The sequence below is a fragment of the Nelumbo lutea genome, chromosome 3 (genome assembly GCF_056320005.1).
Source record: "Nelumbo lutea isolate HS-2025 chromosome 3, American lotus-T2T, whole genome shotgun sequence".
Taxonomy (NCBI): domain Eukaryota; kingdom Viridiplantae; phylum Streptophyta; class Magnoliopsida; order Proteales; family Nelumbonaceae; genus Nelumbo; species Nelumbo lutea.
This window is the reverse complement of record NC_142686.1, coordinates 59,613,106-59,750,399: the sequence shown is the minus strand read 5'-3', so window position 1 is coordinate 59,750,399 and position 137,294 is coordinate 59,613,106. Positions and strand designations below refer to the sequence as shown.

General features: G+C 37.8%; 1 protein-coding gene, 2 long non-coding RNA genes and 1 pseudogene across 5 annotated transcripts; 1 reads left to right on the top strand and 3 right to left on the bottom strand.

Moving 5' to 3' along the window:
* Positions 1–1,309: 1,309 nt before the first annotated feature.
* LOC148865204 (uncharacterized) lies at positions 1,310–9,202 on the bottom strand (annotated as a pseudogene).
* LOC148865205 (uncharacterized) lies at positions 2,362–6,727 on the bottom strand. The gene is made up of 4 exons (XR_016110436.1): positions 6,419–6,727; positions 6,241–6,295; positions 2,719–2,835; positions 2,362–2,623 (listed from the first exon to the last, which is right to left on the bottom strand). It is a non-coding gene; the product is annotated as an uncharacterized LOC148865205 (long non-coding RNA).
* An 8,103-nt stretch (positions 9,203–17,305) lies between the features above and the next one.
* On the bottom strand, positions 17,306–20,774 carry LOC148865203 (uncharacterized). Its single transcript, XR_016110709.1, has 3 exons — positions 20,431–20,774; positions 20,044–20,347; positions 17,306–17,716 (listed from the first exon to the last, which is right to left on the bottom strand). It is a non-coding gene; the product is annotated as an uncharacterized LOC148865203 (long non-coding RNA).
* A 9,967-nt stretch (positions 20,775–30,741) lies between these two features.
* LOC148865202 (uncharacterized) lies at positions 30,742–91,528 on the top strand. 3 transcript variants are annotated; one of them, XR_016110757.1, is made up of 10 exons: positions 30,776–31,008; positions 31,437–32,704; positions 35,374–36,076; positions 36,185–36,271; positions 50,218–50,418; positions 76,235–76,332; positions 76,486–76,839; positions 89,413–89,512; positions 90,976–91,074; positions 91,161–91,528. XR_016110757.1 is itself a non-coding variant. In XM_088981061.1 (9 exons), the coding sequence occupies exons 1-9, from the start codon at positions 30,919–30,921 to the stop codon at positions 91,221–91,223; spliced, it is 2,709 nt and encodes a 902-aa protein (XP_088837187.1). In that variant the 5' UTR covers positions 30,742–30,918; the 3' UTR covers positions 91,224–91,528. The 3 variants fall into 3 exon arrangements, 2 of the variants coding, with proteins under 2 accessions (XP_088837187.1, XP_088837188.1); XM_088981061.1 differs by lacking the exon at positions 76,486–76,839 and having other exon boundaries at positions 30,742–31,008; XM_088981062.1 differs by lacking the exon at positions 76,486–76,839 and having other exon boundaries at positions 30,766–31,008; positions 50,251–50,418.
* Positions 91,529–137,294: the final 45,766 nt, after the last annotated feature.

Sequence of the window (137,294 nt, the reverse complement as noted above, 5' to 3'; positions counted from 1 at the left end):
TTCTCCTTGAACTTTCAAATGTTAATTAAGCACAGTTATGCTCTTGACACCACGTAAGATAACGTGATGACAACAATATTTGGATCAGTTTCAGAAACATCAAAATCCAAACGGATTTGAGAATCTCAGATCGGGTTAAAATTTAACGTTAGAGACGTAAAGGCATTTTCCATAGGGAAAATTGCATATTATATGGGCCTACTCTCACTTTTAGTGTTAGCCATCTTTTAACCCCCTATAAAACTACCGCTAGATGTTAAAATTTTTGTACTAATTAGTACAAAATCATTAATTGCCATTAAGTGGCATGTGAAAGGACATAAATTACCTTAGAGTGTCATCTAATTTTCTTTATCAACCATCCAAATGCCCAAATCTCATAGATATTGATATTTCTTTATCAACATCATCGATGCATGTTCCATTCTTGTATCAGTCACCATAGTTTTGAAGGTGCTAAGGCGAGGCTAGGCGTTAGGGGGGTGCCTTGTCGCCTAATTGCCTAGGCGTTATATAAAACATAAATCGTAGGGTAGTTTCCTAGGTACCATAGTTATGTTTCCTTAATAATTATTCATAATTTTCATAAGAAAGGTATAGAGTTCATGTTAAAGTATAGAAAATGTGTTGATTAGACAAAATTTTAAGTCCTTCCTTACTTATTGGTTCAGGTTTTAAAGTCTTTGAGGGTTCAATACAGCATTTAGCAATGTTTGTATTGATTAAATCCCAACAAATAAGAAAATAATAAAAACAAATTAGTATATAAACATATAAAATAAATATTTTAGTTTAATAGTGCTTATTTTATAATTATAATGTCAAAAAATAAAGAATAAAAAAGTATTTTACAATACATAATACAAAACTGCTTGGCGGCGAGGCGACCCTCAAAAGACGCCTTGTTGCCTAGGCATCGCCTTGACAACTATGCCAGTCACTAACGTCATTGTCATTCAAGATGATGTTGGGCATTATGATGATTACTAATGAAAATAATAACATATATAGATATACATACAACACTCAGTGGCAAATATATACCATAGAATCATATAAGCTCCACATCAATAACACAATATGAAAAATGGCAAAAAACTTGAAAAGCTTTTGCATTTTGTTACATTAAAATTAAAAAAAAAAGAAGAAAAGAAGCACTATATAACATCAAAACGAGTAATATAAAGAAGTATAAAATGTCTATCAGTTTCACTAAATTTATTTATTAACATGTTGGATGTCTTTCATATCCATGTTTATCGGCCAACTAGTTACCAATATCAATGCTTAACCTTTTCATTGTTTCATCTCAATCACGAACACTTAAGTTTAGTGTTTGTGTGCTTGATGATACAACTGTATTATTGTCTCTAATAGCCTCTTTATTTGCATATATTCTAAACAATGGATATTCTTGATCAAGTAATGTCGCATGCCTAATGAAATTATGAAATGTATAGTATGCAATGATTGTGCGCCTTTGGGTGTCAATACTATAAGGCTTCATGTGATTCAAAATTTGAAAACGTTCCTTTAACACTCCAAAGCATTGTTCTATTACATTACGAAGTGATGAATGATGAAAGTTAAACAGTTCATGAGCATCCTTAGGTCATCGTCTCATTGCCCTATATTCATTACAAAAAAATTACCCTTTTAACAACAATCAAGAAATTGTTTCTAAACGCATAAAAACTGTTACTAAACGTTTTAGTTTTGATTGGAGCAATTGTTGCCTAAAGCGTTGTGGTTAAAAGTTTTAAGCAACAATCAACTGTTTCTAATAAAGACTTCTAGCAATAGTTGATATAAAATTAATTTTCTACAACAATGGACAATAACCGATGTCCAACTTATGTTATTAATAACAATTAATCTTGATTGTAGCAAAAAGTGATTTTTAACAACAATTTGCCACCTATTTCTTATAGATGGCATAGAAAATAATCACACTAATTGTTGCTAAAATATAGGCAACAATCAATCAATTGTTGCAATTATTGAATTAGCAATAATCATTACAAACCATTTTTGAATTACCAACATGCAAATAACTATTACCAATTGCCAACAATTATAACTCATTATTGTTTAACTACAATTATAAACGATTGTCAACACCCGTTTGGTTGTTATTAATATCTTTAATTGTTGCAAATGATATTCAAGTTGTTAATTGATAATTTGATTGTATTTAAAAGTAACTTGATTTTTGCCAATAAATTATATATAATTGTAGTTAAATATTGGACAATTTTTACTAGCCTGCTTGATTGTTGTAAATGTTTACTCAAATGTAATCACTTCGAATCTAACTGTTGATAACAACTCAATTGACCTATATTCCATCCAAATAGCATATTTTACATATAAGTGATAATTCATTCATTCACTCAGCAAATCAAAATCATAGAGTCATCCATCACATAAATATATATTTGTTGGTTTCTAAATGATAATAAGTTCATAACACTAAATTTGTCATATAAGAAGTTCAAGTAAAAGAAACAACACTTAAATAACGAAATGCTAAAGTATTAAAAAAATATTAAAATTCTTCTAATCAAATCTATTCTCTGAATGTTTGATTATGAGACGCCTTGGCACCATCGTTATTATTCTCCTGCAAAAAACAAATTGTAGATAATTTTATTAAACATGACCTCAAAAAATCTAACTAATGTAAACTTTAAATAAATCTATTAATGAAAAAATTACCTCAGACTGAAATTGATCCACGTAAAACACAATCTTTCCAAACTTTCTTCAGATTTTAAAAGTTCAGATATTGAAGACCCCAAGGAAAAAATTATAGGGAAAGACCTGCCCATTTTCCTAAGAAATTTGAACTCAAATAAGACATAAGCAAGTACAAAAATTTTAGTTCCTACCATTTAAGGCTATATTTATCATCTTATATAGTCTTATATTTCTCAAAGACTCCATTTTACATGTCTAGAAAAGAAAAGATGTCATCAATGTAATATTTACAAAAAATTAAACATCCCACTAAGCTTTTAAATTGGGAATTGTTGGACTTGAGGGCATACTATTTCACCAAGTTATTGGAGACAAGTAACACTCATATAGAACAATGCTCATGAATCGTTGAGTTATAAGGCAAATAACATATACAAAATAGGCATTACACATTAAAGTTTTGAAAGTCCAAGAAATTCCAAAAAGTACATATGGCTTTGGTTTGCCCCGTGAAGGGGCTGCAACTAGAGCAAACCCTACTCCATTAATAGAGAACACATGGAGATATTGACCAATGCCTAAGCTGCCATAAGAAGATAAAACTCTGAAACTATTCATTTCTCTTGGCTTGACCACTAAGCACATGCAAACTCTCATGTATGTATAGCCAAAGCTGGAGCTAGAGCTTATTGAAGGCATATATCAAGGAATTGGTTTCAAATGGAACCATTTGAGTACTAGATAATACTAGTTGGTAAAGTTAGAAAAGAAACAAAAGCAAATTATTGAAACCACCTGTTTGAGCAGGCTGGTAAAGGCTCTATTGTGGTACATGAGACTTGGGATTAGAACTGATCTTTGTCTTCTAACAACAGGTTCAAATTCCTAGTGTCGAATCCATCTGACCTGGTTATTGATCATGTCCAAAACATTGGACTTGGACCACTATCCATGGGCCTGATATGTCACAATCTAGTTTAGATGAACTCCTTCACACTCCCTTAATTGCTTAACTATTTATTAGTTTACTATGAAATTGAGTACTGCCCAAGCAAAAGAAAGAAATAAATTAAAGAGGAGAAAGGAAATGAGAGAGTTTTGTTGAGTTGTGTTTAATTTGAATCATAAGCTAACCAACTTGAAAGTTTAAACTAGACATGGCATAGATTAAAGGGATATGGCCTGCCTTTTACCAAGGGATATATGTTTCTCTACACTTCCAAAAAAAGACCAAATATTGACCTAATAGCATCTTGTTGGATAGCCATTGCACTTACACTGCTTGTTCATTTATAACCAATTTTAGTGGTTGTTGACAACACAAACTGTGAAAAAAAATGGTCTTTTTGGAAAGAAAAAAATAAAATTGCACTATTTATGGTATCTCTCTTAGTTTTCTCTCTGAGTAGTTTTATGGTTATCTTAGTTATGATAGATACATTATAATGTATGGCAGTACTCTTAAACTAATATACTCACTAATAAAAAAAGGAACAAATGATTATTCTAAGAATTGAAGAAGTAAATCCAAAAAACAAAAAGAAAGGAGAGAGAGGGAAAAGTGAAGAAGGTTATGTTAATGGACTGCCAAGGCTAAGCACGGAGCAATTAATGAAGGTATATTTATTAGCATATGTTCAAAAAATTAAGAGACTATTAAGTTTGCTTGAAAGAGAGGACATAAACAAAAGTAACCTTTGAGGAAGCTATTCCTCTTCTTTAAGACTAATTTCACTATATTCTATTGTGTTAATGGTGGTTTTAAGTCAAAAAGTGATGCAGTCAAGACATGTCATGATAAAGTTTCAATATGGGGCTTAATGCAGCTCAATGCAACTTGGTTGTTGTTGAATGATGTAGCCATGCTATCAGCAAAAACAGGGGAAGTACTTGTTGGCATTGGTTTATAATGGGATAGTGCAAGAACTACACTCCAAATCATTGATGTTAAGGGAGAGTGCAAGAGCAGATGATTAGTAGATTATACCTCCCAAGTACAAAATACATACTCTCTAAAGTTGTTCACCATACAAACAATTTACATTAGAGGGACAACTTTAAAAAAAAAAAATGCTTTGCCTTTGGAAGGGAAAACTATATGCTCATGCTAATTACAAATATATTATGGAGATCTATGATTGGCCCATATGGACAAGAACTTGGGAAGGGAACAATAATTCAATGAGATGCTAATACTCCATAGGCTGATGAGAGTAAAAATGATAGAAGAATCCAACCAAGGAGGAGTTAACATCTTACTTTAGTTATATCAATAGAAGCTTCTGGTTGGACCATCTTATGTTGGTGAAAATCTTGGTGGAAACCTAAGCTTGTTGTTAAGATTGGACATATTGCACCAAGCAATGATAATTATCCTAAGTAATGTGTAATAGAAATAAATCTTAAAAGGTGTTGTATTAAAATAAGTTTTGGCGAGAAATATGTGATCCTTTAAGTGACCATGAAATTATAGTTTTGCATGCTGTTATTTGGTGCACTAGGAAAAGAGACACAAATAAAGTGATAAGCAATCAACCACCAACAAAAATATAAAACAGCCCCAAAGTTACACCCCTCCCAAATAAAATCCTTGGATACACAAAAAAGAAACAAAACACCAAAACTCTTACAATATAATTACCCTCTCACCCTCCTTAAAACCAAGCCTTCCCATCAAAATAACAAGTTATGTCTCAGAAACAAAACCCAATATCTCCAAACCCCGAACCTACTTTGTTTGTTTTTTTCTTTTTTTTTATAATTGGACAGAACCTACTTTGATTGACACGCAACTGAAACTATAGAAAGAACCGTGACACATTCTGTATCAGGCCTTTGAAGGAGAAGCTCTTACCATTTGTAATTAGTCTTTTTTTTTTGTTTCTTCACTCTCTTAACAGGACCAATACCAAAAAGATCCCCCTTCGTCCGAGCAAAAACTTTAGAAGTGCTTGTGAAATTACTTGGTAATTGTGGCTCGGGCATGGTGTGGGCACAAACAAATTTAATGGTAGTCCACAATGGGCGTTGTAGGAGCTTGTGAACCTAAGAACCACTAACTCAAATAGATCATCACTTAGAAATTTATAACCCCAAAACCCTTAGTACAAGTTCTCAATTAGGTGAGATTACCTCAAAGGCAAAGGATCGGAAGAATGCACAAGCAAGATATTGCCCGAGCCATATGGTTAAGCTTGCAAGTGGGGATATATCCAGAAAGGATTTACAATAATCATTGGGAGAAATTGTCAAACAGTAGTAGGATAGTGACCTATGAAATTATCCAAAAATGCAAAAAAAAAAAAAAAAGGAACTGATGAATGTGTTTCAAGTTGCTCTATCTTTAATATGGGATGCCAGGAATAAGATGCATAAACATTATAGAAACCCAAAATCAGAACAAATGTTGTTGCAAGTTGACTTGTAACTGGGGAGAAGTATCAACAAAGAAAACATTGAAGTTAAGCAAAAACCACTTTACAAAACTAAAAAAAAAAAAAAAATCAGGAAGGTATGGATGATAAAGTAAACGTAACTTACTTGCTTTAGCTATCCGGTAGTGGTGTTCCATTGTCCATCTAAGACTCTTAGTGGTCTTGGTCAAAAAAATGAAACCAAATCTCAAACAAAAATTGAAACTCAAAATTTACCGTTAGGAACTTAGAGAGAGAGAGAGAGAGAGAGAGAGAGAGAGAGAGAGAGAGAGAGAGGAACTTACGCCTCTAGGTAGTCTAAATAGTCCTTTCGTGTATTTGGCATCTCTTCTCTTCCAGATTGGGTTGCAATGGTGGCAGATTGAGCACGTTATAGAAGCAAGGGATAGGAATGAACTAGGCTCAAACGAAGGAAAGAGAGGAGAGAGAGAGAGAGAGAGAGAGAGAGAGAGAGAGAGAGCGAGCTTGGAAGGCTCAAAAGAATGGGGGAGGAAGAGAGGGAGAGTGATAGTCTTAGAGAGTTATAGAAAGCTTGAAAAGGCTAAAAGCCAAAAACGAGAAGAGAGAGGGAGATGGTGAGTTTGAGCAATAGGAATTAGGGGGCTTCAAAAAAAGAGGGAAGGGAATTTAGAAACCGTGCAAGTTGCCCGCTCACAATATTTTATTTTTCGATTTTTAATTTTATCTGTGTAAATCCATCAGTATAAGATAATAAGGGAGCTTCACCAATGCTAGTGTTGTAAACGGATCGGGTTTAGCAAAACGGATCCGATTATTCAACAATAACATTCAAATCCAATTAGATTGAAAATCCCATATTCAAAAATCATATTTTTGACAATTTCAAATATAATTATATAAATTTTATATATTAAAAATAACAAATACTATAATATAATCAGATTCGGATTTTAATCAAATTGAATGGGTTTTAGTACAAACCCTTTGCATAAGTGAAGGTGTCCATTATTATATGTTATTTTTCTTGTAGGGAAAATGACTAGTACATGTAATTAGCAACATTTATTTTACACTTGTTGCCTAAAATTGTGAATGGGATATCCATTCTGCTTGAGTCATGGGCCATCGGTTCAAACGACTAGGTTGAACCAGTTTGATAGGTTATCATCCTATCCTATTATATTTTTTATTTTCTTTTTAATTTTATATTAAAAATTAATATTTTGGGCCAAAAATGCTTTTTTGAAAAAAAAAAAAAAAAAACAGCGAGGAAAGACAACTTTAGTGAAGCATAGGTAGCAAAACGTTACTCAACATATAAAAAAATGAAAAGAAAAGATCATCCCAATCAAACCATATCGCACAAAGTTACTAGAAGTTAAAAAAAATGATAAAAACTGGCCAATTTTATGAAACTGATAGTAGTTCATCGGTTACCCAATTATGGTAATTTTTCTAAAACCCATTTTTTAGAGCCAAGCTGAATTGGTTGTTGGACCAATTCATGAATTTTCAAGTCCAACCAACTAGTTGGTTCTGGTTCTTTAAACACTTCCATTGGTATTTCAGCATTGAAATATCTATATATTTAGGATTAAATAAAGGTGTATATATTATATCAATATTTTAAACCATTGTTGACCTAGATGGTTTAACCATCCAACCCCAAAACTAATCACAATTCTTGTTCCATTTATACTATAAGCATAATGTTATAGGAAAAAAATTGAAATGGTCAATAAACCATTGACCCAACAATTCAAACCATTGAAATGTTCAATCCAAATAGAGGTTCACATGCTAACTAATAATATAAAACATAATTTAACTTAATGTATTAAAAAATAATAAAAATAGGGAAAACAATGCTTTTAGAAAAGCATGAAACTGAAAGGGATTTGACCAATTAAAACCTTCTATGAATATTTGATACATAACCAATTATTTGGTTAGAAGTTTCTTTGGTATTATAGTCGAGCTCTAAAAATAGAAATTATATTTGTCATAAATGGTAAAACTAAAACCTTGAAAACATTGGGGTTTCTTCATTTTTTGCATTTTTCTATATATATTTTTTAAATCACTACCATTCAATTTAAATATTTAGTAGTTTTTACATAATTTTCTTCCTATTTTAAAATTTTCCTAATTTCATCAACGTGGTTCAACTAATAGCTTGTGACTGAAAGGCCATGGTTCCATTTCCAAGTCACTTTTTTGAACATTGCTCTATATGGAACTAATCAAGTCAAATTTGACATAACACTTCATATTGAATTAGGTTTGAGTTAAGCCAAATTTGTACCAAACTTGATAATAATATCCTTACTCCTAATTTAAGCCAATCCAATAAAAAGTATAAAACAAGTCTAGAGGCATCTTTTTTTCTGTGGCGGTCAAATAATTGAGTTAATACCATCCATTAAATTGTATTTTTGTGATGTAAATTCTATATCTCTTTAACTACACTTTTTCTATAGTTGTTGCTAAATTCAATACAATTAGCAACAATTGTGACACAGTTAGATAATACTTGTTGCCAATATATTGGTTTAGCAACAGTGTTAATCAATTGTTGTTAAAAAGTTACTTTTGACAATAACTATTTATAACTGTAAGGTAATGACTATTGCCAACATGGTTCAAGGTATCGATATGAGGCATGTCGTATCGTATCTTTTGAAAAAGATACAGTTCAGACCCCCAATTTTTTTAATGATAAAAATCATGCTAAACGCTTTCCAAAAAACAAAATGTGAAAAAAAAAAATAAAGTTTCGGTTGTTTCTAAGTATCGATACGATACAACCGAAACTCGTATCGTATCAATACTTTGAACCTTGATTGCTAAATGTCAACTTTCTTGTAGTGATTCTTGCAAATGATAATGATCACCTTTAAATGGGGTAAGAAGTCCTAGAATGGTGGTGAATCCTGAATCTGCTACTTATATAAAACACAATAAATGCAGATATATAAAATTACACAGTATTTTGAACATTAAATTATTTTCATACCACTTGGAGGCATAGGAAACTTTAGTTCAAACCTTGTTAATGCTTTCGTCAAAATTCTAGAGTCGTTTGTCGTCCCCTCCCATCCAGCATATATACAAATGTGAGCAATTGCATGACACGTTTTGTATTGTTATGATCTTTTGACCATGATATGGGATTTATTGGTCAACTGGAACATAAGCAATGATGTGTTCCATCAGTAGTACTAATACAATCCTATTTTACATAAAAATATTAGGATCTTTTATTAACAAATATTAAAAATTGATACCTTAAAATATAGAAAATATCTTGAATCCCATGCTATTTTTGGCACAATACCTTCATATTGGATTGGAACAATAATCTCACGACCTAATTTAAGAATAGCCTTCAACATCCTTTTAAAGTGGTGATGAATGGTTTCTTTAGAGTCTTAGAAGAATTTTACCTACCATCCTATTTGATAAAGTTTGTGCCAAGATTATAACAAATATGCCTAATTATTCTTCTATAGAGAAATTCCTCATATCTTCAGCCCATCCATTCTATCTTAAAATTGAAAAGAGATTGTGAAACACATGTGCTTAATCAGAAAAACATCAATAGGTGGTCTTTCATGCCCATTAAGATATCTCGCATGAATTTGAATCTCCTATCTCTATTAGACCTTTTAACTTATCTATTATAGATCGATCAGATGTCATTCTCATATAACAGAGCATCATAAATTGCACTTTTCTTATATCCCAATCATCACTTGCTCCATCACTATTATAATTAATTATTCATTCTCACATCCTACCATTATATATTGTTCAACAAGATAATATATAGTTTTTAACAATACTAAATAAAATTAAAATATGATATTCACTAGACAATATCCATAAATTGAAATATAATGTTTGACAACAAGCTAAGCAAAACTAAAATCTAGTATTCAACATAATAGTAAACAAAATATAGTGAAACATATTAAGCCATCCCATCATTATGGCTTCCTTGCAGGTTCAATCATATGACTCATTAACTTCACAGGAACTTAGTAGATGACTTCTCTCCAATGTGAATGCATGCACAAATTCATTGCCTTCCCATATAACTTTGGATTTAAATTCGATACACCATTTAAAACCTCAATACAATTACTAAGTGGATATGGCTTAGGTAGTGGAATTGATGGCATATTCTTTTTATGATCATTATTTGACTCCATAGTTAATGCCTTACAAGTTTCACCAAAAGCCTTCAAATTGTTGACTTGTTCTTTCGGACTTTTGAGGTAATAATTTTCTCTAGAGATATTGGTCTATTCCCTCTATTGTAATTATTTGTTGCATCTAATGTAAGCATGGGTTTGGGGAACCCAACCTAGTATGTCTAGTTTGGTATTCACTAGAATCCAATAAAGAGTTAATACTCTCTACATTAGGAGTGTCTTTATCTTATTACCTAAAAGATCTTTCATGATCACCGGTTGCAGTGGCGTTACCCAAAATTGTGCAAAGCTTATCCCATAATGGGCATCCAATTGTTCGTAAAATTTTCAAATTAGGATGATTCTGTATGGATTAATGCAATTACATAAATTATATATTTAACCCACTAATACTTTATAAAAATTGAAACACAATACACATCATCTATTAAGATAATCTTCTTAGATGGATTCATACTAAAACATGTTTGCTTGCATGCATTCTTAAATTCCTTATAAACGCTTCGTAATTTTTGAAATTTGTTCTTCAATTGCATATCTTTATTAGCTGCACCTTGTTTTCCTATTGAAATCCCTCTAGATTTCTTTCCAACTAATAGAAGTAAAGGTAGTGGTTTTCCTATTACCCTTTTCGCACTTATCTACCATTAATTCAACAAATATCCTTTCCTCCTTTCTTGACCATTTTGCACTATCTTCTTTAGTTGTGCTATGTGACATATCTACAATAAAACAAATAAAAAGTTTGCATTGCTATGTGACATATCTATTATACAAAAATGCATCCATACTACTTACAAGAAAATTTAAAGATAAATAATTCATCCCAATATACAAGCAAAAATAACTATGAACATAGTCTTATTGAATTAAGATGCATTTGATAACACTATGTGCCATTAAAAAGAAACAATTTTAGACAAAAAACGGATTCAGACACCAAGCTTCTTATACTACTAATAGAATGCACACATTCATGGTCAATTCCCTCTAGGTTCTTCCATGTGCAGATACATTAACAAATTTATTGTACAGTTGCAAGAATTAATTCCTTCTAGGATCATGCATTCCTTTTTAATCATGCAACTAACTTAGTTGCTCATAATGTTCTTATCTCTTTCCTACACTTCTCAAACTTCTACTGAGATACTAACAAGTCCCAAAGCCTTTCCTACCACAAATTTTTTTCCCTACACTTCTCTTCTTCCTACCACTAGTTAAAAGAAAGGCTAACAGACCAGCTCTTTCATCTTTTAGTTTAATAGATTATGTGGAATCTCTTTGATCTTTCAGTTTGTTAAAAGAAAGTCTAATAGACCAGCTCTTTCATCTTTTAGTTTAATAGATTATGTGGAATCTCTTTGATCTTTCAGTTTGTTAAAAGAAAGTCTAATAGACCAGCTCATCTTCTGGCTAGTTTGGGTCTGACAAGTTAAGAATCTCTGCATTGTTGGACTCCGAGTGCATCTGGGAAGCTCTAACTTTGGATCTAGATGCTTGTCATCTCCACCCCCCTTAGGATTCTCTTTTCTTTTCTCGTTTTTGCTTTCAGTCTCATGTTTTGCATGATTTTTTTTGAAACAGTTTTATTTTGCATGGTCTAAGTTTCATAACCATAAACCAGAATTGTTATAAGAGCAAAATTGTTACAAAGTTACCAAAACTAGAATTATATGTATATATGATCATGTTATTGATCAAAAAAGACAAAGGGATACATGAACACAATTGCATAACAAGCAATTATAGAAATTCAATAACAAAAGAGTAAGGTGCCAACCAATTGGTTGGTATATAAGATCTCCTGCTGACTGTAGTTGAGACTTGAGATCGAATCCCACCTGCACCTAGGTTGGGAGAGCTATGGGTGATTTTTCTTTGGCATAGTACAACACTTTTCCTGCAACAATCTAATAATTCTTCTCAAAGGTGCAATGATGGGAGCCGATAGCATGGCTGGAAGCCGCATGTAAGTAGCATTGTTAGACCTTGGAACAACTCAATCCGTTCTATCTCGGCTGCCTACACTGATCTTTCCTCTCTATAATCTATTGGACTTTAATCTCACTAGAAGATTAAAATCCAATTGGTGTTTGATTGATAAATTACATGAAAATACACTTACACATGCACCTTAAAAGTGGCTTTCTTTTCTTTAAAACCTAATTCCACATTGGGAAATTATTGAACTTGATTTGATCTTTTAAATATGAGCTTGTTCACACTCCTTAAAGTTATTGAGAAGAGAATATAGAGATTTGCTACCACACAACGGGCATGTACGTGTGTGCGTGCATGTGTGTGGCACAATGAGGCAATTTATAAGTGCACTTTGCTCGCACCCTCATGATTCACAAGAAGTAGCATTAGTTTTTTTTATATAAGGAGGTGATTTGCAATTAATCAAACAGCAAATTGTGATTTTTGTAAAATCACAAATTGTAGATGGCTGTCTTTGTGAAATCGTAAGTCGCAAGTTATGAAATTTGCAAAGTTGCAAATCGTATACTATGGATTTTTTGCAAAATCTCAAAATCACAAGATATGTGAAATCGCATATGGTGTGATCCGCACATAAGGGTGCATTTGAGGCTAAACAATGACCATTGACATTTTAAGTAAATCCAATAATCATGATTTGATCGAGTGTGATCAAGGGACATTATTCAAACATTAAAAGTCCTAACCATTAACTAACTATGAATAGTCACAAAGTTTGAAAATAGTGACTGCACAAAGAGCTTCTTCAAATCAACACTACAAAAAAAAAAAAAAAAAACTAGCCTTTGGCAATAAGAAAAATTTATTCTCAATATAGGAAAAATTGTTGCCAAATGTTTTACTTACAAGTGAACAAGTCGTTGCTAGCGGAGCCAATGTTAGAAGTTTTTAACAATAATCAAGTATTGCAAAATATGTTTTTTCACAACAATTGTCCTAATTATTGGCACTAATAGTGGTTTGCAACAATTACTTGCAATTGTTGCCAAAGTTTTTGTTTTAGCAATAATTGATAAAAGTCGTTATCCATATAGATTTTTAGCAACAACTAATTACCTGTTTTGTAACAATACCGTCCCCAACAATCATATTTATTGTTACTAATTGTAAATTTGCAACATTTGGAGAATTGTATCTAATAATCATTTTAGGCTACAACCCTTGTAGACTGTTATTGAATGACAATAATTAAGCAACTGTTGTCCCAAAGTTCCAAATACAACAATCATATTAATTGTTGCCAATTTATAATTAATTGGAAACAATTGAATAATTGTTTCTCATCAATATTTATGGCAACAGGCTTTGCAAATTATTGTTAAATTAGCTACAATCAATCAATTGTTACTTTAAAGTTCCATACACAACAATCAAGTGAATCGCTGCCAACTCTACAATGGCCACAATTGACCATTGTTTCTTATAAATATTCTAAGCAACAAAACTTGTAGACTGTTGTTAAATGGGTAACGATTAAATTGGTTACATTTCTTAGAACCTATATAAAATGTTACAAATATTATAATACCTATTGTTAAAGACCAATTAACTATAACCAAAAATAAATTAGGAGTCATTTGATAAATGTATATAGTATAACATACTCACTTTAAGCAACTAAATGAAATGCATATGTAAGACACATTAAATTATAAAAGATAAAAATTACATCCTGGCTATAATTATATTCAATCGTGTTAAAAAGATATTACAATTTTCAAATTATTATCATATAAAATTAACACATAGAAATTTAATCCAAGGTCTCCATCCACATATATGGAGTTGTGCCTTGAGCTAAATAACTATGGTAGCTAGTTGGTTGAAGATGTTTTATAGTACATGAGAGGTTGATTCCACATCTTGAAGAGCTCCAACTTTGCTCTACATCTAACTGTCTTGTAATGGAACATTTGGAGAAAATCTCAATCCTTCAAGAAATAGAAATAAGTCAAAAACAAAATAAAATGAACCAACATCAGGTATACTACAGGCTAGCTATTATATAGCGGAAACATGGCCAAAGCCTAGTTGAATTGGCTAGGAATGCTTCAAGAAGCAATTTAGGCCAAAACCTAGTTGAATTGGTTAGTTATTATAAATGGTAGTTAATTGAATGTTATTGAGTGCATTTTTTTCCTGTTTGCATGCTCTAATAGAATTTAGATTGTGAGACTTACTCATATATGCCCTTGCAGTTGTTGGGTAATCAACCACAGCCCCACATTACAAGAAATTGAGGTTTGGATGACAAAATTTTTTAAATTTGTTGTTAGATGTAGCAATATTGTCCCGATAGTTTATACTTATTTGTCAGTATGTCTATTCATGAGCCGAGCTCGAGCTTGGTTTTTTCCAAAATTTGAATGGGGCCCAACCCAAAGCCTGAGTTCGACACAATATAAGCCAGGCCCAAAGCTTGGATTGTGAATAGGTGTAGTTGTCAATAATTTGATAGATTTTTGTTTTACGGCAACCAATTTTATCTATCTAAGAGGTTTAAATGAACCATCTTTATATTATGCATTTAAGGTGATGAAATTAAAGACTGAGTTGATGGTTCATAGAACCATCATTATAATTAAATATTAGACCGACGGATTTTTCACTTTAAGCCAGTGGCTCAATGAACCACCGATTATAACCTATTCGCATTTTTTTATCAAGAATCAAAAAGGGGGAGGGAAAAAATGTGTGACCATGCGAGGGAGGAAATTTGAGTGGAAATCTCTGATCTTGGTTTTGGTATTTAAAGAATCCAAATACGAGGGAAAGAGGGAAAATGCGAGAGAAATGCTATAGGGTATGATCTCAAGTAGAAATCTCTGAGTTTCCCCACCCATTCGTGATTTTTGATAAAAGAAAAGAGGGGAAATACGAGAGGGACGCAGATGGAGTCTCGAGCAGAAATCTCTAAGCTTCCACGTTCCAACAAGTTCAATCCGTTTTGTATTTATCAACAAGAAAATAATCTTCTTTTTCTCGTTTCTCCAAAGAAGGGTTTAAAAGAAATCATCGGGAAAGAAGAACAAAGCTCTTTATTCTAGTAATATTCTTCTTATTTTAGTCATTCTTTTCTTTTCTTAATCTTTATTGTTAATTTTTTTTTTTATAGTAGAATATATAACATGAATGACAACACTCTGACACATTCTAACATATACATTGTAGATTTTCAACAATCTAGTGTGTTCTCTGATCAGTGATCAATTACAGAGCTTTCAGATAGAATCAAGGTCTATTAGGTTTTTTTTTTTCTAACAAAGGACATTTTTCCACTTGAATAGTGGTTGAAGAGGTTAGTTCAAGTAACGTATTTCTTCTCTGATGGTTACTTTTGAATGCTTGTTAATGGAATTTCTAGTAATAAATAGCCTTTCTTATTAATATTATTAATTATTTTAGTAGCAACCATAAAGAATTTAACAAATTACATACTTTACAATTAACTTTTTTTACCCTAGAAAACTAAGTTTTGCCAAGATTAGATATATTTGTGAAGTACATGGTTTGTTTCACTTATAAAATCAGTGATGAAACATCATTTAGTGGGTCTCAAAACCAAGACTGCCCTCAAATAGGGAATGGAAAACCAATTCCAAAGGTATTTTGTGAAATTAACAAGTAAAAAACATGGTGATTAACAAATTTATAACTTCCTATGCTAAGAAGATGCTTTGTATTCTAGTTAATAGAAGAATGAAATTTTAAAAGATGGAATCCACGTAAAAAAGCAAACTTGCAATGAATACAAACTTGGCATTTACTCAGCAATAAGAGCTGGCTACACCTACAACTTTTTTCTAAAACCAAACAAAATCCCTCTCCAAACACCCTGTACCTTGAAAATGCTAAACAACCAATTGGAATGGTTTAGATAGAAACAGGAATTGGAATTGGAAGCAATTGGAATAGGATTTATTCCAAGGGAGGAAGAGGGAATGGCCATTCCCTTAAATAGGGAAAGGCCATTCCAATCCCAATTCCAAACCCCTATTCCTGGAAAGAAAATGAGGCCTAAAGTCTTTGGTATGATTGTCTTTTCAGTCTTTTTCTCAGATTAATTTTATTCTTGTTTTTATTTAAGGGTCATTATCTAATGTTTGTCCTGGCTTTTCACTGTTTTGAGAGTAGTGGATTGGATATGATCCTAACCTATGTCGTTTGTTTGTAAAAAGTGGCCACTCTCAGATTTAAACCTTCATTCTTATTCTCATTAGACTAATATGTTACCATTGCCCCAAGCAATCACCCCTATTGTAGATAAAATGAAAGGTAATTACAAATGATGGTCCCAACTATCTACCATCTTAGGAGGGATAGATTGGATATGAACCTAAACTTTGGCATTTTTTTCATACAATGTGTTTGCTCATGTTGCTTTCATGTTATTGGCATTCTCCCTTCATTGCCATAAACGATATGATCTTGGTAAAAGTTTTTGTAGAGTTCTTATATTGGGTAGTGGCTCAAAATAACTTAACTATCAATTGGTTCATCTCATTTGGCTAGTTAAGGCTTAGCATTCTCTTTAGTTTCTGAACTTATTCATGTTCTTATATATCTTCACATCCAACTTTTAGTGCTTGCTAGTCATAATTTTACTTGATTTAGACATAAAATTTTGTAAAATACAATAAAAGAGATATATGAACATGAGCAAACTTTTGTTTTCTCCCACTCAAGGTGCAACCTCACTCTTAAGGCTGCGTTTGGAAGGAGTACGAATACAAATTTGTAGAGTGCAAAACAAAAATGTTTGGTTCATGTGAGTGCAAGGTGGTTCAAGATTTACACACCCACTTTGCATTCAGCTCATTTGTTTTCAAAGATGCAAATAAGAATAGGATTTTTGTGGATGTTTGGCATTTTCATCAATGCAAATACAACTGTCTTGCTACCCAATGGTGTTTCAACTACTCATGCCATTAAACAAATTTAAAAAATAACAGATTCATTAATAAATTATAAAAAATAAAAACTGGACAGAGATGAGCTGGCTGAACTGAACGACTTATTGAAGAAATCCTTGTTACATGTAGCTATTAGTTTTCTCCCAGCCACAAAACCAAAAACTGAACACCAATAGTTAACACATACATTAGAGGCCATGAAAATCACATATGCTCCAAGGAAATCACTTCCTAGTTCAGATACAACACGGCAATTCTCCTCTTGGCAGTTTTCCTCTTGGAAGTTGACCTCTCAAGAGCATTAATTTCCCATAGTTTCCTCTTGACCTCTTCTGTCAAATGTACTATCATATATGCTGCCAGGCGCCAGCCATAGAGTTGGGTATGAAAGAAAGTTGTTGAGGGGGTTTCTCACTTTCTTGTTACTCAGAGCTGAATCAGAGCTTGACCCCACAGATGCATGATGAATCAATGCCATTTGAAAGAACATCTTAGCATGAGAAATCTTGGTTTAATTAATAAAGATAAAGATAATTCATCAAACTGGATTTCTAAAAAGGGCTAAGCCAGTTGAAAGAACATCTAAGTTTCTACTAACATACACTTAACACTAAATTAAGCCCTATAAAGTCAAAGAAGCACAATTGATTACTCCAAATACAGAACATAAAATGTAAGAAAAAAATGAATAACCGTATCTGAAATTGCCTCTTTAAATGACTAAAATTCTTCAATAATAAGTGATCCTAGCTTTTGGCAAAAACATGCAGACCACAAGAAAACACGTCTAGAAAAAACCCAAAGAAATGCCAATGAACATGCTGATGACAAAACATTAATGATAATACAGATTGAATTATGGGAATACATTATAAAGACATTAAGAGGCAGAGGGTAATATCAATATTTAGATCAACATGTTTAACAATTGCATGTTTTTAAACTTTTGAAGTGTAAAAAAGGGGAAATTGCCCAAGTCTGCTTTTAAACTTTTGTTGCAAGAATAAATGGTCTGCATCCTCCTCTGATTCTTCACGTAACACACATTTGTTTGTCAATTTGATATTTCTCTCCATGAGCTAGTCTTGCATTAGGATCTTGACAAGGGCCACTACTAAGTGAATGCTTCCCTTGGAGGAAGTAGATTGCCTCCGATCTTTGTGAAGCCTGCAGTACATCTCACCAACCCTTTGCTACTATTTTGGAAAAAGGGGATAGCAGGTCCCCTTGTCTTAATCCGCTAAAGCTTGGAGAGTAGTCCTTTTGTGATTCATTTAATCAAAATGGAGAATGAAGTTATAGATAGCCTGTTGTGCGTAAGGTGAGATAGAATAAACAATAAAACTTACAAATTACGATACCACATGCCTCTACCTCTCTCTAAGAGAGTTTTTTTTTTTTGATAAATTTCTATCATTTATCAAAAAAAAGCCTCTCTCTAAGAGAGATGCTTTATATTAACACTAGATTGTCCAAATTGTAAGCTAGAGCACAATGGGTTGATATTACAGTTGAAGTCATTGAATATTATTTTCTTGTTAAGGTATCTCATTCCTCCTACTCATTATAGTCTAATTACTCCAATACTTCTCAAGCCAGCACTAGCTAGCTTTCCAGGAAAGAAATGATGTAATCTTGGTAGCAACATGAATAATTAATCTGTAGAGCTTCTCTCAAACAAGGTAACATGAATACGGTGGTATACTAGCACTCCTACACTAACAAGGATCCAATTTTCTTGGACTGTACACACAATGCTTTCAGCTATTACTTACGTCAACACAAATTTTCAACTGATTGGGTAGTACTCATGGAGACAAATGGATCTTAGCCAAGACAAAACCAACATGGTACTTATGGAGGGCAACAACTCTTACCCTAAGACAACCAATCATCAGGTCTACCTCTCTACACATTCCCCAATCACAATGGTATACTACCAACTCAACAAAAACAAAAATCACAAAAACTTATGTATGAGAAAAAGATATTACACCATTGAAGACTTTTAAAATATCAAATAACTGAATGAGGACACCAATAAAAAAATAAATGAATAACTGAATGATGAAACAAATACAACTAAAAACAAACTGCCTCTAGACAAGACAAAAGACTCCCCCTTACTAAAATATGTACTCCCTTAGGTATTTCATCAAACATGTACATGGCATAATGAATATTGCTGCTTACTGCAACATGCATTGCCAAGGATCCACCAATAAGGAAATGCTGCAATTGAGGGTTCCATAACCATACTAACATCAAACAGCCATTACGCATCTTACTTGCTGTAATCAACGATACATCTCAACAAACACTTGCTGCTTACCAGCCCAAGAAAATAACCCCTGTTCTTGTAGGTATAGATCTGAAGTTCCACCAACTTGGTCTATCCAGAATCTGCTAGAAAGCTGAATATGAATTCTAGCAAGAAGAACTATAACCCATTCTTTCCTCTTGGAGGCAACAGAAACAGCAAACTACAACTCGCTTAACGAACACAGTCTATCTGATTACAAAAAAAAAAAAAAAGGCTGAGCAGAACTGCATGAGAAAAAATATGGCTAGAATGAAATAACTAATAGCACATAGAAGATTTGTTCACCGGAGCAAACAAGAGGATAAACTAAGATTTAGAGTAGTGATATTGGACCAACAGGACTTTTCTAACACAAACCAATGAGAGAACATAGGGGAAAGAAGACATACCATAAGTTAAGACAAAAACCCAAAACACCAAACAAGGCAATATTAAAGTCTTCAAATATAAAATTTTCTTCCTCAAATACCACGTTTAGACCCTGAATGCCATACCTTGCTGAAGGCGATTCATGAGAGAATCGTGCACAGTCCCGTTTGACCGAGATGTGAATGCCCGTGATCTGCTCGGTATAGTGATAGATTTCATGGCCGACGTCTAACCGGCATGAATACGCCGACATGAAACGAGTTCCCCGCGGAGCAATACTCCTAACAATTTGAATATTCCAACAAGGTACAGGATTTTATCCATCTTTTTTTTTTTTGGCTCAAAAACCTCTGTGGTATCAATAATAAGAATTCTCGTTCCACAATTCAATCCTCCACTCTTCCAAGAATTCTCGACGAGGGAAGTGACCTAAAATCGAAAAGAAAATCAAAATGAGAGTTCAGATCTCTCATATGGCAGATGGATGGATTTGGAGTTCAGAGCTCTCTTACCTTTATCGCAGAACCTTTCTCTTCTCTATCGAACTCTCGAAGAGAAAACAGTCGAAACCCATCTTATTTACTTTGAACAAAACCGTGGCAAAATTTTCTTCATTTTTTATAAAGCAATATTTTCACCTATTTTTTATGCAAATCTTGGTCTATACGCATTTTGCATCGAAAACAGGTGAATTTTTGAACTTTCAAACGAATGCAAATTTGCAACGGTTCAGATTTGCACTCCAACCAAACGCAGCCTAAGGAAAAATAGAATTACATGAAAATACATATAACTCACTAGAAGAGAGATTAAACAATTACAAAAGAGAATATACTGTAGAAAGGTTGGTTGATCTAGCTCTTTGGTTTGTTTATTACTATTTCATTCAATATTGGTTGGTTTTGTGTCTTTCTCTCTGTGAGCATTATTTGAGTTAATTTATGAGTTATTTGTGAGTGATGATTAAGTGGGATCCATTTAATGGTGGGTCTGGAAATATTAATCTGTTGTGTCTATGAGGTAGTTGGTGTTTAGCCAAAAAATTGCACTTAAAACCATTTGCCATATGGTTATACCAGAAAATTGCACTTGGAACCACTTGTTAGGCCAGCAATAAAACTGTTCAAGTAGTTGATCTTGTCAGACAAACATTGGCTAATGACTGGAAATTAGGCCTTTTAGGTATAACCAACTATTATTGTGTCAAACATAATAAGCCCAATAAATAATAGAGTTGTCTCTAAGCATGTTACTTGTGTTTTTTCTTTTGAAGAAAAGAGATTTTTAATTATACAACCTATAAGATATGGGTTGGGACAATGTCTATCTGCTTCCTTATAGGCGGGGTGGGTGTACCACATATCAGGCCACCCAACCAAGTGACAAGTTGAGCATTAGTGGCACCCTTCCATAGTAGTATGCGATTATGACATGCTAAATCACCATTGAAATTAAAGAATAAATTATAAAAAAAAAAATGTGCTTTTGAAGTAGGATAGTGAATAGTCAGGGGACAAGATGTCCATAGAATGAGAATCTCTGAAATAATTATACTAAGATGGATAAGTGGTGAGAGTCAAAAGGTAAGTGAACTTAAAGCAAATCCCAGATTTTTTTATAAAGTAAGGGGATTACTAAGCTTTTTAATCATGACACCATTTAGTGATGAAGAATGTATGGCTGAATTTAGTGAAGGGGCCATTGCTTGGTGCAATTGTAAAATCTAACGCTGATAAGTGTGTGAGGGTTCAAGTCTGAGGGCATCTACTTTGTGTAAAAAAAAAAAAAGGTCCATATAGAGACCACCCTTCCCAATATTTTGGATAGTTAGAGCCACTTTGGGTAATGGTCCTTCAATGGAAGATTTGATGAAGGACAACTTAGAAATAGTTGAAGTTTTTTACAAGATGTGAAAAAGTCCAGTAACATGGTTAAAAGTAGTGGGAAATTTTTGAAGACTTGTACTTTGAGAAAAGATATGATGCATGGAACAAAATGGAAGGAAAATATATTCTTTGTTGAGTCCAAATGATTTGGATGGAGTGCAATGAATATAAAAGGGGATATGGTCCTGATGTTGTTACCATTGTTACTCCTACTGATGGTACTAATATGCAAATTGATATTTTTTGTGTCAATATGAAAGAGTATAATGCTTCTTGGTTCTTGTGAAACTTTAAGGAATCTGTGAAGATTAGCAATTGAAGGTGTAGTCATGTCATGAACTTTGTTACACACAAGTTAATGGACTGTGGTCCATCTAAACTTATGCAAGTTAATTCTGTTGCTAATAGCATGGTTAGATCGGACGTAGAAAGACCTTTTTGAACACTAAGAACTATATACTTTATGAGATACACGTAGCCATACCAAGAATAATCAACAGTAAAAGATGTAAAATAAGAATATTGGTTGTGTCCTAACATTTAGGGGACCACATACATTTATATGTTTAAGGTTCAATGTGCCTCTACTTCTTTTAGGCTTACTTGTAAATGGCCATTTTGTCATTTTTCCTTGAAGGCAAGGTTTACAAGTTGGTAGATGTTCTACTATAAGAGAATCTAGAGTACCATTCTTCACCAACTTTGTAATTTGTTCTATGTTTATATGGCCAAGTCAGTAATGCCACAGGCATGTGGAATTAATAGTTTCTCGTGTTCTTTTCATGGGAATGTATTCCAAGCTTGTTTCAGTCACACTTGTTTTTAGAGAATGATAGAGTACATAAAAACCATTCTTAAGTTCTCTATAAGTAAAGAAATTGTTATTCAATATAACTATAATCTTATTACTAAATAAAATAGAATAATCATCCTTACGTAACTTAGAAATTGAAATCAAATTTCTCCTAAGTTATAAAACATAAAGACAATCTTTTAGGGTAATTATCTCTTCTGTAAAAACTAAATCTACTGATCCTATAGTAATAGTTTCAATGGTTGCAAATGTACCCATGTAGAGCATGCTCTCATTATCACTCAGTCTTCTGCTTTCCTTGAACCCCTGCAAAGTGTTACATGCATAAGTAAAAGCCTCATAGTCAATACACCAAGAGGCAAAAATGACCAACATGTTAGTCTTTATGACTTGAGTTTCGAAAAAACCTTTTTTTTCTTCTTGAGGAATTCTAAATATTAAGGACAATTCCTCTTCCAATGCCCAGTCTTCTTGCAAAACTGACACATGATCTGTCTCTCTTCTACTTCTTTGAATTACCACCCTTATTTTGAAGCCTCTTCCTGTCCTTATGTTTTTTCTTGCTAGATTTATCTTCTTCAATAAGCATGGCTATTGATTTGTCCTTTTTAATCAATTCATTGACCCTTTGTAACATATTGCTAAACTTTCACAATTTAGCTTTTAGTTTGTTCATGTTATAGTTGAGAACAAGCTGATTAAAGGATGTGAGTAGAGAGTTCAATATGGCATAAGCTTTTTGTATCATCATCTAATTTAGAGCCAAGAGCCTCTAGTTCATTTACGAACCCTATCATCTTCATGGCATGGTCATGAACCGACTGATTCTCAAACATCTTAGTTGATCATCAACAACTTGAAGACCTTTTGTCATGCAAAATGATACTACTCATACATGGCCTTCAAGTTACCCATGATTTCTTTATAAAATATTATTTTATCAAATTATCTCTAAATAGAGTTGTTTAGTGAGGTGATGATATAACAATGGGTAGGAGAGTTATTTTCTTCCCATTCCTGATATTTTTCTTTCTTGCCTTAGAAGCTTTTTCACTAGGACATTCCAATGCCTTGTCGTTGGCAATTATGTGTAATTTTTTAGACGTAAGAACTAGGTTAAGGCTATGGATTCAGTCCACGTAATTGGGTCATCCCTTGAATTTGTTATCATCTAGCAGTTTAGTGAATGGTTTGTGTGTCATTTCTAACAAACGGAATGAATAATTAGTCCATGACTCGATTATTGTTTCATGTTATGTATCATAAAATGAACTTTTATCTATATTCCATTTCTATTTGTTTAATTCTAAGATTTCCCTCTATCTCAAGGATGTAGACATTATTGATGCCTCTAGAAATGTGGGAAATCAATAGCGGCATGAGGCCAACTGTTTTAATTGTATAATCCCATCACTTTCTATGGAGGATCATAAATCCACTCATGTCTCATGAGTTTCCCCTTTGGCCTCCACTAGAAAAGGTTCATAGTCATTTTATGTTAAATCTTTCTAACCCATAAGTGTTGGCCCGTCATATCAGAAACCCCAAGGTATCGTGAAAGAGTCTTCCATTTTAGGATAGGCCCCTACCATTAGTCTATGACGCTTCTATCATCCAATGAAGCAATTCAACTGACCGCCTTAGTGATACAGATGGCCCAATTTTATGGTATATCTCTACCCACCAATTCAGTCCACTTTCATGCTAATGGTTGGAGGCCTTTAAAGATGTCATCTTATGATATTCCCTATCTTCGACCACTTATATTATTGATGAGGGAACAACTATATCGGTTACTATGTTGATTTTAGGTCTTACCACAATGGCTCCCATTGACTTTCACAAAGTCATATTTAAGTGGGCCCTAAATGGGCTAAGGTTTCCACATGTTCCCTCTTTAGAGAGGAAATAAGAGAAGGGCTCATTATGAGGGAGATCATTCAATGATCCATGAACATCATGGCAATGATGTGCATTCAGCCACGAAGGGCGTAGAGAGCCACATAAAGTCTTTGCATGGGTCAATCACTTATAACCCATGTACAAATCACATTCATATAACACATCACACATAATTGATCAAGAATCAACTTAAATCTTATAAAACTTAAATCCATTTAAATTAAAACATTATCATCACATTATTGGACCCAATTATCTAATAAAACTTATCTTGGTATATGAGCCCAACCGTAAAAAGCAGTTCGGTCTATGCTAAAATGGGCTTATCTTGCTTTAATCTAAACCCATGTAAGGTGGACCAAAACTAGATCAAATCGGCCTAGGGTTCGGTGCCCAAAACATGCATCAATTCATAAATACTATGATTTAAAAAATCTCATGTATGATTAACAATCAAATCAGAAAATAATCAGCAATATAATAGAATTAAACAACTAGGGTTGATAGCATGATGGTCCGAATTTAATCCTGACAAATTGCAAGAAACCATCGATCTACTACTTCCACATCAATCTCTTTCTCCATCGTTCTACACGATCTCTGACCTGTTCTCCAATATAAACAAATTTAAAAAAGCCTAATTTATAATTCTTACATTAGGAAGAACCCTAATACTCCAATGTTGCCACACAACATTGGGATGGGTGATGTGTTGGATGATATGACTCCTAATTCCTAGATAAATTTTTTCATCAAAATTGCTTCTTTGGCAGTCTCACTTGTAGCAATGTGCTCAGCCTTAGTCGTGGATTCTATTGTGGACCTTTGTTTAATAGTTTTCTGACTCACTACACAGGATGTCAATATAAAAATGTATCTAAATGTAGACTTTCTATCATCTAGGTCAAATTGAAAGTCGACATCTATATATATAATCGATCATCCGTAGTGAACTACCAATGAAGATAAGGAAATAATCTTTAATTTTTCATAGGTATTTTAGTATGTTCTTCATAGTTGTCCGGTGCTCTTGTCCTAACTTAGATTGATATCTATTCACAACACTAATAACATGAACAACGTCATGTTGAGTGCACAGCATAGCATATATGATGCTTCATATGGCAGAGGCATAGAGAACCATTCTCATGTCCTCTATCTCCTCAGGGATTTAGGTGACATTCCTTTGGAGAGAGTGATTTCATATTTGAAAGGAACGAATCCTTTCTTAGAATCTTGCATGTTTCTTTCGACAATCTTGTCAATGTAAGCAGATTGAAACAATCTAGGTAACCTCTTCGATCTATCTCTATAGAGTCAAAGTCACAAGATATAAGAAGCTTCTCCAAGATCATTATGGAGAATTGTTGTGAAAGCTATACTTTCACCATTGCTTACATTTCTACTTCATTGCCAATGAGCAGAATGTCATATACATATAAAATTAAGAGTGCAACCTTGTCTCCCACTATCTTTTTATAAACAAAAGGTTCATTCGGATTTTGCTTAAAATTAAACTACTTGACTGTTAAGTCAAAATGGATGTTCCAACATCTAGAAACTTGTTTTTAGGTCTCAACTTTTCCATCAAGGCTCTTCTTTCTCATAAAAATCTATTTGAAACCAACTACTTTAACCCCAGGGGATAAGTTCATAAGAGTTCAAACTCTCTTGATATTCATTGAGTCCATCTCGACTTTCATGGCATCTACCAACTTCAGGGAATCTATGTCTAACATAGCTTTCTTATTAAGTTAAGAGATCTTCTTTACTATTCATGGCTTCCATTAAGTAACTTTCTTGATCATATCCAAAATGTATAAGAGGTTTAAACGCCTAAGTAGATCTTCTAGGTTACGTATCGACATCTAGAACTTATGAGTTATCTCCCACAACTCTTGAGCTCTCCTCATCAAGAATAACTTCTTGATGATTATTGCTTAGGTGTATTCATCTTCTAAGAAGTGGGCATTTCGACTAACAATGACATTTTATTCTCTTGGGTCATAGAAGAGATACCGAATGGAGCCCTTAGGGTAGCTTATAAATAAGCAACGGTTGGTCTTGGATTCTAAATTGTTTGCACTTGTCTTTTTGATGTGTTTTAGATAATCCCATACTTTAAAGCGTCTGACACTTGGTTTCAATTAGAGAGAGTGCAAAGCCTAATATTCACTTTGTCTAACGAATGGGTTGATCCTATCACTATGATGACCCACTTAAGTAATTTTCCAAACTGTCCCAATATGCCTAGGTATTTGATCCTTAATGAATCTCACTAGTTGTCACATTAAAGACAATCTAGTCCAATACCTAGTGCAATATCATAATTAAGTCTAGGGTTAAGTGCAACTTTCTAGTTTTGCCCATCTATCTCCAAGGTATAGAGCATAATTGGAAATTGATATGGGTTTAGTGTTTCTTTTAAACACCCATTAGCTGTGCTTGGAGTCTAATCGTAGCAACTAAGACAACCTACTTCACCAATTTGACATCACACTAGTGTCAGCTTTGTTAGGATAAACTCCTCAAGTTTATCCAATGACTAAGAACATTCTAAACTAACATGAATTTCATAAGTGTCCAATTTAAGGAGTAATTCACAAAAAAAAACCAAATTAACATAAAACAATAATATACTTTATTCATTTACTGGTAAATATTTGTGAATCTGATTGGAGCTAAGGATATACATTGTCTAACAAGAGATAGAGAGAGAGAGAGAGTTTTCCATAATCTTGTAAGGATGGTCATTTTCACCTTGGAAGACCAACTTATTTCTGGATTTCCATATCAATCAATATAATTTTGCTACTATATTCTTCCTTTATTGAGAACAATCTTCTTCATTATCATTCAACCACATGGCAAACTAGGATTGAAAGTCCTATTGCATTGGGGGGCTTGAGTTGAGATATGCAAGCCAAACCATATAGCTCTAGCTAGTGGGCAATGTTGCAACATATACCTTTGCAATTCTAATTGTTCACCACATCTTGGGTAGGAATCATTAGTAACATGTCTTTCCTTTAGCTTCATCAACAAGGAGATTGATCCTTTCACACATTTCTAGATAAAAAAAATTTGACTTTTTGGGGCAGTCTTGAGTTTCCAAATATTTTCAAAGTATTTTCTAGTGGAGAAGAGAGGAAATTTAAATTTACCACTTTTGAGCCTTCCTATAGAGCCAGGGGGTAAGTTGATTTAACAATAAATTGCCATCTTTTGATAGCCCCCAAGCAATAATGTCTTGTACCATTAACCAACTTAGAGGTATCTACAAGATACCTTTCACCTCCTCTTCTACGAATATACTTCTAAGGATATCTACCTTCTAGGTTCGAGCTTGCTAGTTTATGAGCTAAGATGCCTTTAAAGTTTAAGAATTTGGAGTTTCTTGATTGAATGTTGAAATGAGGCAAAGTTGGGACCTACGAGTCCTCTCAGACATCAATATCTGCTCTGAACCAACTCTCTAGATAACACCCTTCTTCAAGAGGTCCCTACCATGGAGAATACTTCTCTAAGCCAAGATAGATGAGATCCCAAAAAGGTTTCCTAGAAATGAAAATATATTTAGAATCTTTGCCCACATTGCATCCTAATTTTTCAGTAAGCTCTAAGCAACCTTTACTATGGGTGATAAGTTAAAGAAATGGAAATTTCTAAAGCCTAAACCTCCTTTAGATTTAGGGAGAGAGAGGTCCTTCCAAGCTACTCAATGGGTTATCCTTTCATTTTTTTGGTCCCACAAAAAGCTAGCCATTGCCTTGTTCATCTTTTTACATACATCACTAGTGAATGACCCCGTACTAAGTACGGGGAATCAATAATGTTAAATTTACATTATGGAATCAATATTGTTAAATTTATTTTTATTAATATTTTAGATAATTTTTAAAATTTCAGGAAATATTTATTTCAAAAAATAGCTTTTCAATAATTATTAGAATATTGATAGTTTTCTTTTGTTATGATATTTAGAGGGTTAATGATTAACTGAGATTGATAGAATCTAGGCAAAAGTAGTTGTGGATAACCACTTTTGCATTTTCTACATTTTTTTTAGGAATGAATTGAAAATAGTGGTAGTGGGTTGTGGGCTTTAGCAACAACTTCTCAAAAAAATGCCATGTGTCTAGATTTCCAGAAAAAATGAGAAGGCCATGTGTCCGAATGGTGGGGAGCTATAGCTTAATAGTGGGTTATTGGATTTAGTAAGAATTTCTTAGAAATTGCCATGTATCTAACTTTCTAGAAAATGAGAAAGCCACTTGTTTGAATGGTGGTAATGGGTTGTGGGGTTTAACAACAACTTCTCAAAAAATGCCATGTGTCTGAATTTAAAAGAGCCACGTGTCTGAATGGTGGGGGGTTGTTGCTTGAAAGGCTTCCTTTAATATATATATGTATTTATTTTAACTATTTATAATCTAGTTATGTTAAATATTTTTTTATTAAAAATATTTAAATACTTAAATAATATGTATAATATGTAAAATTTAAAATATTAATTATTTATTGAATTTAATTTTCCATAAAATCACAATTTATACTATGATTACATAATTTCATTATTAAATTTGTAATATATTAAATTATTATTAATTTAAATATTATGTTATAATTATTTTTATACTTTGAAGAAGTTTTTTTTAAATATATTACATAATTTTGTTATTTTAGCTTTTTAAAATCTAGTTATGATAAATATTTAATTATTTAAATATTTAACTAATCTATAAAATAAATACAATAAGTTCAATAAATTAAACTTAAAAATTTCAATAATAATAATTTAATCTTTAATAATCATCGAAAGTTTTCTATTAAATAACTTAACAAAATAAATGTATACATACTTATTGAATAACTATAGAAAAGACAATAAATATTAATTTTAGTATATATAATTATATAACAACTATAGATGAAGAGTATAAAATTATTATTAATAAATATGATTTTTTAATCTTATTTTCTCAAATTATTACTTGATATAAGTGAAATTAATTATTTACAATATTATATAAAAATATCAAATTATTATTAATTTCAATATTATGTTTTAATTAATTTTCAACTTTTTACAATTTTTTTTAAATTTATTACATAATGTACTTATTTTAAATATTTAAAATCTTATTATTAATTTAAATATTAAGTTATAATTATTTTTATACTTTGAAGAAGTTTTTTAGATATTTAAAATCTAGTTATGATAAATATTTATTTATTAAATATTTAAATAATCTGTAAAATATTTAAAATGTTTTGTTATTTGAGTTTTATTTGTTTAAAGCTATTACATATTTTTAAATATTTAAAAAATATTTAAATTTGTAATCTAGCAAAACATAATTTAAATTGTTAGTACATAATTTCATGATATATTTGTAAAAATATAAAATTATTTTTTTTGTGTTTTTAATAAATATTTAAATAATTCTTAAATTTTTTAATCCAAACTTTCTTTAGATAGATATAGGTAAAAAGTATGGAAGAGGATAAATAGGAATTAGAGATACTTTAGGAGAGAAACTCTTTACTGAATTAGAGATAATTTTGGAGATAAATAGGAATTAGAGATAATTTAGGAGAGAAACTCTTTTCTAAATTAGAGATAATTTTGGAGATAAATAGGAAATAGAGATAATTTAGAAGATAAATAGGAATTAGAGATAATTTTGGAGAAAGTGGGGCATAGTGGGGGATGTAGTTTAGGAATAATTTTTAGGAGAATAGATTATTTATATTATTAGGAAAGTGCATCTCATTTGTTGTTTAAAAAATGATATGGAATTAAAAATATAAAAAATTCAAAAAAAGAAGAAAATAGGAGAGATATGCTAACATGGTAGGACCAGTTTTAATATATATATATATATATATATATATATATATATATATATATATATATATATAATGTAAAATTAAAAAAAAACAAAAAATTAGGAAGACATGGATAGACTATATATATATATATATATATATATATATATATATAATCCTAACCTAGAGAGAGAGAGGCTTTGGTTCAACCAGTTTTTTTGGTGTTCAACCGGTTGAAACTTGCCTCCTATAGGCTATATATATATATATATATATAATCCTAACCTAGAGAGAGAGAGGCTTTGGTTCAACCAGTTTTTTTGGTGTTCAACCGGTTGAAACTTGCCTCCTATAGGCTATAGTTCTTAGATGGTATCACATGTCTAACCAGAGCAAATTGACAATTTGACATCAGACAATAGAATTCAGACTAATCGATTGTGTGTATGCGAACAAAATAATACCGTTGGACGAACAGCAATAAAGCAGATTTAGGCTAAGGAGTAAGCGACACATGGGAGACGATACACAGAAACATTGACTGACCGAGAGAGCGAGAGCAGTGTATGGCTCGGTCCGCTTTCGACGTCTCAATCCTCGATTCTACTTCAAGACTTCTCACATTGTTGGATCTCAACGAAGAAGATCACAGAAAGGTTATATTCATTATTTTTTTTTTCTTTTATTTCATTGTCTATTCCGATTTACGTGACATTATTTTATTTTATTTTATTTATTTATATGAATTATCTATTATTAGTTTGATTTAAATTTCAAAATGTCTATCAATTATGAATTATCTTTTAAAAATTTTACTTCTGTGATGAAAATTCTCTTTCATTTATTTTAATTTATTTTTGTGGATAACGGGTGTTAATTTTGGGCATTATTTGCATATTTTCCCATTACAGTTTTAGTGTAATATCATTCACTTCTTCTTCTTCTTCCTCCTTTTTTTCTTATTTGACCTGGGTTCTGTTTATTTAATATCATAGTTGGGTATATTTTAGATCTAGTCTTGCTTGTTTTGCCAATGTCGATTGATAGTTGGTGCTCATTTTTTTTTGAGGTTTTTAATTTACAGAAGCAAAATATGGAGGATTTGGACGTTGATCAGATAATTGATGTTCCTGACAATCCTGACAGAATGACAACGCGGAAGAATGGTGAAAAGAATATCGGCTCTTCAGTAGCTGGTAATTCTGTTAATGCTGATTCATTGCGTAAATACGTTCCCAATTTGCTCAGAGGCAGGGGCAAATTGATTACTGAAAATGGGAACAGCAGCAGATCTTATCCACGTTCCCAAAAAGAACTCACAGTTACTGATAAAACAGAGCATGGCATTTCCTCCATTTTCCCCTTTTCAGACAATGCATCTGTTTCTAAAAAATCTCATTTTAGGACTATGATGCCACGACAGACAACTAAGCTTGAGATTAAATCTTCTGCCCAACCTCAACATTCGGTACATGTGCCTTGTAGTTCTCATGGTCGTGGTGACAGTGATTGTCTAGCCGATAGAACTAAGCTTGGTGGTAGGTCTGGTATTCCTGAAGTATTTGTCTCTGATGTCAGAATTCAAGATGGAAGCAGAGGAAAATTAATTGACTTGATTTCAAATGACAAAAGCCCATCATATTCTACCAATCCTAGGAATACAAGAAGGAAGATGCTCTCAGGTGACATGAACTTTGATAATGGGAAGGTTGTCTCCACTGGGACTCCTAGACTTTTTAGTTGCATACCAGAGAACCATGTCCTAGATTTGACCGTCCAGAACGAATTTAGTGCAATACCTGAAAGGGAAGGTAATGAATCAAAATATCTGGCTGAAAAGGTTAGAAAAGGATCAATAGCAGCCAATGGATGCCCTTCAACTCATGTTGTACGAACCTCTTCAAGAGCATCCAGCAGTGCCTACAAAGGGAAAACCAAATTAGATGATAATACATGTGATGATGATGGGGCAGGTCTGGATTTCATCGAAGCTATTGATTTGTCCAATGATTCTGAATCAAAAACCAAACAAAAGATGCATATATCTCCACATTCTACTTCCTCACCTAGGAAAATTGGGCAAAAGAGGCTTGTACGCAATGGATGCATCTCTCCATATAATATAGCAAAGGCTAAACATACAGCTGAAAGCCTTGGTAAGAGTTCCAGAGGTGCTAAACAGAATGACTTCACTGAAACAGTCTCAAGCAGTGGGACTTCATCTTCTGAAATTCACATCATTAGCCCCAATTCTGAAGGCAACCATACTGCTAGGATGAAAGGAAAAGGAGTACTTAATGACCAAATTCCAGCAAAGGAGAATGATGGCAAAGCTATACATTTTCAGAGAAGGTAGCTTCAAACACCAGCATGTCTGACTGTCTTTTGGCCGTTTAATATTTTCTTACATGTATATCAACCAATGCATAACTATTTTTCAGTTAGCAAGCATTCTGTTGAAATTGTATCTGATTCTCTTAGTACTTCTATATTATTTAGTTTTTATCTTTTTTTTTTGCTGTCTTTATGAATGGATAGAGTTGTTTTTGTTAATTGAGGGAAGTGGCACTCATTCCAAGACACATTTATCTACTTCACTTCAAAAACTCCAGAAGCATCTTTTGATGTGCCTAACATACATGGGACATCTAGTTTACCCCACCTCTAACTAATGGTTTTGGTTATTTATGTACATCTGTTTATGTTTAGACATAAATACTCTTCAGCCAACATTTATTTATGTTTACAGCACATTGTTTTTAATTATTTTGATCAATAGCTCACAATTTTCATTATATAAAGGATAAAAAGATACATAGATACAGATTTAGGGGAGATAAGCTTTCTTAATTCTTCCACCCAAAGACAAAAAACAAAGAGAATTAAATTACAAGATAGCCCAGAACAAGGAGTCCCTAGTTACCCCTTGTTTGGCTAACTCATCAGCAAAGGAGTTAGCACATTGTTCAACCAATTGGGTGAGAATTGTGGATGGTTCTGTAGAGTGATAATTGACATTCCTACAGAAAGAAGACAATATGAGCTATGTTGTACTCTATACAAAAACAACATTTAACAGGGAAAACAAACTGGAGCCAGTTTTTATGGAACATCACACACCATTTACATTTCTATGGGACATATGGAAGAAATGGAATAAAATGATTTTTGAAGGACATTCAAGATCACTCCTGCAGGTGTACAGAGGCATTTTCTCATACACTGGGACATGGAGGAGGGGGCTTTTCCGGTGTAAAAAGAATCCAAGACAGAGCAGTTTGATGAAACAGAGACTGGGATAAGATTGTTGGATATTATTCTTGTAGTCCATTGTATACTTTTGTTTACTTTTTATTTGGGGAATTACATTCTTTCTTTTCTGTTTGATACTTAGTGAGATATATTAGCTATACATTAGCTATCAAATGAGGAAAAGATACAAAATGATAGAAGAGAAGATGCAAGAAACCAGAATAAAATGGGGGCTAACTCTCAACATGAACCATGGACCACCTGCTCCTTTACAAGGATATATAATGCTGCACCCTAAAACACAAAAGACCCCAGAAATCCTCCCATAAAACCTCCCAAATCACCTGACACAAGGCACTGATAAAAAATGCACTTCTAGTTCCAATAGAAAATGCACTACAAGTAGTCTTGAGTAGGCCTCTATCTTGTTTTCTTTGTGGTACATATAATTTAAAAGCATGAATTTGATCTGCATTCTTATATAAGTCTCTCCTTTTGTGCTGTTACAACCTGCATATACCAATAGGACTTCTGTGTTTTGATCCATTTGTCCCATGTTGGTAGTATGGGATGCTAATGTGAGGTATCCCACATCGGTAGTATGGGATGCTGTTGTGGGGTATATATGTGTTTGGGTTCCCTCCCTCTAGCAGCTAGCTTTTAGGGGTGAATTCTCCTAAGGCACATAACAAATGGTATCAGAGACTACTATGCCTCCCAGTTGCATTCGAGCGGTGCAAGCGGAGGTGCCAGTATTGCAGCGTTAGGCCGGGACTAGTTGGGCTAGTGCAAAGCCAGCCTGCATGGGTGCTGGGACTGTGGAGCGTGGTGGAATGTTATGATCCATTTGTCCCATGTTGGTAGTATGGGATGCTAATGTGAGGTATCCCACATTGGTAGTATGGGATGCTGTTCTGGGGTATATATGTGTTTGGGTTCTCTCCCTCTAATAGCTAGCTTTTAGGGGTGAGTTCTCTTAAGGCACATAACATTCTGATATTGCACTGACATGACTATTGTTGTAGTTACACAATTAAATATCACATGCAGTTGGTGGGACATTTGAATTCTTTCAGGTTCCCCAGGCAACCCTTGTCTGCCTCTAAAGAACATGTATAATACAGAATTGAATTGTGTTACTTCTCTGATTCAGAATAACATATTATTGCGAAACTGTAGGCTATTTTTAACTGCCTATTAAACAACTTTGAACATTGAATCTAACTGATAGATGAATTGTAGGTTAACTATGGTTTGCCACTTTTAGATAATTGTTGTTTTTAGTATCTTTTCTTTTTTTTTTTTTAATAAATGATAGAAATTTTATTAGAGCATAATTAAGTATTGCATGATTACAGAGTACATCCAGTGGAGGCGCGAGATGCAGCCCCAGCCATATAAACAGATTACATCTAAGCCCAGAATAATTCAGACTTATGCACCCCCTGTTTTGCAAAGAAATCAGCCATCCCGTTAGCTGACTGCCTTTCCCATTGGACTGAAATTGTCATATCTCTGACCAGCCACTAAAATCTTTTCATATATTCTTTGTATTTCTAAATTACAGTTTCATGTTCCTTCAACCACTCTATTTACTAGTTTAGAGTCACCCTCAATTAACGGTCTATCATAATTTTTAGTATCTTTTCTTGTTACTGCTGATACTCCTGATGGTTGAGATTTGAGATTCACATATGTTCTCATGCCCAACTTCTAGCATTCTGGGAACTACTATAGTTTTTCATTGGTAGCATGGTATGTTTCTGCAGAAGTTCAATAAATCTTGTGGAGGAGGCTAGTCGAGGGAGTGGTGGCACCAATGGAGATGTTTCTCAATCCTTTGAAGAGAGAAGTGTTTGGAGAAGTACACAAAATCCTTTAAGGAAATTATCTTCAGTCATGTTTGATGAGGTTGGACATCTTCCTGGGGACGATAAAAGACATGGAAACAGAATGGAAAATATAAATTATGTAAATGCAGTTAATAATAGTCCTCAGATTACTAATTCTGTTAAAGTCAGGAACCCGGCTACCATGCAGCATGGGGCCACTCAACATTTATCTCAAGCATCTTCAAGTATTATTTTCAAGTCAGATAAGGTAAACAGGAAACTTAATGGAGAAAATAAGCTAATGAAAAGACAAAAGAAACATGGTCCCCATGGCAATACTGGTGACTGCTCTACTTCGACTTTTGATGACTCAGAAGTTGCTTATCTCTGTTCCTCTGGTGAACCTCCTAATGCAAGAACAACCAGAACCCGGAATCCTTGTTGCCGTGGTGCTTCAGGCCCTATAATAGAAATTGATGATATATCTCCAGAAATTAGATGTAGTAATTCTCAAGATGCAAGTCGAACGGTCATTGATGACTCAGATTCTAGGGCAAGGCAGGTAGAAGCTGATGAGATATTGGCTCACCAACTCCAAGAACAATTTTATAATGAGTTACCAGGAGCTGCTTTTGGAGAGGTTGTTATTCTCTTTATCTGGTTCTAATTTTCTAAGATTCTTTTTCCTTGTATGCAGTGAAAAGTTATCCCTAACCAGTTCCTCTTGTATTTGTCTACCCACCAACAGATTGATGCAGGAATTGTGAGGACTTTGCAACAGGAAGAGGATACACACTTTTCCTCCTTTCGTGGGTCTCGACATTCTTCACATCATGTAAGTGAAAATTTTTACCAATATTTTAAAAAGGTGTTGGAAGAGTATGCCTCCATAGAAAGTGTTAACAAAACACCTGGAGGTATTGCCTCTCATATAGAGGCACATAGAAAAGCGTATTCCTTGTATAAGGTGCATGCTTCTATTGCACCTCCATATGAGAGGCACATGCCTCATGCATCTCACCCTTTTGACATATTTTATTAAAAGAAAAATAGTGTTATTTTCTCATTTTCCTGCTTTTCCTTTATTTTTGGGAAAACTTCCCTATTTTCTAGTTATTTTGTTTTATTTTATCTATTCTATAGTTAAAAAAATGCTTAGGAGTCTTACACATCTTGTGTTCTGGTTTATGCCTCATACGTCAAGATAGTGGAATGCTTTTCATCATGACTGTGCATTTTAAGACATTGGTTTTAGATGTAATTTCACAGATGAAATGGCCTCAACAACCAGGATCCAACTGAAAGCTACAAACAGCTTTATGTTTATTCATATAGAAAGTTCTTATTTCTTACACATCCTGGAATTTAATGTGCAATTGGAGATCCATGTTAAACATAGAGCTATTAATCATCTAATAAACTATGGCAGACAGTTTTCATAACCTGAAGAACACTTGCTTTGTGATTTTTGACCCAAAAAGGTCCCTAAACCTTTCAGAAGAAATTCAACATTTCCAAAGATAATTGTAATTTTATATGGAATAAGTATAATGTAAACACATGAAAGAAACAAGAGAGTCTTTTGCAACAAGACAAAGAGCACTGATGAGGTAGTGCAGCAGGTGGTCAGCAAGCTGATTTCTTGGGTGTCTGTAACTCCTGACTTTAAACACCTGAAATTACCTGATTTGTTTAGGTCCCAGTCCATTTGGAGTCTGTAACTTGGCTTTGTGCCCTGTCTAGTCCTTATGTAGGTAGTTTTTCTGTTGTAACTTGTACTCGTAATTACTAAAATCTTACCTTACCTTTCAAATATATATATATATATATATATAAACACATGAGTTAAATAAAGAGGGATGGTAAAGGATGAATAAGAATTAATGGAAGATAAAGAATATAAGATACAAAGTTCATTTTTTTTTCCAATTCAAGCCAAAGATGACTTAACATGTAGAGGAAAAGATATAAAGGGCCAAGGGTCACTGTCCAATGCTAAAAAGCATCTACTAGACATGGGTTTCATATAGAGTGGGGCTAAAGCAAGTGAACTAATTAGCAATACTTGACTTCTGTTGGTTGACCACTTAATTTTACTTGTAACAGTCTTTACCCATTGTTAATAAAATCTGTTAATTTATCAAAATAAAAAAGGAGAATTTATTCCTTGAGTAATTCTTTCCATTTCTTTTCTGTGGGTTCTCATTTTGATACCACTGGATGGAGAAATAGGTCTTCTGATTATGTTACATGGATACTAGTATGATTATAGGAATGCGACATGGGTATAGGGTGTTCTATTGGTGAGTTCAAAAAATTGGATATCAGGACTTACTGGACATGCTTTTTATTATGTAATGGTATATATATTACTAGATAAATGGTGAGATAGTTGTTGAACAAGAAAACGAATTTAGAATCATAAATCAAAGCAAACACTAAGCAAAGCAAGGGGTTAATAGGGAACTTTTATTTTGGGCTCAATCTTTTGATGCAAGCAAGATTTACTTGGTCCAATTATTAGGAGAATCCTTTCTGTCCAAAGTTGGATAGATTCCTCTTTAACCTAGCTTGGGAGAATCATTGTGGAGACTGGAGATCTGGGGGCTAGAGCTTTACTGAGAGTAACTTCAGATCATTGCCCTATTAAATTGGGTTCCGAAACCTTTATATCAGGCCCCACTCTGTTTAGATTAGAAAACATGTGGCTGACTCATCAAGATTTTGTGAGGGAAATAGGGATGTGGTGGAATGAGGACTTAAGGGGAGTGGAGTGGAAGGGTTTTAAGTTCCATAGGAAATTGCAGAGATTGAAAGATAAGATAAAGGAGTGGAATAGAGAGTATTTTGGGAGTATTCACCCTAATTATTAGTCGTGGGATTAATGCTACTTTCTTAACACTTATCCCAAAGAAGTCAGATTCACCCTAAAGATTTTAGGCCTATTAGTTTGGTGACTAGTATCTATAAGGTTTTAGCCAAGGTCCTGTTGCTGAGAATCAAAGTGGTGCTCCCGTCCATAATTAGTTAGTTCCAAGGGGCTTTCCTCCAGGGTAGACAAATTATCGACCAAATTCTCAATGCAAATGAATGTGTAGAGGATGTGAGAAGATCAAATGGAAGGGGTTTTGTTTGTAAGTTGGACATAGAGAAAACCTATGATTTAGTGGTTTGGAATTTTTTAGTAGAGGTAATGAGGAAATGCGGCTTTGGCATTAGATGGTATAATTGGAACAAGGGTTGCTTGAAATCATGCCATTATTTTGTGTTGGTCAATGGTGGGGTGAAGGATTTTTTCTAGGCAAGAAGAGGCCTAAGACAAGAGGACCCCTTATCTCCTTTTCTTTTTTACTCTAGTGGCGGGTATTTTCAGTAGGATTATTTCTAAGGTGGAGAGGGAGGGTGAGATTAGGGGCTGGAGGATTGGTCGCAATAACATTGTAGTTTCACATCTCCAATTTGCAGATGACATTACAATATTTCGTGAAAGGGATGGTTTTAGATTGGTAAGGAATCTAAGGGGCTGGTAAAGAAGTTTGAAGGTGTGTCAAATCTGAAAATCAATTTTGGCAAGAGTTGCATCACAAGGGTTAATTTGGAGACAAGAGAACTAGAGGCTATAGTGCAGTGTCTTGAGTGTTCCATTTCTAGTTGGCCTATGACCTATTTGGGGCTTCCACTAGGTGCTAACTCTAAGAGAGTAGGTTTTGGAATCCAATTGTAGAAAGGTGTGCAAAGAGACTTGTGGTGTGGAAGAAGAACTACATCTCTTTGGGTGTTCCATTTCTAGTTGGCCTATGACCTATTTGGGGCTTCCACTAGGTGCTAACTCTAAGAGAGTAGGTTTTGGAATCCAATTGTAGAAAGGTGTGCAAAGAGACTTGTGGTGTGGAAGAAGAACTACATCTCTTTGGGTGGGAGAATCATACTGATCGGATCAACTTTGGCAAACTTGCCACTATATTATTTGTCTATGTTTAGGATCCTATAGAAGGGGGCAAAGAGGATTGAGAAAGTGATGAGGGACTTCTTATGGGAACCAGGGGAGGAGAAGAAAGATCATCTAGTAAGATGGGAGTTAGTGACTAAAGGCCTACAGGAGGGAGGTTTGAGTCTAGGTAATGTAATTGAGAAGAACTTGGAGCTTTTAGGAAAATGGGTCTGGAGGCGGCCTTTGGAGAGGGATAAATCGTGGCACGGTTTGATAGCTAACATTCATTTTTTTTGAGAAAAGTTTAACCAAGTTTCATTAAACTAGAAGGGAATAAGAGAGGATGTACAAAACAGGGGAGAACCCCAAAGAGATTACAAGGGAGGAATTCTGTCACTGTACAGATTTTCTAAGCGAGCACTTAGCTTGGCTAAGCCATCTGCAATAGAATTTAACTCCATCAGGATCCAAAACAGATTTGCATTTAGACAATTCAAGGAGTCCCTTGCTTCTTCCAGGTAATGGTTCAACCTCCAAGGACCCCCTTCCTTATCCTTTAGCCATTTGATGGTATTTGCTGAGTCCCCTACTATGGAGAGATTCTGAATACCCAAACTTTTTACTATTCTGATTCCAGTTAGAGCAGCCAGCACTTCAGGCTTGGTTGAACCTGTAAATCCAATTGGCCCACTGAAAACCCAGTGAATCTCATCTCTTTCATCTCTTAAGGTGCCCCCAATTCCAGCTAAACCTGGATTACCTGCAGCATTCCCGTTGAATGTAAGATCATCCCACCATCCTTAAATACTTCCAGTTGTCTTATGGGAGTCTGAGTGAAGTGTGGAAGGGAAAGAATGGTTTGAATATTTCTGCTATGATCATCATTTGAGAGATCTTGGAACAGCTCTGAATTAACCACCCAGAAGCCACAGAGATAGAAGATATCTGAAATTAACTCATCGGGAGATCTGAGTTTATTTTCAAATAATCGCTTGTTTCTTTCCTCCCAAAATCCCCACATTACTGCATGTAGCACCGTTTTCCAGTAGAGTTTGCCTCTTCTGCTTAGACCATAACCTTTCCACTGATGAGTGAGGTCTTGAATGTGTTCTGGGAAAACCCAATGACAGCCTATCAGGTTTAAGAAGTGTTGCCAGATCTTTTGAGTGAAATTACAGTGTATAAGAAGGTGATCGGCTGTTTCTCTATCTCGCAGACACAAGCAACAGGTGTGAGGAGAAATGTAACGTCTTCCCAAACTCTTCTTCTGAAGGAGATCACAGGTGTTCATTCTTTGAAGGCAGGCTTCCCATACAAAAAAGCAAACTCTAGAAGGGGTGTTGCTGCACCAGATTTTTTTGGAAGGGAATGTTGAGCTATCTTCCCCAGTGGCTAAAGCCAATAGTGATCTGGAAGGGAATTCACCATTTGGGTGAAGGGTCCACACTCAGGTATCAAGGGAGTGGGGGGAGATATAGACCTCTTTTATTGCTTGGAAGAGGGACACAAGATTAGAGAATTCTTGGTCCCTTAGGGGTCTCCTCAGCTGTAAACTTAGATTGTTGACAGCAGGAAGGTCAGGAATGCAAGAGGAAACACTTGAGTCTTTATCTAGGGAGAGGTTGAAAAGTCTAGGGAAGGAAGCTGCTAAGGTAGAATTCCCCCACCAAAGGTCGTTCCAGAATTTGATTTTTGAACCATTCACCACTCTATATCTAACAAAAGAAAAGAAGGAAGGGTGTGAGGAGACTATACCTTTCTGTTTGAAGATTTTACTCGGTTTGAGAGGAGATTGCTATCCCATCCGTTGTTGTTTAATCCATACTTGCTTGTGATGACAGCTGTCCAAAGAAGATTGGATTCAATGGGGAATCTCCATAGCCATTTACCCAGAAGAGAAGTGTTTTTTTCTTTTAGATGTCCAATTCCAAGACCCCCTTCCTCCCTTGGCTTACAAACCTGATCCCAACTTACCAAATGATTTCTTTTTTCCCCTCTCCCGTCCCACAGGAAGTTTCTTTGAATTTTCTCAATTAAATTTTTTACTTTCATTGGGATTTGGAACACCAAAAGGAAATAGATAGGAAAATTAGCTAGGGAGGCTTTTAGAAGAGTGAGTCTTCCCCCTTTAGATAGATAACATCTCTTCCAGGATGCTAGCTTCTTCTTGCACTTCTCCACCGCTGGCCCCCAAAAGCTAAGGGATCTTGGGTTACCTCCAAGGGGCATCCCTAAAAAGGAAATAGGGAGGTTTTCCACTTTGCGTTCCAGTTCTCAATTGAACAGTTCTAGGAGATCTCTTGTTACAGAATTTATGGCTACTATGCTGCTTTTGCTGAAATTGACCCTCAAACCGGTAATCAGTTCAAAACATTCAATTATCCTTTTTGCATTGGCGATATTCTCTATGGAGGTATCCAGAAACAAAATGATGTTATCAGCAAATTGTAAATGAGAAATAGGAACCGGGTTCCTCCCTATTTCGAACCCTGTCACTAAATTCAGATGATTGGATTTCTCAAAGAGGTAATTAAAAACATCTATCACCAGAGTGAAGAGGAAGGGATAAAGTGGGCAGCCCTGTCTGAGCCCTCTACCTGCTTTGAAGTAACCTTTAGGTTCCCCGTTAACTATCACTGAAAACCATGAGGAGCCAGTGCAACCTTTCATCCACTTGATCCATCTGCTACCGAAACCCCTCAGTTTTAGGTAGTCTAAGATGTAATCCCAATCTACTTTGTCATACTCTTTTTCAAGGTCTAATTTAACCAGAACCCCAAGCTTCCTAGAAGCTTTTCTATCTTCTACACATTCATTTGCAATTACGATGCTGTCTACAATCTGTCTTCCCTTGACGAAAGCGAATTGATTTGGGGATATCAACCCTTCTAATACTTCTTTGAGCCTCTTTGCTAACACCTTGGCTAAAATTTTGTAAATGCTTCCCACCAAAACTTATTGGTCTAAAATCCTTGACCTCTAAGATTCCCCCTTTCTTTGGGATAAGACAAAGGAAGATTGAATTTACTCCTTTGTTTACAATGGCAGAGGAGTGAAAATCCCTGAAGAATTCTATTAAATCTTCTTTAACAGTATCCCAACACTTTTGAAAGAAGAACAAGGGGAAGCCATCTGGCCCAGGAGCCCTGTCTCCATCCATGCTAAAAACAACCTCTTTAATTTCTGATACTTTGAAGCTTCTTTCCAGCCAAGACTTCTTTTCTAAAGGCAGGGTTGAGCCTTCCCAACTCCTCAAGAAATGACTGCAATCTCTCTCCTTAGAGTACAAGCTTCTGAAGAAGGTAAGAAAAGCTTCTGTGATCTCATCAGCATTCTCTACTTCCCTTTGGTCCACTTTCAATTTGGAGGTGAAATTTTTGTTGCGCCTTCCTGAAGCATAAACATGGATGAATCGAGAGTTATTATCTCCTTTAGCCATCTCACTTTCGATCTCTGCCTCCAATAAATTTCCTCTCTTCTGATTACCTTGTCCCGCAATTTCCTCAAGTCGGCTCTCCTTACTTTGCCTGAGTTATCTAGAGAGCCATTTTGTTCCCTTAGATCTAACTCTTCGAGCTTCGAAAGAATTCTCCTTTTCTCATCTTCAGAGGCTCTGAACTCTTCTTTTCCCCAAACTTTTAACTTCTTTTTTAGGAATTTTAGCTTCTGTAATAGTTTGTAACCAGACCAACCCTCCACATTGCATTCCTTCCACCAATCATCTATGTTTTTTGGAGAAATCCTTGTGCAAGGCTCACACTTTTTCCAGTCCGAACAGGGATTTTCTTTTAGTGATTAATAATTCCATATTCAACACTAAGGGCCAATGATCAGAAGTGCATCGGGGCCGAATTTCTTGGAGTAAATTGGGAAAATTCTTAATCCATTCTTGATAGAGGAGAAATCTATCAAGTCTGCAACTGATGTTATTTTCCTGCATATTTGACCAAGTGAATTGTCCATTCTTGAGGGGAAGGTCACATAGGTTGTGTCTGGAAATGAAACTGGAAAAATTTCTCATGCTTCTAGTTGAATCTCTACCCCTTGAGTGCTCTTGGCTGAATCTTGTGACCTTAAAATCTCCTGCTATACACCATGGAATGTCTTCCTCTCCATGCAAGGAATCCAACTCCTCTCAGAATCATTCCCTCTCATAGGGAGAGTTAGGACCATACACCCCAGTTAAGATCCAATTGAATTCATCTTTAATGTTGGTGAAGAGTACCGAGATTGAGAATTCTCCTTTGTTAATCTCCAAGCCCGTGAGTTCGTCTTCTTTCCAAGCTAAGATGATACCTCCTGAAGATCCCACTGCAGGAATGGCTTTCCATTTCTTACCCCTTATCCCCCATATTTCTTTCATTAACTTCTTGTCAACTGTCTCTTTTTTTTGATTCCTGTAGAATGACTATGTCCGAATTTTCTCTTTTTAAGGTCTCCTTCACTAAGTTTCTTTTGAGATGACCTCCCAACCTCCTGACATTCCAGCTTAAGATTTTCATCAATCCTCTCTTCTGGAATTTCCCTTGTTTGTTCTACTACCTCCTGAATTTCGATCCTGTAATCCCCATTGAAGCCTTTGTAATTCCTTTTTAGGTCCCTCTTTCCTGCTTTCTTCCTGAGAGTTTTTAATTATGCAATCTCTCTCCTTAGTTATTCCCATTTTTCCTCCACTTGTCTCCTTCTTTCAATTCCCAGTAAATTTGTTAACTTTTCCAAACCTAGTTCCCCCGGATCCTTGCTTCCAGTGCTAATTAGGGTAGCTGTCTGAAGAGGGTCTGATTGCTTTGGGTGGGATAGCTCTCCTGTCAAACCTGGACGATCGAAGGAAGAAGAAAAATGATTAGAAGTCAGAGGGAGGTCTAAATTTTGAGATTAAAAGTCTGAATGAGAGAGGGTGGGAGAAGTCTCGGTTGATGGCCGCTGAGCTTGACTAGGATTGGGAGAGGAGACTGACGAATCTCTTCCTTGTATGCGACCAAGGCTCTTTGAGTCTGAAAGCTTCCCGTAGTCCAGATTGATTAACTGAGTTTGTTCTAGGATCTTGACACTCCCCGAAGCTACATTCCCTTCGAATAGGCTTTGGGCCCTTTCCAATGCTTTCTCCTGAGGGTTTGGATCACACTCTGTTGCATAGGAGTTGGAATCTTCTCCTGAATCGTCTTCCTCAGTAACTGATGTAGAGTTAGAGCTCATTGCAGGGGTAAGAGCATTGAAGACGATGTTATTTTTCTTCTGACCCAAGCTGGGAGGAGTTTCAAGCACTGAGAGGCCAGAGTAGGAGGGGGTCTTGAGTAGGCTTGAATAACTTGGGTCTGGGTCCACCTAAGAGTCATGGGCCTTTAATGATAAGCCCATGGTTTTGAACTGATAGTACTTCGGGTTGGGTTTCGGATCCTGGTTTCTGGGTGGCAGTTTTGAGTCTTGGGAAGTCTTTAAGAAGGATTGAGACTATCTAGTTTCCTTCCTAATTTTGAATTTCTGAACCATATTCAAGTCGGAGAGGTTGAGCGTCTGAGGGTTCTTGGCAGGGCGAACTTTGGATGGGATGCAGGAGTGTCTCGATGGGCTACTTTTTCCTCACTGTGGAAAGCAAAAATCTATTCATAGTGTTCTTCACTAATTTCTCAGCTTCATCAGGTATGGTGTGTGTTCTGGGGAGGGTGTAAAATTTTGGGAAGATGTTTGGATTGGATGTTCAACTTTCAAGGATTTGTTCCCTTCTCTTTATTCTGTCTCTTTGTATAAAAAGAAGTGTGTGTCAGACTTTCTTACTCCTATTCTTCCTAGGAGTCACAATTGGAATTTTGGGTTCCAAAGAGGGTTGAGAGATGCTGAAATTGCGGAGCTGAATGGGTTGTTGCTACTTCTTGAATCCATTTGTTTAGATCCTACTAATCTGGACAAGTGTATCTGGTTCCTCATCCTAAAGGGTCTTTTACTTGTGCTTCTTTCTTTAAATCTCTTTTCTTGTCCTCCCCTTCTTAGTCTTTCCCTGTGAAGGAAGTGTGGTATCGGCCTATTCCTATTAAAGTTGGAGCTTTTTGTTGGGAAGTGTATCATGGGAAGATTAACACTGGATATGCTACAAAAAAGAAGACCTTTCATGTGCTTATCCCCAGACTGGTGCACTCTATGTAAATCAAATGAAGAGAACTGTTTCCACTTACTAATTTCCTGTCCTTTTGCTGCAGATATTTGGGAATGACTTCTCTTTGTATGGTTGCAACCTTGCAGGCGGGCCTTGCCAACGGAGGTAGATAAGTCTTTTGACCCTTTACCTTAATTTAGCCTAAAAAGAGGGGAAGGATCATTTGGAGAAGTGCTAGAGCAGCAATAATTTGGATTTTGTGGGAAGAAATAAACTATAGAATCTTCTTAGGAAAGGAGAGAAGTAAAGAAGAGGTAAGAGATTGTATATTGGTGAGGATGATACATTGGCTTAGGAACCTGGCTTCTTTCTCTCATTGGTCCTTTGATGATTTATGGAGAAATTGGAAGGTAGTGGCGAAAAGCTCCTCCTCAACAGTAAAAGAGAAGGTTTTGTGGACCCAGCTGAAGACTTTTTGAAATTAAACTTTGATGGGAGTAGCCAAGGTAATCCAGGTCCCTCAGGTATAGGAGGAGTGTTGAGAAACAAGGAAGGAAGCATTATGGCTCTATTCTCTGGTCCTGTGGGATCGGAGGACTCTGTGATGGCAGAACTGCTTACTGTCATGAAAAGGGTACAGATTTCAAATGAACTGGGTATGACAAATTTGGAGATTGAAGGAGATTGAAAGCTGGTAATTGGTTGGTTGAAAGATCCAGACTCGACAATTTGGTGTTATAGGGGTGAGATGAAATTTAAATGGCTAACCAGGAACATGAACTTGAGAATAAATTGGGTTAGGAGAACATCTAATGCTATAGCAGATGGGTTAGCTAAACAAGGGGTAAACAGGGATAGCTTGTATTTGTCTCAGTTGTAATTGATTTCTGTTTTTTTCTCTGTTTTTTTTAATGTCTAAGTGAGAGGTAGCATCTCGTGCCTCTCTGTGGGAGGCTTGTATTGTTTATTTCTTATGACTATTAATATACAATCTTTTTACTTATCAAAATTTGTAAGAAAAATAATCTATAAATGGTTATACTTATTATCACATTTTTTGATCATCAAAGAAGAATTTTATTTGAAATTAAATTTAAAAAGTTTTACAACTTTGTGTATGGGACTAGAAATCCCATACTATTACATATTTCTGTCCCTTTTACAATGCAGCCCAAAACAATTGTTGCCTCAAAGCCCCTTGTTTAGCCCCTTGTACAATGCTAGCCCATTTGTACTCCTAACCCATTTGAATTCTGCCTCTACCTCCCTTGCAACCTTTTCCACTTCCCTTATCACTTATTTGAAAGTCCACGGAGTAGTTCTATTGTTTTTAGCCCAAGAGATGATCACCTTGGAATCCCCTTCAGCCTCAATATGCCTCATTCCTAGTTTCTTGGTTATCTTCAATCCTTGTAGCAATGCCATTACCTCAGTTTTTAGAGAATTGCCTATGCCAATAGGTCCAGAGGATAATGCTAATATTCTCCTTTCAGAATTTCTGATTACTCCCTCAATACCTGACAATCCCGGATTTCCAAATGAACTTCCATCAAAATTCAGTTTAATTCTGTTACCATCTGAAGGTTTCCATTCCGTCCTTACTCTCTCTTTCACTCTTGAATATTGTGCTATTTCTGTCCAGGATCTTATAATGTCTGTGACTAAGAACTCTTGGAAAATATGCAAAGAGCTTACCCAATGGGCTACTTTAACTTTAATTGTGTCAATTACCTCCTCCGTTGTTCTACTCTTGTCTAAGAATATTCTGTTATTCCTTTCTTCCCATATCACCCAACAAATAGCTGCCTTTGTAGCTTTCCACATAACCTTCCCTCATTTCTTTGATTGCCTCAAAAAGTCTCGGTTGAAAAGTCCTGCCACATCTTGAGGGGAAACCCACCTGCAACCAAAGAGAAGACAAAAAGATTCCCAAATATGATGCACAAAAGAACAAGATAATAATAGATGTCAAGGTTTCACCACTTTCCTTACAAAGGGAGCACATGTGAGGAGAAAGGCAAGCATAAGGCCTTCTTTTCTGCAGCATATCACACGTATTAACCTTGCCAAGGAAAATTTTCCAACAGAAGGCTTGAATTTTTGGGGGGATAGGCTTACTCCAAATTTGTTTTACAGGGAAGTCCCCAACCGTGTTATCACATTTTTGAACCCACATCTTGTGTCTAATTTTATCCTAAGCGTTTGGGGCTCTATATTCATATATTATAGATTTGATAAAGATAAGAGTCCCCTCAAGTGTCATGATGGCGTCACTCTCTACATATTTCTGACATTTTTTCGATAGTAAAGGAAAAGAAAAACATTATTAAGATAAAAACAGTAATACATGCTCACTATGGAGTTTTCACCAGAACAGAGATCTCTTATGATGATTCCTTACAATAAAAAACAGACCGAAAAAAAAAACTGAAATCATTCAATTCCTGCTTAAGACTCCACCAACCCATGCTGATTGTAATTCTATTCTACTGATGTTTTTAAACCACCCTCATTGTATAGGGTCATTTTTGTAATTTTGGTTGTTTTCTTAATGAATACAATTTTTGAAAAAAAACAGCAAAAAAATCCTTATGACCAATGCACCAGTCTACCACCACTCGCTAACTGTGTCTTTGTTCTTCAAAAGTTCATCTATTTCTTTATTTCTACACTCCCCAGCAGACTGCAAAAGGAATCACACTTCATGAAATCTTTGCCTTTTTTGGCTCCCACTGGTTCTAGGCCAATGAGATAAAAATTCAGATGACTGATTTGGAGCTGTCCTCTGCCTCTTCAAAGTTATAAAGAAAAACTCCCAAATGAAATCCACAAAACTGAATTTGCAAAATAATGAGTCATACTGTCCTCTTTTCACGTTACATGCATATTAGGGAATTTGAAGGCCCCTATTCTTCAGGTGATCCACTGTCAGAATACTATCCATTAGACCAGCCATGCAAAGGCTTCCTGACTCTGAGGGATGGGATTACCCCCCTGAAATGGCATCTTTTCCCCTCTAAATTTCTGACCACTCTACCATAGAATGGATTAGTTGTGAAATTTCGGTTCTTGCTTTCTTCCCACTCTCTCTCAAGTGTCATCTGGTTCATTGTTTTCCATTTTAACCACTTCCAATCTAGTAAGCACTAATATACATTCCTCCACACCTGAATCTTGGACATCACACCACTTGAAATGGCATCTTTTCCCCTCTAAATTTCTGACCACTCTACCATAGAATGGATTAGTTGTGAAATTTCGGTTCTTGCTTTCTTCCCACTCTCTCTCAAGTGTCATCTGGTTCATTGTTTTCCATTTTAACCACTTCCAATCTAGTAAGCACTAATATACATTCCTCCACACCTGAATCTTGGACATCACACCACTTGATCTCCTCTCCTCCCAAAACATGGACTAACCATTATTTCCTTGTCACTTATCCTACCATACAGCCTTGGGCATAATTCATGTAACTTACCTTCACTAAACCATTATCCTCCCCAAATCTTACATTTTAACATTCCTCCTCTAACACAAACTTCATATAACTTTTAAATCCCAACTGGAAATTCATAAGTCCTTTTCAAATGCTTACTCTATATGTAGAAGTAGTTTCCCTTGTGCCCCACCCGAACCTCACCATGCCATACTTGCATCCCACCACTCTTCTCCACAACACCCCCTTTCCTTCCCAAATCTCCATAACCACTTGGACAGCAAGGCCTTATTGATTCTCTTACTCTTCTAATGTCCAATCTACCTTGATTGTTTTGGTCTGCTTACTTTCTTCAAACTCAAAAATGAAATCTTTTTCTTTTTCCTCCACCTTCCACAGAAAATCTCTTTGAATCTTCTCAATCTGATTATTAATCTCTGATGGAACCTTTGATAATGATAAATAATAAACTGGTATACTGGCAATTGCACTCTTAATAAGAGTAACCCTTCCCCCTAGAGACAGCTATTTGTATTTCCATGTGGCTTATTTCTTCCCGTCTATCAATACTTGAGGATGCTTCTTTCACTCCAATTGGCATTCCCAAATATGTGATGGAAAATGGCCTATCGTACAGCCCAATTCCACAACACACTTAAGTAAAGAACCCTCTATCTTCCCCACCCTATCATCATGCTCTTATTCAAATTAATCTTCACCCCTGATAAGCCTTCTAGGTTCATAGTAGCTTTAAGAGCCTAAATGTAGCCTTAATGAAATTTAATGTGTCAGCACATTGCAAGTGTGAAATAATTATTCCTTCCACACCTACTCTAAAAGCCTTCAACAAATCCTCTTTACCCATTTTTGTTATTTTTCTTAGCACTTCCACAACTAGTATAAACACCAAAGGAGACTTATGTGTTGTTCATCTCTGTGCTCCTAGCCTCCTACTGTCCTACAGTCCACACAAGCTCTATGCCCCACCTTGTTTTGCAATTTTGCTTGATCAATGATAACCCTCCAAATTTTGACTTTTATATATTTTAAAAGTTATCCATAGAAGAAAGGTTTATTTTAAATACATGGCAAGGTCTTTGGGCCAAAATTTGTTCCATGAATGTAGAGTGAGGAGAGGAACATGAGACTCCTTTTTGGCTACAAACTAGTTATGGTCACTGTTATGGTCATACTTGCTTTTTATCACTGTTATGGTCACTATTATCACTAATTATTATTATTATTATTATTATTATTGTTATTATTATAGTTCGACTTTATCAGTTTTCCTTGAAGACTTGTCTCTTTTTCTTTTCTACACAGAGAGACCCATTGATGTCACATTTTCGTAGACAGTATCCAGCACGTTCGTTCCAGAACTCTTCAATTCGGTCATCAAACCGTGGTCGAGTTTCAACCTCTGCAAGAATGGCAAGACCGAGAGCTAGCTTTCTTGGTCAATCTCCTATCATATCATCTAGGGAGAGAACTATTGAGTTTCCATCAACTATGGATTTTGAGACGGTATTTCTTCTTATTCCCCATATGCCATTTGATATTTGTTCATATAATTTCTTGTTACTTTTGGCTTCTTCACCAGTCTATTTTTTTTTTCTTTTTCTTTTCCTTATTGATTTCATCAATTGGTCATTTTTGATGTTGGACCCATAGAGTCATAATTTGATTTCTGTGAATTCAGTACAATTGTGAGGTTGGATCATGCTAAAACTTATTAATGCTCTTTAATCATATTGTGGTATATCTTTTTTTTTTGATCAATAACCAGAAAATTTCATTAATTAATGAAGAAGATACAAGTGAACAACCCGGAGAGTGATAAACTCTCTTAACTCTCTCCAAGATGACAAAAACGTACAGCAATTACAGAACAGCCCAAAAGAGTTGATCCCTTTCCACCCCTTGCTTTGCCAAAACATCGGCAAAGACAATTGCACTCCTTTTAACCCACTGCAACTTGATCTCTATATCTTGAATTAAAGACTTAAACTACCTCCTTTCATTGACAAATTTGCAGCAGCCAGTCTCATCTTTTTGCAGCCAGTCAACTACCAGCTTTGAATCCCCTTCTATGATCAACCTTCTTATATTCAGCTCCTTGCCCTTCCATCACAGCCAAGATTTCTGCCCTCAAGGAGTCTCCCACATCTATTGGCCCTGAGTAAAGGGCAATAACTCCTCCCTCTTCGTTCTGAAAAACACCTTCAATACCTGAAGGGCCTGGATTCCCCTCATTACTACCATTGAAATTCAGCTTAATAAATCTGCTAGGACATATGGTGGTATATCTCCATGAAAGGAAATTATGTGTTAGACAATCTGCTACTTGTGGCCGATAGGAAAAATTATAAATTATCTGAAGAACTCTAAGATTGATAGTCTTGATTTAAAATCCTCAAGAAGGATTGGGCATCTTTTTAATTTTTAACATTTTTAAAATTAATATAAAACATCAAAAACAACGTGTTCAAAAAATGAGTGTAGTTGAGATGGGTGAGTGACAAGACCATGAAAGTATGGAATTAGAAATGAGTGAGGGATAGCTGATTGAGATGGTTTGGTCATGTGCATGGATGATCAATGACTGCACCAGTGAGGAGTGACTTGGTGCAAGTAGAAGGCTATAAAAGAGCAAGGAGAAGACCAAAGAAAGTGTTGATTGAAGTGGTAAGATATGATCTAAAGACTATCAATGGTAGGACAGGATTTGTATAGCCAACATAAAATAGTTGGATTTAAGGCTAAGTTTGAGTTGAGTTTAAAATTAATAGATCAAAGTCAGGGGGAAGTATAGTTATGCAAATGATATTGGTTAACAAAATTAGGACATAATCTTCTTTATATTCATCTTCAATAGCGTTCAGAGTATGGTATATTGAAACCTACTAACTTGTAACCTTCCATGTGCCTAGAAACATTAAGTATATTATTGCAACTCTGAAGATAAGAAATATGTTAATATGCTAGAGGAGGTCTGCACCTGTCCATTTCATGGAGTTTAAACCATTCTTCATGATGATACTTGGGTATATGAATATGGTTGGTTTACTTGCCATGACAAAATACTGGGTATTGCATAATCACTTCTAGAGTATATGCATTTCTTTTATCGATAAAAGTATTGTTCTGATGGTTCAGATACAGCCTATTCAGAGAGAGAGAGAGAGAGAGGGAGGGAGGGAGAATTTGTTGAATAGGAGAGTCAATCCTTCTCCTAGTCGACCATAACTATTTACTATATTAATGAAAGATGCAAAGTCTAATATGCTCCTACTTAAGAATGGGAAAAGTTACTTAAAACAAAACAGAATTGATAATGCACAACTTAAAATACAATGAAAAGACAAAGCTACCCCTGCTCAGATGACTCTAACACTCCCCCTCAAGCTAGAGAATATATGTCATAATCCTAACTTGTTACATATATAGTTCACTCTTCCTGAACTCAACCCTTTTGTGAACAAGTCTGCCCATTGACTACCCGAACTCAAGTGCTTTGTGCTTATCACTCCAGTGAGGATTTTCTTCCTTACAAAATGGCAACCAACCTCTATATGTTTTGTCCTCTCATGAAAAACCGGATTAGATGAGATGTAGATTGCGGCTTGGTTGTTATAGTACAATCTCATAGGTTTGCTCATTGAGAATCCAACTTCTTGTAGAAGATTTTTCAACCATACTAATTCACTTGTGGTGTGTGCCATGGTCCTGTATTCAACTTCAGCACTACTACTTGCCACAACAGTTTGCTTCTTACTATTCCATGTTACTAGATTTCCTCCAAAAAACGTGCAATAACCTGTAGTGGATCTCCTGTTAGACACCGAGCCTGCCTCTGCATCTATGTACCCAACTATTTCAAGACTTCCTCCCGGCTTGTACAACAACTTGCGACCTGGAGCTCCCTTCGAATACTACATAATTCTAAGAACTACATCCCAATGAGGTACTCGGGGGTTTTGCATAAATTGGCTCACCACACTGACGACAAAGGAGATATCTGGTCTGGTAATGGTTAGGTAGTTCAACTTTCCCACTAATTGTCTATATCTTCTAGGATCATCAAGCATTTCACTTGCATCACTGATCAACTTAACATTTGGTTCTATGGGTGTTTCAATTGGCTTAGCACCTATCAACCATGTTTCTTCCAACAAATAAAGAACATATTTTCTTTGGCACAAATTTATAACTTGTTTCAATCTGGCAACTTCTATACCAAGAAATACTTAAACTTCCCAAGATCTTTTGTTTGGAAATGGTCTTGTAGAAAGGCCTTTAGCCTGTTAATCCTTAGTCTACCATTACCAGTTATGATTATATCATCCACATAAACCACTAATAAAATCTTTTCGGCTTCAGAATCATAGTTAAACATTGAGTGGTTGATCTGACATTGTTTTATTCCGAAGTCTTTCACCACTTCACTAAACTTACCAAACCAAGCACGAGGAGGATGCATTTTTAATGTCAAGCTGAAACAAAGGCCAATCATATATAATTGCTAAGGAAATCAAGACTCGAATTGAACCAATATTAGCCACAGGGGAGAAGGTTTCCACATAATCTACCCCACATAACTGAGAGTAACCTTTAGCAACCAGTTGGGCTTTCAACCGTTCCACACTAACGTTTGGTAAATATTTAACAGTATACACCCATTTACAATCTACAACATGCTTACCTGGAGGAAGAGTGGTGAGCTTCCATGTGTGATTGTGTTGAAGAGCAGAAAGTTCCTCCTCCATTGCTTGACGCCACCCTGTTGACAATGGGAAGATCAAGGTCAGAAGAGGTAGGCAACACTAGGGTACGAGCAACTACAGGATCTATAGACAAGGTAGAAGCCGGAGGAGGTGTCGGTGTCTATAGATGAGTATACATGTGCCGAATCAGTGATCGTTCAATATGAATCTACATTGGAGGAGGTGAAGGCTCAGTCACAACAGGAATAACCGGAATGGGATCACCAACTGGAAGAGGAAGAGGGATCAATGGAGAAGATGACGATACATCAGGACTTGAGAAGAATGGCATAGACTCAAAACATGTGACATCAGGACAAACAAATGACTTCCGAGCGGTAGGATTGTAACACTTATACCCTTTCTGGGTCCTAGAATAGCCAAGAAAGATACACTTAGTAGAACGTGTGTCCAACTTGTCTAAACCAGGGCCTAGATTATAGTATAAAGCTTTCTGAATTAAAAAATATGAAATAAAAGAGTTTCTTGAAAGAAGGAAGAGAGAAGGAGAAGAAGAGAAGAAGAGAAGTTGAAAAGAAAGAAGAGCAATAATCTGGCCGCCCCCTTCACTTATTATTTATACTAAAAATAATAGAGCAGTACAAAGATAGCTATGCCCTTAAAGGGCGGCAAGACATAAAACAACATATATAAGACACAAAAGCATAATAAAATTTGGACACACATAACTATTGTGGTCCCCATCTCCTATCTAACAACTAACATAAAACATCTACTCATAAAAATATCATAAAACTGATTAATCTTCAACACTCCCCCTCAAGTTGGGAGTAAATGTCACACATTCCCAACTTGCGTAGATCATGTTCAAGCTTGTTTTTTGCCACTCCTTTAGTGAGAACATCAGCCAGCTGCAACTCTAAAGAGACATAAGGCAAACACACTTCTCCGGTTGTTACCCTTTCTCTTATAAAGTTCTATCAATTTCAATGTGCTTTGTCCTATCATGCTGAATTGTATTGTGGGCAATATAGATTGCAGCTTGATTGTCACAGTATAACATCCTAGGTTCCTCTGCTTTCACCCCAATCTCAGTCAAAAGAGATCTAACCCAAAGAAGTTTTGAGACATCATGAGCCATGGGTCTATACTCAACCTCTACACTTGACCTTACCACAACCGCTTGCTTCTTACTCTTCCAGGAGATCAAGTTTCCACCTACAAAGGTACACACTCCTGATGTAGACCTCCCGTCATCTAAGCATCCTGCTCAGTCTGCATATGTATAGGATTCTAGCTTCAGATTCTCATGATTTGAGAAAAGAATGCCTCTGCCAGGGTGCTTTTTTAGATATGCAAGTATCCTCTCAATAGTTTCCTAGTGCTGAACCCAAGGTGCATGCATGTACTGACTCACAACACTGACAACATAAGAAATATCTGGTCATGTCATACACAAATACAATAGTCGATTTTCCATTCTTTGATATCTCCCCACATCCTTTTCCAACTCACCATCCACATCATTAATTCTGTGATTTGGATAAATAGGAGTGTCTGCTGGTTTGGTCCCCAGCTTCCCAATCTCCCACAGTAGGTCAAGTACATACTTCCTCTGTGAAATGAAGATCCCATGCTTGAATCTTGCAACTTCAATCCCCAAGAAGTATTTGAGCTCACGAAGATCTTTGATCTCAAGTTCTTGTTGCAATGATTTTTTGAGATCATCAATCTCCTCCAGATCATTTTCTGACACCACTATATCATCCACATGCACAATTAGAATTGACACCAGAGCATCTCTCCTCTTCACAAAGAGAGTGCGATTGGACTGTGTCTGTGTGTATCCAAAACAGATGAGTGCCCCTCTAAACCTATCAAACCAAGCCCTAGGTGGCTGTTTCAGTCCATACAGAGATTTTCTAAGCCTGCACACCTTTCCCTTACCAACATTCTCATAAAAGCCTGCTGGAATGTCCATATATACCTCCTCCTGTAAATCACCATTGAGAAAGGCATTTTTGACATCAAGCTGGAACAAAGGCCATGAATAGGTGGCTGTAGAAGGAAACAAACTGAACTCGTCTTAGCTACTGGTGCAAAGGTTTCCAGATAATCAACACCATAGGTCTGAGTATACCCTTTTGCTACCAACCTTGCCTTGTACCTCTCTTTCTTGCCATCAGCCCTATACTTCACTGTGAATACCCATCTGTATCCGACTGTCTCCTTGTCTGGGGGGAGATCAACTATTTCCCAAGTTTGGTTTTTAACCAAAGCATCCATCTCATCTTGCATGGCTGTTTTCCACTCAGGTTTGGAGAGCCTCAGTAACATTTCTGGGTATAAACACAAAATCAAGGGAAGAAAGAAAAGCACGGTAGGAGGGTGATAAGGCACTGTAGGAAAGATGGTGTGAAATGCAATGGGTTGTACACTTTCTCTTCCCCTTACGAAGTGCAATGGGAAGATCAACATCAGTGGGATCGGTTGCAACAATGGTGTTAGGGGCAAGAACATTATCATCAGAAAGCATGACATGCTCAGGCTCAAGAGGAATACCTGGAACTGTATCTGTCGAATCTAGAGTTTCAGAAGGACTAATAGAGAGTGGTGTGGGTTGAGGATGTGTGGAGTCAACCATCATCTGTCGGCGCTGATATTTCTGTGAGGCTGCCCATAGTGGCTCAGGTAATGAAACTGGAGGTGCAAGTGCTGGCTGAACTGATGCGGGTGTTGGCTGAACTGATGCGGGCACCAAAGAAACAGGAAAAGGAACAGATTGTGAGTTCTCCTCCCCTAAGCTCTCCCCCTGAGGAGAACCACTCGAGAAGAAGAAGGTGGATTCAAAGAAGGTAACATCCATTGTGACAAATCCGCTCCTCGATACTGGGTCATAATAGAAATGCCCCTTTCGGTTCTGAGCATACCCAAGAAAAACACATTTCTTGGCCTTAGGATCCAATTTCTTGCGATGAGGGCCAAGAATGTGAACAAAGAAAACACACTCAAAAACCCTCAGAGGTATATGAAATATCTCCCCATTTGGAAAAAGAAGACTAAATGGCACCTTAAACCCCAAAGTTCGTGAAGGAGCACGGTTGTAAGAACTGCATTTCCCCAGAACTGCATAGGAACTGAAGCACACACCATAAGACTCCTTGCTACCTCCACAATGTGTTTGTTTTTTCTCTCAGCAACTCAATTCTGTTGTGGTGTATATGCATAATTGTTCAGATGAATTATCGCATATTCTAGGAGATACGTGGTCAGGTCTTCAAAGTACTCTCTGGCATTATCTGATCTAAAAACCTTAGTTCTTACTCCAAATTGTGTGAGAACCATTTGGTGGAACTGTCGTACCAAGTTTGGAACCTCATCACGTGACCTCATCAAATATATCCAAGAATATCGTGTATAATCATCCACAAAGAAGAGAAAGTAACGGAATCCTCCCATGGAAGGGATATGATATGGCTCCCATACATCAGTCTGAACAATATTAAAAACAAAAGTACTTCTTTTATTACTTGGCTTAAAAGGCTGTCTATAATGCTTTCCTAATTGACAACTTTCACACTCCAAAGTAGACAACTGAACAAACTAAAAAAACTTTGAGAAAAGACATTTCAAGGAACTAAAAGAAAGGTGTCCCAAGCGATTGTGCCAGAGTGTAATCTGGTTTACTGACTCTGACCCATTACTATTGCTGCTGCTAACATGATGGCCCTAATGTCTCGGAATCTCATCCAGAAGGAAGACTCCATTCACCTCACGACCACTCCCAATCATTTTCTTTGACTCCAGATCCTACAAAACACAATTACTAGGAAGAAAGGTCACTGAGCAATTCAAATTTTTTGTCAAAGAACTAACAGACAGTAGGTTGGTATGAAGGCTAGGGACATGTAAAACCAAAGATAGAGCTATATCTTTGGTGACTCTAGCTGTCCCCTTCCCAGTAATGGGCATATGTGAACCATCTGCTATAGAGACTCTGTTTCTACCGGAGAACAACTGATAGGAACTTAGGTTGCTGCATCATTTACACTTTCCCATACCACAGTTTCTAAGTGATCTATTTCCTGCCATAGGGTTTTCAGCATGGAGAAATACAAAGCAAGAGGTTTTTTCCCTATTTCATACTTATCACCTGATTCCTTAACTGATAGGCTCTAGTTTCATTTTGTTTCTGAGAGTAGGTTTCAGTCACTCCATCCCAAATCTCCTTAGCAGTATTAGCCCATAGGAATTTTTTTGCAATATGAGGTAACATAGAATTACACAGCCAGGACATTACCATGTAATTCTCTTGCACCCATCGGGAAGAGTCTGTATCAGGTTTCTTCTCCTCTCCAATGAGATACACTAATTTTCCACGGGCACCAATAGCCATCTTAGCTGATTGTGCCCACTCCAAATAATTTGTACCATCAAGTTTTATTGTAGTAATGATCCCAGACCAAAAAATATCATTACTACGTCCAAACCCAGTTCCACAGTACCGGTAGATTTCATCTCGGTAATCCAACTCTCCATCTTACTTCAAACAGTTCAACCGTAAAAAAAAATAGATTGAAAACCTTCCAAAAACAATTTAATATCACACACACAGAAACAAACCCTTCTGGAAGAAGAAAACCCTAGTTGGAGAGAAATATCTCTCCTCCCTATGCCTCCCAACAGAGAGGAGTGAATTGATCTCTCCAGGATGCTCAGAAAAATCCAAAAACCAAACCACACTCTTCAGAAAATTAAAAGAAAGCTAACAATACCTGGCCGCCCAAGATCATATCAAAACAAAGAGTCCAACTTTTCTGGGACTATTCCCCGTACTCCAATTCTTCCTGATTCTGATGCCGAACAGTAGGTCAACTTCCCGATGACTAGATCCCACAAAAAAATCCAAGAACTGGGCAATCTACAGCAGATCAATCAGCCCTTTATTATTTCATGGTGACAACAGTCTTAGAACCACCAACCTAGGGCTGCCGCACCTTCCTAACACCTGTAATGGAGATCACAGTAGTCAGGGAATTATCAGAATGGTTGTCGCAACCTTCTACTGTCTGTAACCTAGATTGTAGACCAGAAAAAGGAGAAAAAAAGAAGAGGGTTGATCGCAGTTCCAGGAACTTGAGATTGCACCCTTTTCCTCTTGTTTAAAGTTCTGATACCATGTATTGATGGTTCAGATACAGTCTGTTTAGAGAGAGAGAGAGAGAGAGAGAAGAAGAAGAAGAAGAAGAAGAAGAAGAAGAAGAAGAAGAAGAAGAAGAAGAATTCTGTCAAACTGGAGAGTCGATCCTTCTCCCAGTCAACCATAACTATTTATTATATTAATGAAAGATACTGATAAAACTCAGATTAGATGTTCGTATAAGTTCAGATCAGAAGAAAGAGAAGGAGAAGAGAGAGAGAAGGAGAAGAAGGAGAAGAAGAAGAAGGAGAAAAGGTCACAACCGAACTAGAGAGAAAAATTCATATCCCACTAGTCAGCCCTTCTTTTATTTATACTCTTCTAAGACATACAAGAATTACCATTGTGCCCTTACTTAAGTGAGAGCCACATCAGCTGAACAATACATATATAACTAAAAATAAAAGGACTATACTACCCTTGTACAACCGGCTCTAACACTCCCCCTCAAGCTGGTGAGTATATGTCATATAGTCCCAGCTTGTTACATATGTAGTCCACTCTTCCCCAATTCAACCCTTTGGTAAACAGATCTGCCCATTGATTTCCTGGGTTTACATATGCTGTACTTATCACTTCACTAAGCACCTTCTCATGTACAAAGTGGCAATCCACTTCTATGTGTTTCGTCCTTTCATGAAACACTGGATTAAAGGAGATATGAACTTCAACTTGATTATCACAGTATAACTTCATAGGAGTGTCAATCGAGTATCCCATCTCCTCTAGTAGATGCTTCAACCACACTAGTTCGCATGTTGTGTGTGCCATAGCCCTATATTCAGCCTTTGTACTGCTTCTTGCTACCACTGTTTGCTTCTTACTCTTCCATGTCACTAAGTTCCTAGCAAGAAAAGTGCAATAGCCTGTAGTGGACCTTCTGTCAGATATGGACCCGGCCTAATCAGCACCCGTGTATCCCTCTATCTCAAGACTTCCTCCACTCTTATACAACAAATCACGACCTGGAGCACCCTTCAAATACTTCACAATCCTTAGGACTGCCTCCTAGTGTGAGATTCGAGGGTTCTGCATAAACTGACTCACTACACTGACTGCAAATGAGATATCAGGTCGAGTGATGGTTAGGTAATTAAGCTTGCCTATCAACCTTTTGTACCTTCCTGGATCCTCAAACTCCTCACTTGTATCACTACCCAATTTAACATTCAGTTCCATTGGTGTTTCAACTGGTTTGGCACCCAGTAACCCTGTTTCTTCTAGCAGATCAAGAACATATTTCCTCTGGCACAGATTAATACCACTCTTGGACCTCGCAACCTCTATCCCTAGGAAGTATCTTAATTTGCCAAGATCCTTTGTCTGGAAGTGATCATCCAAGTAAGTCTTCAACCTGTCAATTCTTGGTCTTCACTGCCTGTGATAACAATGTCATCTACATATACCACAAAGAGAATCTTCCCAGCATTTGATTCATAGCTAAATGCGGAATGGTCAACCTGATACTGTTTCATTGCAAACTTCTTCACCACTTCACTAAATCTCCCAAACCATGCACGGGGAGATTGTTTAAGTCCATAAATAGCCTTCTTAAGTCTACATACCTTCTCACCCTCCCCCTGAGCAACAAACCCTGGTGGTTGCTCCATGTATACCTCCTCAAGAAGATCACCATGTAAAAAGAGCATTCTTAATGTCAAGCTGAAACAAGGGCCAATCAAACATAGCAGCAAGAGAAATTAGAACACGAACTGACCCAATTTTGGCAACCAAAGAGAAGGTGTCTGTGTAATCAATACCATACTGCAGTGAATAACCTTTGGCAACTAACCGAGCTTTCAACTGTTCAACACTCCCATCAGGTAAGTATTTAACCATGTACACCCACTTACAACCGTCAACATGCTTACCAGGCGGAAGAGTGGTGAGGTCCCACGTATGAGTATGAGTCAGGGCTGAGAGTTCGTCCATTTCTTGGCGCCACCCTGGAGAAGTGAGGGCTTCCTGGACATCCTTGGTAACGGAGACAAAGGATAACATAGAAACAAATTGTTGATGGGAAGCCGAAAGGTGAGATATATAAACATAATTGGAAATGGGATGGAGAGTACAACTGCGTTTACCTTTCTGCAAAGCAATAAGAAGATCAAGGTCAAAACTTGGGGTTGGGGTTGGGGTGGGATCAATTGCCGGATCTGTCGACGGTGACGAAGCTAGTGGAGGAGCCAGCGCCTGACAATGTGTATACACTTGCCGGATATAGCACTTATACCCTCAAGAGGAACGGGATCCTCAACAGGAATCGGAAGAGGGGGTGATGGCAAAGACTGGGTCACAACTGGAACAAGAGGGGGTGATGGAACAAGAGGAACGGGATCCTCAATAGGAATTGGAAGAGGGGGTGATGGCAACAGAGGAGAAGAAGTATCCGACTTGGAGAAGAAAGGGACAGACTAAAAAAATGTAACATCAGAACACACAAAAGAACGCTGAGAACGAGGATTATAGCACTTATACCCTTTTTGAGTCCTAGAATAGCCAAGAAGGACACACTTAGTGGATCTAGCATCTAACTTGTCCATTCCAGGACCAAGATTATGAACGAAACACACGCATCCAAAAACTCTGGGAGTAAGGGGAAAAGGAGACAACGTGGGACAGAATAGAGAAAGGGGACTGACCTTCAAGGATAGACATGGGTATGCGGTTAATAAGAAAGCAAGATGTAAGTACAGGATCACTCCAAAAGGGTTTGGGGACATTCATCTGATGTAAGAGGGACCGAGTAGTTTTTAAAAGGTGACGGTTCTTTCTTTCAGCCACCCCATTTTGTTGAGGGGTGTAGGTACATGAGGTTTGATGGATAATGCCATGTTCCAAGTATTCTTGAAAGGGTGTGGAAAAATACTCGTGGCCATTATCGGAATGAAGAATTTTAATATGTACACCAAATTGATTGCGAATTTCAGCATAAAATTTCTGGAAGATAGAAAACAATTCACTCTTTTCTTTCATAAGGTAAAGCCATGTCATCCTTGAATAATCATCAGCAAAAATTACAAAGTACTTGTAACCATTATAAGACACTACTTTGCTTGGACCCCAGATGTCCGAATCGACTAAAGAAAAAGGATTCGATGTACGACTATCAACTCTAGGACTAAAGGAGACACGACGATGTTTCCCAAACTGACACAACTCACAATTTAAATTAGAAAGACGACTCAACGACGGAACAAGTAACCGAAGAGCTTTAAGAGACAGATGACCAAGTCTGCAGTGCCACTGATGAGGGGAGAGAGATGACTAAAGAGCTATTGCCGAACCACCTCCATCAAGATTAGTCCACCAGCTTCATGCCCTCCACCAATCTTCATCCCCGTCTTGAGATCTTGAAACACACAAGAGGAAGGGTAAAAAGTTATTGAGCAATTAAGAAACTTAGTCAATTTACTAACAGACATTAGGTTAAAGGGAAACTTGGGAACATATAAAACTGAGGAGAGGGATAATGAGTCTGTGTCAGCATTACCAACACCACGTATGGCTGATATAGAGCCATTGGCAAGAGTAACAGATTGGGAAGTGGAGGACGGAGAAATGGATGAAAACACACCTGGAGTTCTAGTCATATGATCGGAAGCTCCAGAATCTATAATCCAATGGAAAGGTGTGGATGCCAGGGAAGCCGTACCTATGTGTGCAAGGGTAGCCGTGTTCTGTTGAGATGTACCCTGAATGAACCGCTTAGACTCATCCCGTGAAACACTCACCATCTCCTTTCTGGAAGCATCTATAGATGTAGTGGGGATCTGATCAGTAACTTGAGATACTTGTCTGGAACTACCACCATTTACAGCTGCATGATTTGCCTAGGTTGAAGGTGGGCCATGTAGATCATAGCAAAAGTTGATAGTATGTCCCTCCATACCACAATGAGTACACCTTCTTTGAGTATTACCATGTCCCCTACCACGGGCTCCCCTGAGTCTCGTCCTCCAACACGACCACCACCACAACCATACATGGGTCCACCACCACTACCACGGCCATGCTAACCTCTCCCACCATGACCTCCCCCTCTCGTAACTACAAATGCAGACCTATCTGACATAGTGGAAGTCTTTGTGGGTCCAACTGAAATCCTCCGAAGACGAACACACACTTCCTCAAGAGAGGGAAGAGCAGATCCACCTTGTATCGGTGCCCTTATGGGTTCATACTCAAACTTCAGCCCTACTAAAAATTTGGCCACATCCAACTGCTCTCTTTGTTGTTGCTGAATTTTGACATCAGGTGTAAGGGGATGATAAACATTCAACTCATTTCGTAAATTTCTCATACTGGCATAATAGTCCTCAAGACTCTGATTCCCTTGTTGCAGATTGAAGTACTCTTGGTACAGTTGGTAAACTCTAGTAGTGTTATCTTGTCCCGAATATAGTTTCCTTGCATGATCCCAGACTTCCTTGGCTGTATCTAAAAACATGAAGTTCACACTAATTTTGGACTCCATGCTGTTCCATTGCCAAGTCATAATTTGAGCATCCTCCTGCTCCCATTCATCATATCCCGGAGAATCAATTGGGTGTTTATCTTCCCTCACATGTTTTACTTTCTTTTTGGTTTTCAGGAAAACTTCAACAGACTTAGCCCAAGGGATATAATTCTTACCATTCAGTTTTATAGAGGTCATCTACACATTCAGATAATCAGAAGGCACCATCACAATTGATTTGTATTCACTGCTGTCTCCCATGACTGCACAAGAAAACAATGGGAGGTTGTACCATTGTTACTCTACTGCCCTAATAAATCACCACACTCCACACGAATGACTGAACACAACTAGGGTTCCTAGTACCAGGTTTCAGCAACAACACTCACAACTATTCACCACTATTTCAGCAACAATATTCACAACTGTTCACTACTTTTAGCAACAATGTTCACAACTGTTCACTACTTTTAGCAACAACACTACTGTTGCCGTCTACTGTCAGCACTAGAAACTCTCACAACACACCTCACGAATAGGATATTCAGTTCTTTAACATATAAAAGAAACTTGCTACATACCACAACTTAGTTCGAAGATCATGTACCTATCGACTAGAGGGTACCAAGTCTGCACTGTCACCATCACAAAACCAACCCTCTTCGAATTGCGAGTAGAGGGTTTTCTACCAACCACACAAAACCACAACCACTGCACTCATTGGAGGCATGGAAACCCCCAGAAGGAGAAAACAACCAGTCCTTTTCTTTGTCCTTTTCTTTTTTTTTGGAAAACTCTCTAGGTATTAATGAGAATTCTGCAAAACCCTAGAAAGGAATGTGCAGAACAGAGAGAAAAGGAGACAACTGATCTGAACTGATTATCGTGGCTTTGATACCATGATAAAACTCAGATTTGATGTTCGTATAAGTTCAGATTAGAAGAAAGAGAAGGAGAAGAGAGAGAGAAGGAAGAAGGAGAAAAGGTCACCACTGAACTAGAGAGAAAAATTCAAATCCCTCTAGTCGGCCCTTCTTTTATTTATACTCTTCTAAGATATACAAGAATTACCATTGTGCCCTCACTTAAGTGAGAGCCACATCAGCTGAACAATACATATATAACTAAACATAAAAGGACTATACTACCCTTGTACAACCGGCTCTAACAGATACAAAGTCTAATATGCCCCTACTTAAGTATGGACAATGCACAACTTAAAATATAATGAAAAGGCAAATCTACCCCTACTCAACCGACTTTAACAAGTATGTAAATGGTATACATTAACAGAACTCGCTATAAAGAAGTCTCTCATTATCCCCTTTTTGGAGACAATCTCTTTGATGTGGTAATGATAAAAAATTACTTTGAAAAAACTTTGTAAGCAATAGATGTTTTGTTGAAATTTGATAGGAAATTGGCGTAGGAGAAGATAAAATAGTTAACAAATAAAAGTAAAGGAATGGTTTATACTAGATGCAAATATGACGATACTTTCATCCATTTCTTGGACTCTGATGAATGAAATCATATCCAATTGTCTTGTGTTGGAGCCTATACTGACGTCTCCATGGATGCAGTTGTAACTTTTTTTCTCTTTATAGTGTTCAAAGATGAGTTTTAACACTGCTCAATGGTGGTTTTATTGGGTTATATTGCTGATTTATTATATTACTAGCGGGGCCTCGTGCGATGCACGGGATTTATTGAGAGAAAGCTAAATAATAAAAAGGGTCATACACTAAAATACCCCTTATAGTTTCATGGATTTACTAAAATCTACCCTATAGTTAGCATTTTACTAAAACACCACTTATAATTTGCAATGGATTTAATCAATTAGGTGACAACATTGACCCTAATGTTCATTTAAATAAATTTAATCAAAAGAAAATAAAAATAAAAATGCCATTTTTGCCCTTAATAAGACATGGGCAACCACTCTATTGGCTACATTTGTTCAATTTTGTTTTTTATGCAAAAAAAGTGTTAGGAGCATTTTTGGAATAAAAAATCATGGGCCTAAGGGCAAAACAAACACTCCTTAATGAAATCGTGGTCCTAAGGCCCCGACCTTGATTATGAAATTAACCTCCATCCCCGATCCCTGATGGGGATGGGTTCCCCTTAGGGACCCAATGAAAGAATGGTAGGATCCATCTAATGGACGCCATAAAGGTTGCGGAATGGGTGGACAAATTTCAAAAAATTTCCTACCTTCTCCCAACTGGGAATCATATTCCCTAAGTTTAGAATACAATATTCAAGGATCCCACTTGAACCATAATCAAACCAGATCTGTACCAAAAGATAAATGGGAGGAATATACCTGATCCGGAGAAGCAGTATTTCCCAAAGTTGGTGTTCACGCCCAAAGAATGCTCCAAGATCCGTTCCTGCTGAAGATGACACAGCTGTGGATGGAACAGAACCAGTAGGGTGCGTCCTACACACTGGATCCTTCACAAGAATCCTCTGGAAACACTAAACACTGAATCCTTTTAGTCTTTGTTGCAAGATTAATGTCAAGAACATATTTCTTGACTTTCTTTTTCTGCAAAGATCTAATCTTGCAAAAACAGATGGCGGCGGCAGGAGGAGAACTCTAAAGGCAAAAAGGCTGAACTGCCTTTTTCTTTTCTGGAGTATGAATGAAATCCTCTCTCAATTCGTAGGAGATATCCTATATCTCTTCAAGGTGGTTCGAAATCTGATATTTCTCTCTCTTAGTTAGGGTTTCTCCTCCTTTCTTCTTGATTAAGAATCCTCCTAATTAGGAGTTATCCCAATCCAAATCAGTATTTGGATAGGGGATAATCTTAATCTTATCTGCAGATAAAGTTAGCTTACTCCTGATCTTATCAGGAGGTTACCAGATTCAAATCTAATTTGAATTTGGTCTCCAAGAGTGGATAAGGCTAAAGGCCCAATCCTTTTACTAACATTAATCTCAGATTCGCCCCAAGGATGGGTGATCATATCAGCCCACCTCGAAATGGGCTTCTGGCCCATTAAGTGTTCAGTGTCTAATTATTTTCCAATCTGCTGCCCAGTTGGGCTTCTTTGTATGGCGTGGGACCCAAGCATTGATCTACACACCAGCCACATGGGTTCGGCCCAGCCTTTAATACAAGGCCCAGCCGAATTCACTGAAAAACTCAATGAACCCCTTGAGTCCATCATATGGACCCTATGGGCCCAACACTTACATTAAGTGGTCCCTGGGCCAAGCCATCTTATAAAAACCCAGGGACTGTGGGCAGGTGCAAGATTAGCCCATCAGGTATTATCCTCAATGGTCTTACACTTAACCTCTCAGCCCTTAATGATCAAGCACTGCCCGACAAGAGAGGATCTCTCCCTCGGCAGCAAGGAACAGTGCCGCACTCTCCTCTCACATGGATCCCGGGAATTAAAACCATTTGCAAACAATTCGAAACCGTACATATATATATATAAATATATTAATTTTGCAAAACAAAATTCCAACGATTGAAATCAACTGCCGGCAGTTTGGTTTCCATCAGAGAGAGTGCATTCTCGATCATTACCCTTTGTCCGACAAAGTGGCTGATTCTGTCACTATGATCACCCACTCAGATGAATTCTCAAACTGCCCCAACATACCCAGGTTTTGATCCCCGCTAAGGATCTCACTGATTGGCATATCAAAGGCAGCCTGATCCAACACCTAGTGAAATGTCATAATCGAGTCTAGGGGTCAGGTGTAACTTTCCAGTTTTGCCCATCTATCTCCAAGGTCCAGGGCAATACTGGAAATCTGGTCCGGTTCAAGGATTCAAGTAATCCCATACTGCATGTGCCTCGGGTCTTACCCTGATGGCTGAGACAGGCCATCCCAACACTTGGTGGCACACCAGCATCAGCCTTGGCAAGATAAATCTCCCCAGACTTATCCAACGGCTGTGAACATTTAAAACTAACATGAGTCTCTATAAATGTCCAGTTTTAGGGTTTTACATAGAATTAAACCAAACAACATGAATCAAACATGCACTTTATTTATTTCCACTAAATAACAAAAGTACATCAAATCAGATTGAAGCTAAGGGCATACAAAAACTGTCTAACACCCAAATCCCCAAAATGTTTTGAGATAATAGTATTTTTTCAAATAAATAAAAATTATAAATTATAAATAATGTTTTAAATGTGTTTTGATATATATATATATATAATTAAATAATATAATAGTATATTTAATATAAATAACATTTAATATATATATATACACACACACACACATGTATAATCGGGGACGGGGTGGGGTAGGGACCTCAATCCCCATCCCTGACCTCGACCTCGACCGGGGATTCCTATTAATCATCGCCCCCACCCCCGCCCCGCCAAAACAATCCCCATCCCCAGCCCCATTGTGTTGGGAAGTCAAGTTCCCGTCAGGGATGGGGAAAATTGCCATCCCTAAATGTTCTAATTAACAAATGACCCTAATAGAAACACATAAGAGTATACAATTGTTTTATATTTTGAACTTTTTAAATAATTAATAATTATTCATATTTTATATATTACTTTTAATAAAATTTTTATAATACAAAATAACAATAATTAATTTCAGTTAGGTTTATTTGTCAAACTGATGAAACCAACCAACCCAATTAACTCGACCCAAGTTGGTCGGTTTTCTAGAATTTTAGGTTGGCTTTGGTTAAAAAATTTCTCAATTCGACTATGTTGGATCAGTTCCACTTTGGCCATTTGTAAACTGACCAAAATTGAACGACCTAACCATGGATATATATTTAATATTTTATATTTTAAATATAATTTTTAATAAGAAAAAGAGGGAATTTTCCCATATTTCTTAGTAAAAAATGTTTTATATCATAAATCTAATTTTTAAATTTATTATTTAATAACCGCACTATAATTTTTAAAATTAAATTTAAATTTCAAATTTAAATCTTTTGAACAGACTGACCAAACCAAAAAATCGACCCAAACCAATACATCTTGAGCGTGTCGGTTTTCACAAAAGGTTAGTTGGTTTCAACTGACCAACTCCCTAACCTGACTAGGTCAATTTGGTTGGCCAAATAGCCTACGACCGCACCGAACCAACTAATGAACATTCATAATTTCAGCTAAATTAATAGTCTTATCTCTAATAAATAACAATAGTTTAATCTCCCATAATTATTGAAAATTTATAGCAAAAATACACAATTATTGAAAATATATTGATATTGAAAACTACAATAATTACAGAAATTACAAAAATATAATAAGTACTAAAAATATATTAACTTAGTCAATAGATAGTTTAATCTCTACTAAATATTAATCAATAACTTATAATAAAAACACAATAAATACAATAAGTACAATAAATTAAACTTAAAAATTTCAATAATAGAAATTTAATCTCCAATAATTATCGAAAGTTTTCTATTAAATAACTTAACAAAATAAATTTATACATACTTATTGAAAATACATTTATCACAAAAGACAATAAATATTAATTTTAGTATATATAATTATATAATAAATATATTTTAAGAGTTTAAAATTATTATTAATAAATATTATTTTTTTTAAGTTATTTTCTCGAATTATTACTTGATATAAGTGAAATTAATTATTTATAATATTCTGTAGAAAATATTAAATTATTATTAATTTCGATATTATGTAATAGTTGTTTTTCTAATTTTTAGATTTTTTAAAGTTTATTACATAATGTATTTATTTTAACTATTTAAAATCTAGTTATGTTAAATATTTTGTTATTAAAAATATTTAAATACTTAAATAATATGTATAATATGTAAATTTTAAAATATTAATTATTTATTGAATTTAATTTTCCATAAAACCATAATTTATACTATGATTACATAATTTTATTATTGGATTTGTAATATATTAAATTATTGTTAATTTAAATATTATGTTATAATTATTTTTATACTTTGAAGAAGTTTTTTAAATATATTACATAATTTCGTTATTTTAACAATTTAAAATCTAGTTATGATAAATATTTAATTATTTAAATATTGAAATAATCTATAAAATAAATACAATAAGTTCAATAAATTAAACTTAAAAATTTCAATAATAGTAATTTAATATCTAATAATTATCAAAAGTTTTCTATTAAATAACTTAACAAAATAAATGTATACATACTTATTGAAAATACATTTATCACAGAAGACAATAAATATTAATTTTAGTATATATAATTATATAATAAATATAGATGAAGAGTATAAAGTTATTATTAATAAATATTATTTTTTAATCTTATTTTCTCGATTTCTTACTTGATATAAGTGAAATTATTTATTTATAATATTATGTAAAAATATCAAATTATTATTAATTTAAATATTATGTTTTTATTAATTTTCTACCTTTTACATTATTTTTTAAATTTCTTACAAAATGTACTTATTTTAAATATTTTAAATCTTATTATTAATTTAAATATTAAGTTATAATTATTTTTATACTTTGAAGAAGTTTTTTAAATATAATACATGATTTTGTTATTTTAACTATTTAAAATCTATTTATGATTAATATTTATTTATGAAATATTTAAATAATCTATAAAATATTTAAAATTTTTTGTTATTTGAGTTTTATTTGTTTAAAGCTATTACATATTATTAAATATTTAAAGAACATTTAAATTTATAATCCAGCAAAACATAATTTAATTTGTTAGTACTTAATTTCGTGATATATTTTGTAAAAATATAAAATTATTTTTTGTGTTTTTAATAAATATTTAAATAATTCTTAAATTTTTTAATCCAATCTTTCGTTAGATAGGTATAGATAAAAAGTATGGGAGAGGATAAATAGGAATTAGAGATAATTTAGGAGAGAAACTCTCTACTAAATTAGAGATAATTTTGGAGATAAATAGGAATTTGAGATAATTTAGAAGATAAATAGGAATTTGGGATAATTTTGGAGAAAGTGGGGGATGTAGTTTAGGAATAATTTTGAGGAGAAGAGATTATTTAGGTTATTGGGAAAGTGCATCTCATTTGTTCTTTCAAAAATGACATGGAATTAAAAATATAAAAAATTTTGCTGGAATCACATGACCAAGGGTATACTGATAATTTTGCTGCCTTGTACAGTTGCATATACAAGTATAATAGAGGCTTGCACCTCATGCCTTTTAGCTCTTTCCACATTCTTCTTCTCTTTTCTTCTAAACCTGAACTCAAGCATTTAAGAAAATTAAACAAGTTGGTGTTAGAGCATCAAGATCTTGGTGGTGTTTGATCTTCTCTAGGGTCAGACTAGGGTAGTCCTAAGATTAGTGAGTTTTATGAAATGTTGGAGAAGATGGTTATTGGTATGTTGGTTGCCTGGTTTTAGGATGATTTTTTGAGATCCATCTGAAGTTTGGTTGAAGTTTGAGAAGAGTTCTTGAAAAATTTCCCAAAAGTTCAAGAAAAAAATAGAGATTTTTTTGCAGTAATTTCTGGTGGTTTCAACAGTGGTGCTCAGGTTTCTCTTGATCAGCCTTTATATTCTAGAGTGGGCAAATTTTGTCCTAGGGCCTCTGTAGTGTGCGTCCTCCTAATTTCCTATTTCTCCCAATTCTAAGAAGGGTGATCTTCTTCATCTAGTTCTGGATTATTTTACATATGGTGTGAATTTGTGGGGTAGCTTTGGGGGTCTTGGAATACCCTTAGTACTCAAGTGACTATTGTGAAATTCATTGGGGACAATTATTTGGAGTGGTCTCAATCAGTACAGAAGTATATTGGAGGGCATGGGAAGCTAGGATATTTCACAAGTTCTGAGGTAGAAATAGATCCTCAAGATACAAAACATTGAAGATGGATGTAGTAGAATCTTATAGTGATATCCCGGTTTGTGAATTCCATGCCACCCCACCTTAGTAGAAATTTCTTATGGATGAGAACTGCTAAGGTGATTCGGATAATATTGCAAAAATGTATTCCTAGATGCTAAATGTTACTTATGCCTACTAGTTGAAATCAAAGGTGAATATTCTCAAACAAGGAGAGAATCCATTATCAATGTATTTATCTACCCTGAAATCCATGTAGCGAGAAATTCATCTCTTGGAAACCATAATTTGGGAGAGTCCCAAGGATGTACTAACTTACAAGAAGCTTGTAGAGAAGAATCAAGTGTTTGAATTTTTGGGTGGGCTGAATCTAGAGTATGGCATTACACGCCAACACATTTTTTACCAGGGATGATGTGACTCTCTCTCATGCCTATATTCTTGCTCATGGTGTAGAGAGAGGAGGTGTGTTGTGTTGTAGATACCTATGTTTTGTCATTTTGCTCCTTTTACAACTACGTTGAAGGTACAATAGATGTCTGAAAAGGGTGATGGTACTGATGAGAAGGAAGCGTTTGATTTTTTTAAGAAGCCCAAGCACATTCATGAGTCTTGTTGGAAGCTTCACTCCCATCTCATACCCCAGAGGTTTAGGAAGAATAATACCAAGAGGGTGAGTGTCATAGTTATCAAGGCACCACCTGGTTTTACTATTGAAATCTAAATGGTACAAAATTATAGCCTTCCTTAGTAGCTAATTCATATGAAATTTCTCTATTAAATACTTATATTTTTGAAATACGGTGCAACCATACCTAACTCAAATTAGCCTGAACTTGAACCCGATCAAATGGTTCAATGTTCTGATATGGTTTGGGTCAACATGGTTCACCAATACCCTTTCCAAATTAACTTGAAATCCGGTTAGATGGTTTGGTGGCCCAATTGGTCCCTAACTTCTATGCTTAACTTGTGGGAGTTTTTTGAGATGAATTATGGTGCTGATTGCTGTTGTTTTTATTGGGTTATATTTGTTTCTATTTTGTATTTTCTGTTTCTTAATTTTAGCTGTGCTATAAAGCTGCTTGGTGGAGTCACACGACCAGAAGTATACTGGTTGTATTACTACCTTGTACAGTTGCATATATAAGTGAATAGAGGCTGATGCCTCATACTTTTTGGTTCTTTCCATATTCTTCTCTTCTTTTCCTCCTCCTCCTCATCTTCATGAATCCTGTTTCACCACTCCATTCTATTTAAAACCGTATCCACTATTAAATAGTTCTTCTTACTATCATCCACGTTCTTTTTGGTCTACCCGTATCTATTCTAGCCCCTTCCATTTGTAACAAATTACTTCTTCTAATTAGAGTTGTTGGCGGTCTTCTATGTATGTGACCAAACCATCTTAGCCTACTCTCTCATTTTATCACTTATTTGTGCTACTCCTAGGTTTCTACGGATGACTTCATTCCTGATCCTATCTTTTCTAGTTTTTCCACTCATACATCTTAGTATTCACATTTTTGGCACATTCATTTTCTGAACATGTTGCTTGACTGCCCAACACTCTGCTCCATACAACATAGTTGGTCTTACAACAGTTTTATACAAATGCACCCCTCCATTTTTCCCAATCTTCTTCAAGCCTTTTTTTTATCCCTTGTTACCTCCTCAATCTATCCGTTGTTATGGATTATTGAACCATGGTACTGAAAATGGTCACATTGAGTTACCTCTTGGTCTCCAATCCTAAGTGTATCTTGATTTCCAAGACTCACCATACTATCATAAGCCTTTTTTTTATCAATCGTCTCAAAAGAAATACAGATTCCATGGTTGATCTCCTTGGCATAAAGTCAATTTGGTTCTCTTACTCTGAAACACTTGTTTCAAGTCGCAATCTTTGTTCAATTATTCTATCCCAAAGTTTCATAGTGTGGCTCATGAGTTTAATCCCTCGGTAGTTATTACAACTTTGTATATCAACTTTATTCTTAAATATAGGCACCATACTGCTATTTCTCCAATCATCAAGCATCAACTTATCTTTTACTATCTAATTAAATAGCTTAGTTAGCCCATAACAAGCCTACCTCTCCCATACCTTTCGACACTACTATTGGATTCCCATTAGGTCCTAATTTCTTTCCCTTCATCTTATTTAGTGCCTCTTTTACATCAGTAGGTTTAACTCTATGAAAGTATGTATTATTTTTAACCTTATTTAGCACCCTATCCCTGTTGTTCATTTTATAATTTTTCAAAATAGTTTTTCCATCTTTGTTTGATTTCAACATATTTTACCAAGACTCTTTGATCTACATCTTTAATGCATCTAACATGGTTTAAATCTTTGCCTTTTCTTTCTCTCAACTTTACTACTTTATGCATTCCTCTTTGTGACATGCTCATTTTGATCCGACTTCATTCTACCACCAAGTTTCTTTAGTACTTTTCCATTTCCCTTTAAATTCTCCTAAGACCTCCTTTGCTACTTTGTTTTAATGTTGTTTGCTATTTCAAGCCAAATATCATTAATCTTTCCTTCTAAATTATATTTCCCTTCTATTATCAACTTGTTTCTAAATTGAGCTAGTTTTTCTCCTTTTAGGTTTTCCCACCTAATTCTTATACACCTATTTTCTTCCCCATTTCTCTTCCATTTCTTAATGTGCACATCTACCACCATTAATCTATGTTGTGTTGTTAAGCTTTCTCCTGGAATAACTCTGCAATCTTTACACATTATTCATTCTGTTCTCTTAGTGAGGAAAAAATCTATTTGACTTACGTTTGATCCACTTTAAATGTTATTAAGTGTTCATCCTTCTTTTGGATAAATGTATTTAAAATTGCCATATCATAAGCTACTGCAACATCTGATATTGTATCTGCTGATTCATTCCTCTCCTCAAATCCAATCCTCCATGTACCACATCATATCTTACATTTCTTTTCCTTAAAGGACCATTTAGGTCTCTTCCTATAAAAATCTTCTCTTCATTTGGAATTTCTTGGATTAATACTTCTAAGTTTTCCCAAAATTGTCTTATAATGTTTTCTTCGAATCCCACATGAGGTAAGCACTAATTATGTTAATGACTTCCTCCCCTAAAACAAGTTTAATTAAAATTATTCTATTCCCAATTCTTTTAACACTTATAATTTCATTTTTTAAATACTTATCTACTATTATCGCTACACCATTTTTGTTATTCACTTTTTCCGTATACCATAATTTGTAGCCATCAATTTCTTTAGCTTTTTTGCCCTTCCATTTAGTTTCTTTTAGGCATGCAATATTAACTTTCTATCCTCTTCATGGTGTCTATTAATTCCATAGTTTTTCTAGTTAATGTTCCTACATTCCAAGTGGTTAAACAAAGTCATGTTTCTTGGACTAGATTCTTTTCCTGCCCCTGTCCAGAATGGTGTGGGAACCCTTGTCTATTTGACACCAGAGCAAGGCTTTGCCATGGTGTGTCACTCATGGGGACCATCCTAGCAAACCCCCCACTAAACACCACACTTGGGTTAGTGTGTAGTGCGTCATTTCTGAAGAACACCCTAGCATGAGCATGAAAAGACAAATTAGGATCTATATTTATGAGAGTTTGGCAAAAGTTTTAGTGCCGGCTACCAACCTGGCACAACCCTCTATCTGGGCTTGGGACCTGTAGTGTAAGACAAGCTCACACTAGTTGAGTTTTTCTTCTTTTTTCCTTCTCTTCTTTTATTCTTTCTCTTCTAAATCTGAATTTAAACATTTAAGAATATTAAACAAGTGATAGGAAGCAATAATTATTAATGTTGTAAGATAAATGGAAAACTCAAAAACATTCCAAAGCATTTTGTATGGAGGTATACAGTAAAAATAGATACGGTTGAAACCTTGAGCAAGGGAAATTTCTAGTTCTATAGGCATTCTCAATAACCCATATTTCTCTAGCACTATTCTAATGGAGAAAGAAGACTTGGTTATTATGTCCTTGTGTGCACCTGATGCAAGAAAAATGGTGACACTGTCGATCATCTATTCAGTTGAGTTGCATTGAAGTGCATTTGTTGTATTTTCATATTTCTCTCACCTAGGGAACTGGTAGGGATCATTAGTTTTCAAGGTGCCAAGGCGAGGCTAGGCGATAGGGGGGCGCCTTGTTGCCTAGTCACCTAGGTGGGCACCTAGGCGGTGGATTTTTTTTAAGTAAAAACATGTATCCTAGGGTAGTTCCCTAGGTTCCATAATCATATTTCCTTAATAGATATCCATAATTTTCATAAGAAAAGTATAAACTTCATGTTAAAGTATAGAAAATCAACATATTCCAACATATTCATGAGAAGAAAAAGAAGAAAGAAAAGAAAATTCAAAAAATATAGGGGCTGAACCCCTATTTCTGTTGTAGAAAATGTGTTGATTGGACAACATTTTATGTTCTTCCTTACTTATTGGTTCAGGTTTTGAAGTCTTTGAGGGTTCAATCCAGCATTTAGCAATGTTTGTGTTGATTAAACCCTAACAAATAAGAAAATAATAAAAAGAAATTACTATATAAGCATACAAAATGAATATTTTAGTTTAAAAACGTCTATTTTATAATTATAGCCTAAAAAATTTAAGAATATAAGTTTTTTATAACACGCTATAGAAAACTACTTGGTGATTAGGCGTGGCGACCCTCCATGGGCGCCTTGTCACCTAGGCACTCTTGACAACTATGGTGGGGATCATTGAGAATCAGCTGTATTTATTACTCCTTAGTTTTGAAAGGGCTGGAAATTAGACAATGATTTATTACATTTCCTTTTAGTTCTTATTGTGCTTATATCAATTTTTATGTTATAGCCGCTGATCATTTTTTTTTTAATCTTATAGCCATTATGACATGCTAGAAGAAATTGTTTCTTGCCTGGGTAGCTTCCATTTTCCTAGTCTCATTTCATGATATATTTTCTTTATTGTATTATATTACAACCTTCAGTTTTTTTCGGTTTTCTGCTGCTTCTTGCTTTTTGATATTACTTATTGGGCAGTTAGCTTATTGATTTGATAACTGGTGGAATAGTTTCTGTTTCTGTTATTATTGTACATGAAGTATCAATATTGCTTTATCATGCAGAGAATCCATATATTGGAAGCATTGGAAGCTAGGGTTGGCAACAGTAATGACATGGGGATGGCTGCGCACTTCTTTCAAGTTCAACGCGATTTCAATGAGTAAGATTTTTGATAATACTAGTTTATTAATGTACAATTATACTATTCCTGTGTAAATATCTGGTCTTAGGTAATATGTGGAAAACCATATGCCCTTCTTTTTCAACTTGACATTTTCTTTTTTCTGATAGTATTGATCCAAATGGGCCACAGGAAATAGAGGAGGGAAAAACAAGAATATTGAAGGCCTACTCCATGAAAAGACTCATCTTTCATCATCCAATGTACAGTGCAATCATATGAGTTGATGTAGACTAACTGATCGATAACCCAGGGAGAAAGGTAGAGATAAAAAACTGGGTTGGAGGCCACCACCAGGAACCTTTGGTGAGAAGATTCAATCTCAGATGGAACATCATAAGTAGGGAGTATGTAGATAGGGTGATAGACCCAGCTTAGTGCAGAATAGGAAAGATGAAGGGGATGATCGACACCTTGGTTGTCCTCACAGTGCAAATTGGGATGTTTCCCAACTAAAAACCATTAGGTGAACTTGATAGTTCACATGTACGTGCTCTGGAACTTCTTGTATTTGAGTTCATATCATCTAAATCTCTCCCATGCATCATTCCCTACTCAAAGTACTGTTTCATTGAATTTACTCTTGTTTTGTGTCTCACCTTCTATTACTGTATACAATTGCAAGGTGCCACAGGTTATCTTGTCACACAGGGCAAGGAGGTTTAGGGGAAAATGGAACAATACAAACTACAAAGAGGGGGAGATTATTTGGGAGCTAATCCAAACCATCTTTAGTGAGATGGTGAATGCTGAGTTAGAGAAGATTGTGGGGTGTGGAGAGGAGGGTGACACTTTCTCCATGTATAACAGGACCAAACCATTAAACCAATGCAGGAAGAGAACTGCGATAGGGATCAACCAAAGGACCCAACCATTGAGCTTGAAGAAAAATATGGGTGTGATGGTCGCTTCTTCTAAATATCTGAGAGATTGAAAGTGTAATATTAATTACAACAAGGAGGGAAGTGGGAAGGAGAGAGGAGGGGAGGAAGATAAAGGTGAGTAGAGCTTGTTCACAAAAGGAGTTGAGATGAGATTATTAGCTGGAATGTAAGGGGATCGAATAGTGCTAGAAAGACCAATAAAGGATTTTTTGAGGAGAGCTAAACCACAAAAATATTAATTCAGCTAAACTAAGGTAATGCAATGTTTTGCAATGGTAAAAAACTGATCTACTTTCATTCCATTGCTAATTGGCATATTTATACAGTAAGCTGCTGCAATAAATAGAAAACATCTTCCTAAATCAATTCCTATAATTAAGGGACTAATTATTTTAAGCCCCATATTTAAGGGATTATACTTTTCCACAATCCTAGGAATACATATTCACACTTATCTATTTTTACACAACTACCAAATATGCATCTACACCAGTAACCCCATGTTTTCCAACACTCCCTCTCAAGTTGGTGAATAAAGAACCTCCATTCCCAGCTGGTCTACAATTCTATGAAAGTCTGTACTATTGAACCCTTTACTAAGTACATCGGCCGGTTGTCCTTTTTTAGATACATAGGGAGTGCAAATCAACTTGCTGTCCAGTTTCTCTTTTATAAAGTGTCGATCCATTTCGATGTGCTTCGTCCTGTCATGTTGAACAGGGTTGTGAGCAATATTGATGGTTGACTTGTTGTCACAATATAGTTTCATAGGCTCTTCTCGTGGAATCTTCAAGTCTTCTAAAATTATCTTCAACCAGAGTAATTCACACACTCCTTGTGCCATAGCCCTGAACTCTGCCTCTGCACTTGACCGGGCCACTACGTTTTTCTTCTTACTCCTCCAAGTGACTAAGTTTCCTCCCAAGAAGGTACAGTAACCAGAAGTGGACCATCTATCTATTGGAGATCCTGCATAATCGGCATCTGTATATGCTTCAAGAGCTAGTCCCCCATTCCTTCTGAATAAAATTCCTTTCCCTGGATTGGCTTTCAAATAGTGCAGAATTCGATGAGCAGCCTGCAGATGAACTTCTTTAGGATTATGCATAAACTGACTTATTACACTTACAGCATATGCAATATCCGACTGTGTATGTGCAAGATAAATGAGTTTTCCAACCAGTCTTTGGAACATCTCCTTGTCTACACTTGCATTCTCGCTGGCTTCTCCAAGTTTATGATTGGGATCTATAGGCGTGGAAGCTGGTTTACATGCCATATTTCCTGTTTCTCTCAAAAGATCAACAACATACTTTTGTTGAGAGATAAAGATGCCTTGTTTAGAATGTGCAACTTCAATTCCGAGAAAATACTTTAGTCTCCCCAAGTCTTTTATCTCAAATTCTCTGGCAAGGCAGCTTTTCAATGCTTCCTTCTCCTTTTTATCATTCCCAATAACGATTATATCGTCCACATAGACTAATCGAGTAATAACTCCCCCTGAGGATGTGTGTTTGATAAACAATGTGTGATCACCTTGACTTTGCTTGTAACCTGTACTAAGCATCACCTTTGTAAACCTTCCAAACCATGCTCTTGGAGACTGTTTGAGACCATATAGTGCTTTCTTCAACCTACAAACTTTGTTCCCCTTAATGCCTTCTCCAAAACCCGGTGGAATGTCCATGTATATCTCATCTTCTAGATCACCATGGAGAAACGCATTCTTTACATCAAACTGTCGCAAATCCCAATTATATTTAGCAGCCAAAGACAGCAACACCCTTACTGTATTCATTTTATCTACCGGGGCAAAAATCTTCTGATAATCTACCCCATAAGTCTGTATATATCCCTTGGCTACCAGTCGTGCTTTGTACCTTTCTAATGACCCATCAGATTTGTACTTAATTGCGAACACCCATTTACAACATACAACGTTCTTGTTTCTCGGTAGATCCACAACTTCCCATGTGTTGTTCTTTTCTATTGCCTTCATTTCCACTCTCATGGCTTTTCTCCACTCCTTATTAGAAAGTGCCTCGGCTAGAGTATTAGGAATTGGAATGGTGTTAAGGCTGGCTAGAAAACTTTTATGGGATTTAGAGAGTCTTTGGAACGACAAAGATTTGGCTAAAGGGTACAATGGGCGTTTGGTACATTCTCTGGTTCCTTTTCTCAGGGCAATAGGTAGGTCATACTCATACTCAGACTGTGAAGGTACAAGTTCAGGTTCTGAACATCCCTCAGTTCTAGGATTAGGAGTTGAGTCATGGACTTGCACAAGTTAAGGATCTGAATTTCCTCTCCTAGAGTAAACCTGCATATATCTCACATCATCATGCACATCATTGGTGGGGTTAGCAATGTCTGGATTTGGTTCAATGGTTAGGTTGTTTGATTCTTGTTGAGGCTCGGAAATGTGGGGCTCAGAGGAATGTGACTCAGAAGGATGTGATTCTTGACGGTTGGATGACTATGAGGAGGGTAATACATCTAGGGAGGGTAGATCCGAGGCCTTATCTACCATTAGTGAGGGCTCCCCCTGAAGATAAGGTTGAGTGAAAAAGGATTGTCCCTCCTCAAATGTGACATCAATGGAGGTGTAGAATTTTCTGTGGCTGGATGATAACATTTATAACCTTTCTGAGTTGGGGAATATCCCAAGAAGACACACCTGATTGCTCGTGGATCTAATTTTCCCTTATTATGGACATGAACAAAGGCAGTGCAACCAAAAATTCTTGGTGTGAGATTATTTGAGGTTCGAATATTAGGGTAGAATTGAGAGAGGACTTGTATTGGGCTTCGGTTGTCAAGAACTTTAGATGGTAGTCTATTTATGGTGTATGCAGCAGTAAGGACAGCTTCCCCCCAATATTGTTTTGGGACCTGGTTTTGAAAGAGAAAGGCTCGGGTGGTTTGCAAAAGATGGCCATTTTTCCTCTTAGCTACCCCATTCTGTTGGGGAGTGTTAACATAGGAAGATTCATGCACAATGCCTTCTTTCTGAAAAAATGGGGACAAATTCTGATTAAAATAATCTGTAGCATTATTAGATCGAAACCTTTTAATTTTCACACCAAACTGAGTTTGGACCATGTTATGGAAGTTGGGAAGAATGGTGCCCACATCAATTTAGACTTAAGAAGAAAAATCCATGTGACCCTAGTGCAATCGTCAATAAAGGTGACGAACCATCTAGAACCAGTAATGTTGGGAATTTGAGAAGGGCCCCATATATCCGAATGAATCAAATAAAAAGGAATTGAAGATCTTTTATTGCTGATTGGGAAAAAAACCCTTTTGTGTTTAGCAAATTTACAAACATCACAATGAAAGGCTTCAACGTCAATCCTTTTAAACAAGGAAGGAAGCATTGTTTTTAAAACAGGAAATGAAGGATGATCGAAATGAAAGCGATGACGCCAAATAAAATCTTTATTGGAGGTAGATAAGAATGACTTGTGTGTGACATGCATAACAGTGTGAGATGGTTTGCTGGTTGCTTCAAGGTAGTAGAGTCCATCCCTTTCCTTAGCAAGTCCAATCTTCTTCCCCGAAACTTGGTCCTGAAATACACAGTAAGAAGGAAAGAACACAACATTGCAGTTCACATCCTGGGTGAGTTTATGTATAGAGATAAGGCTAGTGGATAACTTAGGAACATGAAGCACGTTTTTAAGTAATAGGGATGGAGTAATCTGAATATTCCCAATTTCTGTCACTGTGGTGAAAGAACTATCAGCAACAGAAAATTTTCTACTACTAGGACGGGGTGTATAGGTGAGAAAATGTAGTGAAGAGGGTGCCATGTGGTCAGTAGCTCTAGAATCAAGAATCCATGGAAAAACACTAGCCGAGACATGTAATCCTAGAGTAAAGACTCACTCGAGAGAGCAAGAGAGGTAGAACCACTTCTTGGTTTCAAGGATCTCAGGAAACTCCTTAGCCTTTCAATTTCTTCATCATTAAATGGCCCCTGACTTGAGTGTTCTTGCTGCGGGATTGTGGAGACATTATGGGCCTGTTGAACTGCTTTCGAAACTCCTCGATTGCCCCATTCCTTGCTGGATGTGGGAGGTTTCCCATGAAGTTTCCAGTAGCGATCTTTTGTGTGTTTGGGCTTCTTGCAATAGGTGCACCAGAGGTTATTGTTAGAGTCACGGGTGGTTGTGTCACGGGCCAAGTTGTGATTGTTCTCACCCTTTGAACCACTATAATTTCCTTTCCTTTCCACCATAGCAGAACCTTCGGGATCTTTAGGCTCAAGCATGATTCCACGACGGCTTTCCTCAGCTCTGACAAGGGCTATAACTTCATTCAATGGAGGCACTTCTTCTTTGCCGAGAATTTTTATTCGAACCTGATCAAATTCAGCATTCAGTCTGACCAAAAAATCATACACCCTATCTCTTTCAATAAAATTCTTCAAGATCACAGTGTCATTGGGGCACTTCATCTCAAGAACCCAATAATGATCAAGATCATGCCACAAATTTTGCAGCAGATTTGCATACTCTGTAACACTTCTGCTCTCTTGTTTGGCCGCCATTGTCTTCAATTTGACCTCATAGACACGAGCAGCGTCATGGGCTTTGGAATAGGTTTGTCGGACAACGTCCCAAATAGCCCTTGCAGAGGGAAGAAACATACATGTATCGCTAATCTCGGGTGTCATTGAACTCCACAACCATGACATAATCATGGAGTCCTCTTCGTCCCAAGCATCAAAATTTGGCTCGCCCAATTTTGGCCCTGTTCTGAGAAGGTGACTAATTTTTCCTTTTCCCTTCAAATAGGTACGTACTAGTTGTGGCCACTTCAAATAGTTCTGGCCATTCAGTCTATATGTTGCCTGAATATTCTGCAAATCACCGGTGTGAGGATGAAAATTCGTTGCTCCTTAATCTGTTTGGACAGGAGCACTTGTTGCAGTCACGTCGGACATTGCCAATGGAGGAAGAATAAGGCTAGCAGGAAAGGAGAATAAAGAAGGAAAAGAAACACTGCTAGTTACAGATCAGCACTAAAGGTCAGAAAACCACAAAAAAAAAAAAAACTAACAATGAAGGCTGAAAAAAAATCTCAAGGTTGGCAAACCTAGAGCTCTGATACCATGTTTTGCAATGGTAAAAAACTGATCTACTTTCAGTCCATTGCCAATCGGCATATTTATACAGTAAGCTGCTGCAATAAATATAAAACATCTTCCTAAATCAATTCCTATAATTAGGGGACTAATTATTTTAATCCCCATATTTAAGGGATTATACTTTTCCACAATCCTAGGAATACATATTCACACAATTCTATTTTTACACAACTACCAAATATGCATCTACACCAGTAACCCCACATTTTCCAACATGCAATTGTGAAAATTGATCTATTTTCCCTTATTCTTGATCATGTTGCTGGTTTTCAGTTGGATTTTACTAGCCACAAGGTACCCTCTATCAAGAGGGGTACAGATTTTTTTCCAAGTATGGAGACCATTATCTTTGATTTGTATTAGATGTGAATCATTCCAATAAGAAATAACAGTGTAGTCTGAAATTACAAAGAAAGAGAAGAAATAAGAAAAATCAAAAGAGGAAGAAGAAGAAGTTGAGAGAAGAAGGGAGGAGAAGAGAGTTCGATCTATCTTCTCTCATTTCTCCTAATTTTTTGTATTAATTTAATCTCAAGAGAGTGATTACAATGATGCCCTAAATGGGGCGGCCAACTCATAAGCATAGCTTAAAAGAAATAAAAAATAGTTAACAGGTCCATATGGACAAGGACCATTAACATAAACATAACAAATAAAAGAAGAAAAAATAATAATGCACTAGTGCCCATTTGGCCCAGTCTCTCTACACTCCCCTCAAGTTGAACATAGATGTCAATCATGCCCAACTTGCTTATATAATGTATTAGCTTTCCTTTTAGAATTCTCTTCATCAAGACATCAACTAATTGTTCTTCAGAAGCAAGAAATGGCATGCAAACTTCCCTTGTAGCAACGCTCTCTTGTATAAAATGTCTATCAACCTCGATGTGCTTTGTTCTATCATTTTGGACGGGATTTTGTGCAATGTTGATGGTTATTTGGTTGTCACAATTAGACCGGGTTTTGTCTATGTATTAACATAATACACTTAGGCCCGACCATGGGACCTAGGTCTTTAGCCCGAGCCTGGCCAAAAATTTGAAAACATAATTTTTTCTTTTTTTATTCAGTAAAAAAACGTTTTATTTATATTAAAACCCTTTAAACTCAAAAATAATAAAAGATATCACTATTACTTGAAAAAAGAGAAGAGGAACAAAGAAAAATATTGTATATATTTTTTATTAAATAAAATATTTTTTTATTATTTAATATATATTATCAAGTTGGGCTCAAGATTGGACCGGCCTTTTTTGAGAAAGCCTGAGCCCGGACCAAAAAAAGGTCGGCCTCGGTGTTTTAGGTCCGAGTCGGAGCCTGTGGGCCTAAAATTATGTCCAAGCCCGACTTAGAACGGGCTGGCCCGTTAGGCTACCCGACCCATGAACATGTCTAGTCACAATATAACATCATTGGCTTCTCATAATCAATTCTTAGTTTCTCTAAAAGTGATCTAAGCCACAATAACTCTGAAACTCCATGGGCCATCACCCTGTACTTTGCCTCAACTGAAGATCTAGCCATCATAGTCTGCTTCTTACTCCATGAAACAATGTTCGCTGCTACCATAGCACAGTAACCCGAGGTAGATCTATCATCAATACATCTAACCTAGTTTGAATTCATATATGCATCCAGTTACATATGTCCATGTTTAACAAAAAGAATGCCTTTCCTTGGAGTACCATTTAGGTAACACAAGATTTTCTTAGCGGATGCCATATGGGTGTCTCTAGGAGAATGTATGAACTGGTTGACACTTACTGCATAGGAAATAGCTGGCCAAGTCATACATAGATACAATAACTTCTCAAGCACTCTTTGGAACACTCCCTTATCAACCAACAATTCACCATTAGTGGCCGAGATTTTGTAGTTTAAGTTTATAGGTGTAGTAGAAGCAAACTTAGCACCAAGTTTGCCAGTCACGACAAGAAGATCAAGGACATACTTGTGTTGAGAAATGAATATACCTTAGACTGAACAACTTATATTCCCAGAAAATATCTGAGTTACCCCAAATCATTGATTTCAAGCTTAGTGTTGGGAAACTTTTTGAGGCTAAGAACTTCTTGTGTATCATCACCAGTAACTTCAATATCATCCACACAAACAATAAGAAAGGTCACCAAAGAAGTTCTCCTCTTGACAAAGAAGGTATGGCTAGATTGAGTTTGTGTGTATCCGAACGTAACGAAAGCAACTTGAAATCTCTCAAACCAAGCTCTAGGAAACTATTTGAGGCCATAAAGGGACTTCTTCAATTTACACACTTTCCCTTGCATTTCTCTCCCATACAAACCTCCTCATGTAGATCTCCATTTAAGAAGGCATTTTTGACATCAAATTGGTAGAGTGCCCAGTCAAAACTAGCAACCAAGGATAGGAGAACCCGAACTGTTGTTTATCCAAAGGAGTAAAGGTCTCCAAGTAATCAATACCATACATCTAAGTGGTACCGTCAGCATGGTACTTAATGGTAAATACCCACTTTACAACTGACAGATTCCTTCCCCTTAGTTAACTCCACAATTTTCCAAGCATTGTTCTTATGCAAAGTATCTATATCAATCATCATAGCATCCCTTCACTTTGATTTAGATAAGGCTTCTGATACAGATTTAGGGATGGCTTGTGTAGAAAGAGGCTAAGAAGGAATAGTTGGTCAAAGAAAGGATGTTGCATGATAGGTTTTAGAGATGCAATAGGCTGTACACTTCCGTTTCCCTTTTCTGAGGGCAATAGAAAGGTCTAGGTCTAGGAAGATGTTGGTGGGACAGAAGAAGGCTGCCTTGTCATCTCATTAGTTATGCGAGGTGCAAGAGGCTCAGTTGAAGGTGTGGAAACAACTTGCTCATGCCTGAGTTGTTGCCTTTGATACCATCTTTGAACAATAGGATGAGAGATAAAAGTGGGAGGATGAGCAGGAACATGTGAAGACTTAATAGGAGGTGATGCAACAGAAGGAGGTGACTTAACCGAGGACTCAATAGAAACTAGAAGAGGAATAGTTGGGGACTGTGCAAATAACTCCACTAACCCCCTTGGAAGGAATGCCAAAGAAAGGAATGGACTTTGCAATTGTGGCATCCTTGGAGACAAAGCAGATGCCACGAATTGGATCATAAGAACAATATCCCATCTCTATGGAGGCATATCCAAGAAAACACACTTACAAGCTTTAGGTTCAAACTTATGTCTTTGGTGGCTATGAACATGAACATTGCAAGTATGCCTAAAAACCCAAAGAGGAAGAGAGAAAAATCATCATCAGGGAAAAGGAGGCTAAATGAGGTTTTAAAACTCAAAACCCGAGAAGGCATATGGTTTATCAGATATGTAGTAGTACGAACAATATTCCCCAAAAATTTCACAAGAACATGGGATGCAAAAAGAAGTCTTCTAGCAACCTCAACCACATAATGATTCTTCCTTTCCACCATTCCGTTTTGTTGTGCGGTGTGGGAACAAGAACTCTGATGAATAACCTCAAAGGTATCAAGGTAGGATGAAAATTCTTCTCAAAATATTCCTTAGCATATAAAATGGAATATTTTGTTACGAATATTAAACCGTGTAAGGATAAATTCATGAAGTGTTGCACAATGGTTGGTACTTCATCTTGGAACTGCATGAGGTAAATCCAAGTGAAGCATGAACAGTCATCAATAAAAATGATAAAGTATTTATCATGGTTGTCATGGTAACGCCTAGGTGACAAGGCGCCGTTTGAGACTCGCCTTGCCTAATCGCCAAGTAATTTTGTACTTTTTATTATAAAATACTTTTTTGTTCTTTATTTTTTGAGATTATAATTATAAGATAGGCATTGTCAAACTAAAATATTCATCTTGTGTATTTATATACTAGTTTATGTTTTATTATTTTCTTATTTGTTAGGGTTTAATCTATACAAGCATTGCTAAATGCTGTATTGAACCCTCAAAGACTTCAAAACCTGAACTAATAATAAGGAAGAACTACTATTACTACTACTACTACTCCTTATATTTTTTGAATTTTCTTTTCTTTTCTTTTTTTCTTCTCATGAATATGTTGATTTTCTATACTTTAACATTAACTTTATACTTTTCTTACGAAAATTATGAATAATTATTAAGGAAATATGGTTATGGTACCTAGGGAACTACCCTAGGATTTATGTTTTATACATGAAAAAAATCCATCACCTAGGTGACTAGGCAACAAGGCACCTAGCCTAGCTTCGCCTTAGCGCCTAAAAAACTATGGTGTTCATAGCCTCCCATAGTAGGTAAATGATAATGGCCCCCACACATTAGAGTGCACAATATGAAAACGAGAAATTGATCTTTTATTACTTAATGAATAAGAATGTCTATAATGCTTGGCAAGTTCAAATAATTCACAATGAAAATTAGACAAAGCTATCCCTTTTAAACAATTTTGGAAACAAATAACTCAAAGCAAAAAAGGAAATATGACCAAAATGTAAATGCCATAATGTTCAGTTAACAAATTCTGATGAAATAGACTCCAAATCCACTCCATAGGTGGTACAAGACTCTTGTTAGGTGTATCTAGCAACTATATTCCATTCGCCTCATGGCCATTCCCAATTGCCTTTGAGACTTCAGGTACTGAAAAACATAGTGGGTAGGAAAAAAGGTTATGCTGCAATTCATAGACTTTGTTAAACTACTAATAGACAAAAGATTGGTGTTAAGTTTAGGAATATGAAGAATAGAGGATAAAATAAGGGAGTCTAAGACTCTGATGTCCCCCTTGCTGGAGATAGGTCCAAGGGACCCATCTACAAGAGATATCTTTTCACAACTAGAAAGAAGTTAATATGAGCAAAATACGTTAGACTTGCTGATCCTATGGCTAGAAGCACCAGAATCTATAATCCAAGTGGTTTTACGGTTACCTGACATAGTAGCATGATTTGCAAAAGCTCGAATAGCTGAGTGAGCAAAAGCAGATGAGGAGGTGTTGCCTGAGGAGTTGGAAGCTACAAATGTAGTCTCCAAATGATTTATGAGTCTTCCATACCTTTCAGACTGTGCTTTTATGACTGTCAGTTGCTTCACTCACATATTACATCTTTCTTCTCAGTAGGCCCCTTAGACTTCATGCTTATATGTGCAAAATGTTATGGGGGAGGTGGTCCTTGCAACTGTGCTTGCCACCTACTCTCTTCACTGCTACCATGGTATATGCCTGAGAAAGAATCCTTCATTCTTTGCTAGAATATTCCACCTAGTAATGTCAAACTTAGGATTGAGTCCAGTGAGAAACTCAAACACCTTGTTCCTTTCTACCAACTTTTTATAAGTTTCTACATCCTTAGTGCTTTTCCACACAACAATTGCCATCACATCAATTTCTTGCCACAGAGATTTCAACATAGAGTAATACATGGCTAGGCATTTCTCCCCTTGTCTTAGATTGTTCATATCAATTTCTGCATCCTTAGTGCTTTCCCACACGACAATTTCCATCACATCAATTTCTTGCCACGGAGATTTCAACATAGAGTAATACATGGCTAGGCATTTCTCCCCTTGTCTTAGATTGTTCACATCATTTTATAAGCTTTGGCAACATTTAGCTTTTGAGAGTATGTTTTTGTAACATTGTCCTAAATCTCCTTGGCCAAATTCATCCAATGATAATGTTGACTTATGTGGGGTTGCATAGAGTTGACTAACCACCCAATAACTGTATAATTCTCCTGCATCCATTTCTCATATGTAGGATCAGTTTTTGATGGTTTCTTCTTACTATCTGTAAGGTACCCTAATTTACCTCTACTACAAACATAAAATCGCATGGATTGTGCCCAGGCTAAGAAATTTGTTCCATCTGGCTTAATTGTTGTCAAAGCATTCAACACAGGTTTTACTGGACCAATTCTGGACTCTGCATTCTGCTTCGTCTCACTTTCAGACTGCTCCATTAATCAAATAAAAATCCAAAAGTGATATTTCTAGCCCTGATAGACCTCACTATAGTCAATCCCAAGCTGGTAAGTAAAAAATCTAGGGTTTCACTAAATCCTGCTACTTGGGAGAAATGGGAGAACTGCAGCTACTCCTATCAGTGGCTCCTTAAAGGTCTCCGACTACAATCAATCTCTTCTAGGGATCAAAAGGAACCTTCCAAACCCTAAGCGCCACTTCCACATAAACTCCTTGGCCCGTAATTTGAAAATCTCTAGTCGGCTAGGGTTTGGGCAAAAATAAAAAGCCTCAATTTCTTGGCATTCCACAGCTAGCTTTTAGATCTACAGACCCTTTACCAACTAGGCAAAAACAGCTGAGAAATAATCAGCAACTTATCTCTCCATACACTCTTCCAATCAAAGAATGTATGGGATTGAAGAGAAAAAGGGAAAAGGTGCTTTGACACCAGGGTGTGAATCGGTCCGATAAGAAATAACAGTATAATCTGAAATTAGAAAGAAAGAAAGAGAAGAAATACGAAAAATCAAAAGTGGAAGAAGAAGAAGATGAGAGAAGGGAGAAGGAGAAGAGAGTTCAATGATGCCCTAATTTGTATTATTAATCTAATCTCAAGAGAGTAGTTACAGTGATGCCCTTAATGGGGCGGCCAGCTCATAAGCATAAAAGAAATAAAAAATGGCTAACAGGCCCATGTGGACAAGGTCCATTAACATGAACATAACAAATAAAAGAAGACAGAATGATAATGCACTATGGCCCAGTCTCTCTACAGTATTCAACTGGACTCTTTACCAAAATCAATCATGTAATCTATGAATATGATCGATTTTTAGAGCTTTCTGCTATATTTGTTCTGTGTATTTTTACCAGTTTGCCTTTTTTTTAATGCATATGCTCTATGTGCTGTTACACCAACTGCTGTTTGCTTCATTTTGTATTTGTGGGAATTAATCTAGAGTAATAGTTCCTTGGTGAAGCATGTTTACTATAATCCTAATAAGATCTTAAAAATCTGGAAGTTGGTGTGGTTTATATGGTATTTCTTTCTATGCTTTTGATTTTCTTTTTTCAGAAATGATTATGAGATGCTTTTGGCTCTTGATGAGAATAATCACCAACACCGTGGTGCATCTCTCAGTCAGATTAATGGCTTGCCACATTCAATTGTCCAGGTAATTTTATCTTATGTATGTGTGTGTGTATAAATGTGCAGTGTTTTCAACCCTTCATTGTTCCAGCTGGTTTTGACTGTTCGACCTGTCACCCTGTCATGATTCCAGTTTTGGTTAACCCCAAACCCACTATTATTCAAAAACCATTGAGTTGGTCAGAAATTTGCAGACCCGTGTGGTTGAACCAGTGTTTGAAAAGGCATGGGAGGTGTATGCTTGGAGGCACGCCTCTAGGTGAGGCACTCCCAAAATGCCCTGAGGCATATGGCAGAGGCGCTGACACCTCTGAAGCATACGCTTCATGTGCTTTTTTCATAAGGTGTGCTAGAGGCGTACACCTCATGCGCCTCACAAACATCTTATATAAAAAGACAGAAAAAAAAGAAAAAAGAAAAAAAAAGGAAAGGAAAGGAAAGGGAAAGAAAAAGAAAGAGAAGAAGAAAAAAAGAGAAAAGGAAAGAAAAGAAAAGGAAAGGGAAGGGAAGAAAAGATAAGGGGAAAGAAAATGGTTTGCCCCCTGCCCCTTCGGCTGGGGGCTTCACCCCCCAGACCCCCCCCCACCCCCTTTTCGATGCAGCCCAATTTGTTTTTTTTGAGTTAGGGGGGTCTTGCTCCGGCAGGTCAAATATTATTGTATTTATAATTATGAATATGTATATTGGCACATTACAAAGATACCCCCAGTCTAATACCTATTCTACTTTTTCACCATTCACCAAAAAAGTACCTATTTTTTCTCATGATATACTTGTAATATTATCATAGTATGATATCGAAATGTGTCAATTTAACAAGGAGGTTTATTGTGAGATTACAGGTTAAAAGTATAGCTGTTAATATAATCAGGTCTATCTGGTCAGAACAGTAGTCCTGATTGCAGACCCTATAGGGTCTGGTTTCGAACTGGTTCTGCACATTTACTTATTGGGTTGGGACTAGGTCTACCCTGACCCAGACCTGATCCAACCCATTGAAAGCACTAAGATCTCCCCTCGAGTTTACCTGTTGACTTGTCCATGTAGTTTGGGCTTAGGTTACTTGTTCCACCCTTCCGTTAACATGCCATCAGTTTTAGTGACAAATGGTTGCCTAACACTTAAAACCTTTCAGAAGTCCATTGTACTCTTCTTGGCACCCTCTTGTATATTATATGGATAGAGATGCCTGTATTTGTAAAGGGACATTCTTGCCTTAGGACTCGGTGGGAATGAAAAGTTGAAAACAAGTTTAGGAAGAATTTGAAACAAAATAAAATTTTGAGATAGTAAAACTGTATTGACTGTTTACAAATGAATGAGGGTAGTTTTGTCAAATTCAAAATGTATATTTTTGCAGAAAAATTAATATTTTATTATTAAGGGCATTTTGGTAAAATATCATTTCTGTCTTAATTCTGTCTCTTCTTTTCACAAAACTTCCTGTAGTTGCTTTCTATTGATTGTTATCCTGTCTGTTTAATGCAGACTGACAATTTTGAAGAAGTTTGTGCAGTCTGCCTTGAGACCCCAACAATTGGTGATACAATTCGCCATCTTCCCTGCTTGCACAAATTTCACAAAGATGTAATGTTCCCCTCATCTATCCAACTTGGAAAAATTCCATTTGTGGACAATCATGTAGCAACGTCTCTGTTTGCTTTGTAATGCAGTGTGTTGATCCTTGGCTGAGAAGAAGGACATCATGCCCAGTTTGCAAATCATCCATCACTTGATTTGTACATGAAGCTGAGTACTTTGCCATTTAATTACATCAGGTTAAACTTGGGTTGCAAGAAATAACATGTTCATGTTGTAGGTAATCAGCAATCCATTCATTTATGCCTGAAATTTGTTTTCTTTCAATCTTTTGCTATGCTCTTGAATTCGAGTCATTTCAAGTTATACAGTGAAAATTGTTCATCTTCTGGAATCCTGGTATCTGTATCTATTTTCTTGAAGAGATGCTGTACACAATTGAGACAAGATGCAAGAAATTCATGTAGGGCAATTTAAAAATGCATCTTTCCTGTTTCTGCCATGGATTTCTACAGACTGATCGTTCGCCTTTGAACTCATTTTTGAGTGCATTATGCCTGATCTCTATACGTTCCATCTGGGCCTGGATTCCAATACTCGTTTCCCCTCTTAACAGGTGAATTAACTTTCCTATATTTGATTCATTCAACCACAATGTTGATCGTCCAAGTTCACGTATTTGATCCAAGTAACAGTAACATTTGTTTGTTGGGTTCAACTATGATACCGGAAAGACATGATACTGGAAAAAATTATAGCCAATCAACCAGTATCATAGTAGAGGTGACCAATTAGGAGGTATTGATCCAAATTCACCGGGGTGCTTTGTTTGATCAAAGCTCTTTCGGTGCCATGTCTTTCCGGTATTATAGATTTTCCCTTGTTTGGTCATCAATTATAGTTCTTTCTTTTATTGATATTCCTATTTATCCAGTTTATGTGTTCTATTCATTTTTACATTTGTTTGCTCACGAGGGACTGGTAATTTTACCCGGTTAAATCTCGTAGGCAATAATAATTAGAAAAGCCATTTATCAAAGGCTTGTCTTTTCTAATTCGCAAATTATGCTATATGAACAAGGATTTGAGGATTGCTGTAAATCAATACCTAGTTAGTATTTTTGTTGCCAAGTGGGTTCACCTGACTCCCATAGATAACTGAACTGATCCTCTACAAATCGTAAAACAATTCATACTTGTAATTTTCTTCTAATTTCTCTACAGGGTATAAAATATCTAGGCGCTATGACCCAGACATTAGTGATATTCACAGTTCCAGTCTGGGCTGGCTGGTTGCTTTCCTGGACATTCCAGGTTCTAGTAAAAGTCTATCAACCACCCTTGTGACTGTAGTCCTAACTTGGAGGCAACATATCCAATAGATCAATACCTATTCAGCACCTCATGATCAAATCAGCTATATGTAAATCCAAACTTGCATTAGAACTGGGTTGATCCAATTCTTTGCTAGACAAATTAACTTAGTATTAATTGTTTTGATGACAGGGTTGGGAATCAGAGTCTGTTAAGAATGCTAACATTTTATCCCAGACCCAGTAAGTTGAAATAACCTGTGGGTTTGGTCAAAAAAAGAAAAAAAAAACAAAAACTGTTGATTCAGGTGGTGGTCTACAATCTGATATTTTCATTTTTTTTAACTTGTTCTTGAACTTTGTTTTTATTTTAAGAGGCAAGAACAAGCTGGTTTTCTTTTTAAAAAACAATTCATGTTTTTGAAACCATCAATATGATAGTTTTCAAACAGAAACAAATTTTGAAGATAGATATTATATGATTTATGAGACATGAAAATAGATCGTTAGATGAAATCAGAAGTTCAAGAACAAGTTTCTAAGTTTAAATTTTGGGAAAAAAAAAAACAAATATACAACCAAGAAGATGTTTCCAAAGCAGATTTTTTTGACTTGTTTTTTGAACTTACACCAAGAACAAATAAGATCCTCTCAGAAGGTCAAATCGGTTAATTCTTTAAATAGAAGGTGACTGTTATGATGGGTGTAGGTGTAGTGGTGAGGCTACGTATGAGGGCTTCTTTGAAAGAAAAAGGAAGACCGGGTGTAGGAGGTAGGCTAAATGATAAGGCAAATGAAAATGATAAGATTGATGATTTCGTTATGAAATAGACCCCTATTTATAGGGAGAGATCCAGTCCTAAAAGGAAGGAGCCAAAAGCATTTGATTTTTATTAGAAAAGGGAATATTTGATTTGTTATTAGTTGTCAAGGAGTACTATTAGGGTTTCGTCAAGTGTCTTATGAGATATCTCAGCGATGAACTTTCCTTTCGTCTGAGGATTTTCATGATTTGCGTGTGTTACTTCCTTTTGTAACTCTTTTAATTGACGTGGCATGAATGATGTCATTATTTAGCTGGTGTGCCCTTATTTGGCCAATAGAGTGTCCCGTCACGTATGTAAATTAATGACACGTGTTTCTAACATTTATTCCTAGTCCGTAGTAGTTTTACGCTTGTCGTGGTTTTGCAATAGCTTTGAAGCCCATCACAGACCTGTGTGTGTCCAAAGCTCATCGCGGGATCACCCGTATCCAAAACTCATCGCAAGTCTATACGCATCTGAAACTTATCGTAAGGCCATGTGTCTATAGCTCATTGCAGGTTTACGCGAGTCATAATTCATCGCAACCCATTTCGGGTATGAGTTTTCTGCAAACATGTGTTGAGTTCATAACTCACAATAGGCGTGCGATGCATCCAAACTCATTGTAGGCATCCGTGTGATGTTGATTTGACACTCTTTGTGCTCTGATAGTTTGAGTGACTATGTACCTACAATAGGTCAGTGGTTTCTTTTAACTGTTGTTTCAATGGTCTGACCCATTCAATGCAGACATCCAACAAAGGTCAATCTCCGGAAGTTAAGTAGTGCAGTCCCCTTTGGAATAGTCACATTCTCTCTTAATCCTAAAAAAAAAGTAAATATTGATTCCCTGTTTCTGTTAAGTCTCATTTATCAAAATAGTCAGTATCAGTGAAATAATCTCAATCATCCTATTGATCTACTAAGATTTTACCTAATCTAGTCTATCCAAATGAGATATAATTCAATCCAAAGTTCTAGGATTAAACCGTCTCCTGAGATAATATCAAGAATGCAAGTTATCTATCCAATCCCAACCCTTCAAATAATGCATGAAAACCTCTAAAAAATCCATGCCAAATCGAGAGTGACTTATCAAATAAAACCTACCTAAGACTAGACCATCAAAATGACCTCCTAAATTAGTCAATGTAATCCAAACTCAGCATGTGACCAAACACAGTAGTTCTCAACTTCTCATTGATAAATGTTTCATTGAATAACTATGATTAAATATTTCTTCGAGTCAAAAGTCATTGCAATGTATGTTGAACTAGTAAATGGACATGCGGGGTGTATATAAAAGTTTCAAATTAAAATAATATTCACATATCATATTTATTTTTGTTTAGTATAATAAATATATAATATTAGAGATATGTACATTTTTTTTAAATTTTTGTATTTTTATATTTTATTTATATCTATTTTTAAATTTGTATTATTTAATTATTTAATTATTGGTTAATCCATTTGGCCTAAATGATTGAATAGCTTACCAACCATCGGGTGGAGAAAATGATTTTTTTAGGTTAATTAATTTTCTAAATATTGATTTTTATACTATTAAAATTAATGTTGCAGATTTAATTAGTAGAATTTAATGATAAGAAACAAATATACCTTAATTATAGGATTTAATGGGAGAATAAGAGTTAATAGCTTATATATGGGACTTAGTGAGAAGGAATTGAAAAATGGTTTCATTTCTAGTTGGTTTTAAATTTTATATTCTATTTCCATGATTAATAAAAATATTTTCTATTTATCATATATGTGCTCAAATTTTTTTAAATATATTTATTTATTTTTTATATTTTTGTGTTTTATTTATTTCAGAATTTTTATTGTTTAATTATGACATCATGGGTTGGTCCATTTAACCCAAAAAATGGTTTAACTTCCTTACTACCACCTAGATGAAAATACAGTTTTGTTTCTGGGTAGATTTTAAAAGCACAGATTTTTGTATTATTAAAATTATTATATATTGATTTAATTAGTAGAATTTAGTAATGAGAAGAAACAAATATACCTTAGTTATAGGATTTAATGGGAGAATAAGATTTAATAGCTTATATATGGGACTTAGTGAGAAGGAATTGAAAAATGGTTTCGTTTCTAGTTGGTTTTAAATTTTATATTCTATTTCCATGATTAATAAAAATATTTTCTATTTATCATATATGTGCTCAAAATTTTTTAAATATATTTATTTTTTTATATTTTTGTGTTTTATTTATTTCAGAATTTTTATTGTTTAATTATGACATCATGGGTTGGTCCATTTAACCCCAAAAATGGTTGAACTTCCTTACTACCACCTAGATGAAAATACAGTTTTGTTTCTGGGTAGATTTTAAAAGCACAGATTTTTGTATTATTAAAATTATTATGTATTGATTTAATTAGTAGAATTTAGTAATGAGAAACAACAGTGCCTTAAATATATAAATCAATGAGGAAGAATTAGAGTTAATACCTTAAATGTGAGACTTCATGAAAGAGAATTGAATGAACTTAATAATAGTGTTCAAATTATATTTTTTCCCTCATAATAAAGAGGGACCATATTTCAAAAAGATGGGTATTTTAGTTAAGAAAATTCCAAAAATATAAAACTCTACTCGTACTTTTTTACAGTATAGATTTATTAGTGTTTTAAAACTTGACCCCACAACTTGAATAGTTTTTCCCTTTGGGTCAATGAGTAAGAAGCTTAACCATTTGGACTAATGGGTCAACCTATGATATCATTATCATTGACAAATGGGTTAATGGTTCAACCACCCAAGTTGGTGGATCCTTGGCTAAGTAAATCATTTTTTCTTTTGTAAAATGTTAGGTTAGATGTTGACCCAAATCCCTACTGTGATTGGGCCACCAGTCTGACCAGCTAGATCAATGATAGGTTGAAACACTGGAATTTGTTGTCAATCACCAAAGATTAAAGTATTGATAAGTACCTTGGTACAGGGTGTATTGTATCCATATACATGACCGCAGATATATATGGGATACACCACAATTGGATTTGCATCGCATGAGTTGTGCGTATTGGTATAATAAACATCCGTATCCCTTTGAATTGTGTTGTATCAGTGGATACGGTCCAATACACAATGATATGGAAGTATATCAGTGCCTGGTTTCACGACTCTATATATTGACTGCTTTTAGACTATATTTGGGCTTCAATAAAAATTGAATTAAATGATTTAAGATTTAATTTTTCCCAAAAATTTAATGAAAACAGAAAATTATAAAAATAATTTATTTTATCTACCTTAAATGGTATAGATGTTTTACTTTACGATTATATGTAAAATAAAACAATTATATGTTAAAGATGAAATCATATTTATAATTTGAAAAACATAGAACTATTATTTATGTAAAAATACTAAAAAAATTCTGAAAAATTTTATAAAAATTGGAAATTGAATAATTATAAACTGAAATAACATGATAATTATTATATGATGTGTACATGTTCTAGAGTTTTGGTATCGTTGATTGTAATGTTTTTCTTCATATAATATATTAAAGTTTGCATTTCTCATGTGTTTATACCTTATTCATAGATAACCCAACTTTAGATTTATTGTTATTAATGTATTATGTGTTTTGTATACATTTTCTAATGTATCCAAGTGTTTCTGTATCTTTTATTTGTATCCATGCATTTTCAAAAGGTATGTATATGTACCTTATGAGAACTGTCCATACGATACAATACTATACTTGATATCAATAGTTTGATATCAATACGTACCTTATGAATTGAAAATTTAAGTTTTGGACAAATATTGTTACCTGGAAATAGGGGTGCAGCTTGGGAAGTTTGAACCTTAACATGGCCCAATCCAAGCTTTTACAAGTCCTGGGTTGGATATTTAGAGCTATGGTCTGGATGGGCCTGAAAAGTTATGTGGCCCTTTATACGGATTGGACTTGGGCACTCCTTTTTTTGTGTGAGACAAGGTTTTTAAAATCGACATGGAGAACGAACCGGTCAGGGGTCTGGTTCTCAGGTTGAATGGTCCGATCGTTTTGACAAAAAAAAAAAAAAACAATCAAAACTGTTCGAACGGTTAACCATCCAGGTCAACGGTTTGCTGACCAAATTAATGGTTTTTGAAAAAAATCCGTTTTTGAGGAAAACGAAACCGATCACCTAACTGGTTCCCAGTTTTTCCGGTCCGATCGTCCAGTCCGGTCTGATTTTGAAAACCATGGTGTGAGATATCAACTCCAAGTGGCAGAAAGAAAGTTTGGTGGATCATGTAAGGAAGAAGGGAAGAGTTCATATGGACTAAATTAGCAAACCTACTAACATGATTAGGCCTGTCACTTAATCCAAGTAGTTAGAGTTTTAGGTTGGGTTGGCTAGCTTGAGCTTGTCCTCAGGGTTGATTGGGCTTGTGAAAGGGGATCAACAGTTAGGGTTGAGGCCTGTTCCGACCAAATCAAAGGTGCAGTAAAATCGATGACATGGATTAACCAAATCAACAAGGATACCAAGTTCAGATAATTCTTTACCATGCATAAAGAACTTTTCTTGATCTAAAACTTAGTTCAAGATACTCGGCTAACAAGAACTTAGGTTGTGTTTAGTTTGATAAAATCCAAGAGAGAATCAGAAAATTGTGAAACTCCTTAAGAACTTACCCTCCACTTTGTGCTTTTCTCATGCTTTCTGTCAAACCAAACATAACTTAATCTTCTTTCTTTGCTCCTTTTATCAGGAATTCAGGATGCAGCCATCAATATAATGCGAAACCTATGAGGTTCTCTTTCTTTTTTTCCTTTTAACAGTGCTCTCGGACAAGACGAGATACCTGCTGTGAGTTCCTACAAAATATTTTGGTTGATCTTGGATGGTAAAATCTCGGGCTGTCAAGCGTGGGAATGTGGGTTTAAGCTTGGGAGCAGCCATTTTGGGCCCTACCCAGTCCACCTTCCCAAAACCCCAGATGGCTGGAACCATGGGATGACCTTTTTTGGCCATCCCTTAGCACAAGGTGATTGCTGTCTCAGTTGTTTTTTATTTTCTACCTATATATATGTTCTTATATTTTAGGGACATGCAACAACTTTGTTTCATTCTCCATTGTTGAGATTTATCGTGTCAAAATATATATATATATATATATTGCCATGGAAGTTACCCTAAAATCCTTTCTTATCCTTTCTTTGAGCCTATTTTTATTGGGCCAAGTACTCTCCTCACAAGAATCAAGACCTCAGCCAAAGGGTAACCATATTTATGGGCATGCCATGGTCTTATTCTAGGAAGAGAATTTCTGCTTTCTGTAATGGTGCACCAGAGTTAGAGGGATGCAGTGAGAGTATCCCTGGGAGCTGGGAGCTTTGCCTAGTTTCTTTTTAGGCTATGTTTAGTTTGAAGGAAAAGGTAGGGTTAGGGAAAGGAAGGAAAATGTAGAGAAAGCTATACCAGGTTTGCAAAGGTTTTCCTGTATTTTCCTTTCTTTCCTTACTTTTTACTTCAAACCAAACACAGTCTTAGTGATTAGATGCTGAACTGAACTCGTGCAATTCTCCTGCCATTTCTCAACTTGTCTGAACAAATTGTATGCAGATCCCTATCATCAAAGTAAATATACAGTGGGCTTTACAGCCAAACTACCTAATGTCAATACAAGCCAAATCATAGCCCCATGATGTCCATGGAAATTTCAATGGCACCTGGATATTTCGTTTCCCCAAGATAGAATTTTTATCCCTAACTTCCCATGGAAGCGTTGTCATTCTGTTGGGGTTCACACCAACAGCACATTTGTGTTTCAAGTAAAACGCATACAAAGAGAGAGAGATCAGAGAGATAGAGAGAGAGGTGCTTGGTTGGACTGTTTGAGGTTACAACAGCCACGCCTTACAATGCAACACAACACAACGAATGGGCTTTTTCCTAAAATGCCTATTCAGCATTCATCTATACCAAATGTGTTTTAGGACTACACAGACATACATGCGCATGGTGGGTCAGTCAATCTGCAGCCTGATTTGCCTCCCAGAAAACATGATTGTAGATGATTCCCTTCTCGCACCTCTCCTTCATCTCCCAGCAGTCTTGGATGATACTCCACAGGTTCCATGAATAAGGCATTATTTGCTTAAGACAAGATATCCCTAACTGCAATATTAAAGAGTGGCAATTAGACCGGTAATGTGGGCTATGTTGTGCTGGCATGGCATGGATCAAAGTGACCCAGACGCCATCTGTGCTCTGTCGTTCCGGGCCTAGGGCCTTGGCAGGCCATGCTTGGGCAGCATGCTCCCCCTCCCAGATCAGGCCCGACACGGCCCATGGCCTGGTTCCCAGTCATGCCAGGCCCGGGCTGGTCCTACCTTATTTCTTTTCCAGTCTTCTAGTTCTAGGTTGTAGTGCAATGTTCCATTTTTCTTAAATTAAGAAAAATTAGAAAATGAATTGGAAAAAGTTGTCATTTCAGATTTAATGTGTACAGTAAATAAATAAATAATACAATGGATTTAATCATTCATTAATTCAAGTTGCTCTCCTCTTCCCTATTTCAAGTGAGATGCCATGTGTCTATTCAAATGGCTAGTGCTACGACTGCTGTGGCAGATGAAATTATGTCTGCAATTGGTCTTCTTCCCTTTGCAGGGATTTCCACAATCTAAAACATAGTCCAGACTTCGCTCTTGTTATGAGAGTGGGACCTGGTATTATTGGATTGAGCTTCATCAACAAAAGAAAAAGGATTTTGGGAAGAAATAACCATTGTAAAGAGTAAGTATGAAAGTATGCGAATATGTAATGTAAGAGAGTATGAGAGTTGTTGTGAGAAAGCCCGGTCCACTCCGCAGTCCGCAGTCACGACCTCTGTCGTGTTGGACCGTGCCGGCTACATTACAGCTCTAGTGGCAATAGCGCCTCCCTTTTCAGATAGTCATTTATTTGCAACTAATCCAAACGGAGCCTCCATCTTCTGCTCAAAAGTGGTCGAGGAATATAGCAGAAGGCTGCAGCTACGTACGTTGCATTTGGATTTGGAGAAGATGACAGTCACCATACATAGATTTTCAAATCCTCCCTCCTTTTGGATGGCAAAGACCATCTGGTACTAAAATCACCTCCCATAAGTGGCTGGTCACTAAGTTAATTTAATCACGTGGGCATATACAATAATGCTTGGTCACTAAATCTGGTGGGTGGGAAGCATGAAGAGCAGCCATGTAGTAGAAAATCTCTAACTCAGAGAGAATGTTGGCGTGTGCTTGTTCTATGAACCAAGAAAGGCCACGTAATGGAAAGCTCGTGTAAGAAGCCATACCTTAGATGTTGGAAATGAGATTGAAGAGACTTTGGGGTCGTGGTTTTTACAATGATTTGACCTTCCAACTGGCAAGAAAATACGCTTTATATCAAAGGTGTTTAGTTTCTGATCGATTTTGGGGGTTCAACGACCCTGCTTTTCAAAACATCCATTTACCATTGGTGCTGAAAATCAAATGGAAAATTGAACTGAATTTGCAAATCCATGAGAATATGTTAACATAGTCAAAATCATTAGGGCACAAAGGTTGGTTGGATTTAAAGTAGGGGCGACAAAACAGATATGTTCTACTCGGAATCGAATGGAACCGGCCTAAGTCAGTTTTGAACTGACCCCCTACTCTATCTGTTATTCGGTAGGTTCTAGTTCCAAAAATTCTTGAAATTGATCTCCACAGGCTCGTTCTAGGGTTTTAGGGGTTTATTCTACCCAAACCAATTTGGAGAATCGGCCTTGGAACCGAATTTGTCTTGATAAAAATCCCAAAATACTTTGAGTCCAGATGTAAAAATTTGATTAACCCAAGCATTCATGGTTACAAAGAACATGGTCTTACTTAACCATTAAATTATTTGGAAGTGATTTGATCATTTTTCTTCAATTTAATATTTGTGTATAATAAGTGATGTAAAAGGAAACATTTACAAAATTTAAATTATAATGATAAGTTTGAACTATATATTAATATATTATGAGAATCTATAAATTAAATTACTCAATTTAATCAATAAAGGTAATATAGGTTTTGAATTATATCATCATCATCATTATTACTATTATTGAAAATCAAGTTTTTAAATAAAAACTTCCATGCTTTATTACAAGGGTAAAAAAAGAATAGGCACCACAAGTAGACTTTGGAATCGATTTTGATGAGGTAGGTTTTGGTTCCAAAAACATGGAACCAACTCCTATAAATTCTAGGTTTTTCCTTGGAACAAAATTGAATCAAACCATGCTTGCCCCTAGTTGAAAGTATTAGGGTCAAAAAATATAAACCCGATTTAAATCTTGGGTTGAATTTGTGGGCAATTCAACCCAATTTGAATCCAAAATTTTTTTATGTATATATGTACGTATATATACAATGGTAGATTTGGAATTTTTTTTTGGGGATATTGATCCCGTATGTTTTGATGATAACAAACTTATTGAGAGTACTAACATTTGTGAAAAGTTAAGTGTATAGTTTTATCAAAGGTTTCCTCAAATTGAACTTAAAAGACTTGATGACATTGATTGTGATCATTGGTGATTGAAGGCAAAAAAGAGAAGATGTATCAATTGGTGGAATAAACTCTCTCCAAGAAAGATGAATGCTATCCATGAAGAAGAAGAAGGCATCTAACTCTAAAGCCTTTAGCTTGTTTTTATCCTTTTATGACTTGGTGTTAACTCTTAGAGACTATTGGTTAAGCTATAAAATGTTCTTAGGCTCTTTTTGAATTCAAAATTAGATTTAATTATGAAGGTTCTAAGTTTGGAAGCCAAAGGAGTCAATTCACAGAGTCTAGGAGCTGATTATTAATTTTTTGCAAGGTTGGATGTTGTTAGTAGTTGATACCCAAGTAATAATTAATTACCCTTGACATGTTGATAGCGGTGTCACCCAGTAATTGACTAGCCTTGAGGCAATAATCGACTACCTATGACAATAATGTCTGGGGAGGTAAAGTAGTTGACTACTGGAATTTAATGGTTGACTACTTCATGAAGAAAACTCTCTTGCTTGTTTCTTTTTCGACTATTTGAGTTATAACATGAAGAAAACACTCTTTGGAAAAAGTTTGAAACTTCTTAGAAATCATCTCTAAGACTTTCCAATAGAGAATTGATCAATCTCCAACAGTTAAAAAAATAATCATATTGCTTTAGCTATAAAAATCAATGAGAGTGAGAGAAAATGTAGGAAATGTAAGCAAACAAAACAAGAGATTTATTAAGCTTCCTTTGAGATTAAATGAGAGAAAAACTTATTAAGCACAAAGCTTTCAATGTATCTTTTTGTATACTAAGATAGTTTTGTTTGTATTGTTATATCAACCAATTGAGAGGCATTGTATATCTTTCTGTGCTTATAGTGTCATATCAAATTTAGGCTTGTAAAAGGTTTTGATAGGACCTATAAGACTAAAGGGTGTCAAGTCTTCTAAGTAAGAAGGGGAAGGCATGGTGTAGGGTTGGGCCTACAAGTCTATTTGGTGATGGTTGCTGAGGCTTACAAAGTCCAATTGTTGTAAGGGTTTTGTTGGCACCTAAGAAGTCTAATAGGTTGGTGGAAATTTTCAGGTTGTGTGCTTGGGGACAAGATGTAGGTTTTGCATTTTGTTTAGACTTCCATGGTTGACATTCTTTGGTATTTTCATTATATTGTACACTAATCTTCATCATATTGCATTAGTTTAGAAAAAGACAAATTAAGAAGGGGAGGATAACCTCTAGAACCCAATTCACCCCCTCTTGAGTAAGGCTACTTGGGCCAACATAGGGAAAATTGTATATCATGGTAATTAAAATAGTTATATAACTTTTTTTATGGAGAATCTGTACACATAAGAACTCGTTTGTAATTATTGAAAATCAAACAGATAGATAGGGAAGGAGCTCATTGGATTACTATACTGGTGTGTTTTGTATTTTTATAGGGTGTCTTCTTGGAAGAACAAGGAAATGGGATAAGGAGTAGAGGAGCTAGGATTTAGAGAGAAATAGGGTGGGAGGGGATGAATGGGGAGATAGAGAGGACATTAAGTGGAGGGGACTTTAACATTTTAATGGGGATAGCTAAATCTTTCCCATAACAAAAGTACAAAACTACGAAAGTTTGGGAGGGGGGGGGGGAGGGGTTGAAGGACTACCCACCTAATACCTTGGTTTCACCCTTGTATGTATGTTTGTATCAATCTATACTACTATTAAAAGTGTGAATGAGAGTGTGGAAATTTTGTTTAACTAAAATAATCTAATTTTTGAATTTGGTCCCTCTCTAATTGTAAGGATAGAAATGTAATTTGAGCAACCACTTTTCTCCTCATTCAAATTCCCTTCATTAAGTCTTGTATTTAAGATATTAACTCTTATTAATACTCATTGAATCCTATTCTTGATTATAATACTCCTATTTCTGAATTTGTTCTATCTCTAATCGTGAAGGAACAAAATGTAATTTGAATTATTACATTTATCCTTATTCAATTCCTTCTCATTAAGTCTTATATTTGAGATATTAACTATCATTCTTAAATCCTATATTAAATAAACATGTTAAAGAAACATATGCGTGACAAAGAATAATTGCTTTTATCAGTAATAGAAATAAGGGCTACTATCACAGAGACCCAAAAGCACTATAGGATTCCATTTCCAAGCTTGTGAGATTGTCCACGCCACCCCCTTTTTTCTTGAGTCCCCTTACACTATTCATAATTGATATATAAACACTAATATTTGTACTTGATTAATCCTGTTTAGTGAAAACATGTGATATTTTTGGGAAAATCTATGATTCGGGAATGATATGATATGGAAAGAGTTTTGACTTTTGACCAATCAAAACCCACCCATGAATTTTGATAAATAACACTTGATTTGCTACCACATTTATGATTCCAGTTTATTGGTCAGTTGTTTTTCCAATATCATATCTTTTCCATATCACAGTTGAACCTAGAAACTTTTAATTCCGGGGCTAGAAACATTAACATCAAGGCTGTGCTTGGTTCTAGTGCAAATTTATTTTCACTAGTACAAATGCATGGGAGTGCAAATGTAAAAAAATGCAAATTCTTGTTTAATTTTGTTTTGAATTCTACTTTATTCTACTTCATGTCTTAATTTAGCTCATTCGTGCAGCAGCCAAACAAAATAAGCTAAATTTTGAATAAAAAATAGGTCAAAACTTACACTCAAATTATTTGCACTGCCATGGTGGTTTTGCATCAGTACAAATTTATTTGCAATGCAACCAAACATAGCCTAAATTGTTGTTTCTTGAAATTCTCGCCCATATGTGGTACTAAACAACCCATTAATTATTTCATAAGAAAAGGGTTTGGCCTTTCCACATGGTTAGCTTAGTTAGCAATGCATTTTCCGGAATACTGATTGATTTGATGAACGGGTCAATGTGGCAAGATGAAAAATCCTACCAAGCAATATAATAATAATCTTAATGTAGTGCAATTTGGCTGCTCTCGCGTGTCAGGTGACTCAGATGCTGATTCGGATGATTACCTTGTTTGGGGACGACTTGTGCTAGGCCGAGTTGTAGTTGGCCGAGCTGTTTTGTTCTGCAAGGGAGACATAATTAGAGTGCCTGGGTTGTTTTTACCTGGAGTGGGCACTCCGATGCTTAAGTTAGAGAGTTGCTTGAGAGTTCTTTAGTAGATAAAAGTATTTGAGAGCTTAACCGGTCGTACCTTCACTAGTAAGAATGAGAGCTTTATATAGATGTGAGTGACCTAAGCCTTCTCACAATGGGTCTCATGTTCTCGTGGAGCTATTTCCTCTCAGTCGAGAGAGTAATTACGTTGGTTATATAATCTGTGTGGGGGTTATAGTCTGTTCGATTAACTTTGATGTGTGCGATGCAATATACCGGCCTAACGGTCGATGTATTAGCGCTCTAGAGATCTCGGGCTGGTAATGTATCTATGAGACAAGTCAGCAAGGTCGCCTTGTAGGTTGCTGCAAGTTCTTACAACTCAGCCGGTCTCTGAGGTAGGTCGCCATATGTTGGGAGACCTATTAACCCGGCCCGACCGAGGTAGAAGAGGTCAGCCTTGGTAAGGTGTTTTAGGCCAACTTGCAGAGCTGCTTTACTTACTCAGTGCCAATATGGCATTTGAAGATCACGTGTTGTACTATAATTCGGAGGACGAAATTATCCCTCATCAAATCTGTAATGAATACGCCATTACCACCTGTTGTTGAATTAATGATTCATTCCAAAGGTACATGTAAAGCTTTGCGGGAAAGCCAACAGACAGCAGCAACTGCCTTTGTACAAAATTGTCCCCACTGTGTATGGGTGTCTTCTCTCATCTCTGCAAGCATTAAAAGCCACAAAGATGCATTCGTTCAATAACTAGAGATCGATGCCAGCCACAAGATAAGGCTCTCGGCTCTCTGCTCTCACGGTTCACGTACGACTGGCCGGATTACTGTCCACGAAGAACAATATACACTATCAGAGAGTAGTGGCTGGCATTCTTCCAAAACCCAAAAATTATTATAGGCAGTACGACACCTATCACCCAAATCATCGGAGCGCTTGATCCAATTCAGCTGAGCTCAGGACAATCCATTAGCTAGGCTCGGATCTGTTCTGAACGTGCGACGTCGCTGTATCTCGTATAGAAAGTTCAGTTACTGAATCCGAGATAATCTTTATCATAGGCTATGCAATTCAGTGAAGGATTCAGCAAAAGTCAAAGGTGAGATATTGGTGTCAGATGCCATGGATGAGGATTTCGCAGGACTTAATCTCCTCTGTATAACTTTTACTAGGACGACGTGTGGGGGGAAAGACGATCGATCAATAGACGGATTGTTGTTTTCTTGTCTTTCCGGCCAGTTCAGCGGTTGTGGAGTCGATATAGCCTATTAATCAACGTTTGGAGAGAGAGAGAGAGAGATAAGTCTCGTCTTTGTGAGCAATAAGGGTCTAGTTTCTTCAAACATTGCGCGTAGGGCTGTATCTCTGAGCCGGCCATGTTGGTTCAGGTTTAGGCCAATGTTAGCCCAACCTAATGCATATCTTAAAACCTGAACCCTAACCCAACCTTAAATTAGGGGTGCAATTTGATTAAAAAAAAAGCTCAGGTTGAATTGGATCAGCTTTTAGGATCGAAAAGTATGAATGTTACTTAACTTAAAGTTGGGTTAGAATGAGGCCTTCACAACCCAACCCAATTCGATCCAACTCGAACCCGGCTATAAAAAGATGTATATATGCATGTAACAACAATCAGTTATAAATATGAGATCAGCTTCAGTCAGTGCAATTCTCGTTTAAACAACCTTTACAGTTTTACATTGGGAACATTACCGTACTTCTGTATTATATTTCATGAGAAGATATTCTCAATGCAAGGCTATAAAAACTGTTGGAACAGACCTTACACTGACTGAATCCAGTTTCTATAAATGCATGAGTTGAAAGTATTTTTTTTAACATAAATTAAATCGTTGAAAATTTTAATAAACAAAATTAAGTAGTGGAAAGCTAGTAGTTTGTTTCGAGTGGGTAGCGATGTGTTCATCAAATATGTTTAGCAATCCATACCCATCATTGCATGCAATGATGCAAGTGATTCAATTTTTTTAAAACAAGATAGATAAAATTAAAAGAGGTTTTTAGTGGGATGATGGTGTATTTGGCATGCTTTATGTGTTCCAAAGAAGTTGGGGGGGGGGGGGGTGGTTTGGTTTTTAGAAAGAAATGCCCAAGATGTCAACACAGCTTTTCTGTATAATTAAACTTAGGTCTGTGGATAAGGAAAATATGTGTGGAGTCCCTTATGCTCTGTTTGGTTGTAGTGCAATTTTGTACTAGTATAAATATATGGGAGTGCAAATGAAATAAATGCAAAATTTAGTTAAATTTAGTTTTGAATTTTATTTTATTCTGCTTTAGGTCTTATTTTATTTCATTTGTATTGCAAACAAATAAAGTAAGGTAAAATTTGAAACAAAAATAAATTAAAATTTACACCCAAAACATTTACATTGCCATAGTTTTGCATGAGTGCAAATAAATTTGCACTGCAATCAAATACAGCATTAGGCTCAGTTTGAAAGGAGTACAAATACATATATGGAGAGTGCAAAATTATGTATTTTGTATTATTTTGTATGTATTTGTATTGTACATATTTGTATTTGTACTCCTTCCAAACTTAGCCTTTAAGTCTAGGGAAATTAATTATTATGGTAAAAAGTTGGTGTAATTATTTGAATGAGATTAGAAGAGCTTCTATATAAATCCTAAAAATTTACAGATATATTCACTTGGAAGGTGGATATTCCCCCTACATATATATTCTATATATGGAGAGTTTGTAGGGGTTTTATTGGGGTCAAAAGCGTGCTTAGTTAAATGGGAGCCATAGAGGATAGCAAATGTGTAATTACCAACCTGAATGTTATAAACATCTATTTTTAAAATGTCTGTATGCAAAAGTAGTTTTGTTTGCTCTTGGGTATAAGTTTGCTACTGCTATTGACCGATGTTGAATTTGACAACAAGGGTATATAAAAAATTTCCGAATTGAAATTGACCAAGGGTCCCACTTGTTAGCACAAAAAGATGTTAAAGTTCTCGGGGTATGGTCCTAGGGGAAGAACAAGGTGAGAGCAAGAACAAGCATAGAGCCTATTGATTATAGTATTAAGGGGATTTGTAATTGATGTTGTGCGATCGGGTAGCTCCCTGTTAGAGGATAATTTGGATGTCAGGTTGGTGAGTTTGTTGGGTCGAACTGTAAAAGAACAGTATCAGAGTACCCGAGTTGCTTTATTTGGGGTGGGCACTCTGATGATTAAGTCAACAAAGAGTTTTTGAGAGAGCTAGAGAGCTGTGAATGTTAAATCAGGTGTATCTTCTCTTATCCTTGAGACGCCTTTATATAGGTGCAAGTTGTCATGGGCTTCATGCTGCATGCTAAAGATATCCAAGGGGACGTGGCTTACTGGTCCATCTCGCATGGAGACGGTTTCCACATAAAGCGATAGAGCTCATTCGGTTGCTTCCAAAGCGGGAAAGGCAGGAGTCAGCTCCGTCGATGGGGCAACATGATCCTGGAGGATTTAGAGACGATAGCCCACTCATGATGGGGGTTGGCCACCATGTCCTGTAGGTCGCCAACTATGCTATAGCCAAGTCAATGGAGAGAGGTCACCCCTCATGCTGAGGTCCCTAGCTCAATCCTACGATGGCCAACCTAGCCCTATGATGGGCGACCTGGTCCAACGATGGGCGACCTAGTCTTGTGATGGTTGGCTTGGTCCTACGACCTAGTCCTGTGATGGGCAACCTAGTCTTACGATAGGTGATTTGGTCTTGTGATGGACAACCTATTCCTACGATAGGCAACCTAGTCCTGATATTGCCAACTTGGTCTTGGGCCGAGGGGCCTACATGATGTCAAAGTGTTAAGAAACAGTTTAGGGCCTCCACGTGGTGCAATGTCACTGGAGGGCTAAATCACCCCTCATCAATTGCCCCCACTCCCAAGTCGAGGTTGGTTCAATGAAGGGAGTAGTTCCTTGTAGGCCTCTAGCCCAAAGTGACTTAGTTTAACTGGTTCGTTGGCGTTGGCCTGAGCTAGAATCCTTTAAGGGCTGAATGTGGCACTACGTAACATCTTGACCACTGGGACACAAGAGTGAACTCGTTAGCACGAGGAGGTGGAGAGGACACTCTAAGGACATCCGCTAAGTTAGGGATGTAGTCATCGAGGAGTTGCATTGTTTGCCCGAGCACCTCAAGAGCGGAGTTCATCATGTCTGCCCTTAAGAAGGGTTTCAAACTGTGCCACTGCTTCCTTAGATGGTCACTCCACTCATAGGCTTCTACATAGTGTCCCTTAAGCCGGTCCTCGAGGGGGTGGTTGATGAGGTTGGTGTGGAGCCTAAAACCAAGATGGAGGATAGCGGAGAGGGCAACTCGAATGATGCCAATGAGGGTGCTATCGATGAGGATGAGGACGATGTTGCATGTTTAAGAGAGCCAAGGTGCGCTAAGCACGGGACAATCATCTATTGCCATCATGTTTCAGATAGGTTGGCTTGAGGGAGCCTTAATGCTAAATGTAGTTTGTCTTCCCATTTGTTAATTTTCGCCAAAGTGCGTGTATCGTGAATCTGCTCATCTAGGTCTCCAAAGCGAGTTTCAGTCAGGTCACTGAAGTTTTAACAGGCCAATTCGCTCTTAGCACCTCATCTACAATCATCTCGTTACCTCGGTAGGGTTGACCTGCGGAGGCGGCTCCACAATCTGTTGGACGTTAACTCCCATAGAAACCATGGAGAGATTGGCCTACGAGGGCAGCTCCACAATCTATTGGTCGCCAACTCCCACGGGAACCATGGAAGGCTTGACCTATGGAGGCGGTCTCATAGCTTGTTGGTCGTCAATTCTCGTAGGGATGGAGGGCTTGACCCGCGGGGCAGCCTCTCATTCAAGGCTGGGAGATTTTGTCCGGGCGAAACCATTGAAACTTACCCGGGCTGATCATTCTGATTCTTCCCCCTATAGGGGTTCCTTCGTTCCAGGTGTTGCTGTTGTTGCTTGAGGATTCCATTATTTAAGGCTCAGAGAACGGGTGAGAACTTAGCTTTTGGGTAACGTGTTCCCATAGACTGCGCCAATTGATGTTGCACGATTAGGTAGCTCTTTGCTAGAGGACAGCTCAGATGCCAGGCTGGTGAGTTCACTGGGTTGAGCTGCAAAAGAATAGTATCAGTACTCGGGTTGATTTACCCAGGGTGAGCACTATGATGCTTAAGTCAGTGAAGAGTTTTGAGAGAGCTAGAGAGTTGTGAATGCTAAATCACACATACCTTCTCTGATCATTGGGACACCTTTATATAGGCATAGGTTGTCGTGGGCTTCATGATGCACGCCCGAGATCTGTGGGGGGACGTGGCTTACTGACCCACCTTGTTCGGAGGCAGTTTCTGCGTAAAGTGATAGAGCTCATCCGTTTGCTTCCGAAGCGGGCAGGGTGGGAATCAGCTTCCTCGATGAGGTGACGTGATCTTAGAAGATTCGGAGATGATAGCCCAATCATGATGGGGGTCAGCCACCAAGTTCTGTAGGTCACCAACTATGCTTCAACTAGGTCGACACAGAGAGGTCACCCTTCATGCCTTGGTTCCTAGCTTAATCCTACAATGGACGACTTGGTCTTGAGATGGCCGACTTGGTCCAGCGATAAGCAACCTAATCATGTGATGACTAACTTGGTCCTATGATAAGTGACCTGGTCCCATGATGGCCGACCTAATCTTGTGATAGACGAACTAGTCCTGCGATAGGCAACCTTATCTTGTGATGGTCGACCTAGTCCTGAAATGCACAACCTGGTCTTGTGATGAGTGACCTAATCCTACGATAGGCGGTCTAGTCATGTGATGAGAGACCTGCTCCTGCGATAGGTCACCCGGTCTTCTGATGGATAACCTGGTGATAGGCGACCTGATTCTAAAATCGCTAATATGGTCTTAGGCCGAGATGCATACATAACACCGAGGTGTTAAGCAACGGTTCAGGGCCTCACGTGTAACGACTCCTCATGCCAATTGGTGATGAATGCCGGTTCCATTAAGAACAACAAGACAATGGGGTCAAGTGTTACTTTGGCATTTAATGAGCTTGATGAACACTCGTTCAAAGTCGTAACGGTTAAAGGAAGATTGCCATTAAGCCCAAGGGTGAAGTTCCGTAATTGCCCTCTGAGGTTTTTAAAAGATGATACTACCCTTCAAAGTTGCCACATGTCACACGCAAATTAGGTGTATCATAGTGTCAGTATCGACTATTTTTGATCAACTGATTAGCAATTGCATTTTATTATAATTGGACTACAAGAAATGAGAAAATTTTTATTAGATGATGTAAGTTGGATTATGGATAAAATGGTATATCTGATAGCGTTTTCTCTAGAAAACATGGAGCCCTTTTGGTTGCCACGTAAGCTATCACATTTAAAAGGTAAGTTTAATTATCAAGGGTAATACAGATATATGTCAAATCTAAAACTTAACCCAGTAGCATATACAAAGATTACTCGACATTACCAGCTGCAGTTATTCTTCTCTCACAGGTTCATAGATCTATACTACTAATAAAAGAGCAAATAACCCCATTTTCTGAATTTTTATTAGACATTTTTATTGGTTATCTAAGCAATATATAACGGGCATAAAAAAGTGCATATATGTCATTTACTCACTCCAAAAACTGCGACTTATAAAATTTAAGAAATTGTCCACTTATAATTGTTCAAAAACTGTCCATGAATTATAAATAATTTTGTCTTAGAAATACTATCACATGCAAATACATGTATATATATATATATATAGTTTTCTTGCTAAATTTCTTGTCTAGTTAATTTGTTTCAATGCAAGAGCCAAGAGTTCGGTCATTATTTTCAGAATTATGCCATGCATGTCTTCTGGGGTCTGCCCAATTCTTTCTATCCTGCTGGCCTGGACCTTGATTATAATTATAATTAACATAAATAAAGAAGATGATAGGGAGAATATCTTACTCAAAACTCTACGTTCATTCTTCATTAAAATTTAAAATGACTACTATGAATGTTTATAAGCAGCATTAATTGTCTAGGTGTTTCTAATGTCTGGTTTTAATTGTAAGCTTCTGCAGCATTTATCAGAGCCCCATTTTTGCTTGCAAAACTTAGGGGATCAATAGTTTTGCAAATCCTGTCGTACGTGATAGAAAGAGGACGCCAGTTAACTATAGACACGTGGCATATGACATGCAATAATTTGTAGCCACGTCGACTGTAGTAATTGAGTGAAAACTAGGGGGTTCAGCAGTTTATTTCACACACAGATTGATTAAAAAAGTACTACATTAATCATTTATAGTCGCGTAGGCTGGCTTGCAGTAGTCTAGTGTTGAGAGAGGGGCAATATAATTGGGTGGTACATGTTGACTTAAGAACCAATAAGAGCCACATAGTGGAAGGCTGGGAGACTCCACTGAGAGGGTTTGCATGTTGTCTAATTTATGAGAACATAGAGGATCCACGTATAGTAGAGTCTCCAGCCCTAAAGGCTCATGTAACCAACCAACCAGATGGTTGAAGAAATATGAAAATGAATTGAAGAAGAATCATCTGGGTCCCCAGTTGCATCTGCATTTCAGTGCTGTGAAACAGAAATACATGACAAAAGGGAGGTGGTCGTAGCTAGGTTCTCTATATCTGATTGTGCCTTAATGTGGCGTCCCATGAAACCCTTTATTCTCAATAATATCCAATAACTCAGCTCCTGCGTTCACTTTAATCTTGTCCTTATCTTTCCCTTCTTCCATTCTTTTATAAAATTAAATGTATACGTTGTGATAATTTTTTATGATGATGATAGAGAATAATATATTTTTACAATTTCTACAATTTTTTATATTTTTTTTATTTTTGTGTGTTTTCATGTTTTTAATTAATTAATTTATTATTATTGATGTAGGCGCTCTAGGCAGGCCTCTGGTGCATCGACATGTGGCCAAGGGCAGAGCCAATCAGTGCGCCTGGCAGGGCAGAAGTCAGCGCCTACAGCGGGACCAATGGCGTGACCCTATGTGGTGAGCTTGGATGACCGCCCTATCAGGGCCGGATCACATCCTGACCATCTACATGTGTCTGCCTACAGGCAACCTCAAGTATAAATAGGGCATGCCACCCCCAAGGTAAGGGGTCTCTCTCTGGCCACCAGACTTTCATCTTTCCAAATTCTCTTGCTCTCTAGTTTTCTAGCAACCACGTTCGAGCTCCTCAGACCTTGTCCGCCCTCTCTGCTATGCCCTCACTAACTTGACTGTCGGAGTCCCCACCTCGGGTCATCACCCGGGGCCTTTGATGTTCTCTTCCTCGTAGGTACTCGGCCTCAGCCGATTTCAGCCGACCTCAAATGACCTCGGGCAGACTTCACTGGCCCTCGACTATAACCCACTCCAAGCTCCTCTGGTCCTTGGCCTTGGCACCCCTTGGATCCATCCACTAGCCATCTCACTGAGGAAGAAGAGCTAATTTACTGTGTTGTCCTCGACCAATCCAAGCATCAACAGTTGGCGTTGTCTATGGGAATGACTACTAAGCCTTCCCCCCAGCTCTACAACTCAACTTCCAACAGAATGGCTAGAAAGAAGAGAACTACCCAGAACTTGGTCATTAGGGACCAACTTCAGAAGGTCCTCGATTGGCTTGACCACCTCAAACAGAGGTGGGACGAGGTGGGGCGACTGGCAGGAGGATGCCCTGCTGGAGACCAAGGGCATCTCTGCGGACGCCCTTCACAGGCTCTATTGGCTAAGTGCCCTGTCAAACCTTACTGGGTCGACCCATCAACATTCGACAGAAGCGGTTAGAGTGTGAGTCTGTCGTTGAGAACCCTCCAACTTCCTGGCCAAAGGGAGAACAAATCTGTACAATCTCGCAAACATCGCTGAAGTCAAGGAAACTGCCACCGACAAGAAGCACCACCTCCACCTCACACATCAGACCTCTGAAACTACCTCGAAGACAGACAGGTTGACTCGTCTGCTAACCTGTAAAGCAAGGCCAACTCATCTCACTTCTGAGGAGACTTGGATGAGGCCAAGGTGCCCGTCGGCTAGAAGATCGTCGACTTGCAGGCGTAGCTTGGCGCGGTAAAAGACGAAATTCAGAAAATAAAGGAGAGCCTAGGTGACACCTCGGTCGCTCAGTACGCCTTCACTACAGCCATCACCTCAGATCCTCTTCCACATCATTTTAAATCTCCCACACTGAAGACCTACAATTGCACCTCGAACCCAGATGAACACCTAGAAAGCTTCCAGGCTCTCATGCTCTTGTACGGATACTTTGATGCATTGATGTACCAAACTTTCTAGGCGACCTTCAAGGGGGTAGCTCAACGCTAGTTTTCTGGGCTCCCGTCTTGCTCCATCAGCTCCTAGGACTAGTTTTCCAACCTCTTCCTCGCCCACTTCATCAGTAGCCAACGATGCTAGAAGAGCATCGTCTCACTCATGGCTGTCCAATAGTGACACAGTGAGTGCCTGCAGTCCTACCTCAACCACTTCAAGAAAGAAGAATTTGAGGTCTGAGACCTCAACCCCATGGTCTCCATGCATTTAGCAGTCCAAGGCCTTCTCCCGGGTCGGCCCTTAAGTTCTCTGTTGCCAAGATATCGCCTAGAACCAAGGCAAAATTTTTGAAAAGGGCAGAGAAGTACATCACCGCCGAAGAAGCCTCAACGGACGAGTGCCGAGGTGGAGAGGCCGACCATGACTATGGCAACCACCGACATGAAGACAGTTGCGGCGACGACAACAATAGGAAGCCGCCGGCCTCATTCTATGACTAGAACACGCTGCTCAACTTCATCCGAGCACACGTCCTCATTCAAGTAGGAGGGGAGGAGTATATGAAGTGGCCTGGGAAGAGAGAAAGGAACCCCAAGAGGGGTGACCCAACAAAATACTGCATGTTTCACCGCAGCGTCAGCCACGGCACCGAGGACTATTATGACCTCCAGGATGAAGTCGAGTCCCTCATCTGCCGTGGATATCTGAAGCAGTACATTGACACCAACCTCATCACCTCGCCCAAGCAGCAACGGTCATAGTCAGTCACTCATCATCGACACCTCGGTCAACCATGTAAAAAGTTTTTGTAATAAAACAAGTGTCTCTCACCTTGCCTCAAACCCTTAGCGTATTCGTTCTCGTCTCGATCGAGCGACCCTCCATAACATACAACCTCCGCTAAGGTTACAAATTTAGACTGGTCCTCGATCCAAGGCACACGACCCTCGGAGGTTATATGCCTAGTCGCCAATTCCTCGACCTATGTTGACCATCTGGTCGCGGCATACAACCTTCACCAAGGTTATATGCCCGAATTGGACGTCAACCTAAGGCATACGACCCTCCGGTGGCCACACACCCCTAGACGACTGGTTGCACGCGGCATACAATGTTCACCAATGTTACATGGCCAGACTGGACGTCGCCCCAAGGTATACGGTCTGCTGGAGGTTAGACGCCTACTCATCCCTTTTGACAGGGGACCTATAGGACATCGGCTAGAGCTGACGGGGCAGCCCTTTATTTTGGCTTCGGCCTCGGGAAGACCCTTCAGGTGAGCGAGTTCTCATCCATGCTCGAGAGCTAGCATCGACCCTCCGCTTGGCACAATTTATGGAAGAACAGACATATTGAAGGGAACAACTCCACCTTGCTGAAACCAGGGCGGTTCGCGGCACTGGTTGAGCTCCACGCAACCTTAGCTGATCACGGGTTCATGCGCCTTGTCCCCCATGGGAAGGGTAGCTAGGGAAGCTATGGTGTGCGCCTCCTTTTCCTTCTCGCTAAGGATAAGGGCCCCGCATTTTTAGCGGTGAAGCTCAGCTTGGCCATACCCACCTCAGTGCACAAGCAGATGGGTTATTGAGTGATGGAATCTTTGGAACTTGCGACCTCTCGAAAGGGGGAACTTGCCCCTACACAGAAGAAAGGCAATTGTAACAAAGGCACAAGATACGTAAAAATTCCATGTCTAGCAAGTACATGCTTCGGACCTCGACAACCTCTTCGGCTACCACAGACCCCTCCCTAGCAAACAAGACCCTCGGATGATCACACCTCCTTGGCTGGCATGAACACTTCAGCTTTTGATGAAGGCAACAGAGACCTCGAACATCTCTTCCTTGACCGATTGCTAATGATTGTTCAGGCTCACCTCGCTTCATCACCTTAGGCGCCGCCCATACCTGGGCTGGCGCAAGCCGCACCTCAACGACCCCCTCCAGGTGCCCACGTGCCCCTCCTTTCCAGTGACCTCGCCTCCTCAACTTAGAGCACCATCACCTCGGTCAACAGCCGCACCTCGGCAGGCCCCTCTAGGTGCCCACGCGCCTCTCCTTTTCGGTGACCTTGCCTCCTCAGCTTGGAGCACGGTCACCTCAGATGCCGCCTACATCTCGGTGGCCCCTCCTCACCGGTGACACCGCCCTAGCTCGGAACATCCTTACTGCAGACACCTATTGTACCTCGCTTCGAAGCATCATCACCCCAGGTGACAACCCTACCTCGGCGACTTTCTCTCTACCCCCGCCTCTCAATGGGTAGGCACCACTCAGCTCAAGGTAGCATCACCCTGGATGCCTACAACTTTACATTTATCGCCCTTCTCGCACAGAAGCTGTAAGCCAATAGCCTAACAAGCAACCAGCAACGATTGAGGCACCCTCTTGGCCTAGGTGCCCTTACCCAACGCCCTCTCCAGCAGCAAAGTCCCTAGCATTCAGCGACATCCCTACGCAAGTATGAGCTAACCATTGCTTATCAAAGGGGAAGTGAGCTGACGTGTTGGGCTGACAATAGGAATCCTCCTACCTAGGCTTGCGAAGCTGAGGCCAGCCCGTGCCAAAGCTTCCTTTGCCACTAAGGGCTCAGCTTGGCTCCACACCCAGTTGACCTGAATGACCAGCCCTCTACACCAGGTACAACCATTGTCGTCTCGCATACGGTCGTGACCCAATGCCAACCTCGAGCATGGCCCAAACCTTCAATGCTGAGACTTTCCATGCACACGGACAACACTTGATGTCGGAATTCGTCTGGTGCATGGCTACAACACACCCACTCGTCATCTACACCTTACACGGTGGTGACCGACTTGAAGCTGATGTTTGGCCCGCATGCGGACCCGTCAGCTCATCTGAAGCACACGGTTGGGGGGCATGCGTACCTCGTATCCGTAGACAATGGTACTGAGCTCTCTATATCTGAGGCCAGCGCCTCTATGCTCTTCGGCCCTCCACAGCAACTAATGGAAGCCCATCGAAGCCGAGGACGATGTCTACATGCCCATAGGCCAGACTACCTCCAATGAGGCCTTGGCCGTAGCCAATGTCTCCACTTTCCAAGCCAAACTATCCTCAGCAATTCTGAAATTGGGACCAACATCTCTGTGCCCTAAGACTATTCCCTCCAGCTCAGCTACAACCGAGGTCCTCGCCATAGAAGGCCACTCAGTGCCTCCCAGTAACAACGACACCCTTTTCGGCTGAAGCCAAGGTCCTCAGCTAAGACCTCCACCACAGCTTCGAGAGTGGGGGGCAAATGATGTAAGTGCCTTAGGCAGGCCTATGGCACGTCGACTTGTGGCCAAGAGTAGAGCCAATCAGTGCGCCTGACAAGGTGGAGGTCGGCGCCTAGTGTAGGACCAATGTTACGACCCCACGTAGCGAGCTCGGATGACCGCCCTATCAGGGCCGGATCGCATCCTAACTGTCCGCATGTGTCCCCCTAAGCGACCTCAAGTATAAATAGGGCATGCCACCCACAAGGTAAGGGGCCTCTCTCTAGCCACCAAACTTTCATCTCTCCAAACTCTCTTGTTCTCTAGTTTTCTGGCGACCTCGTCCGAGCTCCTCGGACCTTGGCCTTCCTCTCTGCTACGCCCTCACTAACTTGAGTGTTAGAGTCCCCACCTCGGGTCATCACCTAGGGCCTCTAATGTTCCCTTCCTTGTAGGTACTCGGCCTCAGCCGACTTCAGCCAATCCCAGCTGACCTCGAGTAGACTTCACTGGCCCTCGACTGTAACCCACTCTGAGATCCTCTGACCCTCGGCCTCGGCACCCCTTGGATCCATCCACTAGCCATCTCGCTGAGGAAGCAGAGCATATTTACTATGTTGTCCTCGGCCAATCCAAGCATCAACAATTATTATTGTTATTTAATTATGACATCAAGGGTTTACACATTTAACCCAAAAGGTTGAATTGTTGATTTTCTACCAAACAAGAAAATAACTCCATTTTTGTGTTGGTCTAAAAGGATGAGAATTATTACCCTAAATATAAGACTTAATGAGATAGAATTGTGAGTGGCACAACGGGTGACATGGACAGGCCACAGCCATAAACTGGACAATGGACCAGGAAACACTGTATATGGCCTCCGACTTGGGCCAAATCATGCATAGTTGCAGACTAACTTGACCATGCCGCTCATGAGGTGGCATGGGTGTCACGACAAAGTGGGCCGGCATAAGCGGGCACCTAGCACACAGGCGGGCTCCTAGCACATAGGCGGGCTGACAGACTTGGTGGGTGCTTGGTCAGGGACAAGGCCAATGCCTAGGCATAGGCATACATGGGCCATGACAGGACGACACAGGCGGACATTGGGGTAAGTTGGCGGGCAAGATTTGCACAAGTACACTGAGTACTGTGTTGCTCAAGGAAGACCTTGACACAAGATGCGGCTAAGGTTTGGCACATGCCACGGGCGAGCTAAATGCCTTAGGCATGGGTGAAATGAGCAGGCGGACTATTGACATGTGTAGTGGCAATATTGTAAATATGGACAGTATGACAATTCAGAAAATTGAAGCAATTTTCCAATCTCCTTCTCTCTAAAAGGCAAATTAAGTTAATCAAATTTCTAGCCAATTGCGATATATATAGAAATTTATCCAATAATTAAAGAGAGAATAAGTGATGAAAAATCAATCTCTCCATGAATGTCAGTTTGTCAATTTTCTTGTTGATAAGAGGTAATTAGGGCTACTTAAGTCTTTAGTCAACTAATGCACATTTTCTCATAGATGGAAATTAGTTTTTTTTTTAAGGATAGATGAAAATTAATTAATGATTGAAGAGAGAATAATAGATGATAAATTATTCTCTCTAAGAATGTTAATGACTACAACCTTTTGCTCTCTAGAAATGATAAGAAAAACTAATCAAATCCTTAATAAAAAATCAAACCGGGGTGGAAGAGATTAAACTAACAAATCTATAAATAGGGATCCCATCAAGAGGGGAGGGACTTTTGATAAAAATATATAAAAGAAACTAAGTAAGAAGGCTCTTAGAGAAGGAGGCACAGACACACACCCACACCCATATACCATGTTCTGTATAGAAAAAATATAAAACTCTTGGAGTACTCTTGCAGGATCCTTCTGTTGATCAAGCTTTAAAAGCCAAATTGAAGGGAACAATCTCCATCATTCTCTGAAGTACGAGAGTATGTCATCTGACCCTCGACTTTAATTCCAATGCAAATCTTTAAGTTACAAAAACTATTTCATTAATAGAAAATCATAGGTTTTATCTCTTTTGTAAGAGAGTTAAAAACTAAAGGATTTGTATTCCATTTACTTTAAATATAAAAAATTAATCTTACTTGAACTTTCCGCACTTTTTTTTGTGTTTCAATTTATACATTTAATTTGTGTTGACACAATCTTATAGGATACTCCTGGCTGAGTTTCCAAGCAACATATGATGGGCCTTGTGTTATATTAGTTCTAATCAAATTTGGATGCTGGTCTTAATGTGTGATCAAGAAGTTTTAATTTATAGGACAGATTCAACACCCTAGTTTGCTAGAATTGAGGAATCATTCAATAAACGAGATGGGGTTTCTTTGAGAAATTGGGAATGCTCTAGAGTGATCCCTCCTTTTTCGGCTTGATTTTGAGCCCCTGTTTATAGAGAAAATGGAGAAATTGGTTTGGCAATCGCTATACACGTGTCTAAGGTTTCAAGAGGATTTAACATGCAAGAAACTAAAGATTTACACATGGAGATTGCTTGCAATTCGTTGTTCTTTGTAGAGGCAACCATTTACCTCAATCTAGGCTTGATTTAACGTGGTTTCATGCATCTAATGGAAGCTGATGGTGCACTATCCGGTCGGTCTTAGCTGCCGGTAGCCTTGCCTCTGACAGAACTGAAGATGCCTGAAACAAAAAAGAAATAAGAGATTTCTAGGGGGGAGGGGGCTGGTGGGAATACTCCAAAGCTCAAGTTAATACTCTTGAAAAGGTAAGGGAAAATAAGGGATTTGAAAACCAGAAAGCACAAACATCACATACCTCTTTCTCTAGGGGAAGGTCTTTTATAACCACCTGGTGCACTCACTCCCAAGCTTCTGTCAAGTCAGGTATAACTGCCTCTGTGGGGGTAGACATAACCACCATTGTCCTCTCTGTCAGGGCCATCTCTGCAACAACTGAGATGGCGGTAGCAGGTGGCCGTTACAATGTGATTGTCATCTGTCAGATCTAGACTAGTCAGGCGTGCTGCCTCAGAGTACAGACCTGTCAGGTACGGTATTACAATTGCGCGACCTGGAGCTGAGGTGCCAGAGTGGTGCATGAGGTGAAGTCTTGAGTTCGGATGAGAGTATGGCTTACTGTTCCGAGGTGTGGCCCGGACTGACCCGAGGTGGGCTAGTCCAAGCTTTGCCCCTCGCGGGTTTCCTTGTTAGCCTTGGGATTCTTAGGGAGAGCTCGGGCTTCACCTCCCAGGAAGTGTGGGCTCCTCTTGGGGAGCTCGGGCCTCTTCTCGGGGAGCTCAGGAGCTCGGGCCTCTTCTTGGGGAGCTCAGGAAGTTCGGGCCTCTTCTTGGGATATGGCCGTGCTATGTCACTGTGCCGAGCTAGCATTCCTACCAGGTCACCCCAGTTTCTTCCATGTGTCGCATGGCCAAGGGTCGGGCCAAATCTACCTCCATCAATTGCCCCCCACTCCCTGTGCCCGGGGTCTTGATCCGACGTGGGGAGTTCATGGACTGACGGGTGGATTTGCCCCATGGCGTGCTTCGCCTAGTTCGGAGATCCTCCGGTCTGACCCGCCTATGTTCTTGGCTCAACCAGGGCCAACGCGGCTCGACCAAAGTCAACTCGAGTCGCGTACAGCTCACGCACGGACGTCAAACGATTTATCAGCTTTCAGACGTCAAAAATCCACTCTAAACTGATTTCACCTCGGGGGGTCGTGCAGCCGGTTTTCCTGAGAGCTATTGGATAGCTTTGATCTTGATCATTGATGCGCGGGTATAGCTTTCTGGATGAGCCCGAGGTAGCGTTCCCTAGTTCGGTAGCATTCCCTTGGTGAGTCCCCTTAGCCTTTTCAATTCCCTTTCCTTTTGTAATGTCTAGTTCAAGTAGTTCGGGTAGTTTAGATAACTTTTTAGAAGGGCCTGAGGCAGAGACCTCGGGTCGGGCTGCCTCTTTTGATAGCTTTCTGGATGAGCCCAAGGTAGGGCCTTTAGTCCAAGTCATCCTTGGTAGCTTGGAATCCACTTCTCATCGGGTTTGGATGCTGGACACGTTCGAACCCTCCACTATGACATCTGAGAGACTTCGGTCCCTTGTTCATCAGTTCAACCTGCCCAGGGAGTATGCGTATAGCTTACCTTCGGGCAACTTCCCTTGGGAGCACGGTCCGGATGAGATCGTGATCTTTCGAGAGCAGCTCATTGCCGGACTGCGCCTTCCTCTCCATCCCCTAATCGTTGAAGTCTTGAACCACTTCGGCGTCTCAGTCGGTCAAATTCACCCGAACTCCATCCGTAACGTCGTCGGGACCATATCCCTCTGCTGCGAGTACATTCTTCCCTTAGACTTAGAGATTTTTTCTACCCTTCTCATGCTCAAAAAGCTAGGGAGCTTCCTTCCCGAGCACAAGTGGGCCTACTACCTGTCTCCCCGCCCGAGATTTAAACTTCTTCACAAACTTCCAAATAAGGTCCCGGTGTGGAAGCGGGACTACTTTGTGGTCCGAAGTGCTACGGGGTGGCCGTTTCCTACTCATTGGAGGGCAGTTGTCCCGGATCTCGACGTCATGTTAGATAAAGACATGGCGAAGACCTTTCAGTCCTGGGCCCAAGTCGGGCTCGAGTGCAGAGATTACTTTTCGGAGGCTAAGCTTATTCAGGTCGGTTTGAGTTGGGGTAGGCTTCTTTACCTAGTTTCTTTTTTTTTTTCTATTGATGCCGAGCTCTTTTTGCAGGTATCATGGAGGCAGAGAAGACCCGCAGTGTCAACCTACTTGATAGAATGAAGAGGAGGAAGCGGGTCACCAAGTGAGCTCGTGTGGAGTTTCCTCGTGCCATGGAGTCCGAAGTCCCGAGCCATCCTCCGATCATCAACCTAGATTCTCCCAGGGAACTTGAGGCGGCCGGGCCTATTCCCGAAATGGCAGCGGAGCCCGGTGTCACTTGAGTCTCGGGAAGCTGAAACTACAGAGGCTTCTCAAACAACAACAGTGTTTTCCAGCTCGGGGAGCCAAGAGGGGGTTGGTAGTGTGTTGACTCCAAGCTATGCTCTCCGAAAGAGCCAAAAGGCCGTCTATCCAAGCAAGGTCGCGGCATGGTCCAAACTTCCTCCGGGCCACATCGGCACATGTGCTGCGTCTCATGTTATGGTGGTAAGTTGATGTGGTTTTCCCTTTGTGCTTTTTTCCTTCATTTTTTACTTTCTTGCCGAACTGACTCCTTGCTTGGCAGGCGAACTCCTCCATCCATGCCCTGATCATCCAATCAGAAAGGAATCTGAAGCGGGCGCAAACTACCGAAGAGTCATTGGGATCAGCTCGGGAGTGGGTCCAGCGTCTTGAAGGCGAGACTTCAGCTCAGAGGAGTGAGTTGGAGAGACTCCGAAGAGAGAATGGTGCCCTGAGGCTTGTCATGAAACACCTCGCGACCTCGAAAGGGGGTTTGGAGCGCGAGGTGGAATACCTCAAGGCTGACATCAAGGAGAAGTCTGTGATCTTCTTCTAGGCTCTTGAGGACACCAAGGTGAAGGCCGTTGACTACATAGCATCGGAGCGATTTGACGACCTGATGGTGGGCTCGTACCAGAGGGGCTTCAAACTGAGCCAGTGGATAAGGCACGCATACCCCAAACTTGATACTCGTGCCATCACCACCTTGCGTATTACTCCGAAGATGGCTCTTGCAGCTGATGAAGATCCAGACCCTAAAGACGAGGTTGATACCCCAAGTGTTTCCGAAGTCCCTTCTGAGGGCAAGGGGGATGTAGTTTCGAAGTGATGTGTATCAGGCCAGCGAGCCCGAAGTGATATGTATTGAGCCTATGAGCTCATTTTTTCCTTTTGTTTTTTGATTACTATAAAGCAAACATTAGTAATGAAGTGCCTTTTCTACTTAAGTGTTGTGAAACTATTCTCCTTTTGTCGAAGTGACTGTATTGCCGAGCTGCATAGAATTAGGTCCCCAAAATGAGGGGGTTCCTTGGGGTGGGTTAACATAGTAAGGCTATATGCCCGATCTGTTCTCCGCCTGGGTAAAGGAGACATCGGTTCAGTAGGCCCGACTTGGAGCGAGCTATACACCCCGGGTTTCATACCCGTGCTACCTGCTCTCTTGGCACTAACGTTTGGTTTGCGTTGATGAGGTCATCCTCAGCTCGGCGCTTTAGCCCTTACGATACTTTCCTAGGTCTTGCCCATGCCGGAGAGGTGACTGGGTCTTGTAGTGCTGAGGTCTTTGTTACCTCGGCATTCTGGCCCTTAGGCTCTAGGAGCGACTCACAGTCCGTCTAGTTTGGTAACTTACAGGTAATATCACCTTAGGTTGACGATGTTCCAAGCTCGGGGTATATGCCTACCCTCCAGTGTCTCGAACTCGTACGCTCCTCCGAGTGCTCTCTTTACTCGGTTTGGTCCTTCCCAGTTTGGCCCAAGTTTGCCAACGCTGGGTTCAGGTACCATGACTTTGCGGAGAACCAGGTCGCTGACACGGAAGTTTCGCTTCTTGACTCTGGCATTGTAGTACCAAGCTACCCTTTGTTGGTACAATGTTGTCCTGATGTATGCGAGGTCCCTCACCTCGTCGAGCAGGTTGAGGTTGGTACGTAGCTCGTCGTTATTGGTATTGTCGCTGTATGCTTCCAACCGAAGTGAGGGGATTTCGATTTCGGCTGGGATGACTGCCTTCGTGCCATAGGTGAGGCTGAAGGGAGTTTCTCCGGTGGTGGTTTTCTCTATAGTTCGGTATGCCCATAGAATGCTGGGCAGCTCGTCTGCCCATAACCCTTTAGCTCGGTCTAGCCTAGCCTTTAGTCCGCGGAGAATAGCTCTGTTCGTGACTTCTACCTGACCGTTTGCTTGTGGGTGCGCGACCAACGTGAAGTTTTGCCGGATCCCCATATCTTGGAACCATTCTTGGAATTTGATGTCTTCAAACTGCTTGCCATTATCGGAGATCAGTATCCGATGTAGCCCAAAGCGGCACACTATGTTCTTCCAGAAGAAGTTCTGGACATTTTGAGTTGTGATTGTTATGAGAGGTTCAACTTCAACCCACTTTGTGAAGTAATCTACCACCACTACTAGGAACTTCCTCCCACCCGTTACTGGTGGGAATGGCCTGAGTAGATCGATGCCCCATTGTGCAAAGGGCCATGGGCTGGTGAGATGCTTGAGGTCAGCGGCGGGCTGGTAGTAAATATTGGCATGCTTCTGGCACTTATCGAATTTCTTTACTAACTCAATGGCGTATGCTTTCATTGTTGGCCAATAGTACCCTTGTCGTAGTGCTTTTTGAGCGAGGGCCCTGCCTCCTAAGTGTTCGCCACACAGGCCTTCATGAATGTTGTGGAGTACAAGCTCAGCTTTGGGAGGCTGCAAGTAGCGTAGGTAGGGGAGCGTGTAAGATCTTTGGTACAACCGTCCATCTATTATGACGTATTTGGCTACCTGACGCTCTACCCTCCTGGCGGCGTTGCGGTCTGCAGGGAGGGTTCCATGTAGCAGGAGGCTCGCGAGTGGATCAATCCAGCTCGGCTCTGTTTGGGCGATAGGAGCGACCTCCTCTGCTCCCCCGAGAATGCTAGGCCGAGGTAAGTCTTCTATGTACATAGTTCTCATGGTGTTGTCACTGGTGTTGGCTAACCGGGACAGGGCATCGATCTCAGCGTTCTCTGACCTCAGGATTTTCCTGATAAAGTGTGGCTGGAAGTTAAGCAAAGCCTCCTTTACTTTTGCTAAGTAGGCGATCATAGTCGGTTCGCGGGCTTCGTATTCGCCTATAACTTGGTCGACCATGAGCTGGGAATCGCTGCAGATAACTATGTGTTTTGCTTTTACCTCCGGTGCTAGGGCTAGCCCAACTATCAACGCCTTGTATTCTGCCTCATTGTTGGATGCCGCGAACTCGAAGCGTAGTGCGTACTCCAGTTTTGTGCCACTCGGGCCTTGAAGAACTACACCGGCTCTGTTGCCCTACTAATTTGAGAAGCCATCTACGTTAAGGATCCAGGGCTCTTCATCCAGTTTGCGCTTGGCCTAACCAGGAGAGATACCAAACTGGGTGCGACCTCACGGTGCTCAGACTCAACCGGCCTGGGAGCACCAAGCTCACCCGGACTGGGGGCCTCGTGCTCAACCGGGCTAGGGACTTCGGAGCTGAATGTGCATTCCGCAACAAAATCCCCAAGGCTTGGGCTTTGATGGCAATTTGTGACATGTACTGGAGGTCGTACTCACTAAGCTTGATGGCCCACTTCATTAATCGACCAGAGACCTCGGGCCTGAGCAATACTTGCCTCAAGGGTTTGTTGATGAGGACGATAATGGTATGGGCTTGGAAGTACGGGCAGAGTTTGAGGGCCACAATGACCAGCGCATAGGCCAGTTTTTCTATTTCTGAATATCTTGTCTTTGCTCCCTGCAATACTTTACTAACATAGGAGATGGGTCATTGGACCCGATCTACTACCTCTATTAGTACCGAGCTGACCACTTCGTCACTTGCTGAAAGATATAGTTCTAGGACATCGCCCTCTTCGGGTCGGGTCAAAACTGGGATGCTGGCGAGGTACTTTTTGAGCTCGTCAAACGCGAGCTGGCATCCTGGGTTCCATTCGAACCCTTTGCTTTTCATTGCCTTGAAGAAGGGCAGGCAACGGTTTGTTGATTTGGACATAAAATGACTCAGAGCGGCTATTCTATCATTCAATCTCTGAATCTCTTTTGCTTTTCGGGGCGGTCTCATATCTAGGATGGCCTTTATTTTTTCTAGGTTTGCCTCAATACCGCGCCGGTTGACGATGTATCCTAGGAACTTACCCGAGGTGACACCGAAGACACACTTGTTTGGGTTTAGTTTCATGCTAAATTGACGCAGAATTTGAAAGACGGAATGCAAATCTTGTATTAATTCATGCAAAAATTGTGTCTTGACGACCATGTTGTCTACATAACATTCTATCTTTGTACCAATTAAGTGTTGAAACAGCTTATTCACAAGCCTTTGAAAGGTTGCCCCAGCATTTTTCAGTCCAAAGGGCATAACCTTGTAGCAGTATAGGCCGAACTCGGTTATGAAGGCGGTTTTTTCTTCGTCGGTCGGGTCCATCCTGATTTGGTTGTAGCTCGAGTAGGCATCCAGAAAGCTTAGAAACTCGTGTCCCAAGGTCACGTCCACTAGGCGGTCGATCCTAGGGAGGGGGAAGCAATCTTTCGAGCAAGCTCGGTTCAGGTCGGTGTAGTCGACGCACATGCGCCACTTGCCGTTTGCCTTCTTTACCAGAACGAGGTTGGCTACCCAGCTTGGGTAATGAACTTCCCTTATGAAGTCTGCTGCGAGGAGCTTCTCGACCTCCTCATCGACCGCCCTCCACCATTCTGGGGCTAGGTTGTGTTTCTTTTGTCTAATGGGCCTAACTACAGGGTCAGTATTGAGCTTGTGAGTTATTAGGTTAGGGTCTATGCTGGGCATTTCTGCCGTGGACCAAGCAAAAACATCTAAGTTATTGAGTAAGAAGCATACCAGTTCGGATCACAAGGGCTCCTCTAGGGAAGCACCAACCTGAAGTGATCTGGTTGGGTCCTCTGTCGAGATAGGGATGGGAATAGTCTTCTCCGTGGGCGCAGATCGCTCCTCGTTCTGTTCCACGGGTCGCTCCATCTCGAGGTCGCTGGTCACCTTGGCCTTTCCTTTGAGGGCGGTGACGTAGCACTTACGGGACTCGAGCTGGTCACCCCGCACTACCCCAATGTCGAAGTCCGTGGGGAATTTCATGGCTAAATAGTAAGTGGACACCACAACCTTTAAAGCGTGGGTGATCAGCCGACCTACTATGGCATTGTATGGGGAGGGGGTCGCAACCACCAAGAAGTCGTGCTTGAGTCTTACCGTGCTAGGCCACGTGCCGACTTCCATAGGTACTGTGACCTTTCCCAGGGGTCTGACCTCCTCTTTGCTGAAGCCGATCAGCGGGGTATTCGCAGGCTTCAAGTCACTCTCTCGGAACTGGAGTTTGTCGAAGGCCGCCTTAAAAAGGATGTCTGCCGAACTTCTGGAGTCAACGAGTACGCGTCGAACTTCGAAGTCATTGATCTTTACCTTTATGACGAGTGCGTCATCGTGGGGGTAGTGGACCCCGCGCGCATCGTCCTCGGTGAAGAATATGGGGTCTTCCATCATCGGCCGCTTTGGGGGATTTTGTTCTTCTCTAGCGGCCTCATAGGTTGATGCCCGAGCAGTTGCCGAGCTGCATCCTACTACAATCGATCCTCCAACGATCACATGGATCATTCCCCGAACTGGCCTTTCCTTCAGGGGCTGCTTCTGTGACTGTTTTGCTGGCCGGTTGTTGGAATCGGGGGCATTTCTACTATGCTCCCCCTGTCGACCTGTCTTATTATTATTATTATTATGCTATACAAAATTCCTTAGGTACACGCGATGGATAAGTTCCTCTATCTCGTCGCAGAGATTCTTACAATGTTCGGTGCTATGACCATTGTCTCTATCAAAGCTGCAATACAAATTTTTATTCCTCTCATTCTGGTTTCCTTTCAGACGAGGTGGCCACTTCACATGCGGGGCATCCTTGATCGTCATTAGGATCTCGGCCCGCTTTGCGTTCAAGGGCGTGTAGTCCGTCCGATCTGCCATGAGAGCTCGGAACGACCAACTTAGCTTCGCCCCCCGAGCTGAGTCTTTCTTCCTCCTGTCATCTTGGTTGGGAGGTTCGCCTTCCCTCTTCCTTTTTTCAAACCCTCCCTTAGTTCTTTGGTTGATCTCCTCCTCCGTTCTTATGAATCTGTCTGTGAGCTTGAGGAATTCAGCTATGGTCGCGGGCTGGTTGACCACCATGTGTCATTTGAATTCCTTGTGCATCCCGAATGGACTCTCCTTCCTTCAAGACTATTCCGAGGAGGCTCTTCTTGGTTCGGGGGCACCGCTTGCTGGTGACAAAGTGCGCGGTGAAGACTTACACAAACTGGGTCTAGCTCCTTATCGGCCCTGGGGCCAGGTTCCTATACCAGGTGCGGGCCACTCCCCTGAAGGTGGTAGTGAAGGCCTCACACATTCAGGACTCGCTGGCCCTTGCCAGGTGCATCTGAGACTGGAAAGCATCAACATGATCACTGGGGTCGAAGGACCATCATACTTGTCTAGTGGGGGGAGTTTGAAATCTTTGGGCATGGGAACATCGAGGAGTTCTGATGACAGGGGGGAAGGGACTGAAAGAATAGGAGCAACCTTTACCTCATCCGAGCTTGCTTCTTCTTTACCTCGGAGCTCGGGCAGGACGCGGGTGGTAGTTTAGCGACTTCGCCAGCGCCTCCGCTGCTGCATGGAAGGTCCGGTATTGACGTTGTTTGCTTCGGTGTTGCCGAGCTCAATGGGCTTGGACTGCTGGTTGTAGTCTGTGGCCAGGACGCCGAACTGGTTCTCCATGAGCGGGCGCCCGAACTTAGAGTGCCGAGGTGGTGCTGACTTGACTGGTTGGAAGGTTCCTGATCCGCCGACGAGCTGCGAAGCGGGGGTAGTCAGTCTTTCCCTCCTGTTAGGGGATGAGACCTGGCTTCTAGAGGGGTTCTGAGCCTAGGAAGCTTCCCCTAGGTGAAGGCTCCCGCCCTAAGGAGAGGGCTTCACTTGTTTGGCAGCAGAGTGTCGAGGTGGGAGCTGTGGCTGGCTCTGAGGCAGCTGGGGGAACTGCTGTTGGTAGTGGTACTGAGAAATGTGGTGTAGTACTTGTTGCTGATGGAGTTGGTGTTGCTGAAACTACTACATTTGGGCTTGCATGGCCTGCATGCATTGCATCAAGTCATCAAGCTGGTTCTGGCTAGTCGCCAGAGGGACAATGGTCGGTTCGGTGAAGGTTGTCTCAATAGAAGGGGGAAGGGGAACATTCACAGGTGCCACTGTTCGTGGCGCATTTAGGCTGAGGATTTCGTCCGCCAAGAGGGGGATGGTCAACTGTCTGATGCATCCAATGGTAGGCTGAGGGTGTTCCCCTACAGCATTCAAGTCGATGTTATGTCTATCACTACCGAAGGAAGCCATGAATGCTAAGTTTTCTTTGGAAGAGAGTTAAAGGTTGGGGGAGGCTTTTTGAAGCTTTCCCACAGGCGATGCCAAATGATGATGCACTATCCAGTCGGTCTTAGTTGTCGGTAGTCTTGCCTCTGACGAAGCTGAAGATGCCTGAAACAAGGAAGAAATAAGAGATTTCCGGGGGGGAACCCGGTGGGAATACTCCGAAGCTCAAGTTAATACTCTTGAGAAGGCAAGGGAAAATAAGGGATTTGAAGACCAGAAAGTACAAACATCACATACCTCTTTCTTTGGGGGAAGAAGGTCTTTTATAACCACCTGGTGCACTCACTCCCAAGCTTCTGCCAGGTCAGGTATAACCGCCTCTGTGGGGGGCAGACATAACCTCCACTGTCCTTTCTGTCAGGGCCGTCTCTGCAACAACTGAGATGGTGGTAGTAGGTGGCCGTTACAGTGTGATTGTCATTTGGCAGATCCAGACCAGTCGGGCGTGCTGCCTCAGAGTACGGACCTGTCAGGTACGGTATTACAGTTGCACGACATGGAGCCGAGGTTCCGGAGTGGTGCACGAGGTGAAGTTTTGAGTTCGGATGAGAGTATGGCCTACTATCCCGTGGTGCCGGGGTGTGGCCCGGACTGACCCGAGGTGGGCTAGTCCGGGCTTTGCTCCTCGCGGGTTTCCTTGTTAGCCTTGGGATTCTTAGGGAGAGCTCGGGTTTCATAGTGTGATTGTCATTTGGCAGATCCAGACCAGTCGGGCGTGCTGCCTCAGAGTACGGACCTGTCAGGTACGGTATTACAGTTGCACGACCTGGAGCCGAGGTTCCGGAGTGGTGCACGAGGTGAAGTCTTGAGTTCGGATGAGAGTATGGCCTACTATCCCGTGGTGCCGGGGTGTGGCCCGGACTGACCCGAGGTGGGCTAGTCCGGGCTTTGCTCCTCGCGGGTTTCCTTGTTAGCCTTGGAATTCTTAGGGAGAGCTCGGGTTTCACCTCCCAGGAAGTGTGGGTTCCTCTTGGGGAGCTCGGGCCTCTTCTCGTGGAGCTCGGGAGCTTGGGCCTCTTCTTGGGGAGCTCGGGAAGCTCGGGCCTCTTCTTGGGATATGGCCGTGCTATGTCACTGTCCCAAGCTGGAATTCCTACCAGGTCACCCCAGTTTTTTCCACGTGTCGCACGGCCAAAGGGTCGGGCCAAATCTACCTCCATCAGAAGCCTTAGACGTTATTGTCAGAGAGGTTCGAATTTGGCTCTTAATGGCATAAAATGTAAAAGTTAGAGTTAGCTATAAAGGCCATTTTGGTCTTTTTCAAGCTTTGAGTAGGGGAATCTTTTGATTTCTACAGTTTGTAAGTCTAGTAGGCATGATTTTATTGGCCCAAATGGTTTATAGGGTTAATTTAGCTAGCTTCGGTAAGTTTTGTACTTAAATTTTGGTAATTTTGGTGATTAATTTTGTTATATGGTAAATTAAAGTTGTGATCCATTTTGTTATATTAATTTTGGTAATTTCGTATATTAATTTTCCTAAAACTTTTATTTTTTGGTAATCTTGGTAATTTTGGTAGTTTAATTATTTTAATTTTGGTTATTTGAAAAACTAATCATGGTAATTTATGTAAATTATTTTATGCACTTTTGTTAAAATTTTGTATATTCCCAAAATTAATTTCACTAAATTAACTTTTGTTTATTTTGGTAAATTAAGAAGTAACCATAGATTATTATTTTTCTAATTTATGAATAAATAATTTTGGTGAATTACTAATTTCTAAATATAAAGTTATTTTGATAATTTCGGTAGTCTTTGTTCATTTATTTTGTTATATGGGAAATAAATTTTTGATAAATAAATTTTCATATTTTTGGTAAGTTTGTTTACTTGGGAAATTAATTTTGATAATTTTGGTAACTCAATTTTTATAGTTTTGGTAATTTAGGTGAATCTAATAATTAATCAATACAACATCGAAAATTTGTTGCTCTCATAACAACTTATTTTTATTCAATCAGCTACACAAAATCATGGTTCTCATACTCTTGATAAGCAAAATTTGGGTATAGAGAGTTTCATTTTATTAAAACTATTACCTTTTTTCTTTTTTTTTGGAAAATTTGACAAGCGACTTACCACATCATCCATTTTCATCTAAGAACATTAAAATTATCAAACTATTTACGTAAAATATATCAATGATATGATATGATATGCCCATTTGGAATGCCATATGATTCCTTTCACTTCAATTTTTCTTGAGAATGCTTGTGCATCATACGGTTCCTTTTTTTGTCTGTTTTTTTTTTATTTTTTGATTTTATTTATTCCATGTCATTTTTATAAACAACCTATAGCTACCCCATTTTGTGCTCTTTAGTCCTTTTGTAGCACTTTGAGCTTCAAGCATGCTTCAACTTACCTCTCAGTCAATTTGAGGGCATTTTTGGAATTTTACAAAAGTTGGGGCCTCAAATATCAAAGACTATAGGTATGTAGAGCCCAAAAATCTGAATATAATAACACTAAGATCACCCAAATCCTACACCATTTACCCCTTCATTTTAAGACCCAAAACTAAAACTAATTCTGATCATCTGATTGGAGTCATTTTGATCCCAAACCTCATTTTACATCAATTTAGAAATCCAAAATCATACATACGTAAATGTCAAAAATTCAAATCTAATGACACCAAGATTATCCAAATTCAACACCATTTACCCTTCCATCGTAAGACCCGAAATTGGAACCAATTTCGATCATCCGATCATGATCATTTTTATCCTAGACCATATCCTAGGTGAAATAAAAAAGAAAAAAAGAAAAAATCAATCTTATAAATGGATAGAGATCGAGATTCTGAGTCCAATGGTACCAAGATTGTCCAATTCCGACACCATTAACCCCTTCATCTTGAGACACGAAACTAGACTCAATTTGAACCCTCTATTTGGAATCTTCTTCCCTATAACTTCAAACCTTGGGATCCACATGACCAGATCCTTCTCCCAGCCTCTAGAACCATCTTAAGATTTAAAATTTAACCAGCTAAGGAGCCTCCAATCAATCAAGGCAATCACCTAAACTTGGAATGTCCAATTTAGGTAAATTGATGAAATTTTCCACTTATTGTGTTAATTGATTGAGAGGATTTCTCCCAAAGTTGTCATGACATCCCCTTCTCTCAACCAATCTCCCCATAAAACCCTTTAAACCTCAGCCATTGATCTCCCTATTCTCAAATCTCAGCCCTCCATTCCCCTCTAGACTCTTCCCAAAAAATCTATAAATACCCAAAAATCTAAAAGTAATGTCACCTTAGCATGTTGCTTAGTTCCTTTGCATTTTTATTTTTTTTAATCTTTGCATTTGCATCACATTAGAATTAAATTGGTCATGTCATTTTGTATTTGTTTAACCCTTGAAGTTGTCATAATAAGATACTAGTTTTTTTTTATTGTTTTAATCTCCATTAGGAATTCATTTAATTAGCAGGGACTCGTGCGGTGTATGGGAAAACAAAATGCAATTTTTGACAAATTATTGTAATTTATTTAGGTTCATATTATTTGATAATTTGAAGTAATTACCATCCTAATTTCTATTAATATTTGGAATTTAATGGTCATTTTTTACAAAGGTATACTAATTTCATCTATTTTATCATATTTTATGGAAATTAGTGGTTATTTTTCCCTAAGTTCTACTAATTTCTGGTAATTTCTATTATATAATAATTTATGATAATTCTTGGTAAATATAATATTTTATGGAAATTAGTGGTTATTTTTTTCTAAGTTCTACTAATTTCTGGAAATTTCTATTATACTAATTTATGATAATTCTTGGTCAATATATACTTATTTTTTATACTTATTATATGATAGTTTATTGGCCAATTAGTGGAAATTAGTTCTATTATATAATTTCTACTAATTTCTATTATATACTAATTTCTTGGTAAATATACACTAATGTATTATATTTATTATATGATAGTTAATTGGTAAATTCTAGTAATTTATTGATTTTATGGAATTTAGTGGCTATTTTTGGACATTTCTACTAATTCATGATAAATTTTGGCAAATTATTTTAATGTATTTAGGATTATATTATTTGATAATTTCAAGTAATTATAATCCTAATTTCTACTAATTTGTGATAATTTCTTTTGATTTATTTTTAGTAATTTTTTTATACACATTGATAATTTATGTCTAATAATGGTAATTTCTTTTAATTTATATTTGAGAATTTTTATAATTATTGACAATCTTCAAAGAACAAAATCTATAAATGTAAACCAAAGTAATTTGTTAAGCTAAATGCAAATAAAATTTTTAACTAACATTACGTAACAATCTTCAAAGCACAAAACCCAAAAATTTAAACCAAAGAAATTCAATAAGCAAAAAGATAAACATTAATTTTTCTGATTTTTATTAACATTATGTGTTAAATATTTAATTATTAACAGCATTTCTCAATGATAGTAAGTAATTATAATAGTTTATTAAATAATCAGTAATGATAGTTTTAATAATATTATTTAGTTATTTTTAATATAACAGTAATTATTAAATTTATGAATAGGATTTATTAATAATATTCATTAAATTAATAATTACTAAAATTAAATTAAATTAACAGTATTTATCAGTAATAGTCAGTAATTATAATAATTTATTAAATAATCAATAGCAATACTTTTAATAACATTTTTAATTATTTTTAATATAACAATAATTACTAAATTTATTAACAATATTTAAAATAACAATAAATATTGATTACAATCACTAATTATATATTTATTAAATTACTGTAATAATCAATAATTATTAAAACTTGGTTAAAATAAATAGATAACAATATTTATCTAAACTGGATTTATAAAATAAAATTAGGTTTGGTATTTATAATCAGTAATAGTTAGTAATTATAAGTAATGGTTATTAATTATAATCGATAATTAATTATAATTAGTAATTAAGTTGATATGATAACTAGCGGGGCTGTAATTAGATTGATCCAGATACGTATGCAACTGATCCGATTATCATTGAATTCAAATCCAATCTCAAACCTCTCAAACGTGTTAATGTGACTTCACTCCCTTGCATTAGAAATTAACTTGGTTTTGTTTATTAATCCATGCATTTAATTCATTTAATTCCAAAATAATCCTAGACCATCTCCAAGCAGCACGTCTGGTTACTTGGTTCTTTTAGAGATTAAACTATTAATGGAGATTACACTATTTATTTATTAATTTAATAAATTTTCACTATTTGGGGTCTATTTGGTTCAAGGTACTAAAAGCCTGGAATGGGAATCAGAATTTCTACCGTTTGGTTGAGTGTAATGGGAATCCCATCCCCATTCTAGGCGGAATGGGATTCTCCTATATGGGGGAATGGCCATTCCTTACCCCCCCAGGGAATGTGATTCACATTCCGGTATAATGTATTTTTTTTTTTATGACAAAAACACCCACTTTGATTTCACATCCCTAATCTACCAAATTTGAAGGCTCTGAGCATCTCCTTCTGCCTCCATATTTTTGTCCATCCAACTAGTCGTTATCGTCGACCCCATCTCTAGGGAGGTAAAATTGCCACAGACCACTCTCCTTCTTCTTCTTCTTCTTCTTCTTCTTCTTCTTTTTCTTCTTCTTCTTCCAAATCAATCACCTCTCTCCTTGCTACTGTCTTCCTCCTCTAAAGATGTTGTTATATTTTCTTTATGATTTGTAACTATGAAAATTTGTTTTTGAAGTTCTTTTAATAAGGAAAATTTGGAAATTTTGGCTGATTTTGATTTTGACTTCTACTTGAACCAAATAGCAATGATCTAATCCAATTTCAATTCCAAACTGAACCAAACAGGTGCTAGGAGTAGGTGATTCTAATTTCAGTCCGACCTACATGCGAATCAAACGGACCCTTATTGTATTTTCATTATAAATTTATTTTCAATATTATGTATTTTTGTTATAAATTTTCAATAGTTATTAGAGATTAAACTATTATTGTTATTTATTAGAGATTAGACTATAAATTAGCTCAAATTAATTATTATTATTTTAGTATTGTAAAGAAGTTATTGAAAAAGTATATAAAATATAAATAACTATTAACTATTTAAAGTTAAAATATAAAAAAGTTGTCTACTCTTATGTATTTTTAATATTTCACTTTCAATTAACAAAAATTGTACATTACATGGTCCCACTACTATAACCTAATTTGAGGGTTATTAAAAAAGGGTCACTTACTTACACCCCCTATAGTTTCATCGATTTACTTAAACCTACCCTATAGTTTGTGTTTTATTAAAATACTCCTTATAGTTTGCAACCTATTTACTTAATCGACATTTCATTAAGAACTATTAGTTTTGCTATATGAAAATAGTAATAAAATCACCTAAACTAAATGGAAATTTTTTAAGGGCATGGACTCATGGTTGTTTATTCCAAAAGTACCCCTAAACTGAGTGGAAAATGTTGAAGGGCATGGATCCATGGCTGTTTATTTCAAAAGTACCCCTAAAACTTTTTTGTATTATTTTCAACCTGTCGTTGAACCGACCGGTTGAACCGTTCAAACCGACACCCAACTAGGATTGTAGGTGCGATTTTGTTAAAACCCATCAATTGATCAAAAACCATTAATTTGGTAAAAAACCGTTTGACCCAACCACTTCAACCATCAATCTGTTTGACCCGGTCACCAGGTTGTGGGTTAACTTGCACACTCAATGCATACAAACTTTTGAAGGCCATAACTTTGCACTCCAATGTCCGATTGGGGTGATCAGTTTTTGGGTTTGGGTAACTTTTCGAGATCTATGCATCTCAAGGTAGTACCTTGCCCCACTATTTTTGTGAAAAACCCCTTTTTTGGCCTCAAATCACAATTTTAAATATTTTTATAACTAAAAAATTAAAACTTAATGACAGCGAATAGGCTCCTATCCTTAGTAGCTCGCTACAAACTTCCCAATGACTTCGTATATAGTATTCAACGAGATCGTGGTCTTCGAGGAGCAACTCGTAGCCGAGTTGTATCTTCCACTCCACCCTTTCATAGTCGAAGTCATTAAGTTCTTTAACATTGCCACAGACTAGCTACACCCAAACTCCATTCGTAACATTGTAGGTACCATTTTCCTTTTCCACGATTACAATCATCCTCTAGACCTCGACATCTTTTCTTCCATCCTTTCCATCAAGAAGAACTCATCCCACATTCTAACCGAGCACAGGCAAAGTTACTATATGTCTCCTCACCCTAGGTACAAGCTGTTGCACGAGCTCCCTAACAAGGTCCTGGCCTGGAAGAGATGCTACTTCGTGGTCTGTAACACCGATGGGTGGCCTTTCCCGACTCACTGGAGGGCAGCCATCCAGGATCTCGGCGTCCGACTGGACCCGAAGACAAGGGAGGAGGTCTGATCTTGGGCGAAGCTCGGCCTGAAGTTTGAAAACTTCGTGACCAAGGAGAAGATCGTGCGGGCCTATCTAAGCCCTCCTGGTAGGCCGTTAACTGTTGAGCCTTTTTCTTGTTTGTTTTACTTCAGTGTTATATCTGACTTAGCTCGTCACTTATTGCAGTTGCCATGGATGACATTCCCGCTAATGAACTCTTCAAGAACATGCAAAAGAGGAAGAAGAAGAAAAGGGCCTCCAAGAAGGCTCGCCTCCATACCGAGACCACCACCACTGAGGTCACTGCCTCTACGCCCGAACACCCACCCGTCGTCAAATAGCCTCCCATAATTGACTTGGTTGAGGAGGACCCAAGCAAGGCCACTCCACCCCGCGTGCCCGAGGAGACCATGTATTTAGAGCCCGTTCCAATGGCCGCCACCTCTTCAGGTAGCGGTACTTCAGTTCAGAGCATTTTGACTCCGAAGTTTGGCCTTCTCAAGAGCAAGGACGTGGTGTTTGCCAAGGAGGTCACTCGT

Bases quoted from the DNA above. Each gene is read 5' to 3' on its own strand.
- LOC148865202 (XM_088981061.1), top strand. From the start codon at position 30,919: ATGGCTCGGTCCGCTTTCGACGTCTCAATCCTCGATTCTACTTCAAGA. The intron at 36,272-50,217 runs GTAAGTGAAAAT...TTTTCTACACAG, and splicing joins CTCGACATTCTTCACATCAT to AGAGACCCATTGATGTCACA. The intron at 50,419-76,234 runs GTATTTCTTCTT...TTTATCATGCAG, and splicing joins CAACTATGGATTTTGAGACG to AGAATCCATATATTGGAAGC.